The sequence below is a fragment of the Pithys albifrons genome, chromosome 25 (assembly GCF_047495875.1).
Source record: "Pithys albifrons albifrons isolate INPA30051 chromosome 25, PitAlb_v1, whole genome shotgun sequence".
Taxonomy (NCBI): domain Eukaryota; kingdom Metazoa; phylum Chordata; class Aves; order Passeriformes; family Thamnophilidae; genus Pithys; species Pithys albifrons.
This window is the reverse complement of record NC_092482.1, coordinates 2,973,362-3,100,965: the sequence shown is the minus strand read 5'-3', so window position 1 is coordinate 3,100,965 and position 127,604 is coordinate 2,973,362. Positions and strand designations below refer to the sequence as shown.

The following is a 127,604-nucleotide window of genomic DNA, read 5'->3' as shown; positions in this document are numbered from 1 at the left end:
ATACCCCAACCCATGAACCCCAATAACCAACTCCAAACCCCCCAAGCCAGATATCCTGACCCCAAACTCCAAATACTCCAACTCAACTAACTGCCCAACCCAAACAGCCCCAACAACCCGTGTACCCCACCCCAAACCCCCAAATACTCAACCCATCAACCCCAACCACCCACCCACATACCCAAACCACCTGAGCAACCCACCCCAAGAACTCCAACCACCAACCTGCCAACTGAAATACCCCAAACACTAACCCCAATCCAACAGCCCCAACCATTGCCCGACTCCCCATTAGGAGTGAGACCCCCCCAGTAGTGCCCGATGTGCCCTTTGGGAACCTGCCACCCCTCCTGCAGGCAGGGAGCATCCCACAACTCTACCCACCAAAAGCCACCAAAACTTCACCCTCATCCCTCCTGGGGTGTTTCTGGCATTTTCATCCACTCCCCCTTGCCCATTTTGGGGTTCAGCACTCCCAGGGCACCCCCAGGACACCCCTGCACTCCAGAGATGGCAGCTGGGGGTAGTGGAGGGTGCGAGGCGGGTGCTGGCAGCCCCACGCCACGGCCACGTGGCACCAGAGCCACCGTCCCAGCCCGGCCCCGGGCGCCCGTCCAGCCACGGCCGATGAGGTCACCGGGAGAGATCCCAGCCAGGCTCCGGAGCCGGCCGGCAGCGCGGGAGTGCTTGTGTTCCCATTGCTGTCCCCCTCCCACCCCCAGCGCTGTCCCCAGCCCCAACCTATCCCTATCCCGTCCCCATCCCGTCCCCATCCTATCCCCGTTTCTGTCCCCATCCCATCCTCATCCCTGTCTCCATCCCTCTTCCATCCCACCCCAAAGCTCATCCATCCCCATCCTTGTCCCCATCCCCCTCCTTGTCTCCATTTCTATCCCCATCCCCTACATCAAAAAATAAATTCAGCAGACCCTGGGGATGGTTTTCCTGGAGGTTCAAGGATGAGCAACCCCCACTCTGAGGGGCTGTGGGAATATGGGGTGCTCAAGGTACCCCCACATCCCTCCGAGTCCCATGTTCCAGCTGGAATAGGGCTGGGGAGCATCTCCCCATCCCTGAACTGCCCTGGGTGTGTGGAGTGGTGGGGGGCAACAAGCTTTTCAATGAAACTGAAGAGGAGGAAAAGCTGAAAAAAAAAAGACAAATCAGAGTAAAAAGGGGAAAGAAAAGGAGCAGGGAAGGGAGCTGGGAACGGAAAATGTTCAGCGTGGAGCTCGGCCCTCAGAGTTTCCATCCCGACTCTGCGAGCCCAGACGGTGGGGGCCCGGGCTGGGCTGCTGCTCCCTGCCTGGGAATTCCTCCCCAAAGCCCCCCAAAGCCTCCAGAGCCAGGCTCCCCAGCTCTGCTCTGGACCCAAGTGCTGGAATGAGGGGGTGCAGATGGGGGAATGAGCCCCCCAGGAGGGACCCAAGTCCTGGCATGTGGGGGTGCAGATGGGTGAGGGATGACCTTCCCTAGGAGGGACCCAGGTTCTGATGTGGGGGAATTTGGGGGGTGCAGATGCAGAGGGATGAGCCCCCCAGGAGGGTCCAAGCCCTGGGATTTGGGGGTTCAGGGATTCACATGAAGGGGTTTAACTCCCCAAGAGGGAACTGGCCTTGCAGTGGGGGTACAGCAGGGTGGGATGAGCCTTCCAGGAGGAGCCCAGCCCTGAGCGTGGGGGAATGTGAGGGCTCCCATGGGGGAAAGACCCCCCAGGAGAGTTCCAACCCTGGGATTTGGGGGTTCAGATGAGGAAATGAGCCCCCCAGGAGGATCCCAGCCCTGGGAGGGGGCACACCCTGACCCTAAATCCCACAGGACCCATCCCAGGCATAGGAACCTGCCGAGCAGCACAAGGTCCCCTCCTCAACCCGGGGGTCCCCACGCCACCCTAGAGGGGACAGGACCATCCTTTTCCTGCCTCCCCCGGCCGCCGGTGCCCCTGTCGAGGCGCGGCGTGGCATTGGCATCCCGGAGGCCAATTTAGCAATTTTCCCTGGAAATAGCCGGGGAGTCGCGGCCCGTGATTACGGGGTTCTGCCCTGCCGCCACAATTGAGGGCGCCGAGGGCCGGACGGGCCACCAGGAATAGCCGGGGCGGTGCCGGGCTGCGGCTGCGGGCGGGGGGAAACTGAGGCACTGAGTCGCCCACCACGTCCCCATGGCGGGGGGGAAGAGTGGGGGGTCGAGGTAGTTTGGGGCCGAAAAGGGTGGGGTGGCTGTGAACGCCCTCCCCCGGGGTGCTGGCATGGCGGGGCATGAAGGGTTTGTGGACACCGGGGACACCCAGATCTCCTGGGAGTGGAGGGGTCCTGCTATGGGGACAGCAACCCCTTTCCACCAAACACCTGCGTGTCACCACCTTGCAGGGCACCATCCTCATCCTCACTGGGACCACCACCAAGGTGGGGGGACCCCCCAACGGGGTCCTGTGGGCTGGGTGCGGGATGGGGAGGGGGTGACAGGAGATGTGGGGGACACACACGGATCGGGAGCGGCTCCCGGGGCTGCCGAGCGGGGAACAGGGAAGCGGGTACGGGGTGGGGGGGGAGAGAAAAAAGGGAATTAATCCGATCCATGTGTCTGGGCTGTCGAGGGGAGTTAACTCGCTCCAGATGCCGGCGCCTGCTCCAGCTCCTCGGCAAACAAACCCCGCGCCCTCCCCTCCCCAGCCCACCCCGCACCCCACTTTTCAGCAGGTCCTACCCAAAAACGGATGGGGGGGCTGTTCCCTTCCACCCTTACCCCCCCACCCATGGAGCAACCCCTGTCCTGGAGGTGGACAGACAATTTTGGGGGTACCCACTGAATTTTTGGGGCACTCATAAATTTGGGGGGGCATGCACCAAATTTTTAGGGCATCCACCAGATTTTTGGGGCATCCACCAGATTTTTGGGGCATCCACTGACTTTTTGGAGAATCCACCGTATTTTTGGAGCATCCACCAATTTCTGCCATGACCAAGGAGTTTTTGGGGTGACCCCCAATTTTTTGGGGTGATCCCCATCTTTTTGGTGTGCCCACCTCCATTCCCACACTGCCAGCTACACAACCAGTTTGCACCAGTAAAACCAGTCTGGAGCATGCAGGAAAGACTCTGGGATTCCCCCCCAAAGCTGAGGGGGGCTGTGTGTGACAAAACCCACCCCTCAACACCCCCAAAGAGCAGGAGGGTCCCAGGTGGGTGCCACCCCCCCTCAGCACCCAGCAGGAGCCCAGGCCTATGCTTGGCACCTCCCATCCCACTTCCGAGGATCCTAATGATTTTTCCAGCTTTTTTTTTTTTATATTCTTCGTCTTTATTTTTTTTTTTAATTTAAAGTGGGAATTCTTCCCTTTTCCCAGCCCCCAACCCCTTCTCCAAGCCCTCCTGCATTCCTAGGGCGGGTGGCCGGGGGCTGATGAGGTGGCATCATCTTGTCCTTCCCCCTCTGCTTTTTTATTTCCCCTCCCTCTCCATATATATATATAAAAAATAAAAAAAAAAAGGCAAAAAACCTCCGATGACATTCTTTTCTTTTCTGTCATGCTGCAAAAATTAAAGACACATCTTCAGGCTGGAGCCTGGCCAGGGCTTTTCGAGTCGCCGAGGCAGGATTGGAGGAGGCTTTGCCTGCAACGTGTCTCGGATGCCTGGATACAGGGCTGGAAGAGCAGCCAGCTGCTCCTGGCCCCACGGACACGCGTGTGCCTGGGCATGTGTGTGACCCCCCTCCTCGGGTGGCTTTTATTTTATACTTGAATGGCATTGCAGGGGAAATAAAAAGTCCCGGAGAAGTTGGTGGCACAAGGAGGGGTTGAGGTGTCTTCCCTCCCCTCCCCCTGCCCTTCCTCTTTATTTCTTTGTTGAATTGCTTTGATTGATGGTTTTCTTGAAGGAAAAGAAAGAAATGTCTCAGTGGCAGCTCCTGCTCTGACGTGGTTTCACTCTGTGATGAGCCCAGTGCTCCCAGTATTCCCAGTGTTCCCAGTAATCCTCTGAGCCTCCAAGCCCTCAGCATAGTGGTGAGGCAGTGACCCCAGTGTTCCCAGTGTTCCCAGTGCTCCCAGTAACCAACTCACTTAGACTGTTTGCCCTTAGCACAGTGGTAGGGCAGGCAAGCAGAGTAACCCCAGTACTCCCACTATTCCCAGTGTTCCCAGTAATCCTCTGAGCCTGCAAACCCTCAGCATAGTGGCAGCAGAGATAAGCAGAGTGAGCCCAGTGCTCCCGGTATTCCAAGTATTCCCAGTATTCCCAGTAATCTGCTGAGCCTGCAAGCCCTCAGATAGCAGCAGTGGGAACAAGCAGAGTACTTCCAGTTCTCCCAGTACTCCCAGTGCTCCCAGTATCCTGCTGAGCCTGCAAGCCCCCAGCACAGTAGTGGGGGGAACAAGCAGAAGTGCAAGAGCAGATTTCAGCTCTCCCAGTGCTTCCAGAATTCCCAATATTCTGCTGAGTCTGCAAATCCTCAGCATATGGACAGGGGGAACAAACGGAGTGAGCCCAGTGCTCCCAGTATTCCCATTACTCTGCTGAGCCTGGAAATCCTCAGTGTAGTGGAAGGGCAAGCAGAGGTGTGAGGACTGAACCCAACTCTCCCAGTGCTCCCAGAATTCCCAGTATTCCAATTAGTCTGCAAGCTCTCAGCATAGTGGTGGGAGGGACAAGAGGAGTGAGCCCAGTGGTATTCCCAGTATTCCCAGTATCCTGATGAGCCTGCAAGCCTGGTGGCAGGGGGGACACAAGCTAAATAAGCTCAGTTCTTCCAGTGCTCCCAGTATTCCCAGTAATCCAATGAAACTGCAAGTCCTCAGCACACTGGTGGAGGGGGACAACTGGAGGTGTGAAGGTTGAGCCCAGTTCTCCCAGTTTTCCCAGTATTCCAATGAGTCTGCAAGCCCTCAGCATAGTGACAGGGGAAAAATGGAGTAAACCCAGTGCTCCCAGTATTCCCAGTATTCCATGAGCCCACAAGCCCTCGGCATAGCATGGGGGGCACAAGGGCTTGAACCCATCTCTTCCCTCCCCCATTTTCCATCCCATTCCCTAAAAATCCCCCCTGAAAATTGGGAATGCCCCCCCCGGGGTGCCACATTGCCCATGCAGGGCTCCTTCCCTCCTCCATTCCCGAGCTCCCAGCCCTGGTAAATACGTCGATTTTTTTGGCATGTAATTACACCCTCCCCAAATTGCACGGTAGGTTGTGGATTATTGTCCAGGAGCTTTTGCTTTTTCCAACCAACGTGGCTCCTTCAAATGTGGAAACGGCGGTGGAGTCGTGCCAGGGGGGGAGCGAGGGGAGCAGCCAGGAGCGAGAGGATCGAGGCAAAGAAAGGGAAAAGATGGAAAGAAAGGGCTAAAAAAATAACCAAGCCAGTGTTGTTTGGGTTGTTTGTGGTTCTTGGAGGGGTTTGGGGGGTCCACAGGTTGGGGTCCCACAGGGGGATGCTCATCCAAGGGATGCTCTGGGGGCTGGTGGTCTTGGCCTTGCACTGTGCTGGGGATTTGATCCTGCAGGATGAAGGGGAATTTGGGGTGTGTGGGTGGGTTTTGGGGAGTCCCCTGTGCAGAATTGGGTGGTGGGTTGGGGGTTTGCAGGGCCTCACCCCCCCCTTGGTGCAGCACCAGGCGTTGCGTGGCATCAGGGTCCCCAAAGTGCCACGTGCCACATCATCTGTCCCCACCCTGCCACATCCAGCACCCCAAACACCTCAGAGTGTGAAAACCCTCCCCAAAAAATCACAACTCCCCCCAAAAACCCCACCCCAAACCCCCTTGAACCCCCCATCCCACCATCCCATTCCCATCCACCCCACAGCTGCCGCTCCAGCCCCGCTTGGGGACAACACGCGTGTGCACGTCCGTGTGCGTGTGCATGGACAGGCGGGTTGGGAGGGGGTGCAAGGGGTGCCCCCCGACTCGCTGGGTGCCTCTGATTGGCTGAGGGGCCGTCCAAAATTCCCTGGTTGTGATGGGTCCCACCTCTCGCCGCTGCCGCATCGTATATAAGGGGAGGCGAAGAAGTGGGCAAAGGGCAGTAGGAAGTTTCTGCTGGGGTCTGGATTTGGAGCTCCAGGGTTGGATCGGCCCCGTATGACCCCAACCTAAGAACAAAAGAGACCCCAAAGAGTCTACATGTCTAATATTTAGACATGTTCAGCTTTGTGGATTCTCGGTTACTGCTGTTGATAGCAGCGACTGTACTACTCACCCGCGGGCAAGGAGAAGAAGACAGTGAGTAGCCGGCGTTGGGTGATGGTCCTCACCCCGGTGGGATGTGGGATTTGGGGTGGGATGTGGGATTTGGGGTGGGATGGGGTCCGGCAGCATCGGTGACCCTCGGTCTGGCTGCCATGGGGTGGGGAAGGAGGAAATCAGGGCTGGTGTGCAGAGCGGAGAGAGAAACTCAGGGGGAAAGTAGGGAATTAGGAAAAAAATCCCAAAAAAGTGGGTTTGGGGGGATTTGGGGTTGGGGTAAAAGGGGTTAGGGGGGCTGTGGCCGTGTGGAGAGTCGGGGCGCCCTGCCAAGAGCAGAGAGGGAAGGAAGGGTGGAGAGGAGCCGGCGGGGAAGGAGGGAGCCGGGACGGAGGGGAGGAGGAGGAGGAGGCCGGGAAGGGAAAGGAAAGGGGGGAAAGAGCGCTGGAGAGAGGAGAGGGGGGAGAGGAGGGAGAGGGGGGGCCCAGCCGCGGGATCTGCGAAAGCCATCAGGAAAGAATTAGAAAAGTCTCGGATGATTCATAAGCAAAATGTTTCGGCAGCCGAGGGAGCGGGAGCTGCCAGGGACGGGGGACGAGGGCACGGCTGGGGTCACACCCCCACTGCCATGTCCCCCCTGTGCCCCACTGCCACCTGCAGGAGGGGGACACCGGGGTACCCTGGGGCAGCGCCAGGCCTGGGCGCCCATCGCTTTTTGCCCAATTTTGTCATTTTTGGGGAGATTTTTTTGTGTTTTTTTAATACCTTTTTTTTTACTTGTGTATTTTGCATTGACAATATCCATCCTGCATTTCCCATTCTCCATTTCCCATTCCCCATTTCCCAATCCTGCATTTCCCATTCTGCATTTTGCCTTTTTTCCATTCCTATTTTTCCTTTTTTTCCCCCCACAGGAATTTTGCATTTTGCATTTTTTTAAACTATTTTTGCCTTTATCGCCCCTTTGCCTTTTTTTTCTCATTTGCCTTTTTTTCCTGCCCTTCCCGGGTGGGCTTCCACGAGCTGACCCAGCCCCTCGCCCCCTCCCCAGGACCCTTCCCCACCATGGGGCCACCCCCGGGCCCTGGCGCGCCGCCCTGCCCTCCCCTCCCCGCACCAGCCCCCGCCTGCCTCCACTCTCTGGCCTCCCATTCCCCAATCCCATCTGGCCTGATCCAGCCCTATCCCGCAGCCGCCTGGATCTAATTTCAGCCCAGACGCTGGGGCCAACCCGCCCCGTCCCATCCCGGTCCCATCCCCGTCCCATCCCTCCCCATCCCACCCCATCCCTGTCGCCGTCCCCCACGGCCGACGGGGACCCCCCTGCCTTTGGAGGGGGTGTTTGCCTTGGCCCCCTCCACCGAGGGACGTAGTGAGTGGCTGGAGGGATTTTTTGTTTAAATTCCAGCGTATGTGGGAAGAGTTTATTGTGGAGCTTTTTCCTGTGTCACCACGATGGGCTGATGAGAACCAGATGAAGGGAGAAACACTGCAGGAGCAAAGAGGGGGATGAAGGGAGGGGGGAAAGCCAGACAAGATCCATTCCCCACCATCCTGACGCTTCCTCCCGCCCTGCCCCTCTCTCCCAGTCCAAACTGGGAGCTGCGTACAGGATGGACTAACCTACAACGACAAGGATGTGTGGAAACCAGAACCCTGCCAGATCTGCGTCTGCGACAGCGGCAACATCCTCTGCGACGAGGTGATCTGCGAGGACACCTCCGACTGCCCCAACGCCGAGATCCCCTTCGGAGAATGCTGCCCCATCTGTCCCGACACCGACGGTACCGTGGCGTCCCCCCCGGCGCTCTCCCAACCCCCGGGTTATTCATCCTGGGGGTCCCCGGGGATGGGTGGGGTGCAGTGTCCCCTCCCCAGTGTCTGGGCTGTGGAGTGGGTGTGGGATTGATGGGTAGTGGGTGATGTTGGGCTGTTCTGAACCCCACTTTTTCCTCCCACAGCCTCCCCTGTCTATCCAGAAAGCACTGGAGTAGAGGTAAAGGCTCCCCTAAAACCAACCACCCCCCAAACCTCACGACAACCCCACTGCCCTATTTTGGGAGACCCCCTTTTCTAACCAGCTGTTTCATCTCTCCACCACAGGGTCCTAAAGGAGACCCCGGCCCCAAAGGAGACAGGGTGGGTATCACCCCCTCAGGACCCCTCAGCTCCCCTGGGATCCCCGTCCCACTGGGGCTCACCCTCCTCTTCTCTCCCCCCAGGGACCCCCTGGCCTCCCTGGCAGAGATGGCATCCCTGGACAGCCTGGTCTCCCGGGACCCCCAGGCCCTCCAGGCCCCCCAGGCCTCGGCGGAGTGAGTATTGGGGGGGTCCCCAGTGGTGCAGCCCCCCATGGGGTTCCCACACCCCACTCACCCCCCGCTCTCCCTCCTCCTGCAGAACTTCGCTCCCCAAATGTCCTATGGCTATGACGAGAAAGCTGGTGGGATGGCTGTGCCCGGGCCCATGGTGAGCACGGGGGCATGGGGGGCACACATGGGGGGCACACATGGGGGGCACAGGGGGTGGGGGGTGAAGCTGGGTGAGGTGCCAGAAGCACTTCATGTGTTGGTGATGCCACCGAGTGGTAGGAGATGGGAGGGATGGGGAGGGATGCTGGGCATGGAGGGGATGGGAACAGGGATGGGACTTGGGATGGGGACAGGGATGGGGATTGGGATGGTGACAGGGTCAGGGTGGTGATGGAGTGGCAGTGGGGACAGAGATGGGGTGGCAATGGGAAGGGACATGGTGATGGAGTGGCAATGGGGATGGTGATGGGGTAGCAATGGGGAACTGGGAATGGTGGATGATGGGGACAGTGTCAGGGTGGTGATGGGGTGGCAATAGAGGCAGAGATGGGGTGGCAGTGAGGACAGGAAATGGGGGGTTATGGGGACTGGGATGGGGACAGGGACAAGCACAGGGAATGGGTGGGGATAGGGACAGGAATGGGGACAAAGATGAAGTGGCAATGGGAATGGGGACAGGGTCAAGCACAGGGAATGGGTGGAGATGGGAACATGGATGGGCACATGGTGTTGGGGTGGTCATGAGGGCAGTGATGTGGTGGCAGTGGGGACAGGGAATGTGGTGGCAGTGGAGACAGGGAATGGTGGTGATGGGGACAAGGAGAGGGTGGTTTTGGGACAGTGCTGGATGGAGATGTGGAGAGCAGTGTGAGGTGGTGGTGGGATGGCAGTGGGGTTCACTGGAAGCAGCAGTGGGGTGGCATTGGGGACAGGGGAGGGTTGGCAACAGGGACAGGGTGACATGGCACCCACTCATTACTTTTCCCTTCTCCCACAGGGCCCAGCTGGTCCCCGTGGTCTTCCTGGCCCTCCTGGTGCTCCTGTAAGTGTCTCCTCTTCCTCTCCCCTTGATTTTGGAGACAAGCAACCCCCAAGGGCCTTTTGGGTAGTGGGGGGGAGTGTGTGGGAAGGCTTGGGGGTCTCCCACCCTTTCTGACAGCTATGGAAGCACATGGGGACACACGCCCTCGTGTCACCATATAGGGGGACACTTCCTCTGCCACTGGGAGCTTCAGGCCCAAACTTCTCACTTTCTAACCCATTTATTCCTTCTTTTTTCCCCCTTTTTCTCCACAGGGTCCTCAAGGTTTCCAAGGTCCCCCTGGTGAACCTGGAGAGCCTGGTGCTTCTGTGAGTCCTGCTATCTCCAGTTCCAGTTGATGTCCCATGGGGATGGGGACAATGTTGCTGGTTCCCAGCCCTGGCTGTGGCCACACTGACTGTCCCTACTCTGGGATCTGTGGGAATGGGGCTGGCAGAGCCTGGCACTGCCCAGGGTGGGTGGCAGGGTGACAGGGGACAGCTGTCACCCACAGCATCCTCACTCCTGCCCTACATCTCTCCTAGGGTCCCATGGGTCCCCGTGGTCCCGCCGGCCCCCCTGGCAAGAATGGAGATGACGTAAGTGGCCTGTCCATGGGGTTCCCCCTCAGTGTGAGGCCTGGTGGCCCTGACAGCCCCTCCAGGTGAGCAGGAGCTGCCTGGCTTGGGGACATGCCATCAACCTGGTGTCCTTGTCCTTAGGGTGAAGCTGGAAAGCCCGGTCGCCCCGGAGAGCGTGGTCCCCCTGGCCCCCAGGTGAGAGGGTCCCCATGGGACACAGGAGGGGACACCCCACTGTGCTCTGCTGGTGACACCAGCATCTGTCCCTTTGGGGACAGGGGTTATGGGGTGCAGGGACAGCCCTTCCAGCGTCTCCATCACCACCTACCCTTTCCTTCTAGGGTGCTCGTGGTCTCCCAGGAACTGCTGGCCTGCCAGGAATGAAGGGACACAGAGTGAGTCCCCCCTCCCTTGCTCATGAGATTTAGGGGATCCTCAACTTCATGAGGGATCCCATCCTGACCCCCCACCCCTTCTCTCTCCTGCCCCCCAGGGCTTCAGTGGTCTGGATGGTGCCAAGGGTGAGCCTGGACCTGCTGGTCCCAAGGTGAGGAGTGGTGGCAGTGTCACCCCTGTCCTGGTAATGTCATTGCTGTTCCCTCCTCCCTCCAAAGCAGGTTCCTGATGTTGTCCTTCCTCCTAGGGTGAGCCTGGCAGCCCTGGAGAGAATGGTGCTCCTGGGCAGATGGTGAGTGCTGGACCCCTGAGGGGCATGGGGGGGATTTCTGGGCAAGAGGGGATGGGGATGAGAGGTAAGACCTTATGGGGAACCAGCTCATCCTTATGAATGCTTCCCCAGGGATCCATCAAGGTGGAGGAGGGTTTAGCTCCTTGGAAATGTCACTGTGGGCAGAAGCAGGGAGAGGGTGGGGCCACAGGGATTGGAGAAGGCTCAGAAAGAGCAAAGTGCCCATCCAGGTGACCCAAACATGTCCTAAAAGTGTCCTGTCCCTCCTCAGGGTCCTCGTGGTCTTCCCGGTGAGAGAGGCCGTCCCGGTCCATCTGGTCCTGCTGTGAGTATCTGGTCTGGGTAGGGTTGAGACCCCCTGCCTGGGGTATGGGGGGCCTGAGGGCCACCTGTCCCACCTCTGGGCATCACTCATGGATATCTCCCCTCCTGCAGGGTGCTCGTGGCAATGATGGTGCTCCTGGTGCTGCCGGTCCCCCTGTAAGTAACCCCCAAACCCATCCACCCTCCTCCAGGAGCTGGCATCACCTCCAGCTTCTCCAGAGGGACATCCCATCCCAGCTTCCCCATGGATGCAAAATCCTGGGTGGTGGCCAGAGCTCTGCTGCCTGGAAATCCCACCAGTGCCAGGTGTGGGAGATGGGATCCCTCCTCTGACATGTTCCCTCTCTCCCATTTAGGGTCCAACTGGTCCTGCTGGTCCCCCTGGCTTCCCTGGTGCTGCTGGTGCTAAGGTAGGACCTGCCTGACCGTCTCCTGGGCTGGGATGAACTGGTGGGAACTGGAAGAGTGGGATGGGGAGGAGGACTGAGTGTGGAATGGGTTCTCAAGCCCAAAGTGCCATGGGCTGGCCACTGCTGGGGACAGACAGGGACGTCCCCCAGCAAGTCCCATGGACATCTCTCCTGGCTTTGCCTCCATAGGGAAGGAGCTGCAGATGGAGGGGAAATCAGCCATATTGGGAATCATGGCTGCCCAAATGCTCATGGCTCTTCTTCCCTCCTCTTCCTCCCCAGGGTGAAACCGGTCCCCAGGGTGCTCGTGGCAGTGAAGGTCCCCAAGGTGTCCGTGGTGAACCTGGTCCCCCTGGCCCTGCTGGCGCTGCTGGTCCTGCTGTAAGTGACATCTGATGGCTTCTTGTCCTTTGGCCTCACCTCCTGCCAGCCCTGCCATAAACCTCCTCTTCTTCTTTCTCTCCACAGGGCAATCCTGGTGCTGATGGTCAACCTGGTGCCAAGGGCGCAACTGTGAGTGTCCCTTGCTTCCCCTTCCAGCTCCAGGATGAAGGGCTGTGCTGCTTCCTCACACCCTCCTCTGCCTCTTCCAGGGTGCTCCTGGCATTGCTGGTGCTCCCGGCTTCCCTGGTGCCCGTGGTCCCTCTGGACCCCAAGGTCCCAGCGGTGCCCCCGGTCCCAAGGGTAACACTGTGAGTATGCCTGGACACCTCCATCTTCTTCTTCTTCATGGGGTTGGATCCCTTCCTCTGCTCCAGCAAGCTGAAGTCCTACCTGGAGGTGACTCCTCCAGTGTCCTCTGGTCCCTCCAGCCCTGCCAGGGCAGGGTGGTGCTGGGGTTAGACAGATGTTGAGCACCCTCCTCCCTCGGAGGGATCATCAGGATGTGGCTCAGGACTCCCTCTGCTCCTCAATCTGGTTTTAAATGGCTGTTTTCTCTCCATCCACTTCCAGGGTGAGCCCGGTGCTCCAGGCAACAAGGGTGACACTGGTGCCAAAGGCGAACCTGTAAGTGACCCCTCAATGTCCCATCGGGGTCTCAGCCCCTCCTGGTTGCATCATGTCCTGTGGATGCTCAACCCTTCACCTCCATCTCCAGGGTCCTGCTGGTGTCCAAGGTCCCCCCGGCCCTGCTGGTGAGGAAGGCAAGAGAGGAGCCCGTGGTGAGCCCGGCCCTGCTGGGCTTCCCGGCCCTGCTGGCGAACGTGTGAGTAGCAGCACCCCTGTCCCCATCCCTGCCATGTCCCTGTCCCTATTCCCGTCCTCCTTCAACCAGCTGAACTTTGTGCATGCTCAAGGACACTGTGGTGACACCCCCAGCCCCTCCTCAGCAGGGACACCAGATTGCTCCCACTGGTGGCCATGTCCCACACTGGCACATCCCTCTCCTGCACCCCCAAGCCCCCTGAGGTCACGTCGTGTCCCCACACTGACCCCTGTCGTGTCCCTCGCAGGGTGCTCCCGGCAGCCGCGGTTTCCCTGGCGCTGATGGCATCGCCGGTCCCAAGGTGGGTGCCCGTGTCTGTTTGGGTGAGGATGTTGTGTCAGTGCGGCTGTGGGGACACTGAGCATTGCCACCTGTCCCCACGCAGTGGCCAGACCAGCTCTGTGCCGCTGCCACCTCCGGTGACACGGCCGCTGTCCTGTCGCCGGGTGCTGACCTGCGGTTGGGGTAACCCCTGTCCCCTCTGCCACCCTTCCCAGGGTCCCCCCGGCGAGCGCGGCTCCCCCGGCCCCGTTGGCCCCAAAGGATCTCCTGGTGAAGCTGGACGCCCCGGGGAACCCGGACTCCCCGGTGCCAAGGTGAGCGTGGCAGGGTGGTGGGCACGGCGACACGGTGGCACCGGCAGCAACGAGCCACGTCAGCACGGCCAGCGGGATGGGCACCGGCTGACCCGATCTCCGTGCCGATGGAGAAGCCGCTTTCCAGGATGCTCCCGTTCTCTGGAGCGTCTCCTGGGATACCTGAGCTCCTGACCCACTTCCCATTCCCTCGCAGGGTCTGACTGGAAGTCCCGGAAGCCCCGGTCCCGACGGCAAGACTGGCCCCCCTGTAAGTTGTCCCTGCTGATGTCCCTTCTTCCCTTGGCTCACCACGGGCTCAGCTAATGGGGTGCTGACTCCCCCCTAACAGGGTCCCGCTGGTCAAGATGGTCGCCCCGGCCCCCCCGGCCCCCCCGGAGCCAGAGGTCAAGCCGGTGTGATGGGATTCCCTGGTCCCAAAGGTGCTGCGGTGAGTGAGACCCTCCCCGGGGTGATGCTGCATCCTGGTCCATGAGGGATCCCACACGCTGGCCACTTCCACCACCCTGGATGGTGGCTGTGGGTGGGCAGGTGGCTCAGGGGACCTGTCCCCCACCTCCCCGGTGTCGTCACGGGTCTCATCCTGCTCTCTTTTTAGGGTGAACCCGGCAAACCTGGCGAGAGAGGAGCTCCCGGTCCCCCTGGTGCCGTGGTGAGTATTTGCTGGAGCACAGACAGTCCAGTGAGGGGTGAAAGGGAGGGTCACCCCAGTGGGGGGTGACAGGGAGGGTCACACCTGTGTGAGGTGGCAGGGAGCATCACCCCTGCACGGTGTGGGAGGGAGTGACATGACAGAGAGGGTCACCCTGGTGTGAGGTGGCAGGGAGAGCCACCGTGGTGGGGAGTTGGCAGGGAGGGCCACCCTGGCACGGGGTGGCAGGGCTGGGGTGTGAGATGGCTGAGTAGTGCCAGGAAAAGCTTCAGGGACAAGGATGGCAGCGGGATGAGGTGTTTGGGACTCCATCCCGGTGGCTACCGGCAGTTTTGGAGTGGGGACAGCAGGGAGGTGACGTGGCCATGGTGTCTCCCGTCCCTCGAAGGACGCCGTGTGGCCACACCCTGTTTTTGGGAGCGGGGCGGGGGACACGGAGTCCTGCGGGGGCTGCAGGTCGGGGCTGTGCCCTGAGCACCCTCCTCTCCCTCTTCCACAGGGTGCTGCTGGCAAAGACGGTGAAACTGGTGCCCAAGGTCCTCCCGGCCCCACTGTGAGTATCACTGAGCCTGTGGCCACCCACGGCCATGCTCGGCCACCAGAGAAGGGGTTCAGAAGCTGAGAGCCCCTTCTCCATGCTTGTCCTGTCTCCCCCAGGGTCCCGCTGGAGAAAGAGGTGAACAAGGTCCCGCTGGTGCTCCTGGTTTCCAGGTGAGGGGTGTTTCCTTCTGTGGTGGGGGGACAAACCACTCAGGGTGGGGGTGACATTATCCTTTCCCTCATCCCCTTTGGTTGCCTCTCTGGTGGCTCATGGCTCCTCTTCTTCCTCCCCAGGGTCTGCCCGGCCCCGCTGGTCCCCCCGGAGAGGCTGGCAAGCCTGGTGAGCAGGTGAGTGTGGGCAATTGGGGACCTTCCTTGTCCCTTGCCATGTCCCCTCTGCCATCCGTGGCTGGGGGTGTTGATGGGGTCCCCCAGTGCATCCCCAGGCGATGAGCTCCATGTAGTGGGGGAGCAATGAGGACCCCAGCCGTGTCCCAGGAACTGATAGACCCCTGGTGGCACCCTGGGGACCCCTCTGCCCGTCGCCAGTGCCACCCCTTCCCCCCTAACTCCACCCCCTTTCCCTCCTGCACAGGGTGTTCCCGGAGATGCTGGTGCTCCCGGTCCCGCCGGTGCCAGGGTAAGTTGAACCCCACTGGCTCCCCTTTGGCTCTTGGCACCCCAAAGTGCCCAACACCCCCCTGATGGCCTCGGGCCCTCTCCTGCCTCCCTCCTCCAGGGTGAGAGAGGTTTCCCCGGCGAACGTGGTGTCCAAGGTCCCCCCGGTCCCCAAGGTCCTCGTGGTGCTAATGGTGCTCCCGGTAACGATGGTGCTAAGGTAGGTGCCCTGCTGGGAATGTCGGGGTGATGGGTGACTGTCCCCAGCTTTTGGGGTGCAGGTGTAAAGAGTGGTGCATTTGGCTTCACTCTCTTTGGCTGGGGCTGAAGTTGGAGGGATTTGCTGTGTTGGGATCTTGCTAATCCCTGTTTTCTGCCTCTCTTTCCCAGGGTGATGCTGGTGCTCCCGGAGCCCCCGGGAACCAAGGGCCCCCCGGTCTGCAGGGTATGCCCGGAGAGCGTGGTGCTGCCGGCCTGCCAGGCGCCAAGGGTGACAGAGTATGTGTCCCCCAAAACCCTCATGTCCCCATTGCTCCTCCTTGTGCCTCTCTCATTCTCTTGGGGCTGGATATGATCCCAAAACCCCAATGTTCCCATTGTTCCTCTGCTCTCCACCTCTGTGCCCCACCCCATCATCTCCTTGGGGCTTGATATGCCCCCAAAACTTTGATGCCCCCCTTCGTCACCTGTTCTCCACCATCCCTGTGCCCTCTCATAGACCCATCGGGGCTGAATGTGCCCCCAAGCCAAGGCTAGTGGGCAGCAATGTCCTGTGTCACCTCTGTCCCCATCCAAGTATGGCCCTTGGGGACAATCCCTCACTGAAAGCCCAGCTCTTGTGAGGAGGAGGATGGTCCCAGCCTCTCCCAGGGAGGATGAAGAACCAGGGATACCTCAATGCACCCAGGGGAGAGGGAAGCAGGGGTGAACCCCTGGAAGGCACCTCCCCTCATAACCCACCATTGTCTTCCTCCCCCAGGGTGACCCTGGTCCCAAAGGTGCTGACGGTGCTCCTGGCAAGGATGGTCTCCGAGGTCTGACTGGTCCCATCGGCCCCCCTGGCCCCGCTGGTGCTCCCGGTGACAAGGTAGGGACATCCCCCGGGGACAGATGTGTCCAAGCACCCTCTGCCACCTCCTTGTCACAGCCCTCACCTTTTGTTTTGGTTTTCCTCCCCTTTTCTAGGGAGAAGCTGGTCCCCCCGGTCCTGCTGGTCCCACTGGTGCCCGTGGTGCTCCCGTAAGTGTCCCCCCACCCTGGGTGATGGCCCTGTTGTGAGTGGCCACTCCTTGGTGGCCATGGGTGGCCGTCCCCTGCTTGTCTCACGCTGTTGCCTCCCGTCTCTCCCAGGGTGACCGCGGTGAGCCCGGCCCTCCCGGTCCTGCTGGATTTGCTGGCCCCCCTGTAAGTGCAACAGTCTCGCTCCCCCCTGCCTGGGGGCCTGATCCTGCCCCTCCGTGGGGTTGCTGAGCCCCCCAAATTCACCCCTCTCCCTCTCCCACAGGGTGCCGACGGCCAGCCTGGTGCTAAAGGTGAAACTGGGGATGCTGGAGCCAAGGGTGATGCCGGTCCCCCCGGCCCTGCTGGCCCCACTGGTGCTCCTGGACCTGCTGTAAGTTGCCCCCCACTACCCCACAGCCCCTCGGGGTTCAGCCCCATGCCACAGCTCACCCCTCTCCTCCTCCTCCTCTTCCTCCTCCACAGGGTGCTGTTGGTGCTCCTGGTCCCAAAGGTGCTCGTGGAAGTGCTGGACCTCCTGTAAGTACCAGCCTTGTGGGGATGGGGGATTTGGGGACCCCCTCTTGGATTTAACACTCCCAGTATGTTTTAACTCCCCACTGTGTCTCATTCTGCTGCCCCAACACTGTGGGGCACCTCCAGCCCTGGACCTCCAAAACTGTCTGGGGGATGGAATCAATCTGCTGTGGCTTCATCCCAGGAGGGGATAGAACAGAGGGGGAAAGTGGGGTGTTGCTTTTATACCTACAAAATCAGCCCCCCAGAAGGATGTTTCCCTGCTGGCCACCAGCCCTGGGGTTCCCTGTGGTGGCTTCCAGCCAGGGGATGGTTCCCTGGACCTGTGACACCTGGACCTGACCCCACTGACTCCAGCTTTTCTCCCTTTCAGGGTGCTACTGGTTTCCCTGGTGCTGCTGGACGTGTTGGACCCCCTGGCCCCTCTGTGAGTACCCCGGGGGGTGAGAGGTGGGGGGCTGGTGATGGGGAACACGGGATGGGAGGTGCTGGGCACCCATCCAGGCTGCTCCACGTGGCTGCCCTGTCCCAGTTGGCACTGGGATGCTCCTGGCTGCCCTTCAGCTGGCAGCTGGGGGGAGCCCGGCCCGCTGCCTGATGGCATCGCCTCCACCCCGCCCAGGGCAACATCGGCCTGCCCGGCCCTCCCGGCCCCAGCGGGAAGGAAGGTGGCAAAGGACCCCGTGGTGAGACTGGCCCCGCTGGCCGTCCTGGTGAGCCGGGACCTGCCGGACCCCCCGGACCCCCTGGCGAGAAGGGCTCTCCTGGCGCTGATGGCCCCATTGTAAGTCAACCCCGTGGCCAGACTCCCTGTGTGGAGCCAGGGGTGCTGGTCATCCCCCCGAGCTGTCCCCTCTGTAGGGAGGGTGACTCCCAACAATGCCACCACCCTGATGAGGTGCTGTTTGTCCCCGCAGGGCGCTCCTGGCACACCCGGACCCCAAGGTATCGCTGGCCAGCGTGGTGTTGTTGGTCTCCCCGGACAGAGAGGAGAGAGAGGCTTCCCTGGGCTGCCCGGCCCCTCTGTGAGTACTGGGGGGCTCCCCAGGAACAGACAACACTGGGATGTCCCTGGGGTGCAGCTCACTCTGTGCCCAGGGACTGGGATGTTTGGCAGTGTCTGACACCCCCTGCTCTCTCCCCTCCACAGGGTGAACCCGGCAAACAAGGTCCCTCTGGTTCCCCCGGTGAGCGCGGCCCTCCCGGCCCCATGGGCCCCCCTGGCCTGGCTGGACCCCCTGGAGAAGCTGGACGTGAGGTGAGTGGCCATGGGCAACCATTGGTGTTGGGGGGCACGGACACCTGTGTGTTGGTGTTGGGTTTGTTGTGCTGAGGACTTGCCAGCTCATGGCACTGATGGCTGTTGCTGTGGTCGGTGCACGGAGGAGCCCGTGGTGGGCTGAGCAGAGACCCCTCATTACCCCCACCATCCCTAACGAGGGTCTTTCCTCCTCTGTAGGGTGCTCCTGGTGCTGAAGGTGCCCCTGGTCGCGATGGTGCTGCTGGTCCCAAGGTGAGTGGGTTGTGAGGGGGGCACAGGAGGGGGTGATGAGGTTGTGTTGGCCCACACTGACCTTTCCTATTCCTTTTCTTCCTCCTTCTCACAGGGTGATCGTGGTGAGACTGGCCCTGCCGGCCCCCCTGGTGCTCCCGGTGCCCCCGGTGCCCCTGGCCCTGTTGGTCCTGCTGGCAAGAACGGAGATCGTGGTGAGACTGTAAGTGATGGTCTGCCCAGAGCCCCCCTTGAACCCCTACCCTGCCCAGGGGCAGCCCAAGATGGACCCTCTGCTGGGGCTTTGAACTGAGACTCAGCTCCTGCCACTGGAAGGGGCTTCCCCAGAATGCCAGAAATCCCACCACCCCTCTCAGAGTGAAGTCAGAGGTCTCATCACCCTGCAAAGGGTGATGCCAGGGATCCCACCACCCTGCAAGGGGTGATGCCAAAGGTCCCATCACTCTGCTCAGGATGAAGTCAGGGGTCCCACCACTCCATCAGGGTGATGTTGCCCCAAGCCAGCCAGAGCAGAAGATGGAAAATGTTCTAACCTGTCCTCTTTTCTCCTGTTCCAGGGTCCCCAAGGTCCTGCTGGCCCCCCTGGTCCTGCTGGTGCTCGTGGTCCTGCTGTAAGTTGATGTTCTCCTCCATTCCTCTTGGTGCTTCTGCATTCCCACGGGTGTAGATGCAGTGGCTGGCCTGGACCTCACTCAACACATCTTCTTCCTCCTCCTTCTCTTCCTCCAGGGTCCACAAGGTCCCCGTGGTGACAAAGGTGAAGCCGGCGAACAGGGTGACAGAGGCATGAAGGGTCACAGAGGCTTCTCTGGTCTCCAGGGCCCACCTGGTCCTCCTGTAAGTCTTTGTGGGGTGACAGTGGCCCAGGTGCTGCCTCAGGTCCTGGAGGCAACACAAGATGCTGATGGCACCTCTTCTTCTTTTTCCTTGCTTGGCACAGGGCTCTCCTGGTGAACAAGGTCCTTCTGGTGCTTCTGGTCCTGCTGGTCCACGAGTAAGTCCCTGGATGAGCCATGATATACAGCTCTGGCTGCAGCATTCCTGGGGAGGGAATTGGGAGTCCCCACTGCTGTCGGGTTTCTCATGGGGATGTGTGTTGGGACATGAGGGGACAGCTCTGCCCAGGCAGGATGGCCACGCTCACCCTTTCTCCTGTCCCACAGGGTCCTCCTGGCTCCGCTGGTGCTGCTGGTAAAGATGGTCTCAACGGGCTGCCCGGCCCCATCGGTCCCCCTGGCCCCCGTGGTCGCACCGGCGATGTCGGCCCTGTTGTACGTACCAGCCCCTCTGCCGCTGCCCGCCCAGCGCTGCCTGCCTTCATCGTCTGCTCACCACCCTCCTCTTCCTCCTCCTCTTCTCCCACAGGGTCCTCCTGGCCCACCTGGCCCCCCTGGTCCTCCCGGCCCCCCCAGCGGTGGATTCGACTTCAGCTTCCTGCCCCAGCCACCCCAGGAGAAGGCCCATGATGGTGGGCGCTACTACAGAGCTGACGATGCCAACGTGATGCGTGACCGGGATCTGGAGGTCGACACCACCCTCAAGAGCCTGAGCCAACAGATTGAGAACATCCGCAGCCCCGAGGGCACCCGCAAGAACCCTGCCCGGACCTGCCGCGACCTGAAGATGTGCCACGGCGACTGGAAGAGCGGTCAGTGTCCCACCAGTCCCCACGGCCCTCAGTGCTCTCACCTCCATCCCGCTGTTCCCTCCACCTGCTCCTCACCTCCATCTTCTTCCATCCCCGTGGGGGATTCTCATCTTAATTCCTCCACCCTGTCTCTCATGGCTGTTCTCACCTCCATCCTCCATCCCTCAGTCTCCTGTTTGGTTCTCACCTCCTCCCTCTCCTCCTCGTGGCTGTCACACAACTCCACACTCCACCCCTCACCTCCCTCCTTCATCCCTCCATTCTCAGTCTCTCATATCCTTCGACTTTTCATCTCACATCCCTCACCTATTCCTCCATCCTCTGTTCCTCCCATGTGCTCCTCACCTCCATCCTCCATGGCTGTTCCTCACCTCCATACTCCATGGCTGTTCCTCATCTCCATTCTCCACAGCTCTTTCTCACCTCCATCCTTCATCTCTCCTGGCTGGTCCTCACCTGTTCCCTCTTGGCTGCTCCTCACTTCCATCCCTCCTGGCTTGGCTGCTTCTCACTTGCTCCCTCCTGGTTGCTCCTCACCTTTTTCCCCCCTGGCTGCAACTCCCTTGTATTCTCCACCCATCCCAACCACCTGCCCCCTCCCTGCTCCCTGACCCCCCTCCCTTTATCCCACAGGCGAATATTGGATCGACCCCAACCAAGGCTGCAACCTGGACGCCATCAAGGTCTACTGCAACATGGAGACTGGTGAGACATGTGTCTACCCGACCCACGCCACCATCGCCCAGAAGAACTGGTACCTCAGCAAGAACCCCAAGGAGAAGAAGCACGTCTGGTTTGGCGAGACAATGAGCGACGGCTTCCAGGTGGGCAGGGGGGCGCTGAGGTGAGGGGATAACCAGGATGGGGAACCTCCAACGGTGACTGACGCCTCTTCTCCCACAGTTTGAGTACGGCGGAGAGGGCTCCAACCCCGCCGATGTCGCCATCCAACTGACCTTCCTGCGCCTCATGTCCACCGAGGCCTCCCAAAACATCACCTACCACTGCAAGAACAGCGTCGCCTACATGGACCAGAACACCGGCAACCTGAAGAAGGCTCTTCTCCTCCAAGGCGCCAACGAGATCGAGATCAGGGCTGAAGGCAACAGCCGCTTCACCTACGGCGTCACCGAGGACGGCTGCACGGTGAGTGCTCCTGGGGGGTGCTGGTGGGGTGGTGGGACGTGTTTTGGGGACGGGGATGACCGTGGTGTCCCCACAGAGTCACACCGGTGCATGGGGCAAGACAGTCATCGAGTACAAGACGACGAAGACCTCTCGTCTTCCCATCATTGATTTGGCTCCTATGGACATTGGTGCTCCAGACCAGGAATTCGGCGCTGACATCGGCCCCGTCTGCTTCTTGTAAACCGGACACCCCACACGTGACAGGAGAGAGTAATAATAATGATAATAATAATAAAAAAAAAAACAGCCAAAAAAAAAAAAGGAGAAAATTTCACATGGACTTGAATTTGTGTCGGTTTCTATCCAGCGTCTCTAAAAAAAAAACTCTAGTTGCGTTGCCGTAAGAGAAAAACCTAAAAAAAAACCCTCCCAAAAAAAAGCATTAAACCTAAAAAACAAAAAAATAAAAATAAAAATAAATGACTTTTTCAAACAAAATCACCAGGAAGTGGGTTCGCTTGCTTGCCCCCCCTCATTCCTCAGCCCTGGAGATGGAGCAGCTCAACTCACCGAAGGCTCCGCGAGGCCCCGCTGGGACCAGCTGAGCCCCCCAGGCCCCCCTTCCCCACCAGCCCCTTCGCTTTTTGCATCTCATTAGAATATTAATTTTTGCTGTGAGGAAGATGTTTAACTCTTGGTTATAATTTGCTTTTTTCTCCTTGTTTTCCCTCTCTCTCCCCTCTCCTGTTTGTTTTTTTTATTTGGATAATGATAATTCTGAGTTCTTGCGATTTCTTTTCGGTTTGGTTATTTTTATTATGATTCTTTTTTTTTTTTAATTTTATTTTTTATCCAGGCAGCACAACCAATTCATTCCCAAGCACACGAGGGGAGCCCCTGGCGCTGAGCAGACCTGACCCTCCACTGCATCCCCCCTTTCTGGATGGCTACCTCACCACTTTCGGGGTGTTTGATTGTCTTTTTATTTTTAATTTTGGGATTCTTTTTGTTTTTTAGCTTCGTTTGGAGTTTTTCAGCCGTGCCGGGACTTTCCTGCCAGGTTCAGAGCAAAGGTGCTAATTTTTCCCCATTATCCCCCCCTTTTCTCTTTTGTTGCTCTGTTGATCTTTTATTTTGATTTTCCTTTGGAGGTTTCTTTTCCTCAGGATTCTTATCCTGTTTTTTTTAATTATTTTTACATATCCTCCTTAATGTTGGTCCCGGAACACCCAAACCCGGGACCTCCTGGTGCTACAACCTCCAAAGACGCATCTCTGCTCAATCTATTTTAATTTCCCTCTATTATCTGGTTTATTTCCCCCTTTCTTTGCTGCTCAGCTCCATTTGGGAATTTCCTAAAGGTGCTTTTCACCCTCCTTTCCATCATCCCACAAGCAAATCCCGGAGCAAACACAAAGCAGAGCCAAAAAATTAAAAGGGAAAAAGGAATAAATGAATTTTCCAGGTTAAGCAGGTGGACCTTCCGCTCCGCTGTCAACTTCCAGCAGCTTTTCCTCCATCCATTCATCCATCCATTCATCCATCCATCTATCCATCCATCCATCCATCCCTCTCCATCCATCCCTCCATCCCCTCATCCTCCCCGGGCACAGAGGGGCACGAACCCACTCCCTCTTGCCGGGCCCATCTCCTGGCGGATACTCCGGGTTTTCCTGGAGTTTGTACCTAGTCTGTATAATGTATAATAATAATTTTAAGTGGTTTGGGGGTTTTCTTTTTTTTTTTAAATGATTTTTTTTTGACTGCTGAAATAAAGCATGTGAAATGATCCAACAAACCTTGGGCTGCTCTTCGCCGACGCCTCTCGCTCTCGGGGGGCTTCTTGGGGGGAAGATCCTGGGTGGGTGGTGGGGTGGCCTTGGGAGCTCCTTGTCCCTGATCCTGCTCTCATCCTGCTTGATCCCGCTCTGCTCCCGCTGAGCTTCTGAGCTCTGCTCCTGCCCATCCTCCTTTCCAGCCCCCCAGCCCTCCTCCTCCTCCTCCTTCTCCAGCCCCCGGGATGAGGGGGGAGAGGAAGGAAGGGGGGAACCCACCCCCCAGTAGGAGGGTTGGTCTGGGTTTGGGTGGGCAGAGCTGTTGGGCGCCCACAGTGGAGGGAATTTGGAGGGATCTGTGCCCTCTCCCCAAGTGGGGGGAGAAATAGGGAGGGGGGGACCAAGGAGAGAAAGGGTTGGGGGTCAGCTGGTGTCAGGGTGGGGGGTACTGGGGGGATCTCGGCTCAGGGTGACCCCTTCACTGGGTGCCCCCCATGTGCCAGCCCCATCCACACCCCCCATATCCACTCACTCATGTCAAGGCACCACCAGCAGCCCCCACTTGTGCCAAGGAGGGGTTGTACCCACCTGGTGCCCCACTCCCCAGTGGGCTCAGGCAGGACCTCCACAGCACTGAGGGGGCTGCTCTGGCCCCGGGATGAGCCCTCAATGCTGCCGTTCTCTGGCCCATCAATGGGTCTCCTTGTTCCTCCCCAACCCCCGTGTTTTCCTAACCCCCACCTTGGCGCCTGCCCCGTGCGAGGGGGGGTGTGTGTGCTGCGGTGAAAGAGGCTCTTTCTTTGGAGGGGCTGGGCTGGGGGGACCCCCTGGGGGGGCCGGGGAGGGGTTATGGGGGTGCTGAGTGGGATATTCAGGTCTACGCAGCACAGACAAAGGATCTGGGAGCTCTGGGAGAGATCCTGCTGGACACAGACACCCAGGTGAGATGGGGGGACATTGGGGTGTCACTGTGGGTCTCTGGGAGTGTGTTCCCCCTTTTGTCCTTATTCCCATCCCCATCCTGCTCCCCTTTCCCTCCACAGGGCTGAGGGATACACAGAGTGACCCCAACCCTTATGTGGGTTGTGACTGGAGCAGGGTAGGTACCCCAAAATCTGCCCCATAAATAAAGCAGAAAAGCCTCATTTCATCACTGAATAATCAATTTATCCACCAAAATTCACCCCAAAATCCTCCAGGCAACAGCCTGAAAACAGGCAGAGCCCAGTCAGAAGAGTGACTACCTATCTGGCTACGCTGTGCCCATTGCCAGGCTTTTGTCCCCCCAAAAACCCATCAGGACACTCCTTTCTTATCCCTGGGATTGTCCTGTTCCCCCTGGCATCACCCTGATGGCACCTGGGTGCCCCTCACTGCGGGAGGAGGGGGACACGGGCCCCGTCCCGGGGGCTGGGCATGGGGTTGATGCGCTGCCCGGTGCGGACGTTGAACATGGGCAGGGTGGAAAGGGGCCGTGGCACGTCCCGGCTCCCGGCCATGTGCCGCAGCTCCTCCGTGTCCCCGTGGATGGTGGTGTGGTGGACCAGCTGGATGCTGAGGGGGGAAGGAGAATGGGGTGATGCACCCCCTGTTCTCACCTGGGTCCCCTTGGGGAGAGGGTTGTAGGGGTTTGATGCCCCATTATTAGGGTTTGTTTCCTGTTGTTGGGGTCTTCACACTCATCATTTGGGCTCAGCCCCCAAAATTGGGGTCTACACCCCATCATTTGGGTCTACATCCCATCACTGGGGTCTACTCCCCCAACTTTGGGGTCTGGACCCATCATTAGGGTCTGCTCCCCATCATCAGGGTGTGCATCCCATCATTGGGGTCTGCCCCCCTCTCCAGGATCTGCCCTCCTTCCCAGGGTCCTCCTCCCTGCTGTTGATTCCTGAGGATATTGGAGAAGTAAAGCAGCTCCTGTGCTCCAACCTGTGTCTCAGGGGGATTACTGGGGGGCACCAAGGGGTGGGGAGGGGAGAAGGGGGGCTGGGGCGACCTTTTGGGGTGGGGGGAAGCCTTTAGGTGCCACCACCTCCATGACACCCCCCAAAAAGCCAATGGCTCCCTGTCCCCCTCTCCTCTACTTTCCCATCCCCATGCCTGACCACAACAAAGGCCCCCAAAGCAGCCCCCCCAAACAGCCCCCCAGCACTGCCATAGCTTGGTCTGGGTGCCAGGACTTACTCAGACGTCTGCAAATCCCGTTTGTGCCTACAAAACAGGGGAAAAAAGAAAAATTGCTAATTATGATGAGAAGGGCTCTCACCACCCCTGGGTTGTCCTGGGGTAGTGATGGCCAGGGAAGGGGCACCCAGCCTGGGGTGCCCATGCCCTGACTGAGGTAGGGGAGATCCCCACCCTGAGTGTGACCCCCAACTCACACTCCCTCCCTGCGGCAGCACATGAGGTGGCCCAGGAGCAGACAGAGCAGCGCAGCCACCGCCAGTGGCACCAGCAGCGTCACCAGGAACCCAGGCAGCAGGTCCTGGGGGGGCACCTCGGTGGGGGGCTGGAAACCCCCATCGTCTTCCAGCACCCCGGACCCCCAAACTGGCCCTGGTGTTGTGGGGCTGGGCCAGACCTGCAGCTGCAATGGGGCTGGTGGTGATTAGGAGGGATGGGGGGTCCCCATTGGGGGTGTTGTGTGAGGTGGGGGGGCACATGGGTCTCACCAGGGTGAGGTTGCACCAGCGGATGGAGAAGTGGGGGGCGAAGGTGTCGTAGCAGGAGGCGAGGGGCTGCTGGCCCAGGCTGCAGCGGAAGCGGCTCTGCGGGGACACGGCTGACTCCAGGCACGGCGAGAAGGGGCCATGAGAGCCCACCTTGACATACACCCTGTGGTGGAAGCGGCCCCCAAAACCCACCCATGGTGAGAAGGGGCCATTGAGAGCCCACCTTCACATACACCTTGTAGTGGATATGGGGCCCCAAACCCCACCCATGGTGAGAAGGGGTTGTGAGAGTCCACCTTCACATACACCCAGAGGTGTATATGGGGCCCCAAACCCCACCCATGGTGAGAAGGGGCCATGAGAGTCCACCTTCACATACACCCTGGGGTGGAAGTGGCCCCCAAAACCCACCCACGGTGAGGAGGGGCCATGGGAGCCCACCTTCACATACACCCAGAGGTGTATATGGGTCCCCAAAACCCACCCATGGTGAGAAGGGGCCATGGGAGCCCACCTTCATGTACACCTTGCTGTGGAAGTGGCCCCAAAAACCCAGCCATGGCCAGAAGACACCATGGGAACCCACCATCACGTACTCCCTGAAGGACAGGGTGCACTGGCTGGAGGTGACCCCCAAAAAACACACATAGGGAGGCTGAGGGTCTGCCCAGGAGCACCCCCAGCCCTGCCCGTACCCCTCCTTGCGCCCCTCGATGGGCAGTGGGACACGCCCACCCCGGTCCAGGGCAGAGGTGATGTTGATGACCTGGAGGTCTCCCCGTTCCCAGACGCCGGCTGAGGCCGTCAAGAACATCTCCTGCACAGCCTCCGGCAGCAGCTCCTCCACATTCCTGTTCCCCACCAGGAACTCACCCTGGTACGGGGGGTCCCCACCTGTGGGGGACACACAGCACCCATGGGGACACCCCTCGCCCATTCCAGGCAGCATCATGGTGCAATTTGGGGGTGCTCAGCCCTCACCTGGCGCGGGGATGACGGTGATGAGGAGGCGCTGGGACACCGTGGCGTAGGTGTGGCGGTTGTACGCCAGCACCTGCAAGGAGAGGGGACACCCCTGAAGAGGCCACCCCTTCCTGTGTCAGCCCAGAAATGAGGAGGTGTGAGGGTGGGCACCTACCTCGATGGTGTGGGTGCCCACCTCGGCGGCCGTGGGGCAGCCGTACAGGTAGCCAGGCTGGCGGGGGTCCCGCTGGATGTACCGCAGCCACCGCGGCAGGTCTGGGTGGTCCTGGAGGTGGGCTTGGAAGGTGATGGGGGCTGCTGGGACACAGATGGGTGGGGAGGGACATGTGGACATCACATGCTGTGATGGGGGTGGACCCCCGCCTGAAAAGTCCTTTCTTATCCAACGGGTTCCCAGAAGGAAACAGGGAGGGTTCCTGAGGGTTCTCCTCCCATTTTTTAGCTGAGTAATCTCAAATGAAGACCCTCAATGATGCTCCAGGAGGGTTTAACTGCTCAGGGGTTCCCAAATGAGTGGAACATGGGGGGGGGGGGGGATGGAGGGTCAGATGGGAGGATGGAGGGAGGGCAGGATGGATGGAGAGAGGGATGGAGGGTGGGATGGGATAGATGGAGGATGGGGTAGATGGAGTGATGGGGGGACAGGACGGGATAGAAGGATTGATGGATTGAGGGAAGGAGAGAGGGAGGATGAAAGGGAGGGACGGAGGGAAGAGTGGAGGGATGGATGGATGGGGGGATGGATGGATGGATAGACAGATGGATAGATAGACAGATGGATGAATAGACAGATGGCCTAGCTGGGCTGGTGCCTGGTGGGGAGCAGTAGCCAATGCAACCCCTAACAGTTCCACCCCCCATGTCCTCCCATGCTGGCTCTCACCATCATCATCCTCACTCCCACTGGAAAAGGCCTCCTGGAACAGCTCCGGCTCCAGCTCATGGACAAAGATGACTCCAGTCTCAGAGGACATGCGGTGGTCAGGAAGGACATGGTGGTCGGGGAGGGTGGCCTGGGACCCCCTCAGGGCCATGGCTGTGACCACACACAGGGCTGGAGCCGGGGCTGGGGACGTGGCTCCTCCCTGCCTTGCTTTCCCCATTGCCCAGAGACCTCAGGACAAGCCACAGGTGCCCACAGACCCCCTGGGACAGAAACATGTCCCTGCAATGCCAAGTGTCCCAAGGCAGAGGGGGAGATATATTTAGGAGGGGATGGGAAAGGGACAGGATGGGGACAGAGACTGGGATGGGGACAGAAGTAGCGGATGGGCCCAGGGATGGGCAGGGGACAGGGTTAGGGACAGAAGCAGAATGGGGACAGGGACAGGGATGGGGCCAGCACCTTTCCTTTCTCTGGCCCTGTCACACCGAGGTCCCACTCAGCGTCCTCCACCCTGTCCCAAGCCCAGCTGGCACCCAGCACAGGATGGCTTTATTTAGCTCTGTCACGTCCCAGCCCCCCCTGTCCTCTCCCACTTGCACCCCCATGCCCACCCCACTCTGGGGGTCCCCTCTCCCCTCCCTCCCTGCTGGGGATCCCCCAGGCCCGGCCGTGTCCCCCTGGGTGGGGTGACAGGGCTGCCACTCGCCTGCCAGCACCCAGAGCCGGAGCAGCTCCGGGACCTCCATCTTCGCCAGCGCTGGGAATGGGGCCAGGGCTGATTGACAGAGGCAGCAGGGGCTGTCCAGGATAGGGGGGGCCCCCCACAGGGGACATCCTGCCACAGTCACCTCTTGCCACCAAGGCACGGAGCACTGGGGCAGAATCCTGCAAACAGCCCCCAAAATATCCCCTGACCTATGAAGGAACAAGGGGAGCAGCATCGCAGGCCCCACGCCAGGACCCCCGGCCTGAGCTTCCCTTCCTGCCGCCCTGAGTGGAGGTGTCAGAGGGGATGGGCAGCACCCCCAGAACGGATATAGGAGGACAGAAAGTAAATGGGGGACACCACCGGATACTTGGAGGTGGGGGGGGCTTCAGACATGGGCATGTGGGGGTCTTCAGGCGGGGGGAGCAATGGGGACATGTGGTAAAACTGAGGGGACACAGGGAGAGGAGTGGAGGGGACACAGGGACAGACCTGGGAGGGGCACAGGGGCAGGATGGGGGGACATGGGTATAAATTTGTGGGGATCAGATGGAGGGATGTGCTTAAAAACTTGGGAGGGGTGTAGGAATAAACTTGGGGGGAATATGGGGACAGGATGGGAGGATACAGGGACAGGATGGGGGGACACGGGGACAAACTCGAGGGGACATGGGGCCAGGATGGGGGGAGATGTGGGGACAGGATGGGAGCAGATGTAGGGGAGGGTCCAGGGGGTGTGAATACAAAACTGGGGGGTACAGGGACAGGACCGAGGGGACACGGGGACCAGCCTGGGGGCCATGGGGACACAACTGGGGGGACACAGGAGCAGAATCAGCCAGACATGGTGGGGGGCAGAGCTGGGAGGGGACACTCGGGGACAGAACTTGGGGGGGGACAAATGGGGACAGAGCTGGGACGGAGACACACAGGGATGGAGCTGGAGGGACACGCTGGGGGGTGACACGTGGGGACAGAGCTGGGGGGTGACACGCGAGGACGGAGCTTGGGTGGGGACATACAGGGACAGAGCTGGGGGGACACACGGAGACAGAGCTGGGGTGGGGACACACAGGGACGGAGCTGGGGGGCGAGACGCTGAGGGGTGACACGCGGGGACAGAGCTGAGGGGGACACGGGGACGGTGCTTGGAGACACACAGGGACAGAGCTGGGGGGACACACGGGGACGGCGCTTGGGGACACACAGGGACAGAGCTGGGGGGACACACGGGGACGGCGCTTGGGGACACACAGGGACAGAGCTGGGGGGTGGCAGCAGCGGCCGAGCCGGCGGGGGGGGACCCACACTGCACAGCGCGGATGCTGCGGGGGGGACACGCCGCAGGGAGGGGACCCCCGGGCGGGCGCGGGGAGGGGACCGCAGGGGAAGCGGCGGCTTTGGCGGGGGGTCCCCATGTCCGGGCTGCGGCGGCGGCGGCGCTGAGGCCGAAGCGCGGCGGTGAGGAAGAGGAAGAGCGAGCGCCGCTAAGACCCAGAGGGCTCTGCGGGCAGCGGGGCGGGCAGAGCGCAGGCAGCGGCGGCGGCGGCGGCTCCATCACCAGCCACAGAGAAAGGGGAAGAGGAGGAGGAGAAGGCAGAGGAAGGAAGAAGGGCCGTGGCCCGCCGGGGATGGCCATGGCCTGACGGCGCCTGGCAGCAGCCGGGCGGTGCAGGTGTGCCCGCGGCCGCCCCCCCGGCGGCAGCGCCCTGCCCATGCCGCTGTGAAGCCGGCGAGGGGCCGCGGCGGGAGCGGGGGCTCGGCGGTGGCGGCGGCCAAGAGCGATGCGGCGGGCAGGCCCGGCGGCGGCGGCGGAATGCTGAGGACGGAGGCAGGCGGAGGGGCGGCCGCCGGCGGGGGTGCCCCCTCCCCCGGCGGGGCGGCGGGCGGCGGGGGGCTGCGCAGCGCGTCCCCGCACCGGAACGCCTACGAGGCCACCATCCAGGCCCTGGCGCCCACCACAAAGGAGGCCGACGGCGAGGAAGGCAAGAAGAGCCGGGGTAAGAAGTATGGCTCCAACGTGCATCGGATCAAGAACATGTTCCTGCAGATGGGGACGGCGCCCGGCCCCGAGGGCGCCTGCGACCTGGCCAAGGCCAAGGAGAAGCCGGTGCGGCTCTCCCTGCCCCGCGCCGGCAGCCTCAGCGACACCATGGACCAGGGCAGCCTCCTCAAGCTGGGCACCAGTGTCTCGGAGCGGGTCAGCCGCTTCGACTCCAAGCCCGACAAGCCCTTCTCCAAGCTGCAGGAGACCCGCAAGATCTTCGAGAGGAGCCCGCAGGAGAAGGCCACCACCACCAAGCTCCTGCTCCGCAAGGAACGTGCCGGCTTCCAGGACCGCAAGCTGGACGTGGTGGTGAGGTTCAATGGCAGCACCGAGTCCCTGGACAAGCTGGACGCCGACGCCGTGTCGCCCACGGTCAGCCAGCTCAGCGCCGTCTTCGAGAAGGCCGATCTCCGGAACAACCTGCACAAGGCGCAGGGCAGAGCGGGAACGCCGCTCAACGCCAAGGTGGTGGGCAAGCGGCCTCGGGTCTTCGTGCCAAACGCCGAGGCCGGGCGCCCCGGTGATGGGCACCCTGCCCCGGCCCGTGCCAGGCCAACGGAGGAGGAGAAGGCACCGAGCAAGAGTGGGAGGCCGGTGGAGAAGGAACCGGCTGCCCCACGAGTGCAGGAGGTCTGCAAGATCAAGCCAGTGGAGGTGGAGGAGAGTGGAGAGGGCGAGGATGAGGAGGAGGAGGCAACGGCGGTGGTGGCGGCAGCGGGTGAAGAGGTGCCTGCGCCCCAACCGGTCAAGGGGGACGAGGGTCCGGCGGCCACCACCCCCCGGCTGGATGGGGGCTCGGGGGTGGCCGTGGGCGAGGAGGGCGTCAAGGGCGAGCGGGCGGAGGAGGGCGATGGCTACGAGGAGGCCAAGAAGGAGGACTTCTCCGAGGCGGACCTGGTGGACATAAGTGCCTACAGCGGGCTCGGGGAGGACTCAGGGGGCAGTGGGCTGGAGGAGGAGGAGGAGGCCGAAGGGCTGTATGAGCCCGAGTCGGGCTGTGTGGAGATCCCTGGGCTGTCTGAGGAAGAGGAGCCCGTCCCCAACCGCAAGATCCAGTTCAGCACGGCCCCCATCCAGGTGAGATGGCTGGGGATGGGGGGTGGCTGGGAGGAAGGTAGGCCAAAGTGAGGGGTACCCTAAGGGGAAGGGTATCTCAGGGTGAGGGGCAGCCCAGACCACCACAGAATCACCCCTTTGGTGGGGACAGAGAAGTGGGGTGGGAGTCTGTACCCTCATGCCCTGTGTCATCTGTGGACATGGCATTGGTCCTGGCCATGCTCTTGCACTGGTGGAACTGGGGCCTGGGCCTGGTGAATGAGCTGGCTAATGAAGGGCCATGCCCGGGCATGGTGGGGACCCCCTGCCCATGAAGGACCCCCAGGGGCTGGTGTGATGTGGACAGGTACCTGCTTGGGTGGACTGTGCCCAGTACCCAGTGCCAACCCCCAGCTGTGGCCAGGATGGGCCAAGACCCTCTCCATATTTAGGGTGAGGATGCCTAAAATATCTGTGTGTGAGGTGCTGGGCCACCCTTGGTCCTGGGCATCCCTTAGTGCCAGAACTCCTCCCAAACCGGGGGTCCCTGAGGACAAGGCAGTGATGGGGGGATGTGCCCCCCCCCCCGTGTGCCCAGCCTGGTGCACAGAACCGTTTGGGGAAGTGGAGGAAGGGGAAGTGCCTTGGCAGCATGGCCGGGTGGGCGGCATCGCCCGTGCACCCCCCGTTGCCCGGCAGGGATCCTGGCAGGGTTTGGGGTCCCCAGCCGGGATGCTCCCCTGCTGGTGGGGTGGGAGTAAAGGGGCCGTGCAGCTATTTTGGGGTGTTCTTTCCCGCACGGATCCCCCCGACCGCGGGAGCAGCCGTTGCTTTGTGCCGGAGCCACGTTATTTTTAGAGCCCCGGCCTATATTCTGGCTCTGAGTCAGAGCGGGTGGGTGGCCCCACCTGGGACAGGGGGACAAGGGACTGCCGTGGCCTGGACAGGGGACAGTGGTGGTTGTGTGCTGGGTGGCTGCACGTTGCAGGGGATCTTGCTCCTGTGGGAACAGGCCAGTCTGGCCCTGGGAATGGTGCTCTCACCAGGGATGCATTTTTGGGGTGCTCTGCTCACCCCAGTGCAGCCTTTTCTTTTACCCATGTCCCACCTCAGGGTGGTGATGGGGGTCCCACATGTGGGGAGGGATCCAGCTCCTGCCCAGGTATATGAGTGATGCTGAGCCCCCCAAACCCACTGTAGGGGTTGGAGACATTGGGGACCCCCACCTAGCCCAGCACTGGGGGCACACACTGCCAGCCCCTTCCCTCAGCTTCAGCTGCTTTTCCCTTGGAATCTACTCCAGGCTCCCCAGGATTCAAGGATGAGGTGGGGGGCACAGCATGGGGACATGTGCCCACAGCCCTCCAGGGACTTAATGTGGACAGGTACTCCTCCCTGTCACCCCTGGGTGCCACCTGAGTGGGTCCTGCCCATCTGTGGGTGTCACTGGTCTTTGTCCCCTGACACTCATCCCTAATACCCTTTGTGGCCAGGCTTTATCACCACGGTGTTATCCCTAATCCACTCGCTCTGGCGGCATTGAGGGGCCGGGGCCTCTCGAGGGACATCTGCCAGGCTCAGCCCCCGCCAGCCCCTCCCCAGCAGCCCCCAGGGTATGAGGACGTGGCACCCACTCCTTCTGGTTCCAGGCTAGGGACAGCATCCTGGTGGCACATCCAGCCTTGGCCAGGTTGGGTCTCAGAGTGCCCCAGGATGAGGTTCAGTGTCCCCAGAGATTGGACAGGGATTTGGTGCAGGAGGGTTTGGGGATGCCTCACAACAAGGATCAACATCCCCAGGGATCTGAGGTGCCCCATCCTTCTATCTATCCTCCATTTCCATCCATTCTTCCATGCATTCCTCTACCCAACCCTTCCTTCCTTCCACTCATTCTTCCATCCATCCATCCATCCATCCATCCATCCATCCATCCATCCATCCATCCAAACTTCTCTCCCAGAACCACCTCCATACCCTTTGTCCTTCCTCAAACTCCCCCTCATTCCGTGACATGACCTGGGTGGGGGATTCTCCAGTGTCTCAGTACCAACCCCTGCCCGTGCCTGGGGCTACCCCCACCTCAGGATGCCTCTTGCTGTGGGTGTTTATGATGTTTTCCCACCTGACTGAGCAGCTGCCTCGTCCCACCAGGTGTTCAGCACTTACTCAAACGAGGACTACGACCGCCGCAATGAGGATGTCGACCCCATGGCCGCCTCGGCCGAGTATGAGCTGGAGAAGAGGGTGGAGAGACTCGACCTCTTCCCCGTGGAGCTGGAGAAAGGTGAGTCCTCACCCCATCCTGCACCCCAAGACTCCTGTGGGACCTTGGAGGTGACTCTGTGGTGTTGGGTGGCCACGACTGACTCGCCAGGACGTGTCTCTCTGTTTCCACAGACTCCGAAGGGTTGGGGATCAGCATCATTGGGATGGGAGCAGGGGCCGACATGGGCCTGGAGAAACTGGGAATCTTTGTCAAGACGGTGACGGAAGGAGGGGCGGCCCACCGGGATGGCAGGTATGGGCTGGAGGGGCCCACCTGTATGGCTGGTCCGGGCTTGGGTGGTGGTGGAGGAGATGGTGTGGGAGCAGGCACATGGTCCGGATGTTCTCTGGGGTGGAGGAGCAGGCAGATGATCCTGGTGTTCCCAAGATGGGAACAGGCAGATGGTCCAGCTGTTCCCTGTAGTGGGAGCAGAGACATGGTCCAGATGTTCCCTGGTGTGGGAGCAGATGTTCCCAGGTGTTCCCCAGGATGGGGAAGGTGTGGCCCTATCGTGACAGTCCCCTTGTCCCCAGGATCCAGGTGAACGATCTGATTGTGGAGGTGGATGGCACCAGCTTGGTGGGGGTGACACAGAGCTTTGCTGCCTCCGTCCTCAGGAACACCAAGGGCCGTGTCCGGTAAGACCTGGGTCTGGAAGGTTTGGGGGCTGGGAGATGCCCACAGTCTGTGCTCTGAGACCCTTGCCCCATAACCTGTCCCCAGGGCACCCCTGTTCCTTGGCTGGGCTGTCCCCCTGCCCCAAAGCACCACTGCCCCTCAGTCCTTGTGCCCACTGCCTGTGCTGTGCCACCCTAGTGCCCCCCAAAATGCCACCAACTCCTCCACAGCCCCCATAATGCCTCCTAAACCCACTACTCTCAGGAGAACTGCAGGGGTGTCCTTCAACTGTGTCTCCTACACTGTCCCCAAGCCCCCTGTGCCTGCTGACCCCTTCTGTGCCCCGCTGTGCCCCAGGTTCCTGATCGGGCGGGAGAAGCCGGGGGAGCAGAGCGAGGTGGCCCAGCTGATCCAGCAGACCCTGGAGCAGGAGCGGTGGCAGCGGGAGATGATCGAGCAGCGCTACACCCAGTACACCGAGGATGATGAGGAGGTGAGGGGCCAGCGCCCACCCAAGGGGACACACACAAGGGACCCCCCATGAGATACGGGACTGGTGATGCCGTTTCCCCAGGTGGGATGGGGTGGGGGTGCCAGGTTGGAGGTGCCAGCACTGTGTCCTCCACAGACGGGTGAATATGCCACGGACGAGGAGGAGGAGATGAGCCCCATGTTCCCCAGTGGGGAGATGGCCATCGAGGTGTTCGAGCTGGCTGAGAACGAGGACACGCTGTCCCCAGTGGAGATGGACCCCGAAAAGCTGGTGCACAAGTTCAAGGAGGTGAGGAGGGGCTGGGGGAGTGGTGGGTGCCCACACGTGTGTGCCCACCCCATGCCCACACTGGCCCTTCCTGCAGCTCCAGATCAAACATGCCGTCACCGAGGCTGAGATCCAGCAGCTCAAGAGGAAGGTGAGTGGGGGTCCCAGCTACCCATGGGTAGGGGCACACCCTGACATCTCCCCTGGCACCCCTGGCTCTTCATCTCCACCATCCTCTTCGAGTTCCTCACATCTCTCCCATGCCCTGCACGTGCCATGCCATGTCTTGCCTGCTCCTTAGCTTGCCATGTCATGCCAACCTCTGCCATGTCATGTCTGTTCCCTGTTCATGCCATACTTTGCCATGCCACACCATTCTGGCTTCCTGGCTGTGCCATGCCATGTCATGCCACATCATGTCATGTCATGCCTGCTCCCTGGTCATGCTGTGACATGCCATGCCATGCCATATCCTGCTCCCTGACTCTGCCATGCTGTGCCATCCCCAGCTGCAGTGCCTGGAGCAGGAGAAGGCACGCTGGCGGGCAGAGAAGGCCCAGCTGGAACAGAGCGTGGAGGAGAACAAGGAGCGAATGGAGAAGCTGGAAGGGTACTGGATGGAGGCACAGAACCTCTGCCAGGCTGTGGATGAGCACCTTAAGGAGACTCAGGCCCAGTACCAGACCCTGGAGCGCAAGTACAGCAAGGCCAAGAGGCTCATCAAGGAGTACCAGCAGAAGTGAGGGCAGCACCCACCCCATACCCATCCTCCCCCAGGCACCCTGTGTCCACCTGGGCATGAACCCATCCCCTGGGATCTGACCTCTCCCTGGGCACCCTGGTCCCTGGGAACAGACCATGTCTTTGGGCTGAGCCATCCCCTGGGCACGGATCCATCCCTGGGGCACCATCTCTTGTCCCAGCACCCCCTGTCCCTGGGCACAAACTGTGCAATCGGTCACAAATATTCCCTGGGCATGGACCCAACCCCAGAGCACCAGACCCCTTCCTATGCACCCCCAGTCTCCTGGGTACAGACCATGTCCTTGGTGTGGACCCCTTCCTGGGGCTCTGACTCCTCCATGGGCACCCTTTGTCCTTGGCACAAACAATCCTTTGGGGAGAAACACATCCCTGGGGTGTCAAGTTCTTCCTGGGCACACTCTGTCCCTGAGCAGGGACCTTCCACTGGACAGGGACTCATCCCTGGGGAACCAGCTCCATCCTGGGCATGAACCATACCTTGGGAAGAGACCTGCCCCTTGACATAGATCCATCCCTGGGGCACCAAATCCTTCCTGAATAACCTTTGTTCCCTTGGTATGGAACCATGCAGAGACCTTCCTTGTGACATGGATCCATCAAGACATGGATGGGGCTTGGAGCAACCTGGTCTAGTGAAAGCTGGAAAACCCTGCCCCATGGCAGAGGGTGGAATGAGATGATCTTTAAGGTCTCTTCCAACCTATACTATTCCATGATTTGGTGATTCCATGGTCCCTGGGGCACCAGCTCCTTCCTGTGCTTCCCTCATTCCCTGGGCATAGCCCATCCTTTGGGAGATCTCTGGGCATCATCATCCCACTAAACCAAGGGGGTCCCAGGATCCCCCCTGCCCTGGCCACCCTCCCCGGGGTCTCCCCAGTGCTGGGTGGGGGGGACATGCACCCACCCACCAATTCCCACAGGGAGATCGAGTTCCTGAAGAAGGAGACGGCGCAGCGACGGGTGCTGGAGGAGTCGGAGATGGCGCACAAGGAGGAGATGGAGAAGCTGCAGGAGAAGGTGGGCACCGGGCGCCGGGACGCGGGGTGTCCCTGAGCCGCCAGGCGCCGCCCGGCCACGCCGCTCCCGCCGCGCCGCCACCGCGGCACTGTCACCGATGGATCGCGGGGGATCTGCTCGGCCGCCGGATCCCGCGCCGGGTGGGCGTGGAGCTGCCTGGGGCGCTGGCTCCCTCTGGACTGAGCTATGGCCGCTGGATCCCGCTCTGGATCACGGGGGATCTGCTTTGGGCTCCCACGGGACTGTGCCGGAGTGCAGCGGATCTGCCAACACCCGGCCCTCCTCCCGGCACTGGATCCCACACTGGATTGCAGGGGATCTGCCTGGGCTTTGGGCCACAGCAGATCCTGCTTCAGGGTCTGACATGCTGTAACAGATCGAAAGGGATCTCCTTGGGCACCAGATCCCAGGCTGCTTGCATGGGATCTTGCAGTGGATCCCAGTAGAGCATCCCACGTGATCCTGTTGGGAGCCGGATCCCATGCTGGTCATGCTGGATCCCCCAACAGACCCCACTGGATTCCATGCCAGCCACACTGGATCCCTGCCAGTGGTGGGACCAGAGCTGTATGGGGGCACAGTGGATTCTCTATGGGGTCACCAGATCCCACATGGGGTCACCACATCCCAAAGGATCCTGCCTGGGGGTCTGCCGTAGGTCACAGCATTGAGGGGGGTGGCCTCTGCCTGGCTGGGGGGCACCAGGGCACAGCGGGGATGTCCCTGACACCCAGCACAGACCACTCATGCACCCACCTCCATCACCTCCAAAACAGCCCCAACATCCCACACAGACTCGCCCACTGCCTGCCTGCAGCCCCCCTCCCCATCCTTGTGCCTCAATTCCTGCCCCCCTCCCCATCGTACCCCCAGTCTGCCCCCCTGTTCCTGCCCCACTTCCACCCGTCTCTGTGCCCTGGCCTAGTGTCCTCATCCTCCCCACATCTCTGTGCCCCAATCCCTGTTCCCCAAGTCCCAGCCTTCCCTCCAGCCCCGTGCCCCTCTGTACCATCCCCCTGCCTTCCTCCTCCTCATTCCCACCACCCCATGTCTCTTCCTGTCCCAGCACCACCATGTCCCCCAGTCCCATCCATTCCCCTCAGTCCTGTCCCCTCATCTCCATTTTCCTACCCCTGTATCCTCATCCTGTCCCCTCATCCCTGTGTCCCCCCATCACAAGTTCACACCCATGTCCCCGTGTCCCCCCATCCCTGTGTGTGCCCCCCCCGGCCCCCCCCGCTGAGACCTCTCCCCTTTGCTGTTTTTCAGATCTCCGAACTGGAGGCCAAGCTGCAGACTTTGAAAAATTCCAACCCGACTTAAACCACCCTCAAACCACAGCGATTTCAGGGCGGGGGGCCCCCCCCTCTCCTCCCCAGCCCCCCCCAGCCCTTCCCCCTGCCCCTTCCCCACCTCTTCCCCACCAGGGAGGAGATGAGACACCCACCAAGGCCTCCTGGTGCCCCCCACTCCCCCCATGGGGGCACAGACAGCGGGGGGAGGAGTCTCTCACAGAGGGGGGTTTTGGGGGGGACACCCCACGTTCGTGTCTGTGTCCAGTGTGAGTCTCGTGGTGACGTGATGGACCGATGGGGGGGGCACAGCTCCCCCCCAGGCCTCCCCCCTCCCCTTGACATGACCCCCCTGCCCTTGGACACAGAGCTGGTACCCTGGTTGGACACTGGGGGGTGGCAACAGGACAATGCCCCCCTCAGATGTGAGCCATATTGAGGGGGTACGCTGAAACCCCCCCCAATTCCCCAGCTCCTTCCCTTGGGACTCACCTGGAGCAAGGGTTGGGGGGGCTGGTTGCCTTGTTCCCTCCCCACCCCTCACGGACTCACCCCCAGCCCCACCACGAGGTGCTCCCCTCGGGTTTGGTGCCTGGGACCATCGCCATGGAGGGGGGACCCCAAGTGCCCCCTCTCCGACTCCCCTTCAGTGCCACCATCGCCGGGCAGGAGGGACCCCCTCTAGCCTTTGCCAATCCCCTGCAGCAGGATGGGTGGGGGGCACTAGCCCCACTGCCCCTCCCAGGAATGGAGGGGCTGCCTGGCACCCCACTGTGGGGGCATGGCTGGGGGGTGCTCCCAGTGCCCCTCCCAGCACCCGCCACTACCCTCTCCGAGCCCGGGGCTTTTGCCTTCCCTGGGTGAGGGGAACACACGAGGGTCCCCCTCCAGGGTGGGGACAATGCCCTCACCCCCTCTAACTGTAAATAACCCCCCCAAATCACAGTATTTCTCTGGGGCTGGGACACCCCCCACCACTGGCCACCCCCAGCCGGGTCGGGGGGGATCTCACCCCCTCGGCTCAGGGGGGAACCCCTTTATTTTTCATTTCTATTTTGCCCCCCCCCCGCCCCGAAGTACCGAGTCTCCGACAGTAACTGGATGTGGGGGCAGCTGGGAGCCAGAACTGGTTATACTGGGAGTGGGAGGCGGGGGGGCACTCGGGGTGGGAGGGGTTGGGGGGTCCGACTGGATTGGAGCCACTTGGGGAGGGGGGGTGATATTTAAGGGGGGGTCGGGGAGCGCGAGCCCCGGGGGGGGCCGGGGTTATTTAATCTCACACGTGTACCTGTGGGTGTATATACTATATATAATGTACCTATGTATGTACTGGTCCTCGTTTTGTAACGCAGCGTCCGCGGTCCCCCCACCCCATAAACACGGCCTCGGCCTCCCCCCGCCTCCTTCTGCCGGCGGATGGGTCTGGGGGGCTTGGGGGCCAATGGGGGGACTGGGAAGGATGGGAGGAATAGGGAGGACTGGAAGTGACTGGGGGTCATGGGGAGGAGTGGGAAGGATGGAGGGCACTGGGAAGGATGGGGTAGTGAGGATGGGGGATACTGGGCGGAGTGGGGAGAGTTGGGGACACTGAGGGGACTGAGGCAAATGGGGACACTGGGGAGAGTGGGAGGGATTGGGGCGGAACTGGGGAGAGTGGGAAGAATTGGGGGGAATGGGCAGGATGGAGGCATTAAGAGGAATGGAAGGGATTGAGGGGAAATGGGGAAGTGGGGAGGACTGGGGCGAGTGGGCAGGATGGGGGGGGGGGCACAGGGAGGAGTGAGCAGCATGTGGGGGTCATTGGGAAGGGTGGGGGGGATTTCGGAGCACTGGGCAGGATGGGGGTCACCGGTGTGTCCGTGCCCGGTGTCCCGGTGCCCGGCCGGTCGCTGTCCGTTCAGCACCGCCGTGTGTGCATGTCTGTCCCTCCGTGCCCGGTGTCCCGGTGCCCCCCCCGTCGCTGTCCGTTCAGCACCCCCTTGCCAGATGCCCCCCCGTGCGCCCCATCGCTGTCCATTCAGCATCCCTTTGCCCCTCCCTTGCCCTCCATCGCTGTCCATTCAGCATCCTCGTGCCCCCCCCGTGCCCGGTGCCCCCCCCCCCCCCGTTATCCGTTCAGCACCGGCCTCGCTCCGGGCGGGGCTGTCCCCGCCCCCCCGCCCCCTCCCCCGCCGTTTCCGGGTTCCTGTGCCCCCTCCCGCCGCGGCCCCCGGCCCGGCGGGGCGGCCCGGCCCGGCTCGGCAGCGCCCTCCGATCTCACCGGCCCCGCCACGACCCCGGCCCGGCCCGGCCCGGCGGGAGGCGACCGGGGCCGACCAGGATGCCCCAGGAGCGCGGGTGAGTCCCGGGGAGGGGCAGGGCGTCACCCCCGGTCAGCGGCCCTGGAACGGCCCCATCCCTCGGTACAGCATCCTCCGGACAGCCCCACCCACGGTACAGCATCCCCGGTATAGTCCCATCCGCGGGACAGCATCCCCATGACTGCCCCATCCCCGGTACAGCCTCATTCCCCGTACAGCATCCCCGGTACAGCCACATCCCCGGTACAGCACCCCGGAACAGTCTCATTCCCGGGACAGCCCCACTCCCAGCACAGCATCCCTTGTACAGCCCCAGTACATCATCCCCGGTAGGACCCCTCCCCTGGGACAGCCCCGGTACGGCCCCATCCCACGGGTACAGCCCCGACAGACATCCGGTACGGCCCCACCCCGGTACGGCCCCACCCCAGTACAACCCCCACTTCAGTACAACCCCCAGTCCGGGTACATCAGCTTCGGTACAGCCCCGGTAACCCCCCATCCTTCGGTACAGCCCCACCCCGGTACAGCCCCCCGCCCCGGTACAACCCCCACCCCAGGTACACGAGCCTCGGTACAGTCTCGGTAAAACGCCATCCTTCGGTACAGCCCCCACCCCCCGTACAGCACACCCGGTACAGCCCCCACCCCAGGTACAATCCCATCCCCCGGTACAGCCCCATCCCGGTATAGCCCCGCTCCAGTTACAGCATCCCCGGTGCAGCTCCATACACCGGTACAGCATCCCCGGTACCGCCCCCCACCCCTCGGTACTGTCCCCCTCCCCGGTCCCGCCCTGCCCAACCCCACCCGTGCTGGCCCCGCTCACCGGCGGGAGGGAGGGGCTGGGGGGCAGCCGGGAATGGATCTGCCCCCTTTACCCTGCCTGCCCCTTCTCCCCGGTGCTGCCAAGGCATTAGGGGTCCCCGCCCGCACCCCGAGACCCCCCGAACCCCGTCGGGGATGGGATTTAACCCCCTCCCGGCTGCTCTGCAAGGAGGGTCCCCAGCTCCCACCAACACCCATACTACAGGACATGGGGATCACTGGGAGAGCGAGGGGGGGGGGTCACTGGGACCACTGGGAGGGGGAACCCCCTTCCCAGCCCTACTCACAGAAGGTCTGATCCCCCTCCCGCACCCCCTTATACCCCTAGCACGGGTTGCCCCCTCCCTGACTGCCCCTCTGTCCCCAGCTCTGTCCCACCATGTCGGTCTCCAAGCTGCAGGACACGGATGAGGTTTTTGGTGAGTCCCCGTGGGCACTTGGGGTGCAGAGCTGTCTGAGGGGTGGACAGCCCCCCGTGGACTGTAGAGCTTCCTCTGAGTCCCCACCCACCCTCAGTGTCCTCCTGTGCTTGGGGACACAGGGATGTGCATAGGGCAGGGGGACATGGGAACGTGTACAGGACACACAGGTATGGGGACATGTGTGCACAGGGTGACAGTATTGTGGGGACATGGGGAGAGGTGTGGGAACATGGGAAGAGGTCCAGGGATGTGCACAGGGTGACAGGGACATGGGGACATGACCCAGAACCATCTCTCGGGATGGGTTGGGGTACAGGGGTCACAGCAGGGCAGGGACATCATCAGGGATCCTAGTTGGACCATGGACAAAGCATGTCCCCTCCTGGGTGACGGGGACATTCTGTCCTTGGGGTCACCCCACTGTTTCTCTCCCCATGCCAGGGCATCTCTTTGAACATTTCTCTCTGTCCCCCTGTTCCCTGTCCTGCCCCACTGGGGTGCCCCATTCATGTCCCCAATGCTCCTCTCTCCCTGTGCCCCCTTCCATATCCCTGGGACCCCCCACCCACCCTTTGACTCTCCTGCCCTGTCCCCACTGTCCCTTTGTCCCGTTGCTACCGGGCTGGCATTCTCCTGACCTGCTGTCCACCTCCCTCCAATGCTCCCTCTGTCTCCTTCTTCCTGTCCCTTCCTGGCCATCCATCACTCCCTCTCCCATCAATCCATCCCTCCCTCCTTTTCTCCCTGTCTGCTTGGCCCCACCCATCCATCTGTCCACCCTGCCTCCTTGGCCTTATCTTCCCTCTCCATACCTATCTGTCCTTCCATCCTTGCCTCATATCCACTTGTCCCTATCTTTCCTTTTGTCCCTTTTGCCATCCATCCATCCATCCATCCATCCATCCATCCATCCATCCATCCATCCATCCATCCATCCATCCATCCATCCATCATTTCTTTTTACTTACCTATCCATCCATCTGTATCTTCCTTCCCTACCTGTCCATCCTTCCACACCTTCCTTTTCCCTACCTGTCTATCCTTCCCTCTCTTCATCTGTCCCCATCTTCCTTCTCACTCCTCATCCATCCCTCCCTCTGTCCTCCTAATCCATCCATCCATCCATCCATCCATCCATCCATCCATCCATCCATCCATCCATCCATCCATCCATCCATCCATCCATCCATCCTCTCCCTTCTCCCTACCTGTCCATCCCTCCAACTATCCCCCATCTTCCTCCTCTCTCCTTGTCCATCCCACCCCATCCCATCCCACTGCATCCCGTGTCTGTCTGTCCGTCTCTCTCTCTCTGCCCCGGTCTCTCTTTCACCCCCAGATTTTACCGCTGTGGTTCCAGAGACGCCGCGCCTGGACAGCAGCCTGCACAAAGCCCGTGCCCGCCTCCTGGCCAAGGGCCGGCGCCAGCGGCCCTCCCGCTCCCGCCTGCGCGACAGCGCCAGCTCCACCGAGGGCGACGAGGGGCCCGAGCCCGCCGTGAGACGGGGGGGCTGGGGCGGGGGGCACCACCGACCGCAGGGACTACAGAGGGGGATGCCATGGCTGAGGGGCTGCAGGGATGGGGGGCACCACAGATCCCAGGGCGGAATGCCATGGCTGGGGGGCTGCAGGGATGGGGGGCACCATGGATCCCAGGGTGGAATGCCATGGCTGGGGGGCTGCAGGGATGGGGGGCACCACAGATCCCAGGGTGGAATGCCATGGCTGGGGGGCTGCAGGGATGGGGGGCACCATGGATCCCAGAGGAGGATGCCATGGTTGAGGGGCTGCAGGGATGGGGGGCACCACAGACCCCATTTGGGGATGCCATGGTTGAGGGGCTGCAGGGATGGGGGGCACAACTGACCCCAGGGGGGGATGCCATGGCTGGGGGTGCCACAGGGTTGGGGGGCACTACAGAGCTCAGGGAACAGAGGGAGTGGGGATGCTGTGGCTGAAGTTAGGACCGGGATGAGGGACCTCAGGCACCATGGACCCCCAGGGTGGGCTTGGGTGATGTCATGGCTGGGGTTGTTGCAGGGTTGGGAGGCACTGTGGAGCCCAGGGACTAAGGAGGGGAATGCCATCGATGAGGGTAGGATAGGGATGGGGGTCTTGGGGACAAACCCGGGGGGTGCAGGGTTTGACTCCCTCTCTCCTTGCCGTGTGCCCCCCAGGGCACTGAGGGCGATGGCAGCCCCCTGGCCCCCTCGCCCTTCTCCCGTGCTGGCGACTTCTCTTTTGAGACGGGGGTGGCACGGCAGGCTCTGGGGGACCCCCAGGCCCCCACGCCCCCCCTCAGCCGCTACCGGCCCCTCACCAACACCTCGTCCCAGGAGGGGCTATCGGGCACCCCCGTGCCCAAATCCTGCCCCAGCTCCGACAGCTCACCCGGCTTCACCCGCCGCGATGCCCGGCCCCGGCAGCACAGCCAAGGTGAGACCCTGCTGTGACTCCCCCGGGGCACACAGGGACCCTGGGACCCCCCCCAGCACCCATGGGACACCCCGGTCCTTCTCCTGCAGATGACAGCCGGGACATGAGCCCCCCCGAGCCCGCCAGTCCCACCGTGGGACTCGATAAAAAAACACGGAGGAAGTTCTTGGATTTGGGGTGAGAGCTGGCCCTGGAGAGAGTGAGGGGATACAGAGGGGAGGGATGGAAAGGGGAGGGAGGGGGATAGGGGGGGACAGAAAGGTGCAGGAAGGGATCGACAGGGGATGGAGGGTGGATACAGAGAGGGATGGGTGATAGAGGGAGCATGGATGGATGGATGGAAGGGATGGAGAGATGCAACAATGGGAAGATGAAGAAATGGACAGAGAGATGCCTGCATGGAGGGGAAGATGGAGGGATGCATGGACAGAGGGATGTTCTGGTGGAGGGAGAAAGATTGTCTGGAGGTGACAGGGAAGTCTTTGGATGGATGGATGGATGGATGGATGGATGGATGGATGGATGGATGGATGGACGGATGGATGGATGGATGGACGGATGGATGGGGAGGGTCCTGGGATCCTTGAGAGGAGCACATCCATTGGGACACCCCACTCTTCACCAACCTACCCCTCTCCCCCAGGGTGACCCTGCGCCGGGCGTCCTCTGGCAAGAGCAGGAAGGAGAAGATCAGCAACCGCCTGTCCATGGGCAACAGGTGAGGGATCCCCCTCTCCTGGGGCAGAGGGGACTGTCTGGGGACAGCCCTCACCCCTGACACGGCTCTGTGCCCAGGGAGGCAGCTGAGGGTCCCGGCCGCCCCTCGGGGTCCCCCTTCCTGCCCTTCTCCTGGTTCTCGGACAGTGCCAGGGGCTCCGGCTCCCCCGGCTCCGCGTCCCCCGCCAGCTCCCCCCGGCACGAGGGGCTCAGCCCCGCCAAATCCGCCTCCCAGGTCAGTGTCTGGGGATGGGGATCCTGGCCCTGTGGGTGGGAGTGGGATACAGGAGGGGATGGGGGTCCTATAGAGAGGTTGATGTTCCTATGAATTCAGTGGCTGTAGTAGAGGAGGTGACACCAGCTATAGGGACAGGGAACAAAGCCCCATAGGGTCAAGATGGCTTTGGGGAGGTGGGTGCCAAAGCCCTACAAAATAATGACAGGTATTGGGGGGTCCAAAGCCCCACAGGGTCAAGATGAATATGGAGGGCTATGTCAAAACCCTGTAGAGTCATGACCGGTACTGGGGGGGGGGGGGTCCAAAGCCCCATAAGGTCAAGATGGCTTCGGGGGTGGGTGTCCAAAGCCCCACAGCTTTGTGAAACTATAGGGAGAGGGCTCCAAGCCCCACAGGATCATGACGGGGAATCAAAGCCCAAGGGGGTTTGGAAGTCCCATGGTGGCTATAGGGGGGTGCTGGGGGGGCCAGCCCTGCCCTCGCCCCTCCTGCTGTCCCAGGACTCAACGCTGAGTGAGGACTCCCCACCGTCCAGTGCCAGCCCCCGCCTGCCCGGCCCCCCCACCACCAAGTGCTCGTACCCCTACCACACCCTGTCCCAGTCCTCGGATGAGGTGAGACGTGAGAGGGGGGTGAGGTTGGGGTGTCTCCCCCCACTCCCACATGCCGTGGGGACCCCCCCATTAATATCCTGTGCCCAGTTCCTGGACGAGCCCACCGGCGCGGCCGCGGGCTGGACGTGCCAGCAGGTGGGACAGTGGCTGGAGAGCCTCAACCTGGAGCAGTACGTGGAGGAATTCTCGGCCCATGGGGTGGATGGGCCACAGCTCCTGCACCTTGATGGTGCCAAGCTCAAGGTATGGGGGGGGGCTCTGCTGATGGGGAACAGAGGGGTTTCTGGTGACCCAACAGGCTCTGGTGTGGGGCAAGAGGTTCTGGGTACCCCAATGGGGTGTTCCATGGAGCAGGAGGTCTCAGTTGGTTCTAGGTACCCCAATGGGGTGTTCCATGGAGCAGGAGGTCTCAGAGGGTTCTAGGTACCCCAGTAAGGTGCTCCATGAAGCAGAAAGTCTGGGAGGGTTCTAAGTACCCCAACAGCACGTTTCATGGAGGGTTCTAGATACCCTAATGGGGTGTTTCATGGAGAAGGAGGTCTCAGAGGGTTCTAGTCACTTACCAGGATGGTCCATATTTCAGCTCTGGAAGGGATCCAGGAACCCCTACAAGGTGCTTCCTGGAGCAGGAGGTCTGGGAGGGTTCTAGGTACCCTAATGGGGTGTTACATGGAGCAGGATGTCTGGAATGATTCCACATACTCCAACAGCGCAGGTCTAGGAGGGTTCTAGGTACCCCAAAGGGCTCATCAAGGTGTTCCTAAACCCCCTTGTCCAAACTGGTGGCTCCACAAGGCAGGAAGTTCCAGGTATCCCAAGGAGGGGGATGGGAGGTTCTGGATACCCCAAGGGGCTGCTGCATGGGGGGTGGAGGTACCTGAGTGGGCTGATCCCGAGGACAGGCGGTGCAGGGGGGGCTCCAGGTACCCCAAAGGGATTGGGGGGTGGTGTGGCCCCACTGCCAGCCCCACGCTGTGCCCGCAGGCGCTGGGGGTGGGCAGCTCCCAGGACAGGGCTGTGCTGAAGAGGAAGCTGAAGGAGCTGAGCCTGGCGGCCGAGAAGGAGCGCAAGGCCCAGGAGAAGGCGGAGAAGCAGCGGGAGAAGCAGAAGAAGAAGGACCAGGAGCAGCGGCGGAGTTAAGGGGGGGCTGGGAGAGCCCCTGCACCCCCTCCCCACCCACAGCCCCCTGGGATGCCCTGGGGGACACTCGGCCCTGGCACAGAATATGCCAACACAGCCGAGGGATGGTGCCAGGCTGAGATGGGCACGGAGCAGCACATGCCCCCACTCCTTCAGCCCCCTCCCCACCTGCACCCCTGCACCCCATGGGCACAGCCTGGGCCCCCCATGGACCCCCTTTCCAGAGGCAAACGGCACATTGGACACCCCCCACACTCTTTGGTCACCCCCCCACCCCATCAGCACCACCCTGAGGGGTCTGGGGGGTCACAGCCAGCACTGGCTGGGGACAGTGCATGGCCTGACCCCCTCCACATGGGGACACCCCCAAGGTGGGGTGTGGGGAGTGATTGCTGACCCCCCACATCCCCTCACCCCCAAATATGGCACCCCGGAGGCCACTCCAGGAAATAAAAGGGTATCAAGGGCCAGTGCAAACCAGTGTTACCAGTGTGAGGCTGACTGGGGTGGGGCTGGGGGACAAGATGGGGTGGGGGGAGCTTGGTACCAGGCTGGGGTGGTCCCCAGGATCTGTGTCCCCAGATGCCACCCTGGGACTGAACTCTGCAGCCCCTCCCAAGCCTGGAAGTGAGTAAAGTGAGGCACAGGGAGGGTCAGTGACCCACCTGGGAGGTGCAAAGAGGGGGCCATTCCAGGACCCCAAAACACCACGCTAGGAGCTCAACCAACAACCAATTTATTGACAACGGGGAGGGAGCAGAGGGGAATTTGGTGGGGCAGGGAGAGGTTTCTGAGCAGGTCACAGCATGTGTGGGTGGGGAACCCACCCCCAGGGGGTGTGAGGGGTGCAGGGGTGGGGGGCACACGCGGGTGAGAACAGCTCAGTAGTGCAATAACAGGGATGGCACTGGGAGATGGCAAGTGGTGGTGGTGGTCTCAGGCCTGGGCCCCCCACCCTGTCAGAGTTGGAGGGGCAGGGAAGCGCTGCTGGTCATACTGGGAAAAGGACCAGTCCCCTGCTGGGATGGGGTGCAACCCCTGGGGTGGGTGTGAAGATTGGGGAGTGGTGGGGGCAACAGGGGCTCTACTCTCTCCACGCTGCTCCAACACCCCCTCAGCTACACAACTAAGTGCCACCAAGGTGGGGGGTACTGGGACCCCCCTACACCCCACTGGGACCCCCAACCCCAAATCACCCACTTCCAATAAGTGCAAAGAGCCACAGAACTGGGATGCTCAAACACCCCCTGGGGTGCTGGGGGACACCCAGGGGGGGCCCCGTGAGCCGGGGTGAGGGGGCCTCTCCAGCCTGGGGGGCCTGTGGCCCATGGGGGGCTCAGGGCACGCGGTAGGTGGAGGTGTTCTTGGGCTCGGTGCTGGGGACACACCAGTCCCCTGCCTCCTGGCTGGCCTGGTAGTGCCGCCACGCCGACTTGTTGTACACGGGCAGCCGCTCCACCGAGTCCGTGGACAGGGCCTGTGGGAGACACGGGGGCTGGGCAGGGTTCTGTGTGCCCCCCAGAGCCGTGAACCCCCAGTTTTGGGCAGGAAAGACCCACCTTTAGGTAGATGACAGCGTCAGTGCCAAAGCCCTCCATGGAAAAGAGCTGCAGGTCCCCCTGGAAGTACTTGGCATAGAGGCGGGAGATGGGCAGCCCGTAGCCAAATCCGGCCTAGGACGGGGAGGGAAATGGGGTGGGGGGTTCCTGGTGCTGGATTGGCACCCCCAGGGCACCCCAAGCCTCCCCACATCACCACAAGGAGCACCATGTGCAGCCAGAAGTATCCACACCCCTGCCAGCAGTCATTGTGCCATGCTCAAACATCCCCAGGCACACCCAAATGTCCCCATGCCAACCCCAAAGTGTCCCCATGCCACCCCTAAATATCCCCAGAAGTCCTTAGGCCACTGCCAAACCTCCCCATGCCACCCCAGAACATGCCCATTCCACTCCAGCCCCTCCATATCACTTCAGCTCCACCAAACCTCCCCATGCCACCCCCAAAAGGACCCCAAAAGCTCTCCATGCCACCCCCAAAACACCCCCATGCCACTTCATCCCCCCCCAAACCTCTTCATGACCCCCAAAGGATGCCCAAACTTCCCCAAGCCACTCCACCACTCTGAAATGCCCCATAACCCACCCCAGGCATGCCCAAACACTCCCAACTGCAGATCCAACACCCACCCTCCTCTCCCCAGAACCCTGTGGGACCCCCACAGCCCATTCCAAGGGGACACCTACCAGGGGGGCCCCCCCAGTGCCCATCTGGGGGGTGGGGGCCGTGGAGTACATGTAGCTGAAGAGACGCTCGATCTTCCTCAGGGGGACACCCATGCCCCGGTCACTCATCTGTGAGACACCACAGGGGGTGACAACCCTGCTCCTGGCCCCCACATCCCAAATTTTACCCCCTCCAAGGAATCCTGGGATGGAGCTGGTGGTCCCTTACCCTGATGGAAAGGTCCTCCTGGCCCAAGGCCACCATCACTTTGATGGCAGGGAGGCGGGGGCTGTTCTCGTGGCTCTCCACGGTGGCTCTCATGGCGTTCTGGGGGACACAGAGACACCACTGGTTTAGGGGGGACCCCAAAACCCCCTTCCCACCCCCCCAGCAGGGCTGGGGTTACCTTAAAGAGCTCAAAGAGCATGTGGTAGAGATGTGAGGGGACGTAGACAATGCTCACAGGCTGCTCAGAGTTACAGGCTGTGGGGAGGAAGAGCAGCCACTGGCATTGTTGTGCTCCCCCAACCCTAAAGGAACCCTCTGAGAATCCTCCTTACAAAAATCCTCCTTCCACAGGGACCCCCAACCCTAAATGAGCCCTCTGAGAGAATCCTCCTTCCACAGGGACCCCCAACCCTAAATGAGCCCTCTGAGAGAATCCTCCTTACACGGGGAGCCTCAACCCTAAATGAGCCCCCCGAGAATCCCTCCACCATGGGGTCCTCAACCCTAAACAAGCCACCCCAGAATCCTCCCTTTGTGGGGACATCCAATCCTAAACAAACTACCCAAGAATCCCCCCATCAGGGGGACCCCCAACCTTAAACAAGCCACACCAGAACCACCCCAACATGGGGACCCCCAACTCTAAACGAGCCACCCAAAAATCTTCCTTCTGTCACATGGGACCCCCAACCCTAAATGAGCCCTCTGAGAATCCTCCTTCCAAGGGGATTCCAAACCCTAAATGAGCCTCTCCAGAATCTCCCTGCTCCCCCAAGGACCCCCTGAATCAGCCTCACCGTTCACCTCCTCGATCTCCAGGTCGGGTGAGGACATGTAGTACTTGTCACACAGGAGCTTGGCCATGTTGTAGGCGTCTGGGAGGGGGGAGAAGAGGGGTCAGCACCCCAAAAATGAAGCAGAAGGAACGTTTAGGGTCATCTCCTTTCTCCTCTACCCCCAAATATTTTCCAGTCCTACAGATTCAGCAAGTTCTTGGGATCTTCCGGCGTGACCCCAAATGGTAAGTGACACTTTGAGGGCAGCTCAAACTCGTGACAGAAAAGCATATAAGGAGAAGATAAGGAGAAGATCAGGGGGAGTGCCAGCCACCCCCAGCCCCCAAATTCACCCGCCCGTGGGGGTGGGAGCCCCCCAGACCCCACCAACCTCTCACCACGTTGGCCACGTTGCAGTGGGGGTCGATGCTCCCGATGTGTTTGGGGTGCGCGGGGTTGGTGCTGCCATCGAAGAGCAGAGCTGGGGGGACACAAGGAGCTGTGGGGACCCCACCCCGACCCCAGAGACACCTGGGGACACCCCCAGAATGCTCAGGGCAGGAACCCTGGGGCAGGGGGTGACAACAGGTGAAGGGGACCCTGAGGGTATGATCCTTGAGGGTGACATTTGGGGCTGGAGGCAATGCCCTGGGCACAGTGCCTGGGGCTGGGGGGACAACACTCTTGGACAGGGGCATGCAGGGACACCCAGTGACGATGGGGACCCTCAGGGCAGGGGGGACCTGCAGGACAGACCCCTGGAGCTGGAGAAGGGATGCTCTGTGAGGGGGCATGCAGGGACACCCAGTGACGATGGGGACCCTCAGGGCAGGGGGGACCTGCAGGACAGACCCCTGGAGCTGGAGAAGGGATGCTCTGTGAGGGGGCATGCAGGGACACCCAGTGACGATGGGGACCCTCAGGGCAGGGGGGACCTGCAGGACAGACCCCTGGAGCTGGAGAAGGGATGCTCTGTGAGGGGGCATGCAGGGACACCCAGTGACGATGGGGACCCTCAGGGCAGGGGGGACCTGCAGGACAGACCCCTGGAGCTGGAGAAGGGATGCTCTGTGAGGGGGCATGCAGGGACACCCAGTGACGATGGGGACCCTCAGGGCAGGGGGGACCTGCAGGACAGACCCCTGGAGCTGGAGAAGGGATGCTCTGTGAAGGGGCATGCAGAGACACCCAGGGATGATAGGGACCCTCAGGTCAGGGGAGACTTGCAGGACAGACCCCTGGAGCTGGGGGGCCACTCTGGGGGATGTGTAGGGACACCCAGTGATGATGGGGACCCTCAGGGCAGGGGGACCTGCAGGACAGACCCCTGGAGCTGGGGGGCCACTCTAGGGGATGTGTAGGGACACACAGCAGTGATGGGGACCCTCAGGGCAGGAGGACCCTCGGGGTAGACCTCTGAGCCCAAAGTGATGCTCTGGAGGGATGCCCAAGGCTGTCAGGGCTGCCCAGGGGTGCCAGGGCCGCTTGGGGTGGGGGTGGCCGGGGCAGGGGACCCCCAGAACCCCCCGTGCTCACTGTGCTGGTTGATGAGCATGCGGATGGAGATGCGGCTCAGGTAGAAGCGGTCCAGGAAGTACTGGATGTTCTGGTTGGAGACGGGATCGTCCCCGTAGGTCTCCTTGTACTCGATGACCCCCTGGGCCATGGTGGGCACCACGTCGTTGTGCCGGTTGCGGATGGTGACCAGGGCGTTGGTGAACCTGGGGAGGGCACAGGGGTGGCCTTGGGGACACCTGGTGCAGGCACAGCCCCAATCCGGGTCGGGATTCCCCAAGGGCTGGTGGCACTGGGGAAAACCCAGAGCAGAGTCTGGTGGCACTGGGATGCTCAGGGCAGGGTGGGGTGGGGATGGTTTGGGGGTGAGACAGGGGGGCCTGGGTGACACCAGTTCCTCCCAGTGTGAGTCTGGGAGTGGGAACAAGGACATGCTGTCACCCCCCAACTTACTGTCCCAGGGTGGCCTGATCCTCGGGGTCCCTGTCGAGGAACGCCATGATGTCCAGCAGGCTCTGGACGTACCTGGGGAGGGACACGGTTACCTCACACCTGGCACCCCCCAAAAAGAGGGACAACCCAGGGACCCCATTCTCAGGGGCACAGCACCCCCTGGGGCACTGGCCCATGCAGGGCCAGGGCTCAGCACCCCTCAACCAGGACCCCCCACCCCCAAAACTGCTGTGCCATGAAACCACCCTGTGCTTGGGTCACCATTCCATGCCTCTGCTGGCACGGTGACTCTTGGGGACATTTGGGGACACTGCCCCTCCAGTGGGGTGTGGGGCATGAGGGTGGCTGTGGGAGGGGTGGCACGGCTGGACCCCCTTGGCATGGCCAGGACCCCCGTCATGGCCTGACCCTCTGCCCGGCATGGCTGGATCCTGCTGGCAGGGACCCAGGACAGTGGACAAACAACTCGTCACGTGGTGGCACTGAGAGAAAGGTCACGCTGCCAGTGCTGGCACGGGGACAGGACACTTAAAGGGACACCCAGAGCACCCCAGGACACGGACACTCTCCCTTCACGGGGCAGGACATGGAGGTAGCACTGGGGATCCTGCTGATGGCTGGGGACACTCCTGGCATGTGGGTGCCCCCAGAGGGCCACAGCCAAGGGCACGGCACGGCAGCAGCCCCCTGAGCCCCCCACGCCCCCGGGGGTCTCACCAGCTCTGCACCAGCTGCACGGAGGGCGTGCGCAGCACCCGGTCTGGCAGCAGGTTGATCTCCTTCATGATGTTGGAGAGGCGAACGGGCAGCTCCTGGCGCAGGAAGGTGAAGGAGGTTTTCTCACAGGCATTGCTGGAGCCTGGGGGGAGAGGGGAACACGGTGTGAGCCCCCACGGGACCCCACGGACCCTGCTGGGAGCACCTGCTGGGACTGGGAGCACTGGGGCAGGAGGGCAGCCCTGCCCTGGGCTGGACAGGCCAGAGCAGGGGGGGGGGGACAAGGGGGGGACTGGGAGGGGGACAGGGAGAAAATGGTAGGAGTTCCAGGGGGTGGGAAGGATTTCCAGGGAGTGAGAATAGGATTTCCAGGGGTTTGGAATAGGATTTCCAGGGAGTGAGAATAGGATTTCCAGGGGTTTGGAATAGGATTTCCAGGGAGCGAGAATAGGATTTCCAGGGGTTTGGAATAGGATTTCCAGGGAGTGAGAATAGGATTTCCAGGGAGTAAGAATAGGATTTCCAGGGAGTGAGAATAGGATTTTCAGGGAGTGGGAAAGATTTCCCAGTAGGGTAGGAACAGGATTTCCAGGGGCGCTGGAATAGGAATTCCCAAGGAGTAGGAATAGGATTTTCAGGGGGGTGGGAAGGCTTTCCTAGGACGTCAGAATAGGATTTCCAGAGGGTGGGAATAGGATTTCCAGGGGGTGGGAAGGATTTCCCAGGGGGGATTAGAGTTTCCAGGGAGTGGGAATAGGATTTTTCAGGGGGTGGGAGTAGGATTTCCAGGGAGTAGGAATAGGATTTCCAGGGAGTGGGAATAGGATTTTCAAGGAATAGGATTTCCAGGGGGTGGGAATAGGATTTCCAGGGAGTGGGAAGGACTTCCCAGGGGGGTTGGAATAGGATTTCCAGGGAGTGGGAATAGGATGTCCAGGGGGTGGGAATAGGATTTCCAGGGGGTGGGAATAGGATGTCCAGGGGGTGGGAATAGGATTTCCAGGGGGTGGGAATAGGATGTCCAGGGGGTGGGAATAGGATTTCCAGGGGATGGGAAAGATATCGCAGGGAGTTGGAATAGGATTTCCAGAGGGTGGGAATAGGACTTCCCGGGAGTGGGAACAAGATTTCCAGGGAGTGGGAAGGATTTCCCAGGACAGTTGGAATAGGATTTCCAGGGGCTGGGAAGGCTTTCCCGGGGGGTGTGCACGGAGCTCCCGCCCCGAGCACCGCCCCCTGCCCGGCTATCCCCGCTGCCGGAGGGGGGGTTGCCCAGAGGGGTGTCCTCATCCCGTGGGTTGGCGGGAGAGGGTCTTGGGAGGGTGTTTATTTACCGAAGTCCAGGAACTGCTTCATGGAGAGCGGCGACGGCGAGAACTTGCTGAAGTGCTCGATGTAGGTGGGGACGCCGGCGAGCGCCGCGCGCTTCCCCAGGCAGCGCAGCAGCCGCATGGTCCCGGCCCGGGTGTGCCCCCCGGTGTCCCCCCGGTATCCTCCCGGTGTCCCCCTCTGTCCCCCCGGTGTCCCCGCAGCCCCCGCGACCCCCGAACCGGCCCCGCCACCCCCGGGCCCGGCCCCGCCCCCGCCGCGCCGCGCGCAAACAACACACCCGCTGTCAATCACCGCGCCGCGACCAATCACCGCCCGTTCTTCCGCAAGCCCTGCCCACCCCCGCTCTAACGGCGTCACGCCCTGCTGTCAATCATCGCATCGCGGCCAATCAGCGCCCGCTCCACCGCGGAAGCCCCGCCTACCCCCATGCTAACAGTGCCAACCTCCGCTGTCAATCACGCTCCGGGAAGCCACGCCCCTCCCCATATCAATGAGCGTCGCCACTGGTCACGCCCCGCTGTCAATCACCGCTCAGCTGCCGCCAATCAGCGCCCGTCCTGCTGTGTGCCCCGCCCCCTCATCAACATAACCCCGCCCCACTGTAGCCACGCCCCCTAGAGTAATAACCACGCCCCCTTTGCCCCCTGCACCCCCTCGGTGTCCCCAGACCCTGCCCAGGGGATGGGGAGGGGGTTCTGAGCCCACCCCAGCCCGGCATTGCCCACCCACCGCTCCTGCCCAGGGGATGGGGAGGGGGTTCTGAGCCCACCCCAGCCCGGCATTGCCCACCCACCGCTCCTGCCCAGCTTTACCCCTTCATACCCCCCCCAGGGTACATCACAGAATCGTCATAGAATCATAAAATGGATTGGGTTGGAAAAGACCTCCGAGATCATCAAGTTCAATCCTTGATCCAACCCCACTGTGATCACCAGCCCAGGGCACTCTGTGCCCTGGGCTGGTGATCACAGTAGGGTTGGATCAAGACGTGGTGGATTCTCACTCAGTGCCACATCCATAGAATCACAGAATCATAGAATAGATTGGGTTGGAAAAGACCTCTGAGATCATCAAGTCCAACCCTTGGTCCAACTCCAGTCCCTTTACCAGATCATGGCACTCAGTGCCACGGCCAAGCTCAGCTGAAAACCCTCCAGGGATGGGGAATCCACCCCCTCTCTGGGCAGCCCATTCCAATCCCTGAGCACTCTCTCTGCAAAGAATTTCTTTCTGATCTTCAACTTCAATTTCCCCTGGCAGAGTTTGAGCCCATCGTGCCCCCTTGTCCTATTGCTGAGTGCCTGGGAGAAGAGACCAACCCCCACCTGGCCAGAACTTCCCTTCAGGTATTATTGCCCCCTCCCCTTTTTGCCCCCCCACCCTTTTTCCCCCCAGCCAAGACACGGCACAGGCAACGAGTTACAAATCCCGGAGCGAGGCTTTATTTGGCCCCGGTGGGGAGGCACGAGGAGGGGGATTCGGGGGTCTAGCAGGGGCTGGGGGTGCAGGACCCCCTGCCCGCCCACCCCCAGTACCGACTGCTGGGATTCAACATCAAAACAGCGACGAGAGACACGGAATAATTTAACCCCGCGGGGTGGGGGGTGAGGGGAGGACACGGCTCTGCATCTTCCCCACACCAAAGCTGCGTCCACAGGGTGAGGACCCTGCAGCGATTTGGGGAGGAGGAGGAGGGAGGCAGGGGAGGAAGGAAGGAGCTCCCACCACCCCCAGCACCACCAGAGCCGGGGTGAAAGCAGAGGGGTCCCACACCCAGCAACGAGGGGAGGGGGGCCAGTGTTGTCCTGGACGTGTTCCCGTGTCTGGGACACACGAGAGAGGAGTGTCTGCGCGGGGGGAAGGCACTCGGTGAGCCCAGCAGCACACGGGGCAACACGAGGAGGGGGAAGAGGGGCTGCACATTTGGGGGTCTCCCCCCTAAGCGTGCAAGGCACGAGCGTGCAAGAGCCCGGGGCAGGAACGTGCAGAAGCCAACGCCGATGCGGCCGCGTCCGAGGGGGGAGCGGGGCGGGGGGAGATGAGCTTGTGCAAAGTCAAAGCCCCCCTCGCACGGGGGCCGGGGGGGTCCCGGGGGGGCGGGTCAGGGGGTCAGTAGTACTTCTCCGGCTCCTGCCACTTGGTCACCCAGTGCTTCTTGCGGCGGCGGGGCAGGAGCGCCCCGGGCGGGTAGCGCTGCTCCTGCCGGATCCTCACCGCGTGGTACTTGGGCATGATCCGGTAGTAGCGGGTCCGCTGGAAGAAGTCACACTGGGAGAGAGGGGAGAAAAAACAGAGGGCAAGGGGGTCAGTGTGGGGCTGGGCGAGGTGGGCGTGGGGTTGGAGAGAAGAAGAGAGACCCCCCGGAGGCGGCGAAGAGCAGAGGCAAAGGGAGCAGCAGTCCTGGAGCCGCTCGGAGAGACCCCGCGGAGCCCCCTGCGCCCTACAGGACAGAGGAGGAAGAGGAGAGGAGGCTGAAGAGGAGGAGGAGGATGCCGCCGGCATTACCAAGCGGGCAGCGCGGGCGCCCGGGGGGGCAAGGGGGGTGCCCCCCGTTAGTAGTCGTCCGTCAGCCGCTCGGTTTCCGACGGCTGGATCCTCATCTCCGCCTTCTGCCCCTTGGCCTCGTACATGGCCCGAGTGTTGGCCCGCCGGAAGAACCCGCACTGCGAGGAAGGGGACAGGGGTCAGGCGGTGCCGGGACAGGGGCTGGGGGGTCCTGGTCACCCCCCAGTGGGAGGGGGGAGTGGGGCAGTGAGATGTCGCCCAGACCACTCCAGGGATGCTGCGGGGTGGGTGGTCCTGCGGACCCACTGAGCCCCTCCTAGGCAGAGACTGGGGGCTTCAAGGAGCTGGGGGGTCCCCAAGGAGCCATGGGGGTCCCCAGAGTGCTATGAGGGTCCCACAGTCCCTACAGCACAAGTGGAGGTGACAGCCACAAGGAAGGAGGTGCCATCATCCAGCCCTGCTTTACGGGGTGTTTTGTGGAGCCCAAAATGTTTTGCACCCCAAGAGAAGTTGGGAATCTTTCTGCTCCTCTTCCTCATCACTCTGCAGACAGACATCTTCCTCCTGGGGGAGAACCTTCCACCCCAGAGAGAACCTTCCAGCTGTGGGGAGAACCTTCCACCCACTGGTTCCCATTGTCCCTTGCCAGGCAGGGAGGATGTGGCAGCCACCAGTGACACGAGACCCTGAGGTTTCAGCATGGCTCCTCCACCCCCTTCCTGCCCAGGAAGGGAATCCAGGCCCCTCCTCACCTTCCAGAGGAGGAGGATGATGATCCCCAGCAGCAGCAGTCCGGCCGCCACTGCCACCAGCACCAACCACAGCGCGATCTCGGCCGGCTGCTCCTCCTGCAGCTCCGAGTCCACATCCACGGAGAACTGGAAGGGTTGGGAAGAGCTTCATTGGGGCACAAAGCTCCCAGTGGCCCCAGTCCCTCCCAGTATGCCCCAGTCAGGGGCTCTGGCACCGCTCACCCGCACTGTGTGGTTCCTCATGGTGATGGTGGGGACGTGGGAGCGCAGGAAAAGCGTCGCTGTGCCCGTCACCTTCACCCGGTCAAAGTCATGGAACTCCTGGGACATGGGTGACAGAGAGGGGACACAGGTGACAGAGAGAAGATATATGGGTGACAGAGAGGGGACACACATGGATGAGGGGTGGGGGGACACATGGATGATGGAGAAGGGACATGGATGGCCAGGACACATGGATAATGGAGAGGGACACACATAGATGATGGATGGGGGACACAGGGATGATGGAAGAGGGGAAATGGATGATTGGGGGTGGACATGGATGATCAGGGGACACATGGATGATGGAGGGAAGGGACACACATGAATGATGGATGGGGGATACATGGATGACAGAGAGGGGAACACATGGATGAGGGAGGGGAATAATATGGATGACAATGTGGGATATGGATGACTATGTGGGATATGGATGATGGAGTGTGGGACACAGATTATTGGGGGACACAGACATAGGGGGGATGCATGGATGGTGTGGGGAGGTACACAAGGATGGTGGAGGGACATGGATGATGGAAGGGGGCACATGGATGATTGGGGAGAAGGACAGGGATGATGGAGGTTCAGGGACACAGATGATGGAGGGAAACACACATGGATGGGAATCATCTTCTGAGCTGAGACCTGGCAAACTCAGTGCCCTGTTGAACACCATCCCCAAGGGATCAGCCCAGGCCTGACCCCCTCTGTAGCCTCCCAGGCACTGACCTCGATGAAGGTGCTGTTCCAGACACGGGCACGCAGGGTGAAGGTGTTGGGGTGCTGGGAGTGGAGCAGGGGGCACTCGAACCACACACAGCGCGCAGTGCCCTTGGAGCAGCTCTGAGAGACACAAGCGAGTCAGGGAGGCACTGAGTCCCCAGAGCACCACACTGGTGCCAAGAAGCAGTGGAAACTGGTTCTGATGGGGGGAATGTGCTGCTGGACCACCCTCACCCCCTACTCACCAGCACCACCTCCGACCTGGCTTTCTTGGCAGTGGCCAGGGTGATGGGGGGCTCTGCCGGCTCAGGGGGCTCCAGCTCCCGTCTCTGCCGGGATGGAGCCTGGTCCTCCAGGAGCTGCAGGGGGCACATGAGCCTCATCAGAGCCCAGGCAGCTTTGTGGGGCTGGAAGAACCCATGGAGCAGGGCAGGGACACATCCCTGCAAGCAGCGGGGACCACGTGACTCACAGTGAGGTTGAGGGGGTTGATGACCCCTCCGGGGGGCTGGCAGGTCTCATTGCCATTGACAAGGATCTCGGTGGGGTAGAGGAGCCATTTGCCATTGGGGATCTCGTAGGGCCACTCAAACCCCAGCAGGATGGTGCCCAGGGTGCCCAGGGACTCACCCTTGGTGGTCACCTGCAGAGCAGAGTGGGAGATTGAGACCAGCACTCCCAAATCCACCCTCCTCTGGCACCAGCCACCCTCTGCTCACCTGGAAGTCAAAGCTGAGGGGGCTGCCCACATCCTGCTCCTGCTGCATGGCCGACTCACCCACCACCACCCCGCTGAAGTACGACTGGACATGGGAGGAGGCTCTGGGAATGGAATAGGGAACAGGAATGGCATGGGGGACACTCCTGACACAGCCAAACTCAGGTGGGGCAGATGGAGCGTGCAGTTGAAATGGAGGGGTGGGGAGGATGCCAAGGGATGGAGGGGACACAGAGGGGTGAGGGGCGCACCAAGGAGTGGGGGGACACCCTGGCTGCACTCACATGCTCAGTGAGGACTGAATGCTGTAGTCCACCAGCAGCTTGGCCAGCACGGGCTGCAGGTCCTCCTGGGTGCTCTGCCTGCCAAGGCACCAAGATCAGCATCTCCCACGTCCCAACAGCCCCCCGCCCTCCCAGGGGGAGCAGGGGGTCTCCATCCTGCCCATGCTCTTCCCAGCCCATTCCCACTCACGTGGACAGATCCAGCCACACCAACACCTCCCGCGTGTCCAGCATGATCCCAATGGCCTCGAAGGTGATGATCAGCTCTGCCTGCACACAGAGGGGATGTGGAGACTCCCACCTGCCTGCTGAGCCCCCAGAAAGGGCTGGGGGGGTGAATGGGGTGGAGCACTCACCCTCTGGTTCCTCTTAAAAGGGTTTCCCAGCTCGCACAGCACCGTCTCCCCAAACGTGCAGGCTCCGCTCTGGGGATGGGAAGAGGGTGAGGAACATCCTGGCAAAGCCCACCTTGATCCTGCTCTTGGGGAGGGCTGGGGTCAGCCCCACATACCGGGCGGACAGAGGAGGGCAGCAGGCTGGGGGGCACCGTGACGTTGAGCAGGGCCTCGTGGGCATCCTCGCCGTTGCTGGGGGTGGTGGGAATGTTGGTGATGTTGATGCTCAGGTAGAGCTTCCTCACGTCCCGGCTGTACTGCAGCACCTGGGTCCCGTTCAACCTGTGCAAAGGACAGGGAGCTCAGCACATCCCAACGGCATGGAGACCCCTCCCAGGGTGGGTGGGGACATGGAGGGATCTGCTGTCACCTGGGCAGGGGCTGGTTCTGGTCGGTGACGAAGCTGCTCTGGAGCTGGAGGTTGCTGTAGCACTTGTTGTCAGAGCCACATTCCTTCTGGAACTCGATCTGGAGGGACAGGGATGTCCCTGTGAGTGCCTGTGACCCCCAGGACACCCCAGCATGTCCCTCCCTGCCGGCACACCTTGGTCTCATTCTCATGGGTCTGGTCCTGGTTGAGGACGGGGAAGGAGTCGAGGGAGTGGGGACCCAGCTGGAATGTTCTGGGCTTCTCCTGCAGCGAGTAGTTCATGGAGAGCATGATGGGATGCAGCTTGTCCCGGATGTTGTCCTGAGGGGTGGCGGGAAACACAAAAAGCCCCTCACAGATCTCTCCCTGGCCCCCTACTCCAGCTCCAACCACAGCCAGGCAGCTCCCAGGCACTTCTGGGGTACCCCTTCCTGCCCACAGCCTGCTCTGAGACACAACAAACTCATCACAGGAGGAAGGGAGGAAATGGAAGAAGGGAGGGAAGGAGGGATGTAGAGAAGGAATGGAGTGGGGAGAAAGGGGAAGGGAAAAGAAGGGAGGGATTTCCCTATTTTTCTGACTGCCATTCTCATCATCTCCCAGGAGCCAGTCCCCCAGCTCCACCTCCATGTGCAGAGCAACCCATGGTGCACACAGACACACACACGTGTACTCACACATACATGTGCACTCCTCCACACATGTGCACTCAAACTCACACGTGTGCACACATGTGCACTCACACATACATGTGTGCAGACACACACATTCATGCACACTCACACATGCACACACGCACACTCCCCACACACACATGCACTTCCACAATCCCACACATGTGCACTCACACACATGCACACACACACGTGCACTCACACACACGTGCACTCACACACACGTGCACGCTCACACACGTGCACTCACACACATGCACACTCACACATACATGTGCACACACACGTGCACACACGCACGCACATGTGCACTCACACACATGTGCACACTCACACACACATGTGCACACACACGTGCACACACGCACACACATGTGCACTCACACACATGTGCACACACACGTGCACACACGCACACACATGTGCACTCACACACACATGTGCACTCACACACATGCGCACACTCACACATACGTGCACACTCACACATACATGTGCACACACACATGCACACACGCACACACATGTGCACTCACACACATGTGCACACACACGTGCACACACGCACACACATGTGCACTCACACACATGTGCACACACACGTGCACACACGCACACACATGTGCACTCACACACATGTGCACACACACGTGCACACACGCACACACGTGCACACACGCACACACGTGCACACTCACACACTCACCAGCAGCAGGAGCTCCTGGTTCTGACAGCGCGTGTCGGGCATGGAGAAGTGCCCGGTGTAGGTGGCAGATTGAGACCCTGCAAACCTGACCCTGGGTGGGTGCCGGTCCTTGTCAGCCTCCAGTGTGTACTCCAGGGCTGTGGGGAGAGCAGGGCAAGGGTGTTACACACGTGTGCCGCCAACACACACCTGTACATCCCCACAGGTGTGTGTGTTCTCCCCTGAACACACATGTCCTGTCTGTGCTCACCCCTCTGCACGAGCACTCGGGACACAATCCCTCCCCTGCACCCCCAGCACTCACTGATCCTCTCCTTGTAGTTGGGGTCTCCTGCGCTCTGGTTGTAGGAGAAGCAGAGGGTCACCGTGATGCTGGGGGGGCAAAGGGGCTGTGAGAGGAGCCAGGTGTGCCATGAGCAGCACAGGTGGTACTGGGGGGCCCGGGAGGCTCACCAGGACTTCGGGGTGCACTGTGCAGGGTCCACCTTGCTGGGGGTCACCGTGAAGACCTTGTCCAGGATGTTGATCACGGGGCGAGCTCTGGGCAGAGATGGATTTCAGCTGAGTTCCCCTGTTGTGCCCACCCCTGGGAGTGGCAGGGGGTGCAAGACACCTGTCCCTGTACCTGACACCCTGCTCCTGTACCTGAGCAGGATGATCCGCTCGTTCAAGCTGCCCACCAGGAGATCCGGGTAGGAATTCTCATCCATGTCCATCCCCCCACTCAGAGAGTACCCAAAAGTCTTTATTTTGGTGGGGCCCAGGTCTGACCCGCTGATCACCTGGATTGGAGGGGACAAGGGGGTGTTACTGTCACCCATTGATCACCAGCCCCATGGATCCAGGGATTGACCTGCTGCATCCCATCCTGGAGCATGGGATGGTTGGGGCATATCTGGAGCCCTGACACTCCAGTGAGGGGGTCCAGAGCCCTGGATTCAGAGCCCTGACACCCTGGTGAGAGGGTCCCCATGGGGCCGTTACCTGCCGGGGTTTGTTCTGCAGCCCCTCAGCGCTGCTGTGGTAGATGTAGACCTTGCCATGCCCCTCGAAAGGAGCTCCCACAGCAATATCTGCGGGGAGAAGAGCAGGGTCAGCACCCCACACCTCCTCAAACAGCCCCCACCTCTCACCCAGACCCCCTTCCTCCTTGAAACCATTCCTCCATCTCCATCTCTTCACCTCAAACCTCTCCAGAGACCTCCCACACCCCCTCCCTCCAGTGGGATCCTTTTGCCTGAAGAGACTCCCCACCATGGCTCCCCCCAAAAAGCAGTCCCCAGCTCCTCACCCTGGAATCCATCCTGGTTGACATCCCCAATGCTGGCCACGGCAAAGCCAAACCCGGAGTAGCTGGGGCCGGTGAGGATCAGGCTGGGGTGCAGCTGGAAGTCCCCCACCTCGTTCATGTACACGTACACCGCGCCCCCCACCTCCTGCTTGCGCTCGAAGTAGTAGGGGGCCCCCACCACCAGGTCCTGCCACCTGCAGGGACAAGGGGGTGGTCAGTGCTAGGGGCTGTGACACAACCCCACCTTGACACACCTGAAGTGGTGGGGACCCCTCCAGAGCCATAAAAATAGGACTTCCAAAAAAGCCTCCCCACCTCCAGAGCTGTGCTCAGCATGCTATGACCCACAGAGGACCCAGGTGAGCTGCAGGATGCTCCTAGGTGAGTCTCCCAGTCCTGGGAGCTGCAGGATGCCCCAGGTGAGACCCCAAACTCTGGGAGCTGCAGGATGGCCCAGGTGAGACCTCTACCCCCAGGACCTGGGGGATCCCTGCCCACGCGAGCTGCAGGATGGCCCAGGTGAGACCCTGCCCCTGGGAACTGGGAGGTTCCTGCCCATGTGAGCTGCAGGATGCCTCAGGTGAGATCTCCAACCCCAGGAGATGCAGGATGTCCCAGGTGAGCCCCCTACCCCCAGGAGCTGGGGGGTCCCTGCCCATGTGAGCTGCAGGATGCCCCAGGTGAGACCCCTACCCCCAGGAGCTGGGGGGTCCCTGCCCATGTGAGATGCAGGATGCCCCAGGTGAGACCCCTACCCCCAGGAGCTTGGGGGTCCCTGCCCATGAGAGCTGCAGGATGGCCCAGGTGAGACCCCTACCCCCAGGACCTGGGGGATCCCTGCCCACGCGAGCTGCAGGATGGCCCAGGTGAGACCCTGCCCCTGGGAACTGGGAGGTTCCTGCCCATGTGAGCTGCAGGATGCCTCAGGTGAGATCTCCAACCCCAGGAGACGCAGGATGTCCCAGGTGAGCCCCCTACCCCCAGGAGCTGGGGGGTCCCTGCCCATGTGAGCTGCAGGATGCCCCAGGTGAGACCCCTACCCCCAGGAGCTGGGGGGTCCCTGCCCATGTGAGCTGCAGGATGCCCCAGGTGAGACCCCTACCCCCAGGAGCTTGGGGGTCCCTGCCCATGAGAGCTGCAGGATGGCAGGGTGAGCTCCATGCCCCGGGGGCTGGCAGGTCCCAACTCCGCCCTCACCCATCGCTGTTGAGGTCTGCCAGGGCGATGGCGCTGCCGAAGTAGGAGCCGACCTGCGGGCCGGGGAGCAGGAGGTTCCTGCGCAGGCTCTGCTGGGGGCTGTGGCTCAGCAGGTACACAGCACCCGTGTGGTTGTACCGGGGGGCTCCTGTCACCATGGTCACCGTGTCCTGCTGCAGCACCGCGCTGCCCACCTCTGCCGTGTACCCTGCACCAGCCCCACAGTCAGGGGGGCAGCAAGGACCCCCTGACACCCCCACACACCGTGTCCTCCCATCCCAAGCCCCCTCCAGCCCCCTGAACACCCTGGTGTCACCACGGTGTTGTCACCACTGCAGCCCACTCACACCATCCCTAAGTCTCTTATCCCCCTGCAACTTTAACATCCGCTCCCAATGTAATCCCTAAAACCACACACCCCAAATCTCCTCCTTGCCCCCAATCCCTCCTGTCCATATTCCTCCTCTCTGACCCCTCCAGCCTCCTGAACACCTCAGTGTCATCCCAACGTCACCACTGCACCCCACTCCCACCACCCTTGGGGCATCTCTAAGCCTCCCTAAACCCCCCGCTCCTTTAACATCTTCCCCCAACATTCCCCCTGAATCCACCCCCCCCCAAACCTTCTCTTCACCCCAAACCCACCCCCAGGGAGGCCCCCACTGCCCTGCTGCCCCACCTATGTAAATGTTGCCATTCCTCTTGTTGGGGTAGGAGAAGTCATGCAGGTCCCACATCTCCCGCTGCAGCATGTAATCAGTCCCTGCAACAGGAAGGGGGGTGAGCCTTGGCACTGCTCCCCTTGAACACGAGGACATGTGTGGCCACACGTGTGGGCGTGTACACACACATCCATGTGCACAGGGTGCCCACGGGGTGCCCACTGGGGTCCTCAAGAGGGTACAGGCACCATGAGGAAGGGGGTGCCCATGGGGGTACAGACACTGAGGGTAAGGGGCTTCCATGGGGAAGGGGATGCCCACAGGTGTATGGGCATCCCAGGTAAGGAGGTGCCCATGGGGGTAAGTAAACTCAGTCTACTTGAAACCTCAGAATTAAAATTCCCAACAGCTTCCAGTTACCTCCACCAGTTAACTGTACAGAGAATGGTCACTCAGTTTAAAGAAAAAAGTGAAAATCCACAATATGAAACTTCGAGTCCTACTGTACAATTAAAAATTCCTCAGCTAAGAATAAGTTCTGTGTCCAAACCAAAGTCTGATACTGTTGGTCTTCTGGATGTTATGTACCATGTTTCTAAAACCTCCTCAGTCTTCAAAAACTGAAAAATATCCTCCCTAAACTGAACAAAATTGAATGTTCTGGACCTTTAACTCACTCAAGTGTTGACTCCTACTTTCTGCATGGGGACCTCTCTCCTTTGTGTCCTAATGCTAAGAATGGGACAGTAGATGGAACCTCAGAAAATACAGAAGATGGTGGGTGCCCACAGTGGTCTGGGCACCCCAGGGAGAGGGGGTACCCCCCTGCCCTCCCCAGCTACACTCACCCTGCCAGTTGTAGGCGCCGGGTGCCCCAAAGTAGATGATGTTGGCGGTGAAGCCGGCGCTGGTGCCCATCTGGCACATGCCGGTCTCGTCGGTGTCGGTGTTGGCGTTGCACATCTCATGGTGGTACGTCTGCCACTCGTCACTCAGGTCGAGGCGCAGGTCGTTGCCCCGCACGTAGCACCGGCCCACCATGCGCCGCTGGTCCTCGCTGCCCGACCACAGCACCTTGGTGTAGCGGTGGGCACAGGCCTGCCGGGACAGCGGGCACTGCTCAGCACCCCTGAAGGGAGGGGCAGGGGGTGTGTGTGCAAAGAACCAGTGCATATGTGTGTGTGTACAGAACCAGGGTGTGTGTGCAAAGAACCAGTGCATATGTGTGTGTGTGTGTGCACAGAACCAGTGCATATGTGTGTGTGCACAGAACCAGGGTGTGTGTGCAAAGGACAAGCGTGTATGTGTGTGTGCACAGAATCAGGGTGTGTGTGTGTGCAAAGAACCAGCATGTGTGTGTGTGTGTGTGCACAGAACCAGAGTGTGTGCAAAGCACCAGTGTGTGTGTATGTGTGTACAGAACCAGGGTGTGGGTGCCAAGAACCAGTGTGTATGTGTGTGTGTGCACAAAGAAACAGGTTGTGTGCACAAAACCAGGGCATGTGTGTGTGCATGCCCAGAACCTCTGTGTGTGTGTGTGTGTGTGTGTGTGTGTGTGCGTGTGTATGTGCACAGAACCAGGGTAGGTGTGTGTGTAGGTGTGTATGTGCACAGAACCAAGGTAGGTGTGTGTGCATGTGTGTGTGTGTGTGCACAGAACCAGGGTAGGTGTGTGTGTATGTGTGTGTGTGCACAGAACCAAGGTATGCGTGCCCACAGACCCAGAGTGTATTGGGGCGTGTGTGTGCACAGAACTGGGGTGTGTGTGTGTCTGTGTGTTCACAGAATCAGGGTGTGTTGAGGGGTGTGTTTGTGTGTGTGCACAGAACCAGAGTGTGTTGAGGGGGGCGTGTGCGCACAGAACTGGGGTGTGTGTGTGTGTGCACAGAACCAGGGTGTGATGGGGTGTTGGGGGGTGTGTGTGTGCACAATCAGGGTGTGTTGGGGTGTGTGTGTGCACAATCAGGGTGTGTTGGGGTGTGTGTGTGTGCACAATCAGGGTGTGTTGGGGGGTGTGTGTGCACAATCAGGGTGTGTTGGGGGGTGTGTGTGTGCACAATCAGGGTGTGTTGGGGGGTGTGTGTGTGCACAATCAGGGTGTGTTGGGGGGTGTGTGTGTGCACAATCAGGGTGTGTTGGGGTGTGTGTGTGCACAATCAGGGTGTGTTGGGGTGTGTGTGTGCACAATCAGGGTGTGTTGGGGTGTGTGTGTGCACAATCAGGGTGTGTTGGGGTGTGTGTGTGCACAACCAGGGTGCCCAGGGACTCACCAGCACCCTCCCCGCCGGCTGTCGCTGGCTGGCCACCGTCACCCCCAGCCACATGTCATCGATGATGGCCTTGTCCGGTTCATCTAGGGGTGAAGAGACAGTGTGAGAGTGGGACCCCCCATTCCCAGAGGGGTTTTGGGGTGCCCTGGAGCGCTCACATACCCTTCAGCTCGATGTCGAGGCGCTGGCAGTCGCGGGTGGAGGCGGTGAGGGGACAGGCGTAGACAGCGCCCGTCCGTGTCCCGTTCACAGGCTCTGCATCTCGGGGGGCCCCCACCAGCAGCCTGGGGGGCACAGAGAGGAGGAGGTAGGTGGGTGGGTTGAGGGGTGCAGGTTCATCCACCCCAACAAAGTCCATCTCGTTTTGGGGGTGCAAAGGCAGGCACTGCCTGGGGAGGCAGTGGTGGGGTGAGGAGGTGCTCAGATGGGACTAGAGCTCCTGCCCCAGTGCTTGTCACACCTTGACCCCCAAATTACAGGGGCAGCAGCCCCCCAGCCCCATCTCCAGAGCTGCAAGGGGACACAAGAAGCTGAAAGGTCTCAGAGGTGGGGGACAGACTGATGGATTCACTGCTTGCCCCCTCTTTCCCAGATCAGATCCTAGACCAGACTAATGGCATAGTCCCCCATCCTGATGCACGTGGGGTGCTGGAAGAGGGAGTCAGGCTGACCCCACAAACCTCAGAGAAAAACAAAGAGGGGGGTGTGGGGGCTGCTCAGCACCCTATCACCAGCACTGGGGCCCCTGTGTCTGTGTAAACACCCACGGCCCTTCCCGGCCAACCTTTGAGCCGGCGGCGGGGCCACAGCTCCGGCACAGCTGGGCTGTGTCCGTTGGACAGGCTGAGCAGCCGTGCCAGGGAACACCAGGAGAACCCCCCGGCATGGGGACAGTGGCTGGGATGAGCACCCCTTACCCACGAGGGGGCCAGGCAGCATCAGGGTGTCCCAAGGGAGGCAGCACCATTCCAGGGGTGACTCAGCCCCCTGGAAGGGCAGGGACAGCCCGACTGAGTCATGGCAGTGCCATGCAGAGGGGGGGACATTGGCATCCCGGGCTGGATGCAGCACCCACCCCACAGCGCCCTACAGGGATGCTGAAGGGAGCTCCCCAAGCACCTGGAACCCCCACCCCAAGGGAAGATGCCAGGGAGCCCTGCCATGGGGCTGGGGGCTGGCAGGAGGACCCAGCATGCCCGGGGGGTTCCGGAAAGGCCAGCCTTTCCGCCGGGAAGTCCTTCGGGATCTCAAGGACAATGGTGTGGAGGAGGTGGAGGAAGTGCGTCCCTCCTGGCAGGCAGGACATGGAGGGGACATGGCACCCAGGCAGTGACTGCAGCCCCCAGACCTGACCACAGGGCACTGGGGTAACGAGCTGGCCAGTCCTCAGCACGGCCACCAATACGGACAGGGACAAATCCTGCTGTCCCCATCACTATCCCACTGACACTGTGGTGGTGGGATAAGGACCTTGTCACAGGGCACTGGGGGAACGAGCTGGTCAGTCCTCAGCAGGACCACCAGAGTGGACAGGGACAAATCCTGCTGATCCCATCATCCCCATCCCACTGCCACTAAGAACCACCAGCAAGGACAGGGACAAATCCACCCCCATCCCACTGACAACAGGAAGGGTGGTGGTGGGACAAGGACCTTGTCATAGGGCACTGGGGTAACGAGCTGGTCAGTCCTCAGCATGGCCAGTAGTGAGGACAGGGACAAATCCAGCTGTTCTCATCCCCATCCCACTGCCATTAGGAATGCCCAGCAAGGACAGGGACAAATCCAGCTACCCCTATCCCCATATCCCACTGACAACAGGAAAGGTGGTGATGGGACGAGGACCTTGTCACAGGGCACTGGGGTAAGGAGCTGGCCAGTCCCCAGCGCAGCCAGCAGAGAGGACAGGGACCAGTCCCGCTGTCCTCATCCCATCGCCAGCGGGCAGGGAGTGCCGGGAAGGCTGAGCAATGCGGGGCCGGGAGCATGGGCACGTCCGGGCAGGCTGAGTCAAAGCCCAGGCGCAGGAGGAATGTGGAGCCCCAGGCAGCCCCCGCCCCGGCACGTCGGGGCCCCCCCTGCGCCCACCCGGCCCGTGACGGGTCCCGCCGGTGGCACCGCTCCGGCTGAGTCAGCCCGACGCTGCAGGTTGGGGGGGCTGGCATTGCTCACCCCAAAGGGGAGCAATGGGGGGTGTCTGTTCCCCGCCCCGGGAATGCCAGGATGGGGATGTCAGCTGCATTCAAATCCTCCCTGGAAAGCGGGAGCCGCCGGGTGCGAAGGGAAGGGAATGACGGGGGGTGACACCTCCTGACTTTTTCCAGCTCGGCACAAAGGAATCCGCTGCTCTAATTCCTGCCCCCACACAACAGGGGGGCACAAGGGTGCCCCTTGTGCCCTTACCTGGAGGGGAAGTGACTCAGTGCAGCTGCTGTGACTCAGGACTGGAGGAGAAGTCGGGGCGGGGGGGTCCTGCCCCCCGAACCCCAGCGGGACCCGCAGCCCTTGGGGTGCCACGGCCAGGGGGTGCTCCCAGGCTCCCCCGGTGGTCCTGACTCAGCCAGACCCCCGCTATTCCCAACCACCCTGGTTCCCGCGGCCCGCAGGTCCCAGGGGGTGGGGAGCCCACCCAAGCCAAGCAGCTCCGGCATCCTGCTGCCTCCAGCCAAGACTTCCCGGCACGGCAGCCCACCCGCAGGCTCTGCTCCTGGGAAAAGGGGGAGTGGGGGATGCTGGGGGCTTCAGAGTCCCACCAGAGCAATGGGGGACACCCACGGGTGCCCCCCACCCCAAGGTGCCATGTGTCCCCCAGCTACCTGAAGACCCAGGAGTTGGGATTCGGGAGCTCCCACCTCGGGGAGCCAAGGACCAGTTTGTGGCACTGGTCCCACTGGGGTGAGGGGACGAGGAGCTGGGATTATGCTGGAGATGGTCAAACAGCAGCACGAGGGGGAGGCTGGGAAGGGAGGGAAGCAGGAATGTGAGGCCGTGCTCCGTCCTAATCCGCCTTGGTACACTGGAGGGGGGGTTGGACGGCGGCGGGGGGGGCTCCCTGCCAGCGCTGGTTGAGGGGTCCCAAACAACCCCCGTGAACTCCCAAATGCAGCATCTGGGGGGTGTCTGCAGCACAACCCACCCCACCCCGCACCCCAAGGCTCTGGGCCAGCCCCAAAGCACCCCCCACCCCCAATGTCCCCCCAGTGCCACTCTGCCTGCAATGGGGGGCCCTGAGCAGGCAAATCCACTGGTGCCCTCTCCAGAAAGGAGGCAGGAGAGGGGCTGAAGACTCCTGGAAGCCACGAGGGACGGGTGGATGGACGGACAGATGGATGGATGGTCCCCGGGATGCCGGCCCCACATCCGCCCCCCCTCCTCTGCCTGCCCAGCAGCCGCAGCCCCGCAGGACCCCGGCAGACTCGGGCCAAGGCAGGGGGAGCTCAGCCAGCTCCAGCAATCCGCAAAAACCCAGCCGAGGGGGAGGGAACACTGGGAATCCAGCCAGGAGAACGATCTCCTCCTCATCATCCAGCTGGGATCGGGAAGACCCCCGAGCACCAGGAAGAGGGAAACGCACGCAGAGGGAAAGGGATGCACGCACAGGGGTGCAGATGTGGGTGCTGCCTCCCCCTTGGATGCAGACACGGGGGGTCTGTGGCTTTCCTGGCATGGATGTCCCGTGCCTCAGTTTCCTCATGGTTTTCAGTGATCCTCAAACCCCCAAGGGTTGGATTCGCCGGGTTGATCAGCACAAAGCAAACCAGCTGCCCCAGTGGGAGCCCACGGGAGCGGCTGGACACGGGAGATTCCTTATCTCGGGAAGGCTGATAACAACACCCCGCTGCCAGCTCGCCTTCACCTGGCCAGGGGAGGAGAGAGCAAACAAACCCTGGGCACGGGCACAGCTCCGGGACACGAGAAACACGGCGGGGGTGGAATGGGGAGGGGGGGCTCTGGCGTCACACCGGCCGTGCCGTGCCAGCCTGGCCCCCCGCCAGCGCCCGGCCGGGAAGCGGCTCTCCACACCCCACCGGAAGGCTGGGAATGCCAGCGGTGCTCCCAAGCATCCCTCTGGTCCCACTGTCACCCCGACAGGAACGTGCCACTGAGGGTACGGGGCAGGCCCCCCCCAAAAAACGCAGGGACACCCCCTCCCGCGGGCCGTATCAGGGATGGCGGTGGCAGGAAACATCCCTTTCCTGTCCCCACCCTGCACCTGTGAGCAGAGGGCAGGGCAGCCTCCATCCGGCACCGACGGAGCGTGGTGGGTGCACCCCACGGGGCTGTGCCTCGGAAAGGGGAAGGATGGGGGGCTTCGGGGGGCACCCCTGCACTGGTCCCACCCCACCACACCCACCCAAAGCGGCTCTGACACCCCAGTTTGGGGACGACACTCCCATGACTGAGAGAACCCCACGCTATTCCAGCCTCCCACAGTGGGGTAGCAAAGGGGTGCAAATTCCTGGAGGGATTGTGGCTCTGGAGCCTTTCTCTCCTCCACTCCCAGAGGAGCCTCCACACCCCACCCAAATCACGCTGAGACACGCAGGAGCCACGTGGTGCAGGTGGGGGGACTGCAGGTCCCTGCCAAGTGGGGCCAAAGCCCCCCAGATTCCACTCCCTGATGCCTTGGGAAGACATGAGCCGATCTGTCCCGGTGCCAGGCAGGACCCCCGGCTCGGTGCCCCCCAGCAGCTGTTCCCATGGCCCTGGAGCAGAGAGAACCCGGCTGTGGATGGGGCCAGTGTGTCCCGGGGTCCTGCACCCCACCAGCTGCTCCGCAGGGAACAGCCTCACTCCCTCCTGGACAGGAGCAACAACAATTCATCCCACGGCAGGGCCAGCGGCCCAAATGCATCTCTGGAATGCGGAGCAGCAGATGCCTCCGTCCAGCAGCTGCTGCCAGTCCCTCCCCGTGGAAAAAAGGGAGCCCTCCGGGTCTCCCAAGGACCCCCCTGGAGCTGGGAGTTCCACGGGAGGGTGATCCAGCAAAAAACCTGTGCCCTTGAGCGGGAAAAACCGGCCCAACCCATGCGGTGGAGCCTTCCCTGCCCAGCAGGGACACGCGACTGGAATGTCCAGCCAGGAGGGACTCGGGACAGGGATGCTGGAGGTGGCGGGGGCTGGCAGGGTGGGGGACAGGGGGGACACGGCGGGGGACAGCGGTGGGATGGCACGGGGAATGCTCTGGCTGAAAAGGGCTTTTGTTGGGGCTTTGCCTGGCAGCAGGAACCACAGTTCAACAGGTTCCCCGGGAATGGGAATGGGGCCCCGCCAGGAGCGGCTGGAGCTGAGGGGGGACACGAGGGGGGACACGAGGGGCCAGGACCACTCCAGTGGGGATGGATCCCACCTCCCGGGGTGGCCATGGGGCTCCCAGCCCACTGTGGGTGACACGAGGTGTCCCTGCTCTGCTGCCAGCCCCACCCTGTGTCACTGGGACCCCACAGGGGGTGCTCAGCACCCGGGGAATAAGGAGAGGGAGTCAGGATGGGACCCCCATCAGTAACAGGGTGCAAAGAAGACACGATAAAACCCTGAGAAGCCATTGTAGAGAAGAGACCTCCCCTCAGCTGGGCTCTGGGCCACGAGGGACCCCCTCACTCCCACCCCAGCACCTGGACCCCTGGGGCGCCCCTCTCCTGGCACGCACAACACCCCCATCCTCATCCTCCTCCTCTTCCTCCTCCTCCTCCTCCAGGTGCACTCCAGCCCCCAAGAGGGAACCTCAAACGGGACCTCCCACCCCCACGAGGGACCCTCATCCCCTCGGGGGACACTCCCTGCTCTCCCCCACCCCACGGGCGACCCAGACCCCAACAAGGACCACTCACAACTCTTCTCTAACCCCTCCACCCACGGGGGACCCTTCTCCTACAGGTGACTCCCCCATACACCCCACAAGGAACCCTCTCCTCGTGGGTCCCAACCACGGGGGACATCCCACCCCATGGGGGACCCCTTCAACCCCCCCTGTAACCCGCAGGGAGACCCCCCCACTTCAGGGGGACTCTCCCGCCCCACAGGTAAAACCTCTTCTCGCTTTCCCACGGGGATCGCCACCACCCCACACCCCCTCGGGGGTCCCCTCTCTACCCTCCCCATCCCACGGGGGACCCTTCCCCTATGGAGACCATTCCCCTATGGAGACCCTTCTCCTATGGAGACCCTTCTCCTATGGGGGCCCTTCTCCTATGGGGGCCCTTCTCCTATGGGGGCCCTTCTCCTATGGGGGCCCTTCCCCTATGGGGATTCTCTCCCCCCCCGCACTGCACAGGTAAGCCCCTCGCACCGCACGGGAACCCCCCACCCCGGTGCCATCCCCTCTGGGCATCCCGGGGGTCCCTCCCCGCGCTCACAGGCTGCGCTCCCGCCGCTCCGTCTGCCGGTGCAGCGCTACCGAGAAGCCGAACAAGGCGCCGGCGGGGCCCTCCTTGACGACGGGGAAGGTGCGGTCCAGGTTGAAGGCGGCGGCGGCGCCGAGCAGGACCGGGCCGAGCCCCAGCAGCAGCCCCGGTAAGGGCGGCGGCAGCGGCAGCAGCAGCAGCGGGCGGCGACGCCGCGCCATGTCCCGCACCGGCCGCCGTACCCGCGCCCCACCGGGCCCGGTGTTCGCGGGGAGGGCGGGGCCGGGCGCGGCCGGGGGCGGGGCCGGGCGGTGTTGAGGACACGCCCCCTTTTAAAGGGGCCGCGCACCGCACACGCTGCCACGCCCGCCCCGCCGCCGCGTACCTGCGTGCGCAGGTGTGGGCACACCGGAGGGCGTGTCCGCCATTGGGGGTTCTGCCCCCACGCGAGGGAACGCCCCCCGGGGTGCGGTCCCACCCCATACGCCCGCGTGGGGCCATCATGTCGCGTCCCGCCCTCCGCTGACACCAATCCCACGCGCGGGACACCGAGTCCCCCCACTCCTCCCACTCCGCAGTGTCCCCCCACACCTACGTGGGGCCATCACGTCGCGTCCCGCCCTTCGCTGACACCAATCCCACGCGCGGGACACCGAGTGCCCCCACTCCTCCCACTCCGCAGTGTCCCCCCACACCCACGTGGGGCCATCACGTCGCATCCCCGTCCCCACATCCCCCCCAAGCCCAAGAGGGGGGCACTGAGTCCCCCCACTCCTCCCACTCCGCAGTGTCCCCCCACACCTACGTGGGGCCATCACGTCGCGTCCCGCCCTTCGCTGACACCAATCCCACGCGCGGGACACTGAGTCGTGTCCCGATCCCCCGCACCCACTCAGTGACACCGAGTGTGTCCCCCCAACCCATTCCCCCCCCCCACTCTTAAGCCCCCCCCGGATAAGACCCAGACTCCCCCCACCTGGCACATTACCTGGGATGAGACCCCACCCCCCTCCCGCCTCGGATTTCCCGTGATGGGACCCCTGAGGATCAGAAATCGCCTCAACCATCGGCTGCGAGCCCCAAAATGGGACCCCCAAATTAGGAACCCGCCATGGAATGGGAAAACCCGGGATGGGACCCCCGAAGGTTGGACCCCCCCATGAGATGGGCCCCCAAATTTAAGACCCCCATGGGGTGGGAACCTTCCGGAATGGAACCCCCAAGTTAGAACGTCCCATGGGATGGGACCCCCTGGAATGGGCCCCCCAATTTAGGACCCCCATGAGGTGGGACCCCCACACCCCCACGGCAGGAGGTCACGGCGAGACCCCGAGAGCGGCGCCGGGGCCAGGGCCGTGCCGTGGGACAGTCCCCTCCCCGCGGTGACAGGGCCGGGGATACCGCGGTCGTCCAGGGGACCGATCGCAGCCGCAGCATCGCCACTTCCCTCCCGGGGGGTGGCGGCGGTGACCGCCACCGACCCCGACCCCGGCAAAGGTCACCGGGAGCCGCCGCGCCGCTCCCACCCGTGCCAGGAAACGCGTGGGTGGGGTGGGGTGGGCTGGGGGGGCTGCAGGATGTCCTGTGTCCCCCGCCCCGATGTCCCCGTGCCCCTGCGCCGTGTCACTGGAAAGAGTGACGGCACAGGGGACAGTCCCACGGGCAGCGCTGCCGGCAGCGGGCACAGGGCTCTGCCACAGGGACCTGTCCCTTGTTCCCCGTTCCCCATCCCCTGTCCCCCATCCCCTTTTCCTCGATCCCTGTCCCTTGTCCGCCATCCCCTGCCCCTGCCCCCTCTCCCCCATGCCCTGTGTCCCTTTCCCTGTCCCCCATCCCCTTTTCCTCGATCCCTGTCCCTTGTCCGCCATCCCCTGTCCCTGCCCCCTCTCCCCCATGCCCTGTGTCCCTTTCCCTGTCCCCCATCCCCTTTTCCTCGATCCCTGTCCCTTGTCCCCCATCCCCTGCCCCTGTCCCCTCTCCCCCATCCCCTGTGTCGCTTTCCCTGTCCCCCATCCCCTTTTCCTCGATCCCTGTCCCTTGTCCCCCATCCCCTGCCCCTGTCCCTCTCCCCCATCCCCTGTGTCCCTTTCCCTGTCCCCTATCCCTTGTTCCTCCATCCCTGTCTCTTGTCCCCAACCCCCTTTCCCCCGTCCCCCGACCCCTCTCCCTTGTTCTCCACCCACTGCTCCCGGCCCCTTCCCCTTATCCACTGTCCCCTGTCCCCTGTTCCTTGTCCCCAAACCCTCCTCCTTTGTCCCCATCCACTGTCCCCTCTCCCCGTCTTTATCCCTTTTCCTTGTCCCCCATCCGTGTCCCTCGTGCCGCAAAAGTGACATCACCCCAAAGGGGTGTCATTACCGCAAAAGGCCACGAGATGACGCCATTCACCCAAGAATGCTCGAGGGGGACACCCTCGGCTGTGGCAGAGCTGGGGGGACACGCGGGGACTCCCGTGGGCACCGCCCCTTAAGCCTTCGGGGGGTTACGGGGGGGACCCCCTCGAACCTGGGGAGGGGGCACAGGAGGGAAAACCTTCGGCATTTGAGGGGTCTTGGGAGCGAATGGGAGGGTTTCCCCCTCCAGCCTTGTGGGGGAAACATGAAGGGACCCTCCAACCTTTTGGGGGTCACGGAAGAGGAAAACCCTTCAGCCTTGCTTGGGGTAAGGGAGAGGATCCCTTCAGCCTTGTGGGGGGCACAGGGTGATCCCTTCAGGCTTGTGGGGGGCACAGGGTGATCCCTTCAGCCTTGTGGGGGGCACAAGGGGATCCCTTCAACCTTGTGGGGGGCACAGGGGGATCCCTTCAACCTTGTGGGGGGCACAGGGTGATCCCTTCAGGCTTGTGGGGGGCACAGGGTGATCCCTTCAGCCTTGTGGGGGGCACAAGGGGATCCCTTCAACCTTGTGGGGGGCACAGGGGGATCCCTTCAGCCTTGTGGGGACACAGGGTGATCCCTTCAGCCTTGTGGGGGGCACAAGGGGATCCCTTCAACCTTGTGGGGGGCACAGGGTGATCCCTTCAACCTTGTGGGGGGCACAGGGGGATCCCTTCAACCTTGTGGGGGGCACAGGGTGATCCCTTCAGCCTTGTGGGGGGCACAAGGGGATCCCTTCAACCTTGTGGGGGGCACAGGGGGATCCCTTCAGCCTTGTGGGGGCACAGGGTGATCCCTTCAGGCTTGTGGGGGGCACAGGGGGGAACTCAGGGGAATGGGAGAGAGACCCCCAAATTTGTGGGGGGTACAGGGGACAGCTGGGGGGTGCTGAGTTGACCCTGTGGTCAGCCCTGCCCATTCACCCACCCACAGAAACCCTCAGGTGCCCCAACACAGTGACTTCTGCCACTCCCAGCATCCCAGTTCACCCAAACTGAACCCCCCCAAATCCATCCATGAGCTCCTGGATTTGGGGCTCCAAAAGCGCCAGCCTGGTGCAGCAGCCTCGGGCAGCCCCAGTGCCTCCCAGTCCCAAACTGGTTCCGGACTGCACAGACCTGCTCCCCGCTTGTGCCCCACTCCCCAGCCGCCCTCACGGGCCTCCAGCTCCCCAACCGGCTTTTCCTGCCGGCGCTTCCCGCTCCCAGCAGGAGCCGGCCCCGGGGACAGTCCGGCTGGAGGGGGACAGCCAGGCCGGGGGTGTGGGGCTGTCCCAGCGGCTCCTCGGCACGCTGGGAGTGCTGCCCGGGGAGACCCAGCACAGCTCCCAGGGCTGGGCTTGGCCCGGCCAGTTCTGTCCCCTCTGAATTAATTCCTTGAATCTCCAGCTACAGTTCCCATGGGGGAAGCAAGTCTGTGACATTCCCCACGCTTCGGGGTCATCCTTTGTCTCCTGCAAAGCCTTCTGCTTCCCTCTGGGATCCATCTCCTGTTCTATTTATTTCTATATATCTGTTTCTAGTATTTCTATTTCTAGATTTCTATTTATATTTCTATTATTTATATTTCTATTATTTATATTTCTATTATTTATATTTCTATTTCTCCTTTTCATATTCTTACTTCTATGTCTATTCCTACTGCTAATCTTATTCCTACTTCTAATCCTATTCCTGTAAACATTCCTATTTCTCTTCCTATTTATTCCTAGTCCTCTTCCTATTCTTATCTATCCCAGTTCTTAACTCTATTTATCCCTGTTCCTGCTCTTATTCCTATTCCTATTTATCCTTACTTCTATTCTACACCTATTTATTCCTATTCCTAATCCTGTATGTATTTACTCCTTTTCCTACTTATTTCTATTCTTACTGCCACTCCTGTTCCTATTCCTACTCCTGTTCCTATTCCTGTTCCTATTCCTGTTCCTATTCCTATTCCTATTCCTATTCCTATTCCTATTCCTATTCCTATTCCTATTCCTATTCCTATTCCTATTCCTATTCCTATTCCTTTTCCTTATTCCTAACCCTACTCCTGTTCCTATTCCTATTCCTGTTCCTATTCCTATTCCTATTCCTTATTCCTATTCCTTATTCCTAACCCTACTCCTGTTCCTAATCCTATTCCTGTTCCTGTTCCTTATTCCTATTCCTGTTCCCGTTCCTATTCCTTATTCCTGATTCTATTCCTATTCCTCTTCCTGTTCCTATCCCTATTCCTATTCTTGTGCCAATTTCTGTTCCATTTCTTATCCCTATTCCAGTTGCTATTCCTGTTTCTGTTGCTATTCCTATTCTTTCTTCCTACTCCTATTCCCATTCCCATCCTATTCCCATTCCACTCTTTCCATTCCCAGTCCCTTCTCATTTCCGATGATTACTCCCGTTTTCCTCGCGGTATCGACGGTGGCTTTGGCGGCGCCGGGACTCGAACCCGCGGCCGCAGAGTCGGCGCAGTTCCCACTGTGGCCGTCAGGTGGCACCATCGCCCCATTGGCCGGGGCGGGGGGACAATCCCGGGGCTGGGAGGGGACACACAGGGGGACAGGAGGGGAACAACCCCCGCCAGGTTTATGGACTCTCAGCCCCCTCCAAGCAGCCCCCCCTGAACCCTCTCAGCGTAAAGACCTGCCCGGAGAGGCGGAGACACCCCCCGAAATGGAATCCCCCGTCCCCAAATCCCCCTCCCCCGGATGCTGGGTGGGGGGATGGTCATTGGGGACAGCCCCGAGAGTGGCCGGGAGTGACCAGAGTTTGGCACCCTGAGCTGGTCGATGCTGTTGAGGGCTCTCAGGGCAGTGAGGGGCGTCAGGGCCCTGACTGGGGGTGGGAGAGAGACACGGAGCCCTGGGGTGGGGATGTCTCCCCGGGATCAGGGCCTGTCACTGCCCCGAAGTCCCCAAAGGGCTGGTGGAGCATGTCAAGTTTTGGGGTACATGAGAGTCCTCTGCTCCGTGAGGATGGGGGAGCTCTGCCTTGGGAATGGTGTTGAACTGGGAGACACTGCTGGGAGAAATGTGGGAGCTGGGAAGAAGGGAAGAGACCACCAACACACCCCTGTAGCCCCCAGTCCCAGGCACAGATCCATCCTACTTCCAAACCCCAACCCTCCCTGCCACCCAACAGACATTGCCCCCAATTCCTCCTCCAGATCCCCCCACAGCCCCAAAAGCCCCCTCACAAACCAGCCCTCCCCTGACCCACCCGTGTCCCCTGTGTCCCCCAGGCCCCTGCTCCTGCAGACAGGACCCTGCGCTCTGTGTTTATTCCTTCGCCCTCCTTCACCCACTCTTTGTTGTTTCTTGAGAGAGGGAAAGAAGTCAAAAAAAAAAAAAAAGAAGCGAGGGAAGAAAAAAAAACATCCACCACACAGGAGGAGGCAGGAGCCTATTTTGCCTCCCAGGCAATATTTCTGGAGCCAATCGGAATGCGCACCCACCCTGCCCTGCTCCCTAATTAAAGGCTTTAAGCAGGCGGCCGGGGCTGGAGGTTTGGGCACAGTCTCTTGGTTGCTCCTCGCAAAGAGCCGCAGCGCAGGATCCAGCTCCGGGCACGCCAGGCCTGACGCGGCAGCCGGAGCCGCCAGGTTGGGGGGTCCCCAGCCAGGCAGGCAGCTCGTCCCTCCCCAGTGCCAGCGATGAGCAGCTCCTTCGATAAGAAGCTTTCCAGCATCCTCACGGACCTCTCGGGCTCGCTGAGCTGCCATGCCGCCTCCAAGGACTCTCCCACCTTACCGGAGTCCTCCGTCACCGATTTGGGCTACTACACCAGCCAGCACGACTACTACCCGGGCCAGTCCTACAGCCAGCCCGTGAGCCACTACCCCTACCACCAGTTCAACCTCAACGGCATCGGCGCCGCCGGCACCTACTCGCCCAAATCCGACTATTCCTACAGCCCTTCCTACCGCCAGTACAGCCACTTCAGGGACCAGCAGCTCCCGGCGCAAGAAGCAGGTAGGATGTTGTGGGAAGAGGGGGTTGTGCCCATCCCGCTGCTCCTTTGGGATTCCAGAGGGAGTTTTGTGGAGTTGTACCCCTCCGAGTGTCCCCAGTTTGGGGACGGGGTGTTGTTGCTGGTGGTGGATGTTGGGGCAAGGCCCAGCCCCCTCCGGCATTCCCGGTGCTGCTGTGGAGACGCGGTGGGATGGATCCCTGCTGGATGTGGTGTCCGGGAATATTCCCGGGGGTGTCCCAGGCGATGGCCCGGGGATGGGGTAGTGCCAGCACCCGGAGCGGGATGACACTGAGCTGGGGAGGGGGGTGTCTATGCTGGGACCCCTTCACCGGCCTCACACCTGCGCTCTCTGCCCAGTGTCGGTGAAGGAGGAGCCGGAGCCAGAGGTGCGAATGGTCAATGGGAAACCCAAGAAGATCCGCAAGCCCCGGACCATCTACTCCAGTTACCAACTGGCTGCTCTGCAACGCCGGTTCCAGAAAGCCCAGTACCTGGCACTGCCCGAGCGGGCTGAACTGGCCGCCCAGCTGGGGCTCACCCAGACCCAGGTAAGGGCTGAGCCCCCGCCCCGACACCCAAATTCCCAACGCGGGCAGGAGGGATCGGCAGAGCGGGAGCTGGGGCTGCCCTGCTCTTTGCAAAACGGGAATCGGTGGGAGTTTGGGAGGGAATTTTGTTGCCGAGGAGCTGGGAGAGGGTCTGGTGGTCCCCAGACATGAGTAGTCCCCTCTCATTCGCGGGTGAGAGGATCCCCACCGGCAGATTTCCCCACACGGAGCTGATCTGTTTTGCTGAGGGAAAACTTGAGGGGAGGAAAGGAGCAGGGAGAGGCGACGAAACTCAGCCGTGCCTCACTCCCCAGTTTTGGGGTTTATACCCCTCACTTTGGAGCCGGCACCATCCCAGACCTTGCTCTGCTCAGTCACCCCCAGGGGTTGGGGCCGAATCCTGCCCCGGTGCCTGAAAGGGTCCTGGGTCAGCAGCACCCCCGATGTCCCGGGAATATGGAGAGCCAAGTCCAGGGTGGGACGAGCCGCTCAGGACGGGGTGTTTGGGATGGGGTGCTTGGGACACCCCATCCCGACAGCAGGTCCTGCTCCCAAGTCCAGCAGGAGCAGGGGAACACGGAGCCGAACGCTGCACCTCCCGTGTGAGCTTTCCCAGGCTCCCCGAGGCTCCGACTGCCCCATCCCGCTTGGCTCAGGCAGAGGAGGGATTGGGGACCGGCTCCACACCCCGCTGGGACCCTGCGCTGGGGTGGCAGTTCAGGCTGGACTGGAAGAGCAGGGACGTGCGGGACAGGCTTCTCCTCCCCACGAGCCACCCAGAGCCGGGGCTAAACCCTTGTTTTCGGGGTTCTGCCCGACGAGGGGACAAACTGTCCCCGCGGATCTGCTGGTGGGAGGGGAGCGGGTTGTCACCACCGTCCCTGCAGCGTGTGACTCCCCCGCAGCCCGGCCCGGCCCCGGTGCCCTCCCTGCCTGCGGGCCGGCGCCGGCGCCCTTGTGCCGCCCTTGGCGCGGCGCTCCCAGCGCCCGGCCTTCCTCCTCCTCCCTTCGGCGATGAAGCAATCGGGGACACTCGGCAAAGGGCTGACGGAGCGCGTCACCCGCTCCCAGAGGGACATCCTGTTTGGGTGACAACCGCGGCCACCCCCACCCCGTCCCCGGGGGCCCAGGGCGTCCAGCGCCGCCTCACCCACACCGGGACTCTCCCGACGCCCGGCGTGATGCACAGAGTGACGGGCTCCCCGCGACGCCCGTGTCCCCAGGGGGCTTCCTGTGTCACCCGTGTCCCCAGGGAGGGTCCCTGCGACACCCATTCCATGGGTGCTTCCCACAGAGCGTGATGTGTGCGTGTTCTCTGTGACACCCACATCCCGGGTGACTTTCCATGGATGCACCGTGTGTCCGGAATCCCCACGACACCCCTGTCCCGAGTGGCTTTCTGTCACGCACCCTGTGGGGTCCACACGATGTTCATGTCCATGGGTGTCTTCCTGTGGCACACGGTGTGCCCAAGCTCCCCATGACACCCACGTTCCTCATGTCCTCCTCTGGGATATCATGTCTCTGGGATCCCCGTGATCCCCCATGTCTCTGGGGTCCCTGTGATCCCCATATCCCTTATCCTTTCCCACATTTCTGGGGTCCCTGTGACCCCCATACCCTTTATTCCTTCCCACATCTCTAGGGTCCCTGTGACCCCCATATCCCTTATCCCTTCCCACATCTCTGGGGTCCCTGTGACCTCCATATTCCTTATTCCTTCCCACATCTCTGGGGTCCCTGTGACCTCCATATCCCTTATCCCTTCCCACATCTCTGGGGTCCCTGTGACCTCCATAGTCCTTATTCCTTCCCACATCTCTGGGGTCCCTGTGACCCCCATATCCCTTATTCCTTCCCACAACTCTGGGGTTCCCGTGACCCTCAAGTCCCGGGTGCTTTCCTGTGTCTCTGGGATCCCCGTGACACCCATATTATCCCTTCCCACCTGCCCCAAACCCCCACCCCACCCCATCCCCTCTCCCGGTCCATCCCGCTCTCCCTGTCCCACGCCGGGGCGCTGATCCCTGTCCCTCCCTCCCTCAGGTGAAGATCTGGTTCCAGAACCGCCGCTCCAAGTTCAAGAAGCTGTACAAGAACGGCGAGGTGCCCCTGGAGCACAGCCCCAACAACAGCGACTCCATGGCCTGCAACTCGCCGCCCTCCCCGGCCGTCTGGGACAGTAACTCGCACGGCAGCGCGCCGGGCCGGACCCAGCTCCCGCAGCCGCTTCCCTACAGCTCCTCCCCGGGCTTTTTGGAGGAGCACAACCCCTGGTACCACCCGCAGCCCCTCAGCGGACCCCACGGACCCCACCAGGCACAGCCGGCCACCACGATGCATCACACCTCCCCCGGGCCCCCCAACACCGGCGCCGTCTACTAACAGGGAGAGGAGGGGATGAGAGACTGTGGCAGAACTCCTTTGCCTCCTTTTTTCCCCCCCTATTTTTTGGTTTTTCTTCTATTTTTTTTTTCTTAAAAGGACACCCGTGTACACGCACCCCTAGACACACTTCTCTACCCTCTCCCTGCTCATCTCAGGAACCAGAGGACTGCAAAGGGTTAAAATCCTCCGCTCCCAGCGCAGGAAAAAGTGGAGAATTCTTCTTCTACATTTATTATTGAATTTTTCCATCACCCCCCCTTAATAAAACCGGCCCCCAAAGAGCCTCATCCCACTGCGGGTCCCTCACTGGAGCTTTGCTTTTTGGGGTCACCCCCGAACACGAGTGGGCAACCAAAGAGGGGCACAGGGGGCACCTGGAGCGCCCTCATCCCGTCGGGATGGAGGACACTGTCACGACATGAAGTCGCCGACGCCGGAGGAGCGGGATGTGCTTCGCCCTCGCTCCAAAACCCACGGAGTGGGAGCGATTTGGGGGGTGATGGAGGCAAACCAGGACTCCCACGGAGGCAAACCAGGACCCTCAGCCCGGCGGCTCCGTGGGAATCCCCCGGGACGATGCTCAGACAATAAGGTGGTTATTTAAAGTTAAATAAAAAGTGGGTGTTGGGGAGGGGGGCGGGGGGATTATTTTAATATTTAAACAGTTCAGGAATGGTTTAAGTTATTTTTGAAAGAAAAAAGTTGTGTTAATCTCCGTTTTTCTGCAGTGCCTCCAGGTGTGGGTTAAGGGAACGGCGACAAAAATGCCTCTTTTTTTAACTAAACCGACAACATATTTTAAAGGGAAAAAAACCCCAAACAAACTCTTTGCTATTTTTTAAGAGAATAACGCTATTTTTTTAAGCTAAAAGTGCCGTTTTAAGGAGTGTTCATACGTGTTGTACAGTCCCGGGGATCTTATTTATGTTGCCTTATATAAATAGGGGTGTTTTGGGGGGAAAAAAGTGAGTGTACATAAGGTTCGTTTGTATAAAGTTGTTCCAAACCAAACTGGTTTCGGTCTGTTTTTTTGTCCTTTTTTTTAAGGAAAATCCCCTTTGGTTGATGGGAACCCTCCCCACACTCAGAGGGCTCCCCCTGAGTGTCCTTTGCTGCTTTAGAGGGAACCAAAACTGAGCTAGAAATGTTAAATTAATAAAAGAATTTTGCATTTGGAGGCTCCAAACACCATTTTCCCCCCAGGTTTTGGGGAGCAGGATTTTTTTTCCACCTTGGGAAATATGCATTTAAAGTCTGTTCTTTTTGTGCCCTGTTTTTGGGGGACAACTGAGGGATGGGCAGGGCATGGGATGGCACTGGGTGCTGGGCACAGATGGTGCTGCCTCACCCCAAATCACACTTTGCCCTGCTGAGAATTTGGGGGGTAAAGGATTTTATTCCTGTTTTTTTGGGTATTCCCTGAGTGGCCATGGAGATCTGACACTTCTTTCCTGCTTCCCTTATGCTCCTCTTACTGGGACCAGTAGGCTCCCAGACAGGCAGACTGGAATGGTGGCTGGGCTGTCCCAGTGTCCCTTTTGTGGGACACCCCATGAGCAATGTGGGGCACAGACACCCCCAAACCCCTGATCCCAATGGACCAACGTGCTGTCCCTGTGGATACAGTGCCTTCCTCAGTGGTGTTATGGGGTTGGGGGGCCTGGAGTGACCCCAAGACCCCCCCCAGATATGGGGTGGCCAGGGCTGGGGTGACCCTGTCCTGCTGTTCCTGCTGCCACCCGTGTCGTGTCATGGGTGGGGGTGACACCCCATCACCCACCCCAGTGCTGGGAACAAGTGACATCCCAGTCACATCCCTGATGGATGTGGGGACCCCCAAACCTCCTAAACCCCCCAGTCCTCCTTGGGATGATCCATCGTGGCACAGGATGCATCCAGCTCTCAGTGTCCCCAAATGTGCCTCCACAGCCCCCCTTCCCATTCCTGAGTCCACATGGGGCCAACCTCCCACTTGGGACCTATGGGGAGATTCCCTAAACTCCCCACAAGCTTCACCCACCACTTCCCTGTCCCCATCCCTTGCTCCAGGATGCAAGAGGAGCAATCCAAGCGTCACTGCCTGGAGTGAGAAGCTCCACAGTATGAGCTGGCACTGGGGAGTTTCAATTTTCTCTTTTTTACTTTCAATTTTTAAAAAGTTTTTCTTTTTTTTTTTTCTTTTTTTTTTATTTAGAGGTGAAGGAAAAAAAAGTAAAAAGGCAGGAGATTACATATCCATGGATTATATAAATTCCTGTTGCCTACAGACAGGCTCTAACCACGCTCCCTGTCAGCACTGCCTGGGAATTGGGTTCTCTTGGCAGCCCTGACACCACAGGGATGGGCACCAGGGAAGGTTTTGTGCTCCCCAGATCTCTCCTGTCCCAGTCTCAGAGCATTTTCCAGAGGAGCTGGGGGTGCCCAGAGGGTGCAGGACCCCTCGGCTCCCACCAAAACAGCTGCAGCAGAGCTTGGCACGGCCTCCCTGGACTGCCTGTGCCCTTTTCCTCCTCTCTCATCCCCATCTCCAACACCCCAGGGGGGTCTCCACCAGCAAAACCTCCAGCTCTTCCAGCCCCGAGGTGGTCAAGACTCCCAGAGCTCCCCAGGAGGGGCTGCAGGACCCAGATTTCCCTCCCTGGAGCCAAACTCGGTGTCCCAACACATTCCCAAAAGCAGGACGGGATCTGGGAGTCAGAGGCAGGATCCCACAGGGATGGGTACATCCCCCCATCACCTCACTCCTCCCAGCACCCCTCTGCTGGCCTGGCACAGGGATAGAATCTCCACCCTTCACCATCCCAGTTATCCCAGTTATCCCCTGATGGCAGCGGGGATGGTGATGGAGAGCAGCACCAGGATGGTGATACTGTGACACCTCAAACACCCACCTGCTCCAAGGGGATTTTCCCAGTGGCTTTGGGCAGGATGGGGGCTCAGCTGGGGTTTGCAGTCCCAGGGGGACACCCAGGGTGGGGTGGCACTGCCCGTGTCCCCCTGGCGTCGCCCCCAAGCCCCGGCACAGCCCTCCCAGTATGGCACGCGGGTCCTGCCCAGTTGCAACACATCCCTTCCAGCCTCTTGCATCACCACACTGCCAGCACAGGGAGCGGGGGCAGCTGCCCGCCCACAGCCTGGCCTGGCATCCACCACGGCCTCGTGCCCATCCCAGCTCTTGGCTAACCCGGAGCCGAGCGGCGATGCCACAGCCGCGGCATTGCCGCCAACCCGGGCCCTGTCGCTGTTCTTGGCTCTGCAAAATAGGACAGAAACACTCCTGAGAGGCCTCGGGGGTGTCTCTGCTCTCTGTGTGTCCCTGTCCATGTCCCTTCATCCTGTCCAGGCTGGGCACGGGGAGGGGACACCAAGAGCCCCCACGGCCCAAGCCTGACTTCCAGCCTGGGAGGGTGGAGGGAGGAACAAGTCCAGGGCCATCCTGGTCCCCCAGTGGGATTTTCCCCATCCAGTGGGTTAAACACACCAGAATGGAATGTCTGGGTTCTCCTGGCTTTTCCCGAGTCCCCAGGCAGGCAGGGACACTTCTGGCTGACAACCATGGTCAGGGATGCTGTGCTGGCTGTGGTGCCCCTCTCCTGGGTGCAGACAAAAGCAGGGTCCCCATCCATTCCCCAAACCCCTCCTCAGGGCACAGCCCCCTGTCCATGTCCCCATCCCACAGGAGCATCCCAGCAGGACCTGGGGTGGCAGTGTGGCTCTGACTCCCCTGTGTGCCCAAGAGAAGGGCTGGAGCAGGGATTTCCCTCCATCCAAGGGCTGGGCTCTGCCCCCATCTGCAGGGCAGTGGGGGTGGCCGTGGCTGTCCCACGGGTGTGGCTGAGTGCTGGGGTCCCCCTGCGGGGTCCGGGCGCCAGCCTGGCCCTGGAGCCGAGGGCTGCTGCCTCCCTCCCTCCCTCCCTCCCTCCCTCCCACTGCAAGACAGGACCTGTGAGCAGCTCTGGCTGCAGGTCCTTGGCAGCACATCCGTCAGGAACGCCGAGCAGGCGCCACGGCATCTGCCTCCTGCTTCCCCCATCCCCATGGATCCTTCCCTCCCGGGGTGCCAACCCCACCCCTGGCTCTGCAGGTCACCCCAAACCCCCAGGGCTGGGGTGTGCTCAGCACCAGCTCCTCCATGGCAGCATCCCCAGCCTCCCTCTCCAGCCAGGACCACCAGCCCCTTCCCATGGCTGGTGAGTACTTCCTGGGGGAAGGCCACACTTCCCAGCTCCAAGCCCCTGTCCAGGGTAAATCCCACCCAAGGAGCTGGATGGAAAGTTCTATTTTCCAATGTTGCCACAAAGCAAATTCATCTCTTCCCTAAAGCCTCAGTGGGGTGTGTGAGCTCCATCCCTCTGGGAAAATCCCACTTGGAACATCATCCACTATGTACTTGGTCCTGGATCAGTTGGTCCCAACCAGAGTGTCCCAAGGGTGCTGAGCAGCCCTGGGGCTCCACATCATCCACGTGCCATGGCTGGACACAGCTGGGGACAACCATCCTGTGGGGTCACTGCCAGCATCCAAACCTCTTGGCAGAGGGATCCAACCTGGCAGGGTGGCAGGGAATCCTGTCCAGCCCCGTGGATGCCACCAGGGACTTGGGGGTTTCTGGTACCACCAGCCCCAGACATGCCATTCCCATGCCAGATCTCCAGCCTGGCCCATCTCCCAGCTGTTGATCCCAACTCCCAAGTGCTGGGAATTGCTCTGATCCCGTGTGATGCTGAAGGTGCAAACCAAACAGAGCTGCACATGGCATTTTGGCATCACTCCCAAAATGGTGTTCCCACAGCAGGAAAGGATCCTTGGAGCAAGGGAATTATAGAGTGGGAATATCTGGAGTGAAGATCATGGCACGTTTGTGCAAGGGAGCAAAGCTCAGAGTGGAATCGCTGCCCATCTCAGCTGGGGGGTCTCAACCCCATGGTGGGTGACAAACACTGAGCAGGATCGGGGAAAGCAGGGAAACAATGACATGGGAAAAAATGGGGAATAACAAGAATGTATTTTCTGGGCAAATCTGGCCTCTGAAAGCACAAAGAGAGAAGGGGAGAAGTTTCTCACTGCCAAACCTGCAGCGGGAAATTATCCCCTGCTCCCCAAAAAACTCACTCCCAGGGCCAGGTATCCATGGAACTGCTGGGGACACAGGGCAGGAACCCCTGGCTCGACCTGCCACGTGTGCCCCCACCCTCCTGCTCCCACCCCTATTAAGGGAGACATCTCCAACAGCTCCAAATTGCCCGAAATTACCCGGAGCAGGCGACGAGAAGCCCCTCACAGGCGCCCGGCCCCGCAATTACTGTAATTGCAGCTCCATTTCAGGGGAGTGGAAACAGCAGCAGGTCCTGCACAGATGTGTGGGGTGAGGGGGGACACAGCCCCAGCCCCTGCTCCAGCACCCCCAGCCCCTCTGGGCTGTTCTCCCAGGAGCTTTGGGAATGGGGGCCCCCAAGGAGCAGGATGGGAGTGTCTCCCCCAAATCGGGGACACCCCTGAAGCAGCATCAGGTACAGAGGAGCAGAACCAACCAGTGTTCAGCCTGTTTATAAAGGGGGGGCACATACAATAACAATAATTATAAATAAAGCCAGGCTGGTGATTCCCCAGCCCCTCGGGGTCCCCCTGCCCCCTGTCCATAAATGGGGGGACCCGGGGCTGTGACTGGAGGCTGAGTCCTGTCCCACTGGGATGGGCACACCAGGGCTCTGTGTCACTTCAGGCCATGACAGAGCAGATGATCCTCAGGTTCCTGCAGACTGTGGTCACCTTCCTCCTCCTCTTCATTCTTCTCCATTCGCTGGGATCTCCCAGGGCCTCACTGGGCTTTCCAACCTCTCATGGGGCAGCAGCAGAGCATCCCCCACACTGTCCCTCCTGGATCCAGCAGGTGCTGGAGCAGTGGCAGTGTCACATCATGGGGGTCCGGGGCATGGTGTCCTGCGGGTGTGGCTGGTACCAGGCTCCAAAGCTGTTGATGTAGCTGCTGGGGGCCAGGGGGGGCCCTTTTCCTGGCATGGGGATGTCCCAGAGCGGGGGGATGTTGGGGGAGCAGGGGGAGAGGGAGGGGGTGGTGTGGAGGTGCTCCCCATCGGGCACACTCGAGCCCTGCTTCATGATCTTCTTGTACTTGGAGCGTTTGTTCTGGAACCAGATCTTCACCTGGGGTGGGAGAGAGAGAGGGGTGAGTGGGGAGGATGTTGCCAACATCCCCTCCTAAACCTCCAGCATCAACAACTACAGACTCCTCTGGGTGGTCCTGGTGTCTCCCCCATATCTGTGGGGCCCTGTGAGATGAGCAGGGCTTGGAACTCAACTCTACAAGACACGAGAGACTCCACTCAGGGCAGCTGGAGGAGAGCGTGGGAAAAGGCAAAGGGAGCCCAGACAAGCAGAGAGCTGGGCCTGAGTCCCCCAGGCGTGGATTGCCGTGTCCCCCCGCTCTGTCTCCGGCTGTGGCGCCCACCAGCCCAGCCGAGTACCGGGTGCCGGGGCTGGGCTGGGGTGCGCCCGCCGCGCTGGGGTGGTGGCCCCGCTCATTCCTCCCCGCGGTCCCCCCCGCGCTGCCGGCAGGTTCCCACTTGTCTCCTCTTCCCCGGCTTTATGAGCTCGCTTCGCCCCTGGCTCCGGGCTGCACCGCTGCCGCCTGCCTGTCTCTCCCCATCGCCTTCAAAAACCCACTCGCCCCGTCCCACGGCCTGGGGCCGCTCAGCGCCGGGCACGGCCGGGCCCTCAGCCAGGCTGCGGGGCTGGGAAAGTCCCGGTGCCGCTGGGAGGTGCGAGCAGGGGCGCCCCGAACCCGAGCCCTGGGGGCGCACCGGCGCCAGCTCCCCTGCCGCGGCACGGCTCGGCTCGGCACGGGGCCAGCTGCACCCCGGCTGCGTGAGGCAGCCTGGCTCCGGAGTCACTCCGGAGGGGCGGGGGGCACAGGGCGCACCCCGATGGGCACAGGGAGCACCCCGATGGGCACAGGGAGCACCCTGATGGGCACAGGGAGCACCCCGATGGGCACAAGGCACATCCCGATGAGCAAAAGGTGCATCCCGATGGGCAAAAGGTGCACCCCGATGGGCACAAGGAGCATCATGACGGGCAAAAGACACACCCCGATGGGCAAAAGGTGCATCCCGATGGGCACAGGGCACATCTCAATGGGCACAAGGTGCATCCCGATGGGCACAGGGCGCATCCCGATGGGCACAAGGAGCACCCCGATGGGCACAAGGCACATCTCAGTGGGCACAAGGCGCATCCCGATGGGCACAAGGCACATCCCGATGGGCAAAATGCGCATCCCGATGGGCACAGGGCGCATCCCGATGGGCACGTGGCGCATCCCAAAAGCCACGACATTCCCGATGGCCGCGATCATCCCGCCGCCTCTGGCCGGGGCCGCACCTGGGTCTGGGTGAGCCCCAGCTGTGCCGCCAGCTCGGCGCGCTCTGGCAGTGCCAGGTATTGGGTCTGCTGGAAGCGCTGGTTGAGGGCTTGGAGCTGGAGGCTGGAGTAGATGGTCCGGGGCTTCCGCAGCTTCTTCCCCTTCCCGCTGACGCGCAGCTCCCCGTTGGTGACGGCCAGGGACTTCTCGTGCTCTTGGAACAGGAGAGGAGATGGCGTTAAACCAACACACTGGTTAATAAAACAGCCCCAAAAGCCCCAAATCATCCCATCCTGGGGTTGCTGGGGGGTTGTTTTTGGAGGGGAGGGGGGATAAATAAAGAGGGAATCTGCTTTGGCTTTGCTGCTTGTTAAAGCAAAAGGTAAAGAGGAGGAGGAAGAGAGGGATGGGATTATTCATCCAATATCACTACTCAAGTCCAAAAGCAGGTGGGACACAGGCCCCTCTGCCCTGCACCCGGAGGGGACAGGCACGGCCTCCCAGGGGAATGGAGGGTGCAACAGGAGGGGCTCCCCTGCCCTGGGGGTCCTCGCTGTGGGCACCCTGGTGGTCTCTGGCTCAGCAGCACACGGATGGTGTGGGTGAGATCTGGGCATGGTGCTGAACGTATCTGTGCACCCGGGTACCACAGCCACGGCTCCCTGGAGTTGATGGGGGGCCAACAGGGCCTGGGGACTCAACTGGGCTCAGGACCCCTCCGTGGGACAGCCCAGGGGCTGCACTTCTCCAGGGTGGCTCAGCTTGGAGGATCCTGCATCAACTTTTGGGGAAAACCGTGGGGAACAGGGATGAAACAGGGCAGGGAGCTGAGATCAGAGTGTGTGGTGTTGGGGAGAGGGGAGAGCCTGCCTGCCCAGGGGGCCCAGGCTGCAGGGCGTGGGCAGCACAAGGTCTCGGGGTGCAGGTTATGGGCAGCCAGGGGTCTCAGGTTGGAGGGTAGGGACTGCAGGGCTTCAATGCTCCTCATGCCCGGCATTCCTTGAAGCCACGTAGCCACAGGTCTCCGGTGGGTCAAGGCCCTCCAGGAGCGAGGCGACATCACCTTTGGCCCCCGCGGATACCCTCGAGGACCCCCCGCCGTGCCCAGCCTCGCACCACCTCTGCCCCGACGGGGCGGCGCAGCCCCGAAGAGCTCCCGACGGCTCTTTCCCGGCGCTTCCCGGCGCAAACCCGTCGATCCCCGCCGGGTGGGTGCCTGGGGATGGGTGCGCGGCGCCGAGCCCCCCGTGCCCCCCTTACCTGTGTCCTGCAGCCTGGCGCCGGGGGCCGGGGGGTGCGGGGCGCCGGGGGGCGGGTAGGACAGGTATGGACCCCCATGGGGTGGCGGGGGAGCCCCCCCGGGGTACGGGTAGTGCCCAGGCCGGCCGTACGAGGTGAAGAGCGGCGGGTCGTGCTGGGGGTGCCCGGCAGGGGGGAGGCCGTGCAGGGGGTAGTGCTGCGGGGGGCCGAGCTCCAGGAACGCGGCTTTGGAGGGGTCAGACCCCAGCAGGCTCTCGGCCACGGAGCTCATGGTCATGGTGCGGGTCGGGCCGGGGCGGGCAGCCCCCGCAGCCCCCGCAGCGCCGCGCAGAGCCCCCGCCGCCCCCCGACGGGCTCGGCACTGCCGCGGCCCCGCGCCCGGGGATGCCCTGAACGCCCCGCCCCGGCCCGCCCCCCCGGCGTGACGTCACACCCGGGGGCACCCCTTCACCCCGTGCCCACCCACCCCGGGGGGTGCAGCCCCCTCTGGGTGTGTGATCCCCTTCGTTGTTCCTCCCCTACCTGTGCCAATGCGACGCCCCCTCGGGTTGGGGTGGCACTGGGACCCCTCCTCTCCTGGCAGGGTCTCCCCAGGGATGGGGGACTGATCCAGGCGCAGCGTGATCTGTTTTTGGGGCGTAACCCCTTCTCAAGACCCCCCTCCATGGGGGTGAAGGGGGAGGACGGTGACCCCCCACTGGCAGGGACAGTCCCCCGACCCCACCCTGCCATTAGACCATCTTCAAAACATGTTTCCATCTGGCCATCGGGGCTGAGTCACCCCGCGCCGGGCCCGGAGCTCTGATATAAATAGCCGAGCTCCCGGCTAACCCCGGGACACGCAGGACCCGTGTCCTGCCCCAGACTCCCAGTACAGCCCTTCCCCTCACCCTCTGACCCTCTGTACCCGATGGCTTCTGCCCTCTCTCCCCATCCCTGTCTCCCAAAACGTTCCCTTCTGACACTGTAAGGATCATTTCCAGCACAACAGGACACACAGACTGGCCCCTTTTGTCCCTCCATCCCAGCACGGAGCTGTCCCTGGGATGATCCTCAGGGGCAAGGTGGACTCTCAATTTTATACGAACCTCAAATTTGGGCACAGGCAGCAGCTGTTCTACCACCTCTGGAGCCCACCAGACTCCAGAGACCAATGTGGAAAAACCCTCAACCCCACCCAGGCAAACGTGTGGGGGAAGCAGCAAAGAAAGAGGCACGAGGAGGAATCCAGATGTTCCCAGCCCTGCCCAGCTGGCTGTGGCATCCCCAGGGAGCCCGGCCCGGCCGGCACCGAGGGCGAGGACCAAAAGAAACCTCCACCGATGTGCTTTTCTCCCGCTCCTCACTTTCCCTGTTGGGCTGACTCAGCTCCCACCGGCTCCGGGATGGGTCCCGGCTTGCCGGGATGAGCTCCCGGCGGCTCCGCTCCCTCCGGTGCTCTCACCGCGGTGCTGAGGGTGGGAGGGGGATGCTGGGGCTGGGGGCTGTGTCCCCCTCCACCACAGAGGCTGCTCCTGGGGGCAGGGAGGCTCCCAGGGATGGATCCGGGGGCACCCAGTGCCCCTTCCCGGCCCTCTGTGCCCTCTGCTACAAGGTGGATGTAATAAATGCCCATAATTAAAGATAAGTACCCCAAAGTGTCTGTCCCAGAGCAGAGGGGTCAAGAGCCCTGTGCTGGCTGTTGACAGAAGGACAGTGTCCCCACAGGTGGTTTGGGGCAGTATTTGCCCTCTGGCAGAAGGAAGGGGACCCTCGGCTCGAATTCCTCCTGGGGGAAGGGGTTTCATTTCGGATGACAAGGAGGGACCCTCACCCACCCAAGCAGGACCCACGACATGGGACAGCCCAGTGTGAGTATCGAGGCAGGGATGACACCCTCCTCCTCCTCTTCCTCCTCCTGCTCCTGCTCCTGCTCGGTCGGGGTGCCAACCTCAGCCCCATCCTGTGCCCCATTTCCAAGCCCACTGGGGTGGGCACAGGGACAGCACTCCCTGCTCCAAATTCCCTCAGGAGACAGGATAAGTCTCTGGCATCAGCGTTCAGGCTGTGCAGAACTCCAGGGGGCTGGTTTTGGGGTCAGGGGGTTGTGCCAGTGCAGGGGCAGGAGCCGGTGCCCCCCAGGGATGTGGGCACGGGGCACAGCCGGGTCAGGTCCCAGCCCCCCTGTTTGTGTCGGCAGGGACTGGCAGGGACAGGACGGGCTGTTTTAGCAGAGTTTGGGGTTTGAGGGGGAACCCACTGCCAAAACAAACACATCGAGTCAACTCGTATTAAATTAAAAAAAATAAATCAAGGCCACGCTCGGAGCCAATTCAAAGTCTCGATCTCGGGGCTGGAAGGTGCTGGCACATGCCAAGAGCCAGGCGGTGGCAGCGAATCCGCCGGGACATGCGGGCTCGGCGGCGCTGCCGCTCACCTGCCCGGGGATGCTCCGGGATGTGGATTCACCCGAGCGATGGAGACTCGGGATTTTTCCCTTCCCGTCTGCAGAGGCTGATGAAAGCAGGAAGGATTAAAGGGGTGCAGGGAAGGGCGTGTGGGGCGGGGGGAGGGCAGCAAAGCATGTGCCAGGTAACAAACCTACAAGATGCACCGAGATAAAGGGAGATCCCAACAGCTGTAATTAGGCGCTGGAGATAGAGCGGCGCGGGGAAAGCCTGAAGCCAAGTACAGGAATTCTGGGTTAATGGCAGCCCAAGGAGAAGTTAATAACAAGCCGAACAAAGTGGGAGCAGACAGCCTGGCGTCTGCCCTCCCACACGCCACCGCTGCCACACTAACGAACAACCGCGCTATCTCCAGCCGGGAATAATCCCGGGGGAACGCGGCCAGTCGGGGTGCCGGCACGAGCTGCGGCGCCCCGGGCCTCACCCTCGGCTTTTTTGGCACTTTGGCAGAGGTAAAAACCATCCTGGGGGAACGGGAGGGTGAGGGGAGCATCCCCTGGGAAGGGGTTGGAGATCCAGCAGAGGATAAAGGAGCAGGGAAAGGATCCTCCCTGGTCCTGCCCCTGCCCCAGATGGGAGCACAGAGCAGGATTTGTGCCCTGTGTGGTGCCAGACACCCCCCAGAGCACACAGGACCTGCTCCCCCCTGAAATGAATCGTGGAATGAGGGACCTGAGAGCACAGGGTGGCCCAGAGGACACACAGAGCCAGGAGATGACAGAGACAGCAACAGGACAAGGGGGCACGATGGGCTCAAGCTCTGCCAGGGGAAATTGAAGTTGGAGATGAGAAAGAAATTCTTTGCAGAGAGAGTGCTCAGGGATTGGAATGGGCTGCCCAGAGAGGGGGTGGATTCCCCATCCCTGGAGGTTTTTCAGCTGAGCTTGGCCGTGGCACTGAGTGCCATGATCTGGTAAAGGGACTGGAGTTGGACCAAGGGTTGGACTTGATGATCTCAGAGGGCTTTTCCAACCCAATCCATTCTAGGATTCTGTGGATGTGGCACTGAGTGAGAATCCACCATGTCTTGATCCAACCCCACTGTGATCACCAGCCCAGGGCACAGAGTGCCCTGGGCTGGTGATCACAGTAGGGTTGGATCAAGGATTGAACTTGATGATCTGGGAGGTCTTTTCCAACCCAATCCATTCTATGATTCTATGAGATGTCACAGGAGGGGCTGGGACTCGGTTTCCATGGGGCAGTTTCGGAGGGAAACAAGGGAAGAGCAAGTTCTCATTTGTATTTTTTCCACCTTTGCAGAGCTCCAACACCTCCAGGTGATTTGAAAAGAATTTTCTGCAAAAAGATGCTAAAAAATGGCTCGTCCTGGAGGTTGGAGCCTCAGTGACCAGCCTGGATGGGCTTGGGTGGGTGCAAGTCCAGCTCCTATCCAGGCCTGTCATGATTGGCAGCACCCAGAGGCTCTGCAGTGGGTGAGGGCCAGCCTGGTGCCACCAAAATCACCATCCAGGAGGTGGAAATCAGCATTTTCTCCACACCACAGCCATGGGCAGAGCCATCAGGACATCCAGGATCTGTTCCTTGTTTCATCCCCACGCTGAGTTGAGATGAAACCATAGAAATGTGAACAAAATCATCCTTAAAACAAGCCATGATTCCCCCCCACCTCCTGCCTCATCCCCCCCTCAATAAATCAAATATTTTGGTTCAGAACTTCAAAATATTTTGCAGGACGTAGATCTGGGTTTGATTTTCACGGGCACTGTTGGCTGGAAATCAAAGGAATCAAAGGACCCTGATGTCAATCAGCAGTGAATCACTGACAGAATATTGTCCCCTTGATTCCCACCCCTTCAACCCTGTCCCTGCTGAGATGGAAGAATGAGGGAGCAGAGGAAAGGGGAGAATTCCCCAATTCCTGTTTGGAAAGGAGCAAAATCAGCACCCACTTTGCTCCTCCATAAACACAGAGGTGACCATTTACTTTGCCATCCCCTGCTATTCCCACCCAGCCCCTCTGAGGGCCAGCCCTGAGAGGGTCTCTCCCCATCCCAGCTATTCTTTGGTGAGCTCATTAAGTGCCTGGGATTAATTGTGGGAGCAATTTTCTGCTGTCTAAATTCCCCATGTCACCGTTCCTCGCCAGTTTGGGGGATAATTATGCCCCATCTGGAAACCTTTGGGGAAGGTGTGAACCTGCCAGGCAGAAATATGACATATTTAATCAATTATTCCATTCATTAGCCCAGGCCTCAGTGCCTTGCTCTGCTAATTTGACAAGAGAAGCCGTTAAAGAGGCTTTTTAGACTTCATTTGCTTCCCACCTCCCTTCGTGCCCAGAGCTGGAGAGGCTGGGAAGGAGCTGAACCTTCTGCTGTCCCTTCAATGGCCACTCAAGCCAGAAAAACATCTTGTCTGCTCATGCCAACCCCAAAAAAATCCTTTGGGATGCTCCAAAAAGTATTTAAAATTAGTTATATTTATTTTTTTTCCATTCACTTGGAGTTCCATTTGTTGGGCTTTGGTTGGAATGTCACTTCTCTTCTCCAACTTGATGCTCTTCCCCTCCTGCCCCTTCCCTGCCTCTTCTGCCTCTGCTGGAGTGATGGAAAATTGTTTCTTTATGGGTGGAGGAGATAAAAGAGATAACTTGAATTTATTGCTTTTCAATGGAAGAGTTAAACAATCACAGAATCAAGGAATGGTTGGTTTGGAAGGGACCTTAAAGATCCTCTTTTCCATCCACAGGGACACCTTCCCTAGACCAGGTTTCTCCAAGCCCCATCCCACCTGGCCTTGAGCACTTCCAGGGATGAGACATCAGAAATACAACTCCATGTTTATTTTTATTTAAGATAACTTCAATTTATTGTGCATTTAATTAACACACACTGTGGCTTTGGGTTGAGTTTGTTCCTGATAACAGTTTGGAGATGGATTTTCCCCTCAGGGGGAGCCTCCCAAAGCCAAATTAAGACCTGGCCCAGGTTTTCTACACCTTTCCAGGGGACTCTTCCTTGCTTAAATGGTCTTTTCCTTTCCTTCTTCATTTGGGCAGCTGTGATTTCCCTTTAGTGAGCCCCATTAAGGGTTTAACAACACACCAGGGCACTTGGGAATGGTGAGATGTTGCCTTTAAATCCAGGAATTGCTGAGCCCCGACCTCTTGGCAGAGAATTCCACCCAATAAACCCAATTAATTTGCTCCCACACAATCTCTTGCAGGCAAATGTCTCTGATGGAGAAACTTCATAAACTTTGGGATTAGGACTCATATAGGAAGCACCTTTTTTAGCACCTTGTTAGCTGCTAAAATCAGGATGGGGATGGGGGTTAATGGGGTGGGTTTGGCACTGCCTCCTCCTGCTTCCAGGGGGCTGTTTCCTATCCCTCATCCTCCCCTATCCCAGAAGGGGATCCTTCCCTCCCTCCCTCCATCCATCCATCCATCCATCCACCCATCCATCCATCCATCCATCCATCCACCCATCCATCCATCCATCCATCCACCCATCCCTCCCTCCCTCCCTCCCTCCCTCCCTCCCTCCCTCCCTCCCTCCCTCCCTCCCTCCCTCCCTCCCTCCCCCCATCCATCCATCCATCCATCCATCCATCCATCCATCCATCCATCCATCCATCCATCCATCCCTCCCTCCCTCCCTCCCTGCCTCCATCCATCCATCCATCCATCCATCCAACCATCCCTCCCTCCCTCCCTCCATCCCTCCCTCCCTGCCCTTGCCAGGTGCTCAGAGCCCCCAGGAAAGGCCATTCCATCACTCCCTGGGGTTGGAGGGTGGGCAGGGGGAGGAAATTCTGCTGTTGGGATGCTCTGAGGGTACATTGGAGACAAAACCTGAGGGGTGAACTGGTATGACTGGGAGGAAGACACCCAAATTCCTGGGAAAAGAGCCAGGATTCCAGGAGGAAGAGCCCCTGCTCTCCCTTGCTGCAGTGAAATGTAATTTTCACTGTGAATTGAAGCGACTTTGACAAGACAGACCTTGTTTAAATTGCAGTAAGTGGGACAAAATCCTTCTGTTTTCTCAGGGCAGATGCTGTGGAGGGTCAGGAGGGTTGGGGGAAGTGTCTCACCATGTGCAGGGTGGTTTCATCCTGGATTTGTAAAGGATCAGGAGGAAATAGCAGGATTTGCTCTGCAATCCAAACACTCACAGCTCCATAAACACCTGGGGGAAGGCCAATGACTGCAGTTCAGAGACTCCACATGAAAGGAAAACCAGAAAAGGAATCCCTGTGCTTGGTTTTTTGGTGTGGAGAAATGGCATGAAATGATGGGATCCCAAGTCAGAGCAAACAGGGACACTTGAGGGGTCACAGAACCATGGAATGGTTTGAATTGGAAGAGACTTTAAGGATCAACCAGTGCCACCCCTGCCATGGGCAGGGACACCTCCCACCAGCCCAGGGGGCTCCAAGCCCTGTCCAGCCTGGCCTGGGACACTCCCAGGGCTGGGGCAGCCACAGCTTCTCTGGGCACCTGTGCCAGGGCCTGCCCACCCTCCCAGCCAGGAATTCCTTCCCAATATCCCATCTGTCCCTGCCCTCTGGCAATGGGAACCCATTCCCTGTGTCCTGTCCCTCCATCCCTTGTCCCCCTCCAGCTCTCCTGGAGCCCCTTTGGGCACTGGAAGGGGCTCTGAGATCTCTGGCTCTAAACCCAGCCTAGAACATCCTCCAACTCCAGGGAATCACAGGATTCCTGAATGGTTTGGGATGGAGGGAAACTTAAGGATCCCCCCCCTGACCTGGGCAGGGACACCTCCCACCAGCCCAGGGTGCTCCAAGCCCTGTCCAACCTGGCCTGGGACACTCCCAGGTCTGGGGCAGCCACAGCTTCTCTGGGAAATCCCAAAGAGAAGATCCACTGCAGGCTGGGGATGTTCCAGCTGTGCCCAGAGGGGAGGTTGGCCAGGCAGAGTTTCCACAGGGCAACACCTGGACCTCCTTTGGGAGCTCCTGGGACACCCCAGGCCAGTCCCATCCTCTCCCAAGCACAGGAAGCTGCATTTGCACATGGACACATGGATGGAAGGGTAAATCAGGGATAGAAGGGCAAATCAGGGATGGAAGGGTAAATAATGGGTATATCAGGGGTGGAAGAGAAAATCAGGGATGGAAGGGAAAATCAGGGATGGAAGGGTAAATTATGGATGGATGGATAAATCAGGAGTGGAAGAGTGAAACAGGGAAGGAAGAGTAAATCATGGATGGAAGGGTAAATTATGGATGGAAGGGAAAATCATGGATGGAAGGGTAAAACAGGGATGGAAGGGTAAATCAGGGATAGAAGGGAAAATCAGGGATGGAAGGGAAAATCAGGGATGGAATGGTCAGTTATGGATGGAAGGATAAATCCGGGATGGAATGGTCAGTTAGGAATGGAAGGATAAATCAGGGATGGAAGGGAAAATCAGGGATGGAAGGGAAAATCAGGGATGGAAGGGAAAATCAGGGATGGAATGGTCAGTTATGGATGGAAGGATAAATCAGGGAGGGAAGGATAAATCAGGGAGGGAAGCATAAATCAGGGATGGAAGGGTAAATCAGGGATGAGCCCTTATCCAGTGCTGGGTGTCCCTCTCGTGCCATGGGACGTGTCAGGGCTTGAGGGTGGGAGGAGGAATTTGCTGAGAGGAAGGGCTGGAGCTGCAGCAACTGCACGTTCCATCCTCATCCCGAGCACCCCGCAGTGCTGATGACAGACAATTGCTTTGGTGCCCAGTTTGGGGGGATTGAGTGATGGGAAAGCTGCAGCAGAGAGGGGGCAGCCCAGTTCCCCCTGCACCTTCTCCCTGAGCTGAAAAGAGATGAGAGGCTTCATTCTGGCCCCATCCCTGGGTTTAAATTCATCAGAAAGTGCCTTTAGCAAAGCCCAGGGTGAGTTTTAGGTGCAGTTTGTGGTTCTGGGGGGCTGTGGGTGAGTCAAGGGTGATATTGGGGTCCCACAGCCAAAGCCATGAGCAGGTGAACAGAAGAAAAAAAGAGAAAAAACCCCACCCTATCCCTGTGGCATTTTACTGATGGAACAGATACTTTTCAACAGCTACTTGGAGAGAAAAAAAATATATATATTCTGTTGACATTTCTCATATTTGGCAAAATCCCAAAACCTTCCCCAAACCCCCAAACACACTCACAGAGTCCCTCAATGCTTTAAGGAAAAGCAGCATCCCCAAACATCCTTTTCTTTCTGGTGGTTAAGACTCTGAAAAAGAAAATTATTTCAGGAATTTTTAAGAGGGGAAGCAGCAATAAATCAGAGAAGCTTCAACATCTCTGCAGAAATGGGTGTTTTCTGACCCATCCCAGCCACTCAGCCCTGTGGGTTTGCTGCTGGAAGGTGCCAGGGAGGGTGGCAGTGTGTGCCCTCGGGGGATTGAGGATGCCCAGCTCATCCTGGCATGGCACTGAGGGAACAGGGAGAAGCTCCCCAGGTTGGATCTGCCACATTCTCTGTGTCCCAGCACTGATGAAAACCACCCTGTCTGCTCCTTTCTCCCAACAGTTTCCAGAGGGAGCAGCCTCAGTTCAAGCCTGGGAGAAAAATGCCCCCTCAGAGTCCCTGATTCACTCACAGAGAGGGTGACAACTCCCCACATCCAGCCCTGGGTACCCACAGAATTTCCCAGGATCTCCTCCTGCCCCCCACAATGCTGAGTTCCCCCAGAGAGGCTCAGCCCTGCTGTCCCCAGCCAGGACCTGTGGGTTCTGGAGAGATTCTAATCAGTGACCCCACATTCTCCTTAATTAACAGAGAGAAAATTAGTGGTGAAGGAAATTGTTCCTCTTCTATTGCTGTTTCTGGTTTGCTTGTTTTTTTGGCGTGGTTTTTTATTTGTTCTCTGCGTGTACCATGTAGAAGGAATTATTGAACCCTCTGGGGCCAAATTCCCAGGCTTGAACAGAAATTCTCTGTTAGTTTTTGCCTCACTAAAGGAGTCGGGGTCTGGCCCAGCAGGAGGGAAGGGCAGAAGACAACGCTCCTCTTCCCTGATCCTGTGGTGCCAGGGGATGCTCAGCCCTGGCAATTCCTTCCTGGGAAAGTTTGGAAAGCCACCTGGGCAGCAGAGAGTCCAGCAGGTGGGATGGTTCCTACAGGGATGGGAGGAGAGAGGGCACTGGCAGAGCTGGACCCTCAGTTGAGGAAAGAGATTGAGGGGCTGGAGCGGGGCCAGAGAAGAGCAACGAGGCTGGAGAAGGGACTGGATGTGGCTCCGAGTGTCCTCTGAAACACCTCCAGGGACAGAGAATCCAACATGTCTTGATCCAACCCCACTGTGGTCACCAGCCCAGGGGACTCAGTGCCAGAGTGATCCCAGTGGGGTTGGATCAAGGGTTGGACTTGGTGATCTCAGAGGTCTCTTCCAACCCAACTGAGAAGAGCAACGAGGCTGGAGAAGGGACTGGAGCACAAGTGCTGTGGGGAGAGGCTGAGGGAGCTGGGGGTGTTCAGCCTGGAGAAGAGGAGGCTCAGAGGTAACCTCAGCACTGTCTGGAACTCCCTGAAGGGAAGTTCTGGCCAGGTGGGGGTTGGTCTCTTCTCCCAGGCACTCAGCAATAGGACAAGGGGGCACGATGGGCTCAAGCTCTGCCAGGGGAAACTGAAGTTGGAGATGAGAAAAATTCTTTGCAGAGAGAGTGCTCAGACATTGGAATGGGCTGCCCAGAGAGGGAGTGGATTCCCCATCTCTGGAGGTTTTTCAGCTGAGCTTGGCCGTGGCACTGAGTGCCATGATCTGGTAAAGGGACTGGAGTTGGACCAAGGGTTGGACTTGATGATCTCAGAGGGCTTTTCCAACCCTATCCATTCTATGACCTGGAGCTCCGTTCCCCCCCTGGAGCTCGGTCCACCACCCCATGGTGCCATCGTCCTGCTGCTCGGAGCAAGCACAGGGACACCCCAAATTCGTGGTCCCCTCTGCTGGCCCGTGACACCCATGTCCCCAAATCCCAGAGCCACAGAGCTGGAGGCAAAGCCACACACCCCGGGGACACCCCTGGGGGATCCGGGGAGCCACAGCCAAGCCAGTCGGGTCAGTGTCACCTCCTGTGTCCCCACGCCACCGTGTCCTCCTCCCCAGCGCCCTGCGGGGCGTCATTAGTGGCGCTGTGACAGTGCCCGCAGCACGCGCCGCGTGTTTCCGTGCCGGGGAAGCCGAGGGAGGGAGGGAGGGAGGGAGGGAGGGAGGGAAAGAGGGAGGGGGAAATGGTGACGGTAAATGTATAATTAAAGCCCTATTAAGAGGCGCCCAGGAGTCTCCCGGGGAGCAGGACGGGCGGGATCGCTGCCTCCCCGACGGCTTCTGGGTGCAAAAGTCCCCTCAGGCACGGCCAGGAGGGCTCAGGGGAGCTGCCCCAGGGGATGTGGCATCAGCAGGGGCTCTGTGGCACCAGGACATCCCTCCCAAGGGCAGGCTGTGGTGTGGGAGGACCATCCCATCCCATCCCATCCCATCCCATCCCATCCCATCCCATCCCATCCCATCCCATCCCATCCCATCCCATCCCATCCCATCCCATCCCATCCCATCCCATCCCATCCCATCTCATCCCACCCCACCCCATCCCATCCCATCCCATCCCATCCCACCCCATCCCATCCCATCCCATCCCATCCCATCCCATCCCATCCCATCCCACCCCATCCCATCCCATCCCATCCCACCCCATCCCATCCCTTCCCACCCCATCCCATCCCATCCCATCCCATCCCATCCCATCCCATCCCACCCCACCCCATCCCACCCCACCCCATCCCACCCCATCCCATCCCATCCCATCCCATCCCATCCCATCCCATCCCATCCCACCCCATCCCATCCCACCCCACCCCATCCCATCCCACCCCATCCCATCCCATCCCACCCCATCCCATCCCATCCCATCCCATCCCATCCCATCCCATCCCATCCCATCCCATCCCATCCCATCCCATCCCATCCCATCCCACCCCATCCCATCCCTTCCCACCCCATCCCATCCCATCCCATCCCATCCCATCCCATCCCATCCCATCCCATCCCATCCCATCCCATCCCATCCCATCCCATCCCATCCCATCCCTCTGACAGACACTGGCAGCAGGTGCTGGCTCCCCTGGCAGCCCCGTGTCCCCAGACAGCTCAGAGAGGTGACACTGTCCCCTCCCTGACCCTGAATCCCTTGGAATGGGATGGAGCAAGGGGATCCCAGCTCGAGAGTGAGTCCAGCCCATGTCCAGGGCTTGGCCTGGAGCCACGTGGCCCAGCAGAGCTGGTGGAGGAACCAGGTATTTTAATAGGCAAAGGGAGGGAGCTGCTGTCACCTCCCCTACGTTGGAGCTGTCACGGACTCGGCATTTCACCATCTCCTACGCCCTGGTTACTCCCTCTCCATGGATCCTCACCCTCACTGGGAGGTCCTTGTCACCCTCAGAGACCTGCCCCTGTCCCCCTGTGCTCCCTGGCACCCCAAGCCCAGGATGGAGCCTGGGATGGAGCCTGGGATGGAGCCCGGCCCTGACCCATCCCACCAATCCACCTGCACCAGGTGATTATTTTTCCTCTCCCTGGGAGCATCCCCATCACAGAGGTGACACATGAGCTCCCCTTCCACTCTGCCACCTCCACCCAGGGCTGTCCCTATTCAAAGGCCAAAAAAACCCTCAGGTTGTGGCCAGGTTTGCTGGTAAATCCCACTGTTTCCTCCCCACCCCCCGAATTCCAGGCTCACGTTGCCCTCCCTCCCAGGTGCCTTTCCCACTGAACCCCTCCCACCCCTCCTGCCCCCTGCTCTTTACAGCTCCCACATTAGTTGTGGTTCACTGGCCACTGAATGGGGCTGGAATTCCTTAATCCACCTGCGACCTTCGGGGGAGCTTTCCCAGCCCCAGCCCCGTAACCCAACCCCAGGAACCAGCACAGGAACGGTGTTAACCAGCTCAATCCCACCTCTTCCTGGTGCAGGGAAGGGGAGGCACCACAGGCACAGCTCCCTTTGAACATTCCCCCCTGTAGAGATTTGCCAGCTGAGCTTTTGTCTTGCCTTTGGTTTGGAAAATTCCACCTGGTTGTGGTCGGGCTTTCCAGGGGGTCCCATTTCCTCCAGTTCATAGCCCAAAATGTGCCTGAGGATTTGTGTCCATCTGTCACCTCACCCTGCACAGTAAAAGTGACCAAGAAGTGTTTTGATTTGGGTTTTTAAGAGGAAAATGTTGATTCATTGGAAATGGTGATTTTTGCCAGGGATGTATCAGCTCTCTTTGAGCTGAGCAGAACTTCCCAAAATGTTGCAGAGCTGGAGGTGTCTGGGTGGGATCCCCATGACTTCCCAGCTGGATTTGCTCCCATGAGACCTGGAAAACCATGAGGGTTCACACCTTTCACCCTCTCAGGGCCACAATCAGCCCCAGCCCTTCATGCCAAAAGATTTGTCTTAAAAGATGAGTTTTCTGTAAAAACACATCAGTGCCTCTGCAAAGAAGATCCCAACCTTCCCAAGCTGCCTTGTCTCCCTCCTGCTCCTCCCATGGGCATCCTCATGGAAGCTCAGATTAAGTAGGAAAACGTGGCTTTTTGCAAGGCAGAAATTTTGGGTACTGTCATCAGTGTTCCAAAAAACCTTTGAGGTGGGAAATGAGACTTTCTCCAGCCCACGGGAGGTAAATTGTGAAATCCTTTGAAACTGTGACAACACAGCCAACAAATTCACCTGTGGAGGATTCTCCTGTGCCAGAAGATCTTGCTGTTGGGAAATGTGGGTGATGTTCCTGATTTTGGACAGTTTGGGAGGGGAATTGTTGTTTTGGGCTGGGGGTGGGATTGGGTTTGAGGTGGTTTTATATCCCTGGGGCTGGAGAAGGGCTCAGAGCACAGGAGGACCAGGGGTGGGAGGAGGATGTTCTGACAAAATCCAGCAGAGATGGACAGGTTTTCCTTACTTTTGGGATTTGTTTTGGCAGAAGATGAGTCTGGAAAGCACTGGTCACTCCATGGCAGAGGGATGAGTGGGAGAGCTGAGGGGGATCCAATGGCATGGGATGAAGGGGTGGGAACATCTGAAGATCAACAGAATCACATGATGAGTTGGAAGGGACCCATCAGAGTCATCGAGTCAAACTCCTGGCCCTGTGCAGATGTCTGTAAATCACAGCCTTATCCATTTCCCAGTAAAGCAGCAAGAAAACTGGGATTATCTCAGACTGTAGCTCAAGTCAGCTCCTGTTTTCCAGCTCTTGTGCTCCATCTCACTCCCCTTTGCAGCATTCCCAGGGAGGGAGTGGAGCTGCTGGGGCCATGGGCACCTCTTCTGGGGGGCAGAGAACCCCACAGGACACCCCTCAGTGGGTGCCAGTCACCAAGGGAGGGATGAATATGGATGTGTGGGCATGGCTGCACATGGACCAACACATGTGTGTCTGTGTGTGTGTCTGTGTGTGTGTGTGTCTGTGCACACCAGCGTGTTCTCCACACGTGTGTGACACAGACCCCGCTGTCTCTGCGCTCTCTGTCACCTCCATGTCCCCCCACAGCCTGTCCTGGACCAGGACACGGATCTGGATGGGAGCAGGATGTCCCCTGTCCATCCTCCCACCCCATGGCCTCGTGCCAGGGTGTCTGGCTGAGCTCAGCTCCAGCTGCAGCAGGACAAGGCCAGTGCCCACTTTCCATTTGCTCCGATTTTCCAGCCCTGCATCCCCCCCACATCATCCCCATGAGTAATTGGGAGCGGCTCTCCTGCCTGTGCCAAGGGGAGATGGGGCCACCCAGGGCCACCCCTTGGCAGGGGCGAGGAGGAGGAGGAGGGTGATGAGGAAGGACACTCTGGGCTTTGCTGCTCCTCTTGGCTCCCTGGGGTCATTTGGGGTCCCCCAGTGACACCCTGGGAGCTGCCCAGCTCTGTGTTAGTCACACAGGGAGGCTGGAAGGACCTGCAGCCCTGCTGGGGTGTGGAGAGGGCAGAGCAGGCAGGACTCTGGGGAGCATCACTGCACCCTCCGGGAATGGAGCCATGAGGAGACATCTGGAGTTGTGTCCTCCTGGTCTCTGCTCCTTCCCTGGGCCCAAATCTCCCCTGTCCTGTGCTGTGTTGGGGCTTCTCTCCCAGGATTGGTGTCCCACTCTCATGGGTGGGACCTCAGCCATGAGGTTTGGAGCTGGGAGAAGGCAGGAGATTTCCCAGCCTTGCATTTTCAGAGCTCAAAGGGCAGCTGGTGGAGACAGAGGGATAAAAGCCCTGAAAAAAGGAAGGAAAATAATCCTGACCACCTGGAGGCACCCCATGGAGCCTGGAGGGGCTCAGGAGTGAGGGCAGAGCTGTTGCCAGGGCTCCCGTCTCCCTCCCCATCCCTGATCCATCCTCTCCAGGCTGTGCAGCCTCACAGGGAGTGACACAGCCCTGCCTCTTGCTCTCTGTCCTCGGGGGTTTGTTCCATGACCTGTTGGAGCACTGCAAGCTCCGACTCAGGACTCCCATCCCCCTTCCCTGGGGCGAGCAGCACATCCCATTCCATGCTGGGCTGTCCTTCCACACCACACTGTAGTTTCCTCTCCTTCTGCTCCTGCTCCCGGTGGGATGGGTGGATAATCCATCTGTAAACTGAGCTTGGCCGTGGCACTGAGTGCCATGATCTGGTAAAGGGACTGGAGTTGGACCAAGGGTTGGACTTGATGATCTCGTAGGGCTTTTCCAACCCAATCCATTCTGTGATTCTGTGATTCTATGGATGTGGCACTGAGTGAGAATCCACCATGTCTTGATCCAACCCTACTGTGACCACCAGCCCAGGGCACTCCGTGCCCTGGGCTGGTGATCACAGTGGGGTTGGATCAAGAGTTGGACTTGATGATCTCAGAGGTCTTTTCCAACCCAATCCATTCTATGACTCAGCATTCCCAAAGCCACCTGCCTTGGAGAAGTGTCCCATGTGCTCCTCCACCCTCTCCCTTGTTTTAGGGGAAGTAAGGAAGGATCATGTCATGGGGAAACCGAGTTACGTAACTGAGGTTGGTGACTTCTCTCTTGCAGGGATGTGTTGGCCAATGGGATGGATGTTGTGCCCAGAGCACTGCCAGGTTTCTGGCAGCCTTTTTCCTGCTTTTCCAAAGGAACAAGCCCAAGATAAGATGGATTTAACACCTCTCCTGCTCACCTGATCCAGACTAAAGTCCTGCAGGTAGCAGGACTGGAGTGATAAGACACGGTGGCATCGAAACCTGGTGGGAGCAGGGAAAGGCTCGGGTGTTCCCTGCCACACATTCCAGCACTGACAGCTGGGCTTGGTCATGCCCAAAAACCCTCAGCACCACTGAAACCAGCTCCCAGCCCCAGCAAGGACACCAGCTCCTGGGATGTGGGGGTGTGGGGAAGTGCAGGAGCAGCACCAGCCTCTGCTGTGAGCAGGGACAGGACCCAGGGAATGGGTTTGGGTGGGATCTCAGGTCAAGGTTCTTTCCCCAGAGGGTGGTGGGCACTGACCAGGCTCCCCAGGGCAGTGGGCACAGCCCCAAGGCTGCCAGAGCTCCAGGAGTGTTTGGATGATGCTCTGGGGCACAGGGTGGGATTGTTGGGGTGTCTGTGCAGGGCCAGGAGCTGCACTGGATGGTCCCTGTGGCTCCTTTCCAACTCAGATTTTCCATGATCCTGTGGGAGTTTACAGGTCTGTGCTGCCCACCAAGGACTGCACACACTGCATGGATCAAACTGCTCCCCAGGGCCAAACCCAACTGTGTTTTCAAGTGACAGTTTGGGAATTGCCTGAGAAATTCTGCAGGTGAAGAGTCCCCAGGGATGGCAACACGTGTGTCCCTCAACACGGATGTGCTCCTGCGTGTCCCCTGGAGCTGTCACCTCTCTGACCAGGGATGTGACATCCACAAGAGCTGCCACCAGCCCGAAGGTGAAACCATTGAATTGAAGTGATTTTAAGATGATTTGCTTTGCTTTTGCAGGCTGACAGGTGGCAGGTGACCCACCAGGCTGTGGCAGGGTGGGGGTCCCCGCTGTGCCCCCCCAGCAGTTGGGGTCCCCACCGCCCCGGCAGTGCCCCCTGCCCCACTCCAGCCCTCGGGAATGTGGCCAGGCTGCAGGTAACGTTGCCATCTAGTGGCTTCCCCACCCCAGCCGAGGGAAGAAAAACACTTTGGGGATTATTTGGGAAGAGGATGGGATGGTGGAGCAGCACAGGTGAGCTGGGACAGGGTGACACTCCAGTGGTACCCTCACCCTGGGGGGCACAGGGAGCAGCACGGGCTTGGACCACCTGAGGATGTGATGGAGAAGCTTCAGCCCCTCCTGTCCTTGGATGATCCAGCAGCTTGGCCCATGGTATCATGGGATGGTTTGGGTTGGAAGGACCTTAAAGCTCATCCAGCGCCACCCCCTGCCATGGGCGGGGACACCTCCCACCAGCTCAGGGTGCTCCAAGCCCTGTCCAACCTGGCCTGGGACACTCCCAGGGCTGGGGCAGCCACAGCTTCTCTGGGCACCTGTGCCAGGGCCTGCCCACCCTCCCAGAGAGGAATTCCTTCCCAATATTTATTTAATCAGTGTCTGCAGAGCCCAACCCAGGGCTCAGGGGGACCAGTGGCAGCTCCTCCAAGCTGTGCCAATGCCTGGAAGCAGCTGAGACCTCCAAAGTGTCCTGATGGAGGAGTGGAGAGCTTGGGAAGGAGTGGAGAGCTTGGGAAGGAGTGGGAAGCTCAGGAAGGAGTGGGGAGCTTGGGAAGGAGTGGGAGCTCGGGATGGAGTGGGGAGCTCGGGATGGAGTGGGGAGCTCGGGAAGGAGTGGGGAGCTCGGGAAGGAGTGGGGAGCTTGGGAAGGAGTGGGAGCTCGGGAAGGAGTGGGGAGCTCGGGAAGGAGTGGGAGCTCGGGATGGAGTGGGGAGCTCGGGAAGGAGTGGGAGCTCGGGATGGAGTGGGGAGCTCGGGAAGGAGTGGGAGCTCGGGATGGAGTGGGGAGCTCGGGAAGGAGTGGGGAGCTTGGGAAGGAGTGGGAGCTTGGGAAGGAGTGGGAGCTCAGGAAGGAGTGGAGAGCTTGGGAAGGAGTGGGAGCTCGGGAAGGAGTGGGGGCTTGGGAAGGAGTGAGAGCTTGGGAAGGAGTGGGAGCTCAGGAAGGAGTGGGAGCTCGGGAAGGAGTGGAGAGCTTGGGAAGGAGTGGGGAGCTCAGGAAGGAGTGGGGAGCTCGGGAAGGAGTGGGAGCTTGGGAAGGAGTGGAGAGCTTGGAAAGGAGTGGGGAGCTCGGGAAGGAGTGGGGAGCTCAGGAAGGGACCTGCCTCCAGCCTGAGGGCAGAAGGTGGAGGCTTGTCTTAAACCAGGCACCACCTCAGCTCCTGGAGCTGTCAGGGCTTGGTCACAGAGTGACATGGAGCTGTGGATGGTACCTGATGGGCAGGATTCCTGCCAAAGCATCCTCTTGACAGAGCTCAAGATCAAAGGCGGATGGGCCCGAGTAGGTGTGAGCTCCTCTCACCACGTGGGCTGAGTCTGAGCCCAGTCCAGAGTGGCCCCTCTCCCTTTGCCAACAGGAGCAGAGGGGTCCTGGAATGTTGTGGGGAGCAGAACATCCCTCTGGCTCCTGTTTCCATCCCCTCTCCCACTGCTCATTTCGTCTCACCTCTCTGTTCCACCTCCCTCCCAAACCATCAGAGGGGATAACAGGCCTTGCTCGATGCACAGCCAAGAAAATTCCCCCTCCAAAGCCTCCATTTGGGAGGAGCCTCATCCCACCGGATCTGCAACAATGTTCTTTGGGACTGTTTTCCAGAGAAAAGGAATCTCAAGTGTTTGTTTTGCTTTTGCTGGGCTGTCCCCTCACATGAGCCAACCTCACCCCTCTGCCATGGGATGGCATCCTGAGGGCAAAATCCCACAGGATCTGCACAACTGTGGGGATTTCCCAACTCCAGAGGGAACTGTGACTTGCCAGGTGGGTACCAAGACCCCCTTTCATCCCAGAGAGGCAGTTGGATGGATCCTTGCCCTATTTGGGACAGTAAATCCAAGACTAACCCCCAAAAATCTCAAGAAGGAGGAACTATTCCAGGATGACTTGGGATTCCTCCAGTTCCTAACCCTAAAGGAAGTGGTTTGGGGATTACCTGGCCTGGAATAAGCTCCTGCCTGTCCCTTCCTCCTCTGTGCTGCCATTTGCACCCTCAGTGTGATGATTTTATCTCTGCTCAACCCCTTTATCTTTTTACAACTTCCTATTTCAATTTCCCCCCTGTTTTCACCATCTCAAGACCTCCCCAAAAGCTTTACCATTCCTGCCAAAGCCATTTGCTGCCCCAGAGCCTTGTGGGGACGAGTTCTGCACCACTTCCACGTTGTTCCAGGCTCATGGAGATGCTGAACTGACCCTTCCTCTCCCTTTTTGGGTGCCAGTGTTGTGGCTGTGCCAGCAAAAGCCTTTCCAGCTGCCCATCTATCTCCTCTCTGCATCTCCCCCACCACAACCTGTGCATTCCTCCCAACGTAGTCACCTTGTTTGGCTGCTCTCTGATCCATCTTGGTTTCTCTCCTGCCCTGGAAAACACACCCACAGGAAGGCCACCACCTCCTCCCTCCCTGTCACCTCCCTCTTCCCCGTGGCACACACTGGGAGAGGCCCCACTCCATGCCATGGGTTGTGGAAGAGCATGCAAGGAGGGTGTTCACCCCTGCCTGCCTGGGATCTTATCTCCTCAAGGAAGAGAGGAAGTGCAGGAGATTTAAATCGGGAGCTGGAAAGCAGCTCGGGAATAAGATCATCCTGCACAGCCTTCCAGTGTCACCTGCCAGAGTCCTCCCCTCCTGCATCCTGCAGGAAACTCTCCTGGCCTCACCTGGAGCTACCAGGACCCTCCTGGGGATCTGCTGGTGGCTCAGCTTGGGCTGGTCCAAGGCCACATCCCTGTAAGACATCACAGAATCATAAAATTATGGAATGGTTTGGGTTGGAAGGGACCTTAAAGCCCACTCAGTGCCACCCCCTGCCATGGGCAGGGACATCTCCCCCAGCCCAGGTGGCTCCAAGCCCTGTCCAACCTGGCCTTGAGCAAATCTCTGAGGTTTTGGAAGCCTCTTGCCATGGCAGGAATGTGGGAAATGATCAGCTCTGCCCCATCCCTTCCAGCTGCTACATCCAGGTCCTCCAGCTGCCAACAGCTTCTCCAGAGGCCCTGGCACAGGTGCCCAGAGAAGCTGTGGCTGTCCCAGCCCTGGGAGTGTCCAAGGCCAGGTTGGACAGGGCTTGGAGCACCCTGGGCTGGTGGGAGATGTCCCTGCCCATGGCAGGGGTTGGCACTGGATGGGCTTTAAGTTCCCTTCCAACTCAAACCACTCCATGATTCCATGGGATCAGCACATCTGCTCAGCCTCATGTCCATGGGATCAGCACAACTGCCCTGCCCCACATCTGCTCAGCCCCACATCTGCCCAGCCCCACAACTGCCCAGCCCTACATCTGCCCAGCCCCACATCTACCCAGTCCCACAACTGCCCTGCCCCACATCTGCCCAGCCCCACATCTACCCAGCCCCACAACTGCCCAGCCCCACATCTACCCAGCCCCACAACTGTCCAGCCCCACATCTGCTCAGCCCCACATCCACAGTCCCTCCTCTTCCCACCACAGGCCACACATGGGGCCCCTGTGGTTTCTGTGCCCTGTGCTGGCATTGCCCAGCCAGAGGGCCCTGGTACCACGTGCAGGGTGTGCTGGAGCCACAGGGAAGGTGCTGCAATCCCAGCCCTGCTCCCTGCTGTTTACTTCCCCTCCCAGCTTTTCTGCAATCTCCCTGGGCAGTGCCTGTTTCCCAACACAGAGCCCTGTGCCCTCCTGGGGCTTTGCTCTGCCACTCTGAGCTCGTGCTTTGGGCAGAGAGGATGGCCAGGATGGACCAAGCCCAGGCTTTAATCCCACCCCAGCCAGGATCCCGTGCTGGTCTCCAGGGGCATTTCTGCACACCAGGCTGGGCTTGGTGACATCCAGCTGTCCCCAGGCTGTGGCATCGCTGCTGTCACGGGAAAGGCCACTCTGCAGAGGAGGAAAGGAAGAGCAATCCAGGAGAACCAAAGCCTGGAGAGCAGCTGAAGGTCCTGACGGGATCCTCGCTCCCATCCAGCTGCAGTTTTGGCTCCCAACCCTCATTCTCTGAGGGTACAACCACAGCCCATGTGACTCCCTGGTGGGTCAGGGCTGTCACCAGCACACACAGGCACCTCCCAAGGGACAGATCCGGGTGCCAACCCTCTCCATGGAGGCTTTGCTGTGCTCCAAGTCCTGCTCCAAACCTTCCCATGGTGGCCCCTGGAGATCACAGCTCCTCCTCTGGGGCTGGATGGGGGCAGACACCCATCATGCCACCAGGGTTGTCTCCTCATGGTTTCTTTAGGCTCCACAGGAGGAATCCACTCGTTTTCCCACATTTCCTACCAGGATACAGAGCTCCAGGGGCAGAAATCACTTCCTGCTTGCACTGCACCTCTGCTGGCAGGGCAGTGGTTTGACTCCACAGCAACTCCAGTAAACTGAGGATATTCATTAACTATCATGGTTGGACTTGATGATCTTAGAGGTCTTTTCTAATCTTAATGATTCCATGATTCTGTAACTATATAGAATTGTAGAATCATGGAATGGTTTGGGTGGGAAGGGACCTGAAAGCTCACCCAGTGCCACCCCCTGTCATGGGCAGGGACACCTCCCACCAGCCCAGGGTGCTCCAAGCCCTGTCCAGCCTGGCCTGGGACAATCCCAGGGATGGGGCAGCCCCAACTTCTCTGGGCACCTGTGCCAGGGCCTGCCCACCCTCCCAGGGAAGGATTCCTTCCCAATATCCCATCTAACCCTGCCCTCTGGCAGTGGGAAGCCATTCCCTCATCCTGCCACTCCAAGCCCTGCATCCAAAGTACCCCCAGCTCTCCTGGAACCCCTTTAGGCACTGAAAGGGACTCTCAGGTTTCCCTGGAACCTTCCCATCTCCAGGTGAACACTCCCAGCACTCCCAACCTGGTTTTATCTCTCACAGCATCTTTCCCTTTGCTCGTGTGGCACCTCCAGCCACCTCAGTCGTGCCTGGTAACCCCCAAAACCCCAAACCAGAACTGTCCCATCCCTGCAGCCCAACAGCCACGTTGGTTTTGCTGTGAGACAACGCAGAGAACACCCAGCTGAGACAAACAAGGGTGACACGGTCACGCTGTCCACGCAGGCTCAGGGTGATTAATGCCAGAGCCTGCCAGGGAAGCTCTCAGAGCCTTTGATGTGCAGCTTGGGCATTGCTGAAACACGGGCACTCGTAGGGCACAGAAGCTCTGGGGTGGCCCCAGGAGAGGGGAGGGAGGAGAAGTGGGCACAGGGTCAACCTGTCTGCTCACTGCGCTCCACAGCTCGGCCTGATGGGCTCTGAGAGGTGCCCGAGGGGGAAAAGAATAATGAGGGGAAAAGGTGCTACAGAAATGTAATTTTGTTTAATTAAAAAGAGAAAAAAAGGGAAAGGGAAGGGAAGGGAAGGGAAGGGAAGGGAAGGGAAGGGAAGGGAAGGGAAGGGAAGGGAAGGGAAGGGAAGGGAAGGGAAGGGAAGGGAAGGGAAGGGAAGGGAAGGGAAGGAAAAAGAGAAGAGAAGGGAAGGAAAAAGAGGAGAAGAGAAGAGAAGAGAAGAGAAGAGAAGAGAAGAGAAGAGAAGAGAAGAGAAGAGAAGAGAAGAGAAGAGAAGAGAAGAGAAGAGAAGAGAAGAGAAGAGAAGAGAAGAGAAGAGAAGAGAAGAGAAGAGAAGAGAAAGAGAAGAGAAAAAAAAGAGAAGAGAAAAAAAGGAGGAAAAAAAAAGAAAAAAGAAAGAAAAGAAAAGCAAAAGGTTGATGAGAAGGAAGGATTTTTCCAGAAAACTTCTCCTTGCCCAGTGTGGTCCTGCAGATGACAAACCAGCCCAGGGATTTGGGATGTATTCCAAGGAAGGCTGAACCCCTGGGTGGTCTTGCTCATGTTCCCTGCCCAGTGCTCTGGCTGGGTGTCAGCCCACAGGAGCCTGCCTGGAGAACCACCCTCTCCACAGGGGGAAGGGTCAGGTGGGATTCCATCCTCAGGGCCCTCAGGGTTGTGGCAGGAGAGATGAGCCCCTTGTGCTGCCTCACAGTGTCAGAGCAGGGGGAAGGCAGCCCAGGGATTCCTGGCAGCAGGAATGCAGGAGGTCACCTTGCTCATCATGTACCCTGGAGCAGGGACACCTCAGCCTGTGTCATCCCTGACAGGTGTTGTTCCAAACCCTCTCAAACCACCAGCCAGGGAGACTTGACCCCCTCATCACACCATGGACCCCGATTCCCAGATGGAATCCAATACAGGGCTCTGACTTCTCCAAGCACAGTTCCTCAAGAAAGGAAGGTGGGATGTGGAAGTCTTTTTAAACAACAAGGATCTGACCATCTTTGCTCCCTCCCTGCTTGCCATGTTTGAGGGGCAACACAGACAGCAACTCCCACCCAAGGCTCCAGCTCAGATCCTGCAGCTGAGCCCAGTTCCTTCCTGCTGGAGAATGACCTGATGGATGACCTGACCTGGGGCTTTCCTTTGGCTTGACCTCACGGCAGGAATTGCAGCAACTCCGTGATTAAGGCTTAGCAGAGATAAAACAGGGAAAGTAAACTCTGCCTGCATTTGGTAGGGAGATGATGTCAAACCCCAGCCCAGCTCTCTGGGTTTGATCCTTCTGTGTGTCCCAGAGCTGCTTAGCTGGATGTCCAAACTTCCCTGCTGTGATGGGCTTTAATCCTAAAATATATACATATCTAGGTGAGGATTCAAAGCCCAAACCAAAGATGGTTATTGGCTCCTCATGAGCTCCAAACTAAATCCAGAGGTGAGATGAAAGGGGTGTGGCTGAATGTCCACATGGACACAGGTCACCTCTCGTGGTGGCAGCAAGGCTTGGTGGGTTCCTACTTTGCCTTTCCCAACCCAAAGCTGCTTTTCCGTGTTCCCATTCCCTCCCAGGATGATGCCTGAGAAGGATCCTCCAAGGGCTCTGGAGCCCAAGGATGACCTGAGCTGAAGGATTTCCTCTTTCTGCTGTGGTTTGGTTTAATTTGGTTACAAACATCTGCCACAACAAGAGCCATCCCAGGGAGACTCAGAAAAACTTGGACTTGTGTTGGAAAAAAAAACCCCACGTGGTTCTCCAACTGAAACACTTTGATGAAACCATTGTCAAACGTTGTCTTCTTGCCCAAAGTGAGATGTTTCCATGTAATCCCCTCCCCACAATGGCACACACATCATTTTCCAACCAGCTCTTCCCTTTGCTTCACACAGCCCGACACCCTCTGGTCCAAAAGATTGGGAAAACCTCCCTGGAAACACCATTCCCTCTACACCCTTTTTTTCCATCCTCACACCCTCCTCTGACTCTCTGTGGGCTCCAGAATGACCCATCCAAATCTCCTGGAGCATCCCAGGATGGCTCCTGTCCCACTGGAGCGCTGCAGGACCGTGACTCATTTCTCTGCAAGACGAAATCAACTCCTCTTTTCCAGTGGGAGACACTGTCATGGCACAAAGTGGTTTGAGAAAATAAACTCCCTCACCAGCACTCAGAGCCCGTGCCCAGTTCCAAAACAGAGTCTTTGTGGTTCTACAAAGGCTCGACGTCCTCTTCATTCCAATTCCTTCCAGTTTGCTTCCAGGAGCGACAGGAAATGTGCTGAAACACCGTGAGAAAGCTTGTTCTTGTGGTTATGTCTGGCCCTAAGCAGAGACAGAAGCGCCAGGAGGTGGGATGAGAGGCCTTGAAACCTCTCCAACTTCCCGTTACAAACGCTGAAGGTCTGCAAAGCTTCAGATGAACTTTTGGATGCTTCCATGGAGCTTTTGATGTCTGCCCTTCCCTGCTCTCCAGGCACTGAGAGCAGCAAAGCATTGGTGGGACAAAGAGGCTGGAGCGTCAGTCCCAAAGGATTGGGGAAGACCTTTGTCCTCCTGTGTGATGCAGAGCCCCACGCCAGGAGCAGCTGGGGGTGGTTTGGCTCAGCTGGCTCTGATGGCCCCCACTCAATTCCCTGCCCGCTGGCCCACGAGGGAATCTGCTGGAAGAGCTCCTGGGGTTGCTGCATCAAGTCTCAACCTGAGTGTTTTTCTGCAGAAATGCACTGTCTGAGGGAATCACATCACGCTCCGGCGGCGATGACAGGCACAATACACTCACCTCTCCTCTCCTGGGCTGGAATATCTCCCCTCCTTCATCCCAGTACAAGACATTCAGCCAAGGGTCCACCTCTTGATCAGATGAGGAAGAGGAGGGAAAGCCAAAGAGAGAAGGGCACCCTGCACAGTCTGCACTGACATTGAGTGGCATCTCTTTAACACCTCCAGTTGCCTTGTCCAACCCTCTGCACCAACATCCTGAGGCCTCATGGCACTTACAGCTTCCTTGGCAGGGACAAAGGAGGGGCAGGCACTGGTCTCTGCTCTGTGGGGACCAGGGGCAGGACCCCTGAAGGTGTCTTGGGGGAGGTTTAGGTTGGATCTTAGGAAAAGGCTCCTCTCCCAAAGGGTGGTGGGCACTGCCCAGGCTCCCCAGGGCAGTGGGCACGGTCCCAAGGCTGCCAGAGCTCCAGTAGAGTTTGGATCATCTTCTCAAGGACAGGGTGTGACTCCTGGGGACAGTCCTTTGCAAGGCCAGGAGTTGGACTGGATGATCCTTATGGGTCCCTTCCAACTCAGCATATTCTGGAATTCTGTGATCATGAGATGCTGCAAGAGCTGCGCGTCAAAGGGAGACCAAAGGCCTCCTGGGTGGCTCCGGGAAGGCCAAGCCATACAGGAATTTCAGCATCCCACTCTTATGTAAGCACCAGGGCTGGATTTATCATGCCAGGTGGTTCCAAGCTCCATCAGCTCCCTCTATGGGCTGAGGGAGAGGTGGCCTCCACTGAGGAGGGTGTTCCAAGCCAGAGCACCATGACTCACATTTGGGGATGGCTGCTCTCCCCATCCACTCAAACTGACCATCCTCCTTCCTTTGGCACCTCCAGCACTCAATGTAGGGTGAGCCCTTGGCCCCAGATCCTGTTGGGCTCCTGAGAAAGGTCAGACCTGTGTGGGTTTAACCCCACAAACCTCAGGTAATGACGCTGTCCCCGGAGCCAAAGGCCTATCAACGCTCCTGGAATTTCTTGTCCAAAACAACACGTCACCGCCGGAGCGGGAGAGGGACCAGCTCGGGGTGACTCGTCACCTGCCCAACACCCCTGGGCAAAGGTGGGGTGGCTCCCAGTGGTCCATCCCTCGGCTTCCTGTTTGCTGTGCCCACAGCAGGCTGCTGGAATGGCCAGCAGTGCCCTTTCCTGGGTGTCCTGTTTGATTGGGAACAGGTTACCTGGAGACGCCGCGGCATCAAAGGGAATCCTGCCCTGGTGGCATCCCAGAGATGCCTGAATAATTGCAGGTTCCTCCTGCTTGGAGCCACTCCAACCTCTGGCCCTGGCTCTGCTGGAAGTTGTTGTGCTGGAGAGGAGCAAGGCATGCAAAACATGGGGGGAAGAGCAAAGAGCTTCCCTGAGCTCCATGGAATGCTCTGGGGTGGGAGGGACCTTAAGGATCACCCAGTTCCAGCCTCCTGCCATGGGCAGGGACACCTTCCACCAGAGCAACCTCATCCAGCCTGGCCTTGGACACGTCCACAGGGGAGAGACTATCAGAAAAATATCATAAATAGGTGGCCCCAAGAACCAGTGTTGGTCTGGAATTGCAGCTGTTGTCTTGCCAATGGAGCAGGGAAAGGCAGCAGTGCCCAGGAATCCCAGTTATTGCTTTGCCAATGGAGCAGGGAAAGGCAGCAATGCCCAGGAATCCCAGTTATTGTTTTTCCAGTGGAGCAGGGAAAGGCAGCAATGCCCAGGAATCCCAGTTATTGCTTTCCCAATGGAGCAGGGAAAGGCAGCAGTGCCCAGGAATCCCAGTTATTGCTTTCCCAATGGAGCAGGGAAAGGCAGCAGTGCCCAGGAATCCCAGTTATTGCTTTCCCAATGGAGCAGGGAAAGGCAGCAATGCCCAGGAATCCCAGTTATTGCTTTGCCAATGGAGCAGGGAATGGCAGCAATGCCCAGGAATCCCAGTTATTGCTTTGCCAATGGAGCAGGGAATGGCAGCAATGCCCAGGAATCCCAGTTATTGTTTTTCCAGTGGAGCAGGGAAAGGCAGCAATGCCCAGGAATCCCAGTTATTGTTTTCCAGTGGAGCAGGGAAAGGCAGCAATGCCCAGGAATCCCAGTTATTGCCTTGCCAAGGGAGCAGGGAAAGGCAGCAATGCCCAGGAATCCCAGTTATTGCCTTGCCAAGGGAGCAGGGAAAGGCAGCAGTGCCCAGGAATCCCAGTTATTGCCTTGCCAATGGAGCAGGGAAAGGCAGCAGTGCCCAGGAATCCCAGATATTGCTTTGCCAATGGAGCAGGGAAAGGCAGCAGTGCCCAGGAATCCCAGTTATTGCCTTGCCAAGGGAGCAGGGAAAGGCAGCAGTGCCCAGGAATCCCAGTTATTGCTTTCCCAATGGAGCAGGGAAAGGCAGCAGTGCCCAGCTTCTGGAGCCAGATCCAAGGCCTCTCCATGGTTTTCCATGGACCTGCTGCACAGCTGTGGTTAAATCACTGTGAGAGCCAACTCTGCCCCCCAAAAGGTGTCCCATCAACACCCTGTGAAATGGGACTACCCAGTAACACACCTGGTTGAGCCTATTGGCTCTAATTCCCCTGGGAGAACCCTCCTCCTCCTCCTCCTCCTCCTGAATATTACTGGACATGTTTCCATAGAAGAAAGTGAAATTAATCAGATTCACACTTTGGAACAGCTCATTCTGCCTCGTCTAATTTTACTCTTTCCCAGGCCAAACCTCCCCGGCCCAAGCACTTATTTAATTACTGTATTTTCTATAATCACCTGCCATAAATGCAAGTAAGACACCAGGCTCCAGGTAGTGCAGTCACCAGGGAATTATGATGTGCCTGAAATAAAGAATCACTCCAGACTGGGATGGTTGGCACCCTTGAGACATCAGTTATTATCTCATTTTCACCTCCCGGTAATAACCTCAGCCTTTTCTATGAATGCAGAGAAAGCCTGAATGCATCAGGTGTGAGACACCCAGAGCTTGATTTGCCTCTTATTCCCACTGGTAGAAATCCCAGAATCCTGGAATGGGTTGGGTTGGAAGGGACCTTAAAGACCATCTCGCTCCACCTTCCACCAAGCCCCGTGAGGAACATGTGGATGAATAACTTGGGGTCAGGAGCAGCTGGTTCTGCTGGGAATGGCACCTTTAGACACCTGAGCCAAAGGAATGGGATTTCCCTCCAGCAGGGACAGGTTTCCCAGTTGACAGAGGGATTGAGCCCAACTTAGGGAGAAGCTGCTGGAAGTGGCCCTTTCCAGCACCTGGGGATCAGCTCCATCCCAGAATGTCACACCCTCCATGTAACTCATCAGGAGGGCGGAGGTAGGAACAGCAAGAGTTGAGCAATAACCAGCTGGTTCGTTTTGGGAAGAGTTTCAGCATTTTGAAATTTCTAAGTCTTTCGGAAAGGAAAGAAAACAAAAATAAAAAACCCCCTCACTGTTGACGTTTCCCAAAACTCCAAAGCTGAATAAACAGAGAAGGACAAATTCTCTCCCAGCCTCAAGCACAAAACCAGCTACCCAAGGGCTGGCAGAGGATTTTATTTCACTTAAGTCTGGCCAAGCAGGCCTGTTTCATTCTATACCATAATATTTTCTTTTCTGGAATGATTTCTTCCCAAAGGTCAAACAGTTTGGAAAAATATTTTCTTTTCAGCTCTTTTTTTTTTTCTGCACTGGGAGGTTCTTAAAATGCAGATCTTGAGTTGTCTGAATCCTGCTGGTTTTCCACAGGTTGGTGGGTGACTCTTGAGAGAAGGTTTTCTACCTGGAAATAAGTTAGAATAAGAATAAAACCTGAGCATTTCAGGTTGGAGCAGAGAGAAACTGCCTCCAGCAGAAAGGGAGGAACATCCCTGTGCATGATCCAGCCCAGGGACAACCATAAATTGCCATCTGGTGCAGGAAATATAATCCCAGGATCAACATTTCCAGTGGGAATAGAGAAATATTCCTCAATATGGCTTTGAGGGATCTCACCTGGGATATTATGTGAGTTTTTTAATCACCCTTGATGAAGAAACCGAGGGAGCTGAAGGGAATGGAGGGCCCTTCTGACAAGGAAAAGGCTGGAAGACCTTGGGTTTCACAGGGAGATAAAAGGGAATTGTCCTGCCCTGTCTAAAGGGAGGCACAGCCCAAGAACCCAGAGGGTGGGAAAGCAACATGAAGGTGAAGGACAACGTGGCAGATTTGTATAAATTGGACATTAAAAACTTTAAGTGAGAAGGCAGCAGGTTCCTTATCAGCCACTTCGGCTTTAATGTATGTGAGAAACGTCAAGGGAGGTGTTTGCTCGCCCAGCCTCAGATGTTCAGAGCAGGGAGGAGCACCCGGGGCTCTGTCTGCAGGTCCACAGGCACAAACGGGCTCGCCAGTTCGCCGGCGCCTCCTCAGGGAGAGCCCAGAAACGCCACAAAGGCTGAGCTACAAAGGCAGGAGGGAGCTGGGACAGACAGGGAGAGATGGGCAGGAAAAGGGACCTGAATCCTGGCTTGGTGTCAGGCACATCTCCAGGCCATGCTCTGGGAGGGAGAAGTGGGAAGCAGCACAAACTCCTGCACATCCCTGAGGTGTCCCTGGGAAAGTTCCTCTCCAGGGCAAGGCCAGAAGGAGCAGGGCAGAACAGCCCAGGTCAACCTGAAGGGAAGTTCTGGCCAGGTGGGTGTTGGTCTCTTCTCCCAGGCACTCACCAACAGGACAAGGGGGCACGATGGGCTCAAGCTCTGCCAGGGGAAATTGAAGTTGGAGATGAGAAAGAAATTCTTTGCAGAGAGAGTGCTCAGGCATTGGAATGGGCTGCCCAGAGAGTGGGTGGATTCCCCATCCCTGGAGGGTTTTCAGCTGAGCTTGGCCGTGGCACTGAGTGCCATGATCTGGTAAAGGGGCTGGAGTTGGACCAAGGGTTGGACTTGATGATCTGGGAGATCTTTTCCAACCCAATCCATTCTGTGATTCTGTGGTAATGCTGGTGAGGGGACTGGAGCACAAGCCCTGTGAGGAGAGACTGAGGGATCTGGGGGTGTTCAGCCTGGAGAAGAGGAGGCTCAGGGCAGAGCTCATCACTCTCTACAACTCCCTGACAGGAGGTTGTAGCCAGGTGGGGGTTGGTCTCTTCTCCCATACAACTGTCAGTAAGACAAGAGGACATGGCCTTAAGTCTCCCAGGGGAGGTTTAGGTTGGATATTAGAAAGAAATTCTTTGCAGAGAGAGTACTCAGGGATTGGAATGGGCTGCCCAGAGAGGGGGTGGATTCCCCATCCCTGGAGGTTTTTCAGCTGAGCTTGGCCATGGCACTGAGTGCCATGATCTGGTAAAGGGACTGGAGTTGGACCAAGGGTTGGACTTGATGATCTGGGAGATCTTTTCCAACCCAATCCATTCTATGATTCTGTGATTCTATGGATGTGGCACTGAGTGAGAATCCACCATGTCTTGATCCAACCCTACTGTGATCACCAGCCCAGGGCACTCTGTGCCCTGGGCTGGTGATCACAGTGGGGTTGGATCAAGGATTGGACTTGATGATCTTGGAGGTCTTTTCCAACTAAATCCATTCTATGATTCTGTGTTGAGCAGAAATAGCATTTTAAGGGAAAAAAGGGCCAAACCTGGAGCTGTAAGGATGAGAAAGCCCAAGGCATGAGGGCTCTTATCAGCTCAGTGTCTCCAGAACTGGAAAAGTCACAGACATCTTAGAGACTGGGGAATATTCCATCCAACCCCTTCCATGAGGAGTGGGAACAGCTCCCAAATCTTTGTGTGGGCTGGCTGGACATCCCCCTAGGACAAGGTGTCCCCTCCCCTCTGCCAGGCCCAGGGGCACAGCTGTCCCCGCAGAGGTGCCACATTGCACACGAGCAGGTGTCACCACCCGCTCCATCCTGTGCAGAACGAGTTCAGGGGCCTGATGCAATTCCCAGTGGGAGAGCAGTCCCTGCTGGCAGCATTCCTGGGCACAGAGTCACGGGGTGCTCCTGGGAGGCCTTTGGGAGAAGGCACCAGGCGTGGGTGAGCGAGGCAAGGCTGAATCCACAACATCCTCCCCTGCATCCACAACATCCTCCTCCTCCTCGGAGACAGGGGTGGGAGGAAGGCTCAGCTGGCTCAGGGAAAGGGTTTCTATTCCAGCTCTGCCCCAGAATCCCTGGGAGAACCCAGAGGTTCACAGTGCCAAATATCTGGGAGGGGGACAGGGACTCTGCTTTGTCAAAGTCCTTTCTGAGTCAAGAAAAGGAAATCACAAAATCACCTTTCATTAATCAAACAGAAGCCCAAAAGATTTTGGAAGAGGAAAGATTTCCTTCTGTCTGATTCCAGAAATCAGAAAATCACCTTTCATTAATCAAATAGAAGCCCAAAGGGTTTTGGAAGAGCAGCAGAGATTTCCTTGGGCCTGATTCCAGATATCAGAAAATCACCTTTCATTAATCAAACAGAAGCTCAAAAGCTTTTGAAGGAGCAGGAGAGATTTCCTTGGGCCTGATTCCAGATATCACAAAATCACCTTTGATTAATCAAACAGAAGCCCCAGAGGGTTTTGCAGGAGCAGGAGAGATTTCCTTGGGCCTGATTCCAGAGCATCAGCCTGTGTAAGAACCTGGATTGGATCCCTGATTCACCCAGCTCAGGAATAACTCCCACAGTTATCAGAGTTGTAACCACAGAAGTCCAAATGAATCTGCCAAAGAATCAAAAGCAATCAACTGGTTTTGCTAATTAAGTACAACTTAATCTCATCAATCAGTTGTTAATAGCAGTGCCCTTGGTCCTTCTGCAAAGGGATCCCAAACCACCTGCAGGGAGAGGGTGTTGAGAACCTGAGCCACCCAAAATAACTGACTGTGCTGGGCTGGGGACTCCCCAGTGCCCTGGAAACCCATTCCATGAATTTTCCACTCAGGCACTTCCCCCCATTTCCTTCTCCATGACTGTGGGGAGTCCTCCCTGCAAAAAAAAAAAAAAATCATTTCAGAGAGTTTGGCTCCCACTGGGGTTTTAAAGAAGAAGCTGCAATTCAATGGGTGGAATTGTGAAAAAAGCACTCTGGGAGTTGCCAGGACCCAAATGCTTTGGAAAACCTGGTCCCACCTTGAAAAACCAGCTCCCATCTCCTGAAAATCTGGTCCCCACAAAGCAGCCAAGGCTTCTGCTGGGTGCTGGAGCCAACTGTCTGGCCCCCTGTGTCTCCTGCCACAATGAAGCCTTCAAAGTTCATCTAAAAAAAGCCATTTCGAGGCTGACAGATAAGGAGTGAGTGTGAAAATGCCACGGGGAATGATTGGCATACGCTGGGCTGGAGACACCAGGAGGGGGGAGCTTTAATTACAGACCCGCCTGGTGGCACTACCTGTCAGGTGAGTCACTTCCAGCACATCCCCAGAGGTTTCTCCTCTTCCCTCTCCCCTTGTGCCTCTCTCTGCTGGGCTCTTTCATCAGGGGTTGGCTCTTGGCTTCCTTACAAGCCTTGGGGCGTTGAGTCACTTGTCATCAGGCAGGAACCTGGCAGGGAAGCACCTCGTGGTCCACCTGACTCCCAGGTCATGCAGACATCCAGCTCCTCCCGTGGAAAAGTCTCTGCTGGGGCCAAGCTGGGGGAGCAGAGACTCGTGGGGAGGAGGGGAAATAAATAAGACATAAATAGAGCCATGTAGTGGCTTGGAGGAGACATTTAAAGGCATCCCATGCAACCCCCTGCAATGAGCAGGGACTCCTCCAACCCGACCAGGAGGGGACAGCAATTAGAGCAAAGCAATTAGAGGGGGTTTCTTGCCTGGAATAATTCAGTGGGGGCAGAACATGCCTGGGATTGATGGGAGAACCCCCAGGAACATCCTCAGCATCATAGAATCATAGAATGGATTGGGTTGGAAAAGACCTCCAAGATCATCAAGTCCAACCCTTGATCCAATCCCACTGTGATCACCAGCCCAGGGCACAAAGTGCCCTGGGCTGGTGATCACAGTAGGGTTGGATCAAGACATGGTGGATTCTCACTCAGTGCCACATCCACAGAATGGATTGGGTAGGAAAAGACCTCTGAGATCACCAAGTCCAACCCTTGATCCAACCCCACTGTGATCACCAGCCCAGGGCACAGAGTGCCCTGGGCTGGTGATCACAGTGGGGTTGGATCAAGACATGGTGGATTCTCACTCAGTGCCACATCCACAGAATGGATTGGGTTGGAAAAGACCTTCAAGATCATCAAGTCCAACCCTTGGTCCAACTCCAGTCCCTTTACCAGATCATGGCACTCAGTGCCACGGCCAAGCTCAGCTGAAAAACCTCCAGGGATGGGGAATCCACCCCTCTCTGGGCAGCCCATTCCAATCCCTGAGCACTCTCTCTGAATAACAGAAGCCTTCTCCTTGTCTCTACAGGAGGTATTTCTTCAGCCTACTTTTCACAACTTGGACTGTCACCCCCAATAATTACATTTCTTTACATAAGGCCCAGAGATTTAGCATAAATTTAGATATAATGAGCTTGCTTTTTCTTGGTTTACTTCTCTTACATATCTCCCCCACCATACCTTGTCCTCTGGCACCTCTGTACCTGGGACTGCTTTCATGTGGAAGTCCACAACTCCAGCCTTTTCAGTGATTCCAACAGACATGCTTGGTTATTTCTCTGTGGCTTTTCTTTCTGCAGCTTTGCTTCCTCCCTCTCTGTGGCAAGCCTGTACCAAGAAGTACATGAGACATGGGAAAAGTACTCTACTAAATAAAGCCCATGTGCTGGATTCGAGCTGGCAGGGACCCCCTCCCACAGAACAGCAACCACCCACTGCTCAAGGAATCAACACCTTGACATTCCCTTGAAGGGAATAACGACATAAACCATGTTGCAGTGTCACACGTGCATCAACACTCCACCACTCTCTATAAAAACTGAAAGAGTGTAGAAGATGAAAGCACAGCCATAATATTATCAGATAAGCAGAAGAGGGGTAACTTGAGCAACACCACACACATTTTTAAAAACTGATTTTTACCTGTGCAAAAAGCTTTCTTTGGCCAACTCAGTTCATCCCATGGAATCCTCTTCCTCCTGTTCCTGTGCAACAAGTGCAGCTCTGCAGCCCCCAGAGGGTTCAATGTCTGTGCAAGATCCTGCAGAGTTATTGTTTTATTGCTCCCTTTGCTGCTTCAGGGGTGGGTTTTGGTTCAAATCCTCCTTATTGCAGGTTCTGGCTCTCAGTCCAAACTGGCATTTTGGGAAGGAAGAGAAAGTCCCATCAATTATATGGATATGGAAGAAACACAAAGTTTGCAGCTCTTATTTCAGAAGGAAGAAAATCATTGATGGAGGGAAATGTTGGTCTGTATGGGAAGAGTCCCCCAAAGCAGCAAGGAAATGGAAACTGGGATGAAATGCAACTGGGGAAGATGGTGCCAGACTTAGCACTTCTTAAAAGATCAGCCTAAATTAAATAGTTCAAGTTTATTAAGTGAAAGGCACTTCCATTGAACCAAACCATTTCCTTTTCTGCACCTGTTTGGATTTTTGGGGTTTTTTTGGGTTTTTTTTGTTTGTTTGTTTGTTTGTTTGATTTTTTTGTTGCTGTTTTTGGTGGGTTTTTTTGTTTGGTTTTTTTTTGTTTGGTTGGTTGGTTTTCATTGTTGTTTTTTGGTTTTGTTTGTTTCTTTTTTGGTGGTTTTTTTTTTGCAAAAAAACAACAGCAAAAAAATCAGATCTTTGCTTTTATCCAGGAGTCTTCCATGGACAATAAATCCATCTCCCACTGGGGTCTTCTCCAAGACTGTCTCTGTCCTGGACCCTACACAGATTCCCCCCAAGAGAATTTTCCCCTTCAGGAAAGGATTTTATCCCTTTTTTTCCCCCAGAAGTTTTAGGTGGGCCTGGAATTTTTCCCCTTCAGGAAAGGATTTTATCCCTTTTTTTTTTTTGCCAGGAACAGTTCTAGGTGGGCCTGGAATTTTTCCCCTTCAGGAAAGAATTTTATCTCTTTTTTTCCAGAAGTTCTAGGTGGGCCTGGAATTTTTTGCCTTCAGGAAAGGATTTTATCCATTTTTTTTTTGCCAGGAACAGTTCTAGGTGGGCCTGGAATTTTTCCCCTTCAGGAAAGGATTTTATCCCTTTTTTTCCCAGAAGTTTTAGGTGGGCCTGGAATTTTTTGCCTTCAGGAAAGGATTTTATCCATTTTTTTTCCCAGAAGTTTTAGGTGGGCCTGGAATTTTTCCCCTTCAGGAAAGGATTTTATCCATTTTTTTTTGCCAGGAACAGTTCTAGGTGGGCCTGGAATTTTTCCCCTTCAGGAAAGGATTTTATCCACTTTTTTCCAGGGGCAGTTCCAGGTGGTCCTGACCCTTCACAGTGACAAACTGGGAATAAAATATCTCCCAGTCCAACCAGTGCCCCAAACCAAGATAAGGGATTTTCTACCATTATTTTTTTACTCTTCCATCTCAGAAGGGATTTTTTTCTTTCTCTTGGTTGAGAGGGAGAAGCTGGTCCTGCTGAAGCTGGTGGGATGTTTGCCATGGACCTCAACAGCCCTTCTTTGGTCAGTTATTCCTCTTTTGGTTTTCCCCTTTTCTTCTCTGGGGTCAGGAGTCAATGGGAACCAGACCCTGTTGGCACAGAGTGAGCAGGAGAGATGAGAAGCACGTTTGCCTCTCCCAGAGGGGCACCTGGTGCTGATCCTTCCAAAGGGTTCCTCCCACTGAAGGAATGGCAAACTCCTTCCAATCCAACTCTCCTCGGTGTCCTCAATGCCCCTTTCCATCCCTGCTTCCCATCCTGCCCCAGGGTTTGAGTTTGGAGGTGGCTCAGGTGCAGTTTAAGCCCTCAAGGTGGTCAGATCTGATGGGATCTCAGTTTCCATGTGGATCTCAAGCACTCTGGGAAAAGTTGGTGTTCCCCCTTGCAGAAGGAACTGAGCCATGGGAAGCTTCTCCTTGGTTGGCAATCCCAACTGTTTGCACCAACAAGTGTCTCCTGATGCTTCTCCTGATCCATCTCCTCATCCACCTCCTCATCCATCTCCTCATTCATCTCCTCATCCATCTCCTGATCCATCACCTCATCCACCTCGTGATCCATCTCCTGATCCATCTCCCGATCCATCTCCTCATCCACCTCCTCATCCACCTCCTCATCCACCTCCTCATCCATCTCCTCATCCCTCACCTCATCCATCTCCTCATCCACCTCCTCATCCATCTCCTCATTCATCTCCTCATCCACCTCCTCATCCATCTCCTCATCCACCTCCTCATCCATCTCCTCATCCATCTCCTCATCCACCTCCTCATCCATCTCCTCATCCATCTCCTCATCCATCTCCTGATCCATCTCCTCATCCACCTCCTGATCCACCTTCTGATCCATCTCCTCATCCACCTCCTGATCCATCTCCTCATCCATCTCCTCATCCATCTCCTCATCCATCTCCTCATCCACCTCCTGATCCATCTCCTGATCCATCTCCTCATCCATCTCCTCATCCACCTCCTGATCCATCTCCTCATCCATCTCCTCATCCATCTCCTCATCCATCTCCTCATCCACCTCCTGATCCATCTCCTGATCCATCTCCTCATCCATCTCCTCATCCACCTCCTCATCCATCTCCTCATCCATCTCCTCATCCATCTCCTCATCCATCTCCTGATCCATCTCCTGATCCATCTCCTGATCCATCTCCTCATCCATCTCCTCATCCACCTCCTCATCCATCTCCTCATTCATCTCCTCATCCATCTCCTGCACTGCCACAGTGAAAATTAGTTTTGATGATGTTTTTACATCTATTTTATGGAACAACCAGCTGGGACAGGCCATGCACTGGAGACCCTCTGGGTTCCTGCAGTGTGTTAAGGGCTTAATAACCCCCTTCCTACCAGAGCTGACAGCAGAAGGTCTATGGGCTGTGGTAGGACCAAGGCCAAGGATTGGATCTAAATTAAGATTAATTAAGGTCTCCCCAGTGTTGCCTTGTCCAAGGAGAGGGAGACCCTGTGTGGAGACACGGGGCAGCACAAGCTCTGCAGGTCCAGGTGGGAGGAGGACAAACCAG

General features: G+C 59.3%; 9 protein-coding genes and 1 long non-coding RNA gene across 15 annotated transcripts in view; 4 read left to right on the top strand and 6 right to left on the bottom strand.

Annotated features, from left to right (window-relative positions):
- Nucleotides 1-6,007: 6,007 nt before the first annotated feature.
- Nucleotides 6,008-22,961, top strand: COL1A1 (collagen type I alpha 1 chain). The gene is made up of 51 exons (XM_071577311.1): nucleotides 6,008-6,218; nucleotides 7,769-7,963; nucleotides 8,141-8,175; nucleotides 8,283-8,318; nucleotides 8,402-8,494; nucleotides 8,580-8,648; nucleotides 9,489-9,533; nucleotides 9,788-9,841; nucleotides 10,058-10,111; nucleotides 10,235-10,288; nucleotides 10,435-10,488; nucleotides 10,587-10,640; nucleotides 10,737-10,781; nucleotides 11,053-11,106; nucleotides 11,217-11,261; nucleotides 11,462-11,515; nucleotides 11,798-11,896; nucleotides 11,984-12,028; nucleotides 12,109-12,207; nucleotides 12,470-12,523; nucleotides 12,615-12,722; nucleotides 12,970-13,023; nucleotides 13,220-13,318; nucleotides 13,515-13,568; nucleotides 13,650-13,748; nucleotides 13,917-13,970; nucleotides 14,470-14,523; nucleotides 14,628-14,681; nucleotides 14,805-14,858; nucleotides 15,106-15,150; nucleotides 15,250-15,348; nucleotides 15,519-15,626; nucleotides 16,108-16,215; nucleotides 16,314-16,367; nucleotides 16,479-16,532; nucleotides 16,633-16,740; nucleotides 16,833-16,886; nucleotides 17,257-17,310; nucleotides 17,506-17,667; nucleotides 17,801-17,908; nucleotides 18,034-18,141; nucleotides 18,343-18,396; nucleotides 18,491-18,598; nucleotides 18,954-19,007; nucleotides 19,126-19,233; nucleotides 19,337-19,390; nucleotides 19,560-19,667; nucleotides 19,762-20,044; nucleotides 20,678-20,868; nucleotides 20,948-21,190; nucleotides 21,267-22,961. Exons 1-51 carry the CDS (start codon nucleotides 6,137-6,139, stop codon nucleotides 21,411-21,413), a joined length of 4,362 nt encoding a protein of 1,453 aa, XP_071433412.1. The 5' UTR covers nucleotides 6,008-6,136; the 3' UTR covers nucleotides 21,414-22,961.
- Nucleotides 22,962-24,317: 1,356 nt separating this feature from the next.
- On the bottom strand, nucleotides 24,318-28,255 carry SGCA (sarcoglycan alpha). 2 transcript variants are annotated; one of them, XM_071577469.1, is made up of 9 exons: nucleotides 28,199-28,255; nucleotides 27,490-27,642; nucleotides 26,761-26,900; nucleotides 26,604-26,676; nucleotides 26,318-26,516; nucleotides 25,623-25,785; nucleotides 25,332-25,537; nucleotides 25,135-25,161; nucleotides 24,318-24,501 (listed from the first exon to the last, which is right to left on the bottom strand). In XM_071577469.1, exons 1-9 carry the CDS (start codon nucleotides 28,236-28,238, stop codon nucleotides 24,318-24,320), a joined length of 1,185 nt encoding a protein of 394 aa, XP_071433570.1. In that variant the 5' UTR covers nucleotides 28,239-28,255. The 2 variants fall into 2 exon arrangements, with proteins under 2 accessions (XP_071433570.1, XP_071433571.1); XM_071577470.1 differs by having other exon boundaries at nucleotides 26,761-26,903; nucleotides 28,199-28,253.
- Nucleotides 28,256-28,495: 240 nt separating this feature from the next.
- Nucleotides 28,496-29,915, bottom strand: LOC139682560 (proline-rich protein HaeIII subfamily 1-like). The gene is made up of 2 exons (XM_071577018.1): nucleotides 29,430-29,915; nucleotides 28,496-28,645 (listed from the first exon to the last, which is right to left on the bottom strand). The coding sequence occupies exons 1-2, from the start codon at nucleotides 29,913-29,915 to the stop codon at nucleotides 28,496-28,498; spliced, it is 636 nt and encodes a 211-aa protein (XP_071433119.1).
- Nucleotides 29,563-39,165, top strand: PPP1R9B (protein phosphatase 1 regulatory subunit 9B). Its single transcript, XM_071577354.1, has 10 exons — nucleotides 29,563-31,322; nucleotides 33,432-33,564; nucleotides 33,678-33,798; nucleotides 34,080-34,184; nucleotides 34,522-34,657; nucleotides 34,793-34,945; nucleotides 35,022-35,075; nucleotides 35,434-35,663; nucleotides 36,613-36,709; nucleotides 37,979-39,165. The coding sequence occupies exons 1-10, from the start codon at nucleotides 30,015-30,017 to the stop codon at nucleotides 38,030-38,032; spliced, it is 2,391 nt and encodes a 796-aa protein (XP_071433455.1). The 5' UTR covers nucleotides 29,563-30,014; the 3' UTR covers nucleotides 38,033-39,165.
- Nucleotides 39,166-40,194: 1,029 nt separating this feature from the next.
- Nucleotides 40,195-47,156, top strand: SAMD14 (sterile alpha motif domain containing 14). 4 transcript variants are annotated; one of them, XM_071577358.1, is made up of 10 exons: nucleotides 40,195-40,338; nucleotides 41,497-41,548; nucleotides 42,912-43,048; nucleotides 43,729-43,987; nucleotides 44,077-44,164; nucleotides 44,631-44,705; nucleotides 44,783-44,939; nucleotides 45,443-45,556; nucleotides 45,644-45,799; nucleotides 46,541-47,156. In XM_071577358.1, the coding sequence occupies exons 2-10, from the start codon at nucleotides 41,509-41,511 to the stop codon at nucleotides 46,694-46,696; spliced, it is 1,182 nt and encodes a 393-aa protein (XP_071433459.1). In that variant the 5' UTR covers nucleotides 40,195-40,338; nucleotides 41,497-41,508; the 3' UTR covers nucleotides 46,697-47,156. The 4 variants fall into 4 exon arrangements, with proteins under 4 accessions (XP_071433459.1, XP_071433456.1, XP_071433460.1 ...); XM_071577355.1 differs by having other exon boundaries at nucleotides 42,891-43,048; XM_071577359.1 differs by lacking the exon at nucleotides 40,195-40,338 and adding an exon at nucleotides 40,409-40,434.
- A 260-nt stretch (nucleotides 47,157-47,416) lies between these two features.
- On the bottom strand, nucleotides 47,417-54,142 carry PDK2 (pyruvate dehydrogenase kinase 2). Its single transcript, XM_071577165.1, has 11 exons — nucleotides 53,946-54,142; nucleotides 52,612-52,753; nucleotides 51,895-51,966; nucleotides 51,463-51,647; nucleotides 50,318-50,407; nucleotides 49,948-50,025; nucleotides 49,329-49,405; nucleotides 49,151-49,249; nucleotides 48,943-49,050; nucleotides 48,256-48,369; nucleotides 47,417-48,173 (listed from the first exon to the last, which is right to left on the bottom strand). The coding sequence occupies exons 1-11, from the start codon at nucleotides 54,061-54,063 to the stop codon at nucleotides 48,033-48,035; spliced, it is 1,224 nt and encodes a 407-aa protein (XP_071433266.1). The 5' UTR covers nucleotides 54,064-54,142; the 3' UTR covers nucleotides 47,417-48,032.
- Nucleotides 54,143-55,362: 1,220 nt separating this feature from the next.
- Nucleotides 55,363-73,384, bottom strand: ITGA3 (integrin subunit alpha 3). Of its 2 annotated transcripts, XM_071577519.1 has the most exons (26): nucleotides 73,108-73,384; nucleotides 66,914-67,035; nucleotides 66,752-66,834; nucleotides 65,330-65,579; nucleotides 64,499-64,582; nucleotides 63,820-64,027; nucleotides 62,623-62,816; nucleotides 62,316-62,404; nucleotides 61,977-62,113; nucleotides 61,785-61,871; nucleotides 61,636-61,703; nucleotides 61,332-61,468; nucleotides 60,126-60,272; nucleotides 59,952-60,049; nucleotides 59,698-59,863; nucleotides 59,543-59,611; nucleotides 59,377-59,456; nucleotides 59,187-59,264; nucleotides 58,904-59,006; nucleotides 58,657-58,827; nucleotides 58,430-58,543; nucleotides 58,191-58,304; nucleotides 57,423-57,521; nucleotides 57,201-57,326; nucleotides 56,449-56,606; nucleotides 56,120-56,211 (listed from the first exon to the last, which is right to left on the bottom strand). In XM_071577519.1, exons 1-25 carry the CDS (start codon nucleotides 73,314-73,316, stop codon nucleotides 56,496-56,498), a joined length of 3,144 nt encoding a protein of 1,047 aa, XP_071433620.1. In that variant the 5' UTR covers nucleotides 73,317-73,384; the 3' UTR covers nucleotides 56,120-56,211; nucleotides 56,449-56,495. The 2 variants fall into 2 exon arrangements, with proteins under 2 accessions (XP_071433619.1, XP_071433620.1); XM_071577518.1 differs by lacking the exon at nucleotides 56,449-56,606 and having other exon boundaries at nucleotides 55,363-56,211.
- A 5,560-nt stretch (nucleotides 73,385-78,944) lies between these two features.
- DLX3 (distal-less homeobox 3) lies at nucleotides 78,945-83,376 on the top strand. The gene is made up of 3 exons (XM_071577578.1): nucleotides 78,945-79,428; nucleotides 79,787-79,977; nucleotides 82,024-83,376. Exons 1-3 carry the CDS (start codon nucleotides 79,110-79,112, stop codon nucleotides 82,360-82,362), a joined length of 849 nt encoding a protein of 282 aa, XP_071433679.1. The 5' UTR covers nucleotides 78,945-79,109; the 3' UTR covers nucleotides 82,363-83,376.
- Nucleotides 83,377-87,896: 4,520 nt separating this feature from the next.
- Nucleotides 87,897-91,387, bottom strand: DLX4 (distal-less homeobox 4). The gene is made up of 3 exons (XM_071577446.1): nucleotides 91,004-91,387; nucleotides 89,764-89,957; nucleotides 87,897-88,527 (listed from the first exon to the last, which is right to left on the bottom strand). Exons 1-3 carry the CDS (start codon nucleotides 91,278-91,280, stop codon nucleotides 88,276-88,278), a joined length of 723 nt encoding a protein of 240 aa, XP_071433547.1. The 5' UTR covers nucleotides 91,281-91,387; the 3' UTR covers nucleotides 87,897-88,275.
- A 32,606-nt stretch (nucleotides 91,388-123,993) lies between these two features.
- The window catches only part of LOC139682918 (uncharacterized), a 6,383-nt gene continuing 2,772 nt past the window's right edge, over nucleotides 123,994-127,604 (bottom strand). Inside the window, exons 2-3 of the long non-coding RNA XR_011699695.1 lie at nucleotides 124,557-124,768; nucleotides 123,994-124,241 (exon numbers count right to left, since the gene is read on the bottom strand). This is a non-coding gene — a long non-coding RNA (uncharacterized lncRNA). The remainder of the gene's footprint in view (nucleotides 124,242-124,556; nucleotides 124,769-127,604) is intronic.

Coding starts and splice junctions, on each gene's coding strand:
- COL1A1 (XM_071577311.1), top strand. CDS start 6,137: ATGTTCAGCTTTGTGGATTCTCGGTTACTGCTGTTGATAGCAGCGACT. Junction 13,319..13,514: donor CCGGACTCCCCGGTGCCAAG/GTGAGCGTGGCA, acceptor ATTCCCTCGCAG/GGTCTGACTGGAAGTCCCGG. Junction 16,741..16,832: donor CTGGTGCTCCTGGACCTGCT/GTAAGTTGCCCC, acceptor CCTCCTCCACAG/GGTGCTGTTGGTGCTCCTGG.
- SGCA (XM_071577470.1), bottom strand. CDS start 28,238: ATGGAGGTCCCGGAGCTGCTCCGGCTCTGGGTGCTGGCAG. Junction 26,904..27,489: donor TGGGAGTGAGGATGATGATG/GTGAGAGCCAGC, acceptor TCTGTGTCCCAG/CAGCCCCCATCACCTTCCAA. Junction 26,517..26,603: donor CACCGTCATCCCCGCGCCAG/GTGAGGGCTGAG, acceptor TGTCCCCCACAG/GTGGGGACCCCCCGTACCAG.
- LOC139682560 (XM_071577018.1), bottom strand. CDS start 29,915: ATGGGCAGGGCGCTGCCGCCGGGGGGGCGGCCGCGGGCACACCTGCAC. Junction 28,646..29,429: donor TGTCCCCAAGCGCCGTCCCC/GTGTGTCCCCCC, acceptor GTGTCCCCTCAG/TTTTACCACATGTCCCCATT.
- PPP1R9B (XM_071577354.1), top strand. CDS start 30,015: ATGCTGAGGACGGAGGCAGGCGGAGGGGCGGCCGCCGGCGGGGGTGCC. Junction 34,185..34,521: donor AACACCAAGGGCCGTGTCCG/GTAAGACCTGGG, acceptor GCTGTGCCCCAG/GTTCCTGATCGGGCGGGAGA. Junction 36,710..37,978: donor TGGAGAAGCTGCAGGAGAAG/GTGGGCACCGGG, acceptor GCTGTTTTTCAG/ATCTCCGAACTGGAGGCCAA.
- SAMD14 (XM_071577355.1), top strand. CDS start 41,509: ATGTCGGTCTCCAAGCTGCAGGACACGGATGAGGTTTTTG. Junction 41,549..42,890: donor GGACACGGATGAGGTTTTTG/GTGAGTCCCCGT, acceptor TTTCACCCCCAG/ATTTTACCGCTGTGGTTCCA. Junction 43,049..43,728: donor ACGAGGGGCCCGAGCCCGCC/GTGAGACGGGGG, acceptor TGTGCCCCCCAG/GGCACTGAGGGCGATGGCAG.
- PDK2 (XM_071577165.1), bottom strand. CDS start 54,063: ATGCGGCTGCTGCGCTGCCTGGGGAAGCGCGCGGCGCTCGCCGGCGTC. Junction 50,026..50,317: donor CGTGGCCAACGTGGTGAGAG/GTTGGTGGGGTC, acceptor CCCCCCTCCCAG/ACGCCTACAACATGGCCAAG. Junction 49,406..49,947: donor GGAGATCGAGGAGGTGAACG/GTGAGGCTGATT, acceptor TCCTCCCCACAG/CCTGTAACTCTGAGCAGCCT.
- ITGA3 (XM_071577518.1), bottom strand. CDS start 73,316: ATGGCGCGGCGTCGCCGCCCGCTGCTGCTGCTGCCGCTGCCGCCGCCC. Junction 58,544..58,656: donor TCAACCCCCTCAACCTCACT/GTGAGTCACGTG, acceptor TGCCCCCTGCAG/CTCCTGGAGGACCAGGCTCC. Junction 56,212..57,200: donor TCATCCTCCTCCTCTGGAAG/GTGAGGAGGGGC, acceptor CCTCTCTCCCAG/TGTGACTTCTTCCAGCGGAC.
- DLX3 (XM_071577578.1), top strand. CDS start 79,110: ATGAGCAGCTCCTTCGATAAGAAGCTTTCCAGCATCCTCACGGACCTC. Junction 79,429..79,786: donor GCTCCCGGCGCAAGAAGCAG/GTAGGATGTTGT, acceptor CTCTCTGCCCAG/TGTCGGTGAAGGAGGAGCCG. Junction 79,978..82,023: donor TGGGGCTCACCCAGACCCAG/GTAAGGGCTGAG, acceptor TCCCTCCCTCAG/GTGAAGATCTGGTTCCAGAA.
- DLX4 (XM_071577446.1), bottom strand. CDS start 91,280: ATGACCATGAGCTCCGTGGCCGAGAGCCTGCTGGGGTCTGACCCCTCC. Junction 89,958..91,003: donor CGCCAGGCTGCAGGACACAG/GTAAGGGGGGCA, acceptor TCCTGTTCCAAG/AGCACGAGAAGTCCCTGGCC. Junction 88,528..89,763: donor TGGGGCTCACCCAGACCCAG/GTGCGGCCCCGG, acceptor CTCCCACCCCAG/GTGAAGATCTGGTTCCAGAA.